This window comes from Entelurus aequoreus, linkage group LG05 (assembly GCF_033978785.1).
Source record: "Entelurus aequoreus isolate RoL-2023_Sb linkage group LG05, RoL_Eaeq_v1.1, whole genome shotgun sequence".
NCBI lineage: Eukaryota > Metazoa > Chordata > Actinopteri > Syngnathiformes > Syngnathidae > Entelurus > Entelurus aequoreus.
The window spans coordinates 58,825,344-58,969,522 of NC_084735.1; the positions used below are offsets into that span (position 1 = coordinate 58,825,344).

The following is a 144,179-nucleotide window of genomic DNA, read 5'->3' on the forward strand; positions in this document are numbered from 1 at the left end:
AAATTAGTTTTGGTTCGCCTTGCTTTAATATTTCTGCTGGATTCCCATCTGGTCCGGAAGCCTTGTTGTTACCCAGTTTCCTGATGGCATCCTGGGCCTCATTTTCGGTGGGAGAATCACCCAAATGCTCCATGATTGGTCGCTGAGGAATCTGGTTGATGGTTTCCATCTCTACTGTGGAGTTCCGATTCAGGAGCTCTTGGAAGTGTTTGCGCCATCTGGAACTGATACCTGCATCGTCCTTGAGCAGGGTTTGTTCATCTTTAGAGCGGAGGGGGTTCAGGCCTCGATAGCTGGGCCCATAAACAGCCTTGTTAGCTTGAAGAAACCCTTGGTGTCCCCAGAGCCAGCAAGCTTCTGGATTTCCAGAGCCTTCTCCATCCAATATTGTTTTTTCAGCTCTCTCACTCTGCTCTGGACAAGTGCCTTTGCCTTGGCGTGGGCCTTCCTTTTGTCCCTGCAGATGATGTCGCTCTGCCAAGAACAAAAGGCTTTCCTTTTGACATTAATCAGCTGTTGTATTTTGATGTCGTTTTCATCGAACCAGTCCTGGTGTTTCCTGGTCTTGTATCCTTGCTGGTTTCAAGTAGCGTGGTCTTAAGAGCCTTCCCATGTTCTTCCACATCCTCAGGATATTCTTTCGGTATATAGGGGCGGTTAGCTCGGTTGGTAGAGTGGCCGTGCCAGCAACTTGAGGGTTCAAGGTTTGATCCCCACTTCTGCCATCCTAGTCACTGCCGTTGTGTCCTTGGGCAAGACCCTTTACCCACCTGCTCCCAGTGCCACCCACACTGGTCTAAAAATGTAACTTACATACTGGGTTTCACAATGTAAAGCACTTTGAGTCACTAGAGAAAAGCACTATATAAATATAATTCACTTCACACTTCTAATTCACTTCACACTTCTTTTGGGAGTCTCACAGACAGGGTGTTTTGTAGATGTTGCACCCTGGGCTACCGATGTTAAATTTAGGGCGGAGCAGTCTCCTTTGTGTCGTTCTTTTCTGCCGCAGCTCAATGTTCATTGTGGAGCGGATGAGGCGATGGTCTGTCTAGCAGTCGTCCGCGCAGATCATGGCCCATCCATCCATCCATCCATCCATCTTCTTCCGCTTATCCGAGGTCGGGTCGCGGGGGCAGCAGCCTAAGCAGGGAAACCCAGACTTCCCTCTCCCCAGCCACTTTGTCCAGCTCCTCCCGGGGGATCCCGAGGCGTTCCCAGGCCAGTCGGGAGACATAGTCTTCCCAACATGTCCTGGGTCTTCCCCGTGGCCTCCTACCGGTCGGACGTGCCCTAAACACCTCCCTAGGGAGGCGTTCGGGTGGCATCCTGACCAGATGCCCGAACCACCTCATCTGGCTCCTCTCGATGTGGAGGAGCAGCGGCTTTACTTTGAGCTCCCCCCGGATGGCAGAGCTTCTCACCCTATCTCTAAGGGAGAGCCCCGCCACCCGGCGGAGGAAACTCATTTCGGCCGCTTGTACCCGTGATCTTGTCCTTTCGGTCATAACCCACAGCTCATGACCATAGGTGAGGATGGGAACGTAGATCGACCGGTAAATTGAGAGCTTTGCCTTCCGGCTCAGCTCCTTCTTCACCACAACGGATCGATACAGCGTCCGCATTACTGAAGACGCCGCACCGTTCCGCCTGCCGATCTCACGATCCACTCTTCTCTCACTCGTGAACAAGACTCCGAGGTACTTGAACTCCTCCACTTGGGGCAGGGTCTCCTCCGCAACCCGGAGATGGCACTCCACCCTTTTCCGGGCGAGAACCATGGACTCGGACTTGGAGGTGCTGATTCTCATCCCAGTCGCTTCACACTCAGCTGCGAACCGATCCAGTGAGAGCTGAAGATCCTGGCCAGATGAAGCCATCAGGACCACATCATCTGCAAAAAGCAGAGACCCAATCCTGCAGCCACCAAACCAGATCCCCTCAACGCCTTGACTACGCCTAGAAATTCTGTCCATAAAAGTTATGAACAGAATCGGTGACACAGGGCAGCCTTGGCGGAGTCCAACCCTCACTGGAAACGTGTCCGACTTACTGCCGGCAATGCGGACCAAACTCTGGCACTGATCATACAGGGAGCGGACCGCCACAATCAGACAGTCCGATACCCCATACTCTCTGAGCACTCCCCACAGGACTTCCCGAGGGACACGGTCGAATGCCTTCTCCAAGTCCACAAAACACATGTAGACTGGTTGGGCAAACTCCCATTCACCCTCAAGGACCCTGCCGAGAGTATAGAGCTGGTCCACAGTTCCACGACCAGGACGAAAACCACACTGTTCCTCCTGAATCCGAGGTTCGACTATCCGGCGTAGCCTCCTCTCCAGCACACCTGAATAGACCTTACCGGGAAGGCTGAGGAGTGTGATCCCACGATAGTTAGAACACACCCTCCGGTTCCCCTTCTTAAAGAGAGGAACCACCACCCCGGTCTGCCAATCCAGAGGTACCGCCCCCGATGTCCACGCGATGCTGCAGAGCCTTGTCAACCAAGACAGCCCCACAGCATCCAGAGCCTTAAGGAACTCCGGGTGGGCCTCATCCACCCCCGGGGCCTTGCCACCGAGGAGCTTTTTAACTACCTCAGCAACCTCAGCCCCAGAAATAGGAGAGCCCACCACGGATTCCCCAGGCACTGCTTCCTCATAGGAAGACGTGTTGGTGGGATTGAGGAGGTCTTCGAAGTATTCTCTCCACCGATCCACAACATCCGCAGTCGAGGTCAGCAGAACACCATCCTCACCATACACGGTGTTGATAGTGCACCGCTTTCCCTTCCTGAGGCGGCGGATGGTGGTCCAGAATCGCTTCGAAGCCGTCCGGAAGTCGTTTTCCATGGCTTCCCCGAACTCCTCCCATGTCCGAGTTTTTGCCTCCGCGACCGCCGAAGCCGCGCACCGCTTGGCCTGTCGGTACCTGTCCGCTGCCTCAGGAGTCCTATGAGCCAAAAGAACCCGATAGGACTCCTTCTTCAGCTTGACGGCATCCCTCACCGCCGGTGTCCACCAACGGGTTCTAGGATTACCGCCACGGCAGGCACCAATTACCTTGCGGCCACAGCTCCAATCAGCCGCCTCGACAATAGAGGCGCGGAACATGGTCCATTCGGACTCAATGTCCAGCACCTCCCTCGTGACATGTTCAAAGTTCTTCCGGAGGTGGGAATTGAAACTCTCTCTGACAGGAGACTCTGACAGACGTTCCCAGCAAACCCTCACAATGCGTTTGGGCCTGCCAGGTCTGTCCGGCACCCTCCCCCACCATCGCAGCCAACTCACCACCAGGTGAGTTGATCATGGCCCTGGTGATGTTAACATCCTTGCGATCTCTGGCCCTGACATTGACATAGTCTATGAGATGCCGGCGCTTTGATCTGGGATGCATCCAGTACTTTTTGAACATGTTTCTCTGGCGGAAAAGTGTTTTTGTTATCAGAAGATCATGTTCAGCACACGCCGACAGAAGAAGGACTCCGTTGGAGTTGACATTCCCAACTCCTTCTTTGTCTAGAGTGCCTTTCCAGAGCTTGTGATCCTTGCCAACCCTGGCATTGAAGTCCACAAGTAGGAGGGTCTTATCTTCTTTTGGGATATCCGATAGAACCTAGTCTAAGGTTGCATAGAAGGTATCCTTGTCTTCATCTTTCATAAAGTTGGTCCATAGGCACTCACAGCCGTGGCCATCTGATCGTTTGAGAGCCTCGGGCATAGGGTCATGAGACACTCATTGATGCTTATTGCAGATTCGGAGAGTTGGGAGATGGCAAATCCCACTCCGTGGATTCTGGGTTCATCAGTTGCATTTCCCTTCCAGAAGGTGTATCCCCCTTTCTCCTCCTTTAGTTGCCCCTCCTCAGCCGGGTTTCAGACAGGGCAGCAATGTCGATCTACCACCTTTTCAGCTCCCTGGCAACGGTCGCCGATCTTCTTTCTGGACGATCGCTGGAGGCACTGTCCATAAGTGTTCTCACATTCCAAGCTCCAAAGTTCATTGTTTTTGTTTTTGTTTTTGTTTTTCGACCGCTATGAGGTGAATCTACTGGATGCGGTATTCCAGTCAGGTTGTATGAGGTGTGTGTAGGGTGAGCAGAGTGGATCTTAAATATGGCTGATCAGACGTGATTGCTGCTGCCGAAATGCTTTCTCTGCCTCGATTCGAGAGCAAGGCGATTGAATCAGGCACCCACCGCCTATATGCCAGTGCGTGGCTAGAAGCTCCCAGACTTCACAGTCCTGCTCCCGTCACCATTTCCTGGTCGCCATAGGACTTATAGGGGGTTGGGTAATGATGGGTCCTTCAACAGAATGCCTGTGCGTGGAATCTTTTAAAGTGGGGAGACTGGTGCACAGGCAGCCACCACACTGTCCTTGGCAAAGAGAAGGCCAGGGTCCATTGGCATGGAGACCAAGACAATTGGGGGCCCATCTTTGCTACAGCCTTTTTCCGCCTTTGTGACCGTTGTGGAGCTTCTCTGCAACCGTCATTCGCCCACTCTGCCGTTGAGGTCTTTTTCGACGAGGGGGTCGCGCAGACTCCAATGTCACTTCTTCGCTGTGGGGAGCTGTATCCGATGGCAAGGGAAACCCAAGACGACCGGCACCTCCTCACAGCTGCAGGAGGCTGCCGGAGCTCCGGTCTGTCGGAGGACCACCTATGGTGCGCCTACCAGCACTTGGTTTTCTTTCAGGGTGTGCTCCCCTAGCCTTTTGTCTTCTCAGTCTAACCCACAAGGCAGCAGGGCAGTGGTTGGGTGATGCCAGGGCGTGTCCACAATGTGGGCCTGCGCATCACGCCTCTGGGGACCACTGCAGCTCCGAGATCCCTGCCACGTTTGCCTTGGGCCACGGGGCCCTAGTTACCGTGTGTGGTCACGTGGAGGCCTGACAGGAGTCTTGGTGGAGAAAAGGCTGTGTACTGGCAGGAGAAGACTGATGCACAAGGCTGCTTCTCCGTTCACCACAAGGGCTAGCCAGCGGCAGTGTCTGTAAGCGAGAGGTTAGCAAGCAGGTGGGAAGTAGACATGCAACCTTCCCTCTAACTACTGCACTAGACGCATCACAACACCCTGTAGGCTAGGCCCCCACACACCACATATATACATACATATATGTACACTCACACAAATATACATGTAAATGTAATGGACCCGAGTGGTGGAAATTTAAAATCTAATAACATTTTGCTAAAAACTAATATAAATATTAAGAACCCAATGTAGTGAGAGCAACCGTCCCAAAATAAGGAAAGATAATTATGCTCGTTCACAATTTATTACAATACGAATTTAAAAAACAGTCAAGTTGATAACACTAAAAATACCCATCGGCAAACAATAATATAGGTGAGGGTCCAGCCACGACAGGCGTGGTCAGTGTCCTGGCTCCGCTCACTTCCAAGGCGTCCTCCTGCACACAGAATTAAATCGGAGGCAGGCCACGGGGATAAACTAATTTAAAAACACGGAGACGCTCTCAGGGCTGAAGTCACACTTACACGCAGGCAGGGTTTCCCCTGCCTCTGCGGTAGTTCCGCGTAGAAGTATTGGGTACGCCCACCCTCCTCGCCAGTCTCCGGTCACTCGCGGGACCTACTTGGCCGTATTCGTCCCATCTCGTTCCGCCTCTTGGTCTCTCCCGGGGGTCACTGCAGGTCTCTGGGTCCCGATCACTCCTGCTCACAGAACCACACAGCCAGCGCACAACCCACAGCCGCAAGCCCACAGCCCAAGGCAGTTGAATACCCCCGCAAATCCACAACGCACGACACTTACTTTAGAGGCAGAGTTTCCTCTGCCCCTGCGTGTTGTGGGGTTCTGGGGGTTTGCTCCGGTAGCCTGCGAGGTCTGCTGGGTAGTCCTAGGGATTCCTTCCCAGCCTGCGCGTGTTCACCCGGTCCTCCTTGTCAAGCCTGTCGATCCTCCTGGTCGCTCCTGTTGAAGCCTGTCGAATGCTTCTCTTTTAAATGTGTGCAGTCCTAATGCTCCACAGGTGCGTCTGATTTCAGGTGCCGTTCGATTGGGCACTTTGGTTGTCAGGGGCAACAGGCTAAAAGGGGCAACGTCTTAAAATACCAGCAAACTCCACAAGGAGTAAAAACATGCAATTAAAATACAATCAAAGTCCACAAAGTGTAAAAACATGCAAAAAATACAATCAAATTCCACAGCAATAAAAACATGCCATTAAAATCTACAACAATAAAAACACTCTGAGACATGTATGGCAATGAAACATAAAAAAATAAAATCCCCTACTTGTGTCCCATCACATATATGTGTATACATATATATATATACATATAGACAGGAACAGACCAAACAAAGCAACCAATCTGCGCGCTCTCGCTGCTCACCGCTGCTCACCGCTGCTCACCGCTGCTCACCGCTGCTCACCGCTGCTCACCGCTGCTCACCGCTGTTCGCCACTGCTCGCCGCTCAAAACTATATGCTATCTTTCTATCTGTGTGCTTGCATTGTTTTACGGCTTTCTTTATTTTTTCTCCAACATATTTAGTAGTCTTATCGAACTGACAAAGAACCCACTCTCTGTTTCACCGCTTCAGTTTCAGCTAGCTAGCTGTTAAACTAGCAAAGCTGAGCTAGTTCCAGTCAGAAGTTACTGCGCTCTGAAGACAGCAAGAACTCGACTCGGTGAAATAAACAATCTGGCTCGCTCCCACTGCTGCTGCTATTCGCCAGTCAGTTAAGCTAGAACTAACCAGCGCCAGGCTGGAAAATTCCTGCACACATAGCATTTCTCGTAGAATACTAGATAACCAGAGGTGGGTAGTAATGCGCTACATTTACTCCGTTACATCTACTTGAGTAACTTTTGGGATAAATTGTACTTCTAAAAGTAGTTTTAATGCAACATACTTTTTCTTTTACTTGAGAGTATTTATAGAGAAGAAACGCTACTTTCACTCCGCTCCATTTATCTACATTCAGCTCGCTACTCGCTACTGATTTTTATCGATCTGTTAATGCACGCTTTGTTTGTTTTGGTTTGTCAGACAGACCTTCAAAGTAGGATCTATCGCATGCCTGCGTTTCACCAATCAAATACAGTCACTAGTGACGTTTGACTCCGTTTCACCAATCAAATACAGTCACTGGTGACGTTTGAATCCGTTTCACCAATCAAACAGAGCCAGGCGGTCACATGATTAACTCCACATAAAATTTCAGCGGCAAACGACAACAAGCTTAAGCTTACATGAACTCAACGTCAAATTTGAGGAATCACATTGTGGTAAGTAACGTTAGTAGATATTTTGGCTGTCACCGTAGGCTGATGCTAGCTTCCCTGCTATGAATCACTGTCAAATGTACATCGTGTGGGGACATTTACTAACGCACTGCAGCCTCATAGACAGACACACACACACGCACAGTCGCACGCACACACACACGCATGCATAGAAACACCAATCAGAAGTGCACAGTTTTTTGATTGATTGATTGAAACTTTTATTAGTAGATTGCACAGTTCAGTACATATTCCATACAATTGACCACTAAATGGTAACACCCGAAAACAAGTTTTTCAACTTGTTTAAGTCGGGGTCCATGTAAATCAATTCATGGCACAGTGTGTTCCCAGTTCATGGCACAGTGTGTTCCCAGGTGCAGCCCACACCTATCAGTTTATGGTTTGCGTAAAGGCTAACTTGTTATTGTCCTTTGTAATCCCTGCCTACTGAGCCTATGGTGCTGTTAAGTTATTGTGGCTCAATTTGCCTTAATTTATTTTTTTTATGTTAATGTATTATTATTTAATATATATTATTGTTTTAGTTGCTTAAGAGATATTCCTGGCTCTGAATTTGCTCATTGCTATTTTTATGTTTTTGTGCATTATTTGTTGCCGTCATCATTAAACGAACAGGTTACTCATCAGTTATTCAGTACTTGAGTAGTTTTTTCACAACATACTTTTTACTTTTACTCAAGTAAATATTTGGGTGACTACTCCTTACTTTCACTTGAGTGATAAATCTCTAAAGTATCAGTACTCTTACTTGAGTACAATTTCTGGCTACTCTACCCACCTCTGTAGATAACTCACATAATGTTTTTTTCTGAAGTGACTGTGCCAGAGGTGGACATGCAGTCTACTGAGGTGGCAAAATATGAAGTGTTAAATCTATCGCAGCACCAAGCAAATAATCTCAAAATCCTCACCATATCAATTTCTAGATGTGATCGAAATTATTTAAGGTGCCAATAGACGTAAACGTTATTAATAATAGTATTACGAATGCAATTAACAAACATGCCTCAAAACAGCTCATTACCTATAATTTGGGCATTTTAAACATCAGATCATTGTCTCCCAAAGCATTATTCGTTAATGAGGTCATTAGAGACAACAATCTTAACGTCATTGGTCTTACTGAAACTTTGCTAAAACTAGATTAATCTTTTCCGCTTAATGAGGCATCTCTTTGTCGGGGTATGGGTTGTAATGATCTGTAATGGTTTATACAAGCAATGTGTTTATTCTGACCCGCTCTCAGTGTCGCATAGGATTCAATATGTCACAACAACAAGCGTCATAACGTAACATCCGGTCGGGGACATCCTGTATGCTATATCAGAATAAAGGCATAACAGAAAACACCACATCTCCCTTTCTAGAAAACTGAACGGACTGTAATTACAGCTGTATGTCATACAATGTAAAATCTGTAAACCTTTGCATGAAATATAACATGTATATTCACTCGGAATGGAATAATGCACTCCTAAGACTTCTCAAGAAAAATAACAAAAACAAACATAGTCAGGCAATATCTTTGGAGGCAAATAGTGTAACCATCAGAACACAAAACATTCAACAGTCTTTCTTGTTTCACATCGGGTTTTTTTCTTTTAACTTTTTTTTCACATTTGTATCTTTCTCCCCCTCCCACAGTTCACAAGTCCAGTCTGTGAGGTTTTCTCACCACTCTGCCACACTTAGTGGTAGGACAATGTGTGTGTGTATGGACGGGTGTAAGTGCCTTAGGAGTCTGTGTTGGAGGCATTCTGGAGAACCCAGTGTGGGCTCACCTGGTTGGGGTGGAGTGCTGGGTGTCAGTGTGCGTGCGGAACAGTCTCTGGAAAAGGGACATGGTGTCTATTCCTTCTGATCGTGCCTGTAGGGCAGTCCACAATGTATGAACGTGGGGCGGAGTGGGATGAAACCACTGTGCCTTGAGACTTTGTATTTGTAATCCACACTGGTTGACCTGGAGTGAGTTGACTCAGATCTCTCACACGGTGCCTTTTGTTGAAACTTGCAGTGTCCTTTACTCTCCTCTCCCTTTATCTAGCTGCGACGACGGTGCTGTCTGGAAGCTCTGGAGTTAGGAGAGATGGATGCTGGGGCAGTGGCGTGCGCAGTCTTCTGCCAATGAGGAGTTGAGCAGGACTGTAGCCATTTGCGAGTGGTGTAACTCTACAAGCCAACAGAGCTAGATATGGATCTTTAGCCTTCTTTAGCAAGTTTTTCACGGTCCGCACGTGAATCTCCACCTCACCATTACTCTGAGCGAAACTAGGGCTGCTGGTGGAATGAGTGAACCCATAAGCTGCTGCAAAGTCCTTGAATTCTTGACTGGAGTATTGAGCTCCGTTATCGCTGAAAAAATGGACCAGGACACCGTGCCTGGAGGAGATCGACTTTAGATGCACAATAACTTCCTGAGATCGTGTGGAAGTTAGCTTGACGATCTCTACAAATCTAGAGTAGTAGTCCACTACAAGTAGGTAGGTGTCTTGGTTGAGTGACAATAAATCAGAACCTACTTTTTGCCATAGTCTTTCTGGGAGCGCACTGGACATTAAAGGCTCTACCGGATTGGCTCGTTCTTTGATGCATGTGTTGCAAAGCTGTGTGTTGCCCTCTGTGACAGCATAGTAAATCTTGGCTGGGATAACTGAGACATCGGCTCCTGTATTGATCTTAAACCTGACTTTGTGGTTTCTCACAGTTAAATCAGCATACCATGGGTCTAAGCCTGTACCTACTGAGCCTAGGAACAAGGGAGTGTCATCATTACATTCTGTCTCTACAACATACTATTTTGGTAGATTTACATACTTTGTTGTAATGGCCTCTCTTTCCACATGTGTGACATGTGACTTCTCTGGCTGGGCACTATGCTTTGGCATGACCAGGGGACATTCCACATCTGTAGCATGTCTGGCGATCAGATGATGGCCGTGGCTTTGCTGCTGAGTGCTTTGGGTGATGAGGGGTCTTAGGTGTGAATGGTTTTTGTCTTCTGCCTTTTGTTATTGCATCAATGTCCATCCTACCCCCACCCCTCAGGTCTGTTTTCTACCTCTTGATCACTTCAGACTGTCTTGCCATGTTGACAGCCTTTTCCAGCGTCAAATCTGGGTCTAACTGCATCCTCTCGGATATACTGACGTCTCTCAGCCCCACCACAATGCGATCTCTTATTAACTCGTCGTGGAGTGCTCCGTATTTGCAGTTTTATGCCATTGCATGCAATGCAGTAATAAAAACATCAACAGTCTTGTTTGGTTGTTGCACTCTTTGGTTGAATCTTGCCCTCTCATATATCACGTTCTTCCTAGGCACAAAGTACCTTTCAAGCGTGGCTTTCACCGAGGTGTACTGCTGTCTCTGTACGTCGGTTAAATCATGACCGTGCAGGATGTCGTCTGCTTCATACCCCAGGCAGTAGATCAGAGTGTTCACCTGGTTAGCTTCCGTGCTAAGATGGAGGTTGCTGGCTAGCCGGAATCTCTCAAACCTGCGTATCCATCTTTCCCAGTCCTGAGGCTTTGAAAAGTTGAATGCTTCAGGTGGTTGTATGGAGAACTTAGCGCTCGGAGGAGCGTTGGCATTAGCTGCTAGCTGGGGAGGTTGTTATTGCCGCGCTGCCGGTACAGCCGCTGCGTTGCCGCCTTCGGACATCTTGTCTCTCGCTGACGTTATAACACTCTCCTTTCAGCTCCAAAATTTGCTCTTTTTACCGCTGCCAAACTTCTGACACCGTGTTATGGTATGGGTTGTAATGATCAGACGGTTTATACAAGCAATGTGTTTATTCCGACCCGCTCTCAGTGTAGCATAGGATTCAATGTGTCACAACAACAAGCGTCATACTGTAACATCCGGTCGGGGACATCCTGTATGCTATATCAGAATAAAGGCATAACAGACAACACCACACTCCTCCCAACTATACAAGTGCACATAGTGCCCGTCCCCTTAAAATGGGTGGAGGGGCCACACAAATATCCAATGAGGACCTTAACCTTACCCCTAACCTAAGTAATACATATAAATGAGGTCTGTCACACTGCTATCTCTCCATCTGGTTACCTATCGCCCCCCAGGACCCTATTCAAACTTTATCAGTGAATTTTCAGAGTTTGTTGCTGATCTATTGACGCACGCAGTTAATATAATTATAATGGGATTTAAATATCCATATCGTCAGACCCTTCGTGTGTGGTGCTCCAGACTATAATTGACAGCTGTGGTCTTACACAAATAATAAATTAACCCACGCATCGCAACCGTAATACGATAGATCTAGTGCTTGTCTGTAGTGTCACCAGCGCCAAAATTATGGTACTCCCGTACACTAAAGTAATGTTCGATCTCTACCTTATAAAATTTGACGTTCTAACTCATTGTCAACTAGTTACTAATAACCAATGCTTTAGCAGCAGCAACATTACTGCGCCCATAACTGTGACTCTTGCTGGCCTACTGCCTTCGATAATGGCGCCATTCCCAAATTATGTGGGCTCTATCGATAACCTCACTAACAACTTTAACGATACCCTGTGAAACGCCATTGATAGTATAGCACCGCTAAAGCTAAAAAGGGCCCCTAAAAGGTGTACCCCCTGGTTTACAGAAGAAACCAGACCTTTTAAACTATCATGCAGAAAGTTGGAATGCAAATGGCGTGTGACTAAACTTGAGGTTTTCCATCAAGCATGGAGTGATAGTTTGATAACTTATAAACACACGCTTACTTTAGCTAAGCTAATTACTACTCCAATCTCATCCGCCTCAACAAAAACAATCCTGAATATTTGTTTAATACAGTAGCATCGCTAACCCAACAAGGGACTTCTTCTCTCAATAGCTCCACCCACTCGGCTGATGACTTTATGAAATTCTTTACGAAGAAAATTCAAGTCATTAGAAAAGAGTATAAAGAGAACGCGTCCCAGCTCCAACTGGGTTCTACGAACGCAGACACGAATGTATGTACGACGTATATTGCCCTCCAAAATAATCTCTCTCCTTTTGAAAAAATAACATTAGGGGAACTCCTGTGACTCGTAAATGGAAAGAAAACAAACAACAAGTTTACTTGACCCACTTACAAGGAAACTTATCAAGAAGCTGTTTGTAATATTAGGACCATCAGTGTTAAATATTATTAACTTATCACTTTCCTCTGGCACTGTTCCCCTAGCATTCAAAAAAGCGGTTATTCATCCTCAAAATCCCTAACCTCGATTTTGACCTCATGGTAAACTACTGACCGGTGTCCCACCTTCCTTTTATCTCGAAAATCCTCGAAAAATATTTTGCACAGCAGCTAAATGAACACTTAGCGTCTAACAATCTCTGTGAACCCTTTCAGTCTGGTTTCAGGGCAAATCACTCTACTGAGACTGCCCTCATAAAAATTGACTAATTTGTTATTTATTGATTGTTAACTATGGATGCTGATGCGTCATCTATGTTACTGCTACTTGATCTCAGCAATGCTTCCGATACTATCAAATCATAACATTCTATTCGAACGTATCAAAACACGTATTAGTATTTCAGACTTAGCCTTTTCTTGGTTTAACTCCTATCTTACTGACAAGATGCAGTGTGTCTCCCAAAACAATGTGACCTCGGAGTATGTTAAAGTAACGTGCGTAGTTCCACAGGGTTCGGTTCTTGGCTGTGCACTTTCCAGCAGCTACATGGTGCCGCTAGGTGATGCTGATGACACCCAACTTTACATGCCCCTAAAGCCAACCAACACGACAGATTGTAGTCATCTAGAGGCGTGTCTAAATGAAATTAAACAAAGGATGTTCAGCAAGTTTTTGCATCTTAACGCTAAGAAAACGGAAATGTTGATTATCGGTCCTGCTAGACAACAGCACCTTTTTAATAATACCACCTTAACATTTGACAACCAAACAATTACACAAAGCGACTCGGTAAAGAATCTCGGCATTATCTTTGACACAACTCTCTCGTTTGAGTCACACATTAAGATTGTCACTAAAATAGCCTTCTTTCATCTCCATAGTATCGCTAAAATTTGTCCCAATTTGACCACCTCCGACGCTCCGATAATTTTTCCTGCGTTCGTTACGTCTTGTCTCGATTACTGTAAACTAGAGATGTCTGATAATGGCTTTTTTGCCGATATCCGATATTCCGATATTGTCCAACTCTTAAATACCGATTCAGATATCAACCGATACCGATATATACGGTCGTGGAATTAACACATTATCAGTGTTGGGACTAACGTGTTACAAAGTAACGTGTTACTGTAACGCCGTTAGTTTCGGCGGTAACTAGTAATCTAACGCGTTATTTTTTATATTCAGTAACTCAGTTACCGTTACTACATGATGCGTTACTGCGTTATTTTACGTTATTTTTTATGTAGTATCGGTTAGAAACAGAAGATCTGAGTGTGTTTTATTGGTGCGCTGCAGTGTCGTCCTTCTGATTCTTCTTGTGTCACAAGCCGGAGGCGCGCTCTGTGTGGGTCTGGGTGTGGGTGTGGGGAGGAGAGGGGAAGGAGGGGATGGGAGGGAGGGGGGTGTGTCTGTGTTTACTAACAACGGAGCCGCACTCGAGTCTCTCGACTCAAGTGTCTTAACATGGAGATATTCTCACTTCTTTTTTTCGTCGAGCACAAAGAAAAACACATTTTAGTTAAATGTAAGTTGTATTATTCTACAGTACATTTCAGTACTGCGCAATAACAGTACTGAAATGAAGGCTATAAGGGCATTAATGGGAGCTTTTTTAAAAAAAGTAAGTAAATAGTTACTTTTCACAGTAACGCATTACTTTTTGGTGTAAGTGTGATGGGACACAAGTAGGGAATTTTATTTTTTATGTTTTATTGCCATGCATGTCTTAGTGTTTTGATTGTTGTGGATTTTAATTGCATGTTTTTATTGCGTGGAATTTGATTGTATTTTTAGTTGCATGTTTTTACACTTTGTGGATTTTCATTGTATTTTTAATTGCATGTTTTTACTCCTTGTGGACTTTGCTGGCATTTTAAGACGTTGCCCCTTTTAGCTTGTTGCCCCTGACAACCAAAGTGCCCAATCGAACGGCACCTGAGATCAGACGCACCTGTGGAGCATTAGGGCTGCACACATTTAAAAGGGAAGCATCCAACAGGCTTCAAGAAAAGGAGGAAGGAAGAGTGACCGGAGAGATTCGACAGGCTTTGCCAAGAGCGTCCTGGTGGACGCCCGCAGGCTGGGAAGGAATCCAGGACTACACAGCAGACCCCGCAAGCTACCTGAGCGAACCCCAAGAAGCCCACAATACGCAGGGGCAGAGTAAACACTGCCTCCGAAGTAAGTGTCGTGGATTGTGGATCTGTGGGGGTGATCAACTGCCTTTGGCTGTGGGCTTGCGGGCTCGTGCGTTGTACGCTGGCTGTGTGGTCCTGTGGGCAGGATCGATCGGGACCCAGAGACCTGCGGTGACTCCCGGGAGCAACCAAGAGGCGGAGCGAGACGGGACGAGTACGGCCACGTAGGTCCCACCGGAGACTGGTGAGGAGAGTGGGCGTACCCAATACTTCTACGCGGAACTACAGCAGAGGCAGGGGAAACCCAGCCTTGCGTGTAATTGTGATGTCAGCCTTGAGAGCGTCTCCATGCTTTTAAATGATTTTATCCCCGTGGCCTGCCTCCGATTTAATTCTGTGTGCAGGAGGACGCCGTGGAAGTGGGCGGAGCCAGGACACGGACCCACTACGCCTATAACAAATTGTGAATAAGCATGATTATCTTACCTTGTTTTGGACGGTTGCTCTCACTACATTGGGTTCTTAATATTTATATTAGGGGACGGCGTGGCGAAGTTGATAGAGTGGCTGTGCCAGCAATCGGAGTGTTGCTGGTTACTGGGGTTCAATTCCCACCTTCTACCTTCCTAGTCATGTCCGTTGTGTCCTTGGGCAAGACACTTCACCCTTTGCCTCTGATGGCTGCTGGTTAGCGCCTTGCATGGCAGCTCCCGCCATCAGTGTGTGAATGTGTGTGTGAATGGGTAAATGTGGAAATACTGTCAAAGCGCTTTGAGTACCTTGAAGGTAGAAAAGCGCTATACAAGTATAACCCATTTATCATTTATTTATTTATATTAGTTTTTAGCAAAATTGTATTAGATTTTAATATTTTACCACTCGGGTCCATTACATAAGTAACTAAGTTAGCAACTGTGTTACTTTTGAAATAAAGTAACTAGTAACTGTAACTAATAACTGGTTTTCAGTAACTAACCCAACACTGCACATTATTATGCCTAATTTTTTTGTGATGCCCTGCTGGATGTATTAAACAATGTAACAAGGTTTTCCAAAATAAAAGAACAACTTCAACTCAAATTATGGAAAAAAGTGCCAACGTGGCACTGCCATATTTATTATTGAAGTCACAAAGTGCATTTTTTTTTAACATGCCTCAAAACAGCAGCTTGTAATTTGGGATATGCTCTTCCTGAGATAATCCTGATACCCACTACAACTATGGGAAATACTATACTTTGACTTTCACAAAGTCTAAGTCTAAGAAAGTGCATTATTCTTTTTTTTTTTTAAAACATGCCTCAAAACAACAGCTACAAAAACAATGAAGGCACACAGCTTCTGTCCAGAGTATACTAGAGTAATAAAGTAAACAATAACATAGTCCTCATTTAGTGCAAGACTGCCTGGCATGCTGTATAACAGGAAATTATAAACTGGGCTCAATCTGCCCTGCTCTAACGTATTAGTATGAGTAACACAAATGTGCTGCAAGCTAGTGGTGAGTGCTTGAAGTGGCCTAGCAGTCAGACATAGCTTCTGAAATGCTGCATTGAGAGAGGGCACCTCCGTTCACTGCAAGCTGCAAAGTGTGCGCCATGCAGGGCAGACTAGCCACACCAAACTCCACCGTAAGCTTTTGACATACTGCGTGCGTTATATATATTTTTTTTCTCGGCGGAATCTTTAAGCGACAACTGTGTGGTACTACTTTTTTTTGGTGTTTGCTTTTCATCCATCTTCCGCTTGTATTCATCGTGTATCTCCTCATGATTCTTGAAGAGGTGGGAGATCAAATTGCTCGTGTTAAAGGAAGACGTCTTGGTTCCTCCTCGCATAACCAACTTTTTGCAGTCATTTCAAATTGCCAGTTTTTTATCCGTCAGACACACTTTAAAATAATCCCAAACCATAGACATGGTGTCGTTAGTCAGTCACCGAGCGAGCTCGCTTGTTAGCCACGGCTACAGCACCGGCAACAACACACTCTTGTTGTTGTTATGCCCCGCTCGCGGCGGTTAGATGAGGTCATCAAGCGTCGCAAGTAAACCTCTCATGCTGCAGTCGTCAACTCCTGTGTTGTGTGTGGGAGAGGGGAGAGGGGAGAGGGGAGAGGGGATGGGCTGCTGACTGGGTTTATATCCGTGTTTTACCGGATATGTACTGCTCCGTACAACGGTGTTTTAAAAAGTCAATAATTTTACTTTTTGAAACCGATACCGATAATTTCCGATATTACATTTTAAAGCATTTATCGGACATCTCTACTATAACGTATTGTTTTCGGGTCTCCTTATGTCTAGCATTAAAAGATTACAGTTGGTACAAAATGTAGCTGCTAGACATTTGACAAGAACAAGAACGTTTGATCATATCACACCTATACTGGCTCACCTGCACTGGCTCCTGATGTGGGATCAGGAGTATGACGTTGTGGTTTGTGCAGTCCTTTGAGGCATTTGTGCAGCCCGTTGAGACATTTGTTATTAAGGGCTATAAACACCTCCCCAGGGAGGCGTCCAGGAGGCATCCTGACCAGATGCTCCTCTCCATTTGGAGGAGCAGAAGCTTTACTATGAGCTCCTCCCGGATGACAGAGCTTCTCAACCTATCTTTAAGGGATAGCCCCGCCACCCGACGTAGGAAACTCATTTCAGCCGCTTTTACCCGTGATCTTGTCCTTTCAGTCATAACCCAAAGCTCATGACCATAGGTGAGGATAGGAGCGTAGATTGACCGGAAAATTGAGGGTTTTGCCTTCCGGCTCAGCTCCTTTTTTTACCACAACAGATCGATACAGTGTCCGCATTATTGAAGACGCTGCACCGATCCGCCTGTCGATCTCACCATCAGTCTTCCCTCGCTTGTGAACAAGATTCCGAGGTACTTGAACTCCTCCACATGAGGCAAGATATCTTCCCCAACCCGGAGATGGCACTCCACCCTTTTCCGGGTGAGAACCATGGGCTCGGACTTGGAGGGGCTGATTCTCATTCCAGTCGCTTCACACTGCTGCGAACCGATCCAGTGAGAACTAAAGATCCCGGCCAGATGAAGCCATCAGGACCACATCATCTGCAAAAAGCAGAGACCTAATTCTGTAGCCACCAAACCGGATCCCCTCAACCGTATGACTGCACCTAGCAATTCTGTCCATAAAAGTTATGAACAGAATCGGTGACAAAGGGCAGCCCTGGCTAAGTCCAATCCTCACTGAAAACGGGTCCGACTTACTGCCAGCAATGCGGACCAAACTCTGATACTAATCATACAGGGAGCGGACGGCCACAATCAGACAGTCCGATACCCCATACTCTCTGAGCACTCCCTAAAGGACTTCCCGAGGGACACGGTCGAATGCTTTCTCCAAGTCCACAAAGCACAAAGCACATGTTGGGCAAACTCCCATGCACCCTCAAGGACCCTTCTGAGAGTATAGAGCTAGTCCACAGTTCTACGACCAGGACACAAACCACACTGCTCCTCCTGAATCTGAGGTTTGACTATCCGGCGTAGCCTCCTCTCCAGTACACCTGAATAGAGTGTGATCGCACGATAGTTGGAACACACCCTCCGGTTCCCTTTCTTAAAGAGAGGAACCACTACCCCGGTCTGCCAATCCAGAGGTACCTCCCCCGATCTCCCCGCAATGTTGCAGAGTCTTGTCAACCAAGACAGCCCCACAGCTTCCAGAGCCTCAAAGAACTCCGGGCAGGCCTCATCTACCCCCAGGGCCTTGCCACCAAGGAGCTTTTTAATTACCTCAGCAACCACAGCCCCAGAAATAGGAGAGCCCACCACAGATTCCCCAGGGACTGCTTCCTCATTGGAAGATGTGTTGGTGGGATTGAGGAGGTCTTCGAAGTATTCCTTCCACCGATCCACGACATCCGCAGTCGAGGTCAGCAGCACATCATCCTCACCATACACGGTGTTGACAGTGCACTGCTTCCCTTTCCTAAGGCGGCGAATGGTGGTCCAGAATCGCTTCGAAGCCGTCCAGAAGTCATATTTTCCGTGGCTTCCCCGAACTCCTACCATGTCCGAGTTTTTGCCTCCGTGACCACCCAAGCCGCACACCACTTGGCCTGTCGGTAAAGGACCCTATAGCACTCGTTCTTCAGCTTGAAAGCATCCCTCTAGGATTACTGCCACGACAGGCACCAACCACCTTGCGGCCACAGCTCCAATCGGCGGCCTCGACAATAGAGGTACAGAACATGGTCCACTCGGACTCAATATCCAGCGCCTCCCTCGTGACATGTTCAAATTTCTTCCGGAGGTGGGAATTGAAGCTCTCTCTGACAAGAGACTCTGCTAGACATTCCCAGAAGACCCTCACAATGTGTTTGGGCCTGCCAGGTCTGTCTGGCACCTCCCCCACCATCGGAGCCAACTCACCACCAGGTGGTGATCGGTAGTGGTGATCTGTCCCTCTCTTCGCCCGAGTGTCCAAAACATGAGACCGCAAATCCTATGACACTACTACACTACAAAGTCGATCATGGAACTGCGGCCGAGGGTGTCCTGGTGCCAAGTGCACATTTGGACACCCTTATGTTTGAACTTTGTGTTTGTTATGGACATTCTGTGACGAGCACAACAGTCCAAGTACAAGGACCCTCCCGAATTTCAGTGCCCCTCCCGAAAATCTCCCGGGACAACCATTCTCCCGATTTTCTCCCGACTGCCACCCAGACAACATTTTCGGGGGCGTGCCTTAAAGGCACTGCCTTTAGCGTCCACTTTTCCTCCATACTAACAGCGTGCCTGCCCAGTCACATAATATATGCAGTTTTTTACACACACACACACAAGAAGATGCAAGGCATACTTGATTAACAGCCATCCAGGTCACACTGAGGGTGGACGTATAAACAACTTTAACACTGTTACAAATATGCGCCACACTGTGAACCCACACCAAACAACACAACATAAACACAACAGAACAAATACCCAGAATCCCTTGCAGCACTAACTCTTCCGGAAATTTCAAACACTGAATTTACATACCAGCTAATTTTGCTAACAATATTTTTTCAATGAAACTGTCAGCATAATTTTATGAAAAAAATAAATTCAGTTCACAAAATATTCAGTAAACATAAATTCTGTGCGAAAAAAACTTAATTAACTTCCATAATTCGTCACCTTCCACAAACAACACTGACAATTGTTCTGTTTTTAAAAACCCATGCACTTCAAAACAAATAAACAATATACAAAATATTGTAGAAAATTATTTATTTTTCTATTGTTTACGCGTTACTGTGCTTAATTGCCTTAATCTTTTTTTTTTCAGTTCTAACATTGTAATTGTGCTTTATAATGTCACATTGTTGTAAATGTTTGCTTAGTTTCATTTTAAAAAAGCTACAACATCCGGGAATTATCGGCTCATTGCGTTTTGCCGTCAGTTTTACAAACGCCCTTATTCACTGACTCGATACAACCTGCGGGGGGCAGTAACATAACTTTACTGATTTCCGGTCTGTAACACAAGGAAAACCCACTTCCGCTGTGGTCGGCGTGTTGGAACATTTTAGGTGAGTAATTCTTTGCAACTATGCAAAACTTCCAGATTTAATCTAATGACGTTGATGTCTGCATTGTGACAAGTAAATGATTTAACTTTGATATTCTTGTTTTAAAGATGTTTTGTTGACGTGGTGTTAGCATCTACTAACTGAAGGTAATGCTAAGTAACAGGATCGACAATAAAATAAAGTGAATAGATAGTAACAAATTACATAGCTGAATTAAATAATACTTAATGTTCAATGACTGTTAATAAAAAGTTAGACGTTAAAAAAGTCTAATAAGGTTTTTTCCTGCTGGGAGGGAAATATCATTACAAATTATACTTTGATGTTGCAGGTTTCAAACATGGACGTGCTTTGTGGTCCAATGGCCTTGGGTGTGGTCACTGGACTCGGCTGTGGGATCCTTCTGGGTTGGCAACTACGGTCCCGATTGGGGCTAACCTCCAAAAGCCTGAAGGCGGTTATGGGAAATGGTTGTGGTGAGGCGAGCGTGATGGGAGAAGGAGGAGAGTTCAAGATGATCCTGGTGGTCCGGAACGATCTGAAGATGGGTAAAGGCAAGGTGGCAGCTCAGTGCGCCCACGCCGCGGTGGCGGCCTACAAACAGGTCCAGCGCAGAAACCCAGACCTGCTCAAACAGTGGGAGTACTGCGGCCAGCCCAAGGTGGTGGTCAAGTCTCCTGACGAGGACACCCTCATTCATCTTCTGGGTCACGCCAACGAAGTGGGACTCCCTGTGAGTCTGATCCAGGATGCAGGGAGGACACAAATCGCTCCCGGCTCTCGCACAGTGCTTGGTATCGGCCCAGGCCCCGCTGGTCTCATTGACGAAGTCACTGGAGACTTGAAGCTTTACTGAACTTCCTGCATAAACAGTTCTGTCTTTCATACAAGAGAAGACGTGTCATGTCTTGCTGTTGGAAAAAGTTTTTAATATTTTGATGACTTTAATTACATGAGTTTGTTCTCCACCTCCGCAAACCACAATCATAAACCTGGCTCAACTGTTGCATTTCTGCCAGTTAGTAAACATCTCTCTAGATAACACAGTAGTTTTATTGTGGCCTTTAATTTTACTAGTACTCCATTACTTTGCTGGGATTACTTTACCATCAATGGTCACACTTTGTTAGTTCAAAGTGTTTCTTGAGTACAACAATTGAATGAACTCATGTCATTTTTAATTATATGAAGCGGTTCATGGTTAGACTTTTGTAATATAGGGTTAGAGGTGGCATACAGAAAAATCAGGATGTCAAAACGTATTTTGTATTGAAAATGTATTTACAATCAACATATGCAGTTCATTCTTCATTTTACAGTATGAAATAGTTCTGAGGAAACGTTACTTGCTGCAATGGACGTGTCTACAGGCCTTTTACTGCAATGTATTTTATGAACTTTGAGCAGAAGTTCTGTAGTTCAACAAAAAACTATATATTCTTTACCAAGCTGAAATAAGAAATTGTACTTGTTAACTGAAGAATATGTAAAATGGTCTTGTACAGTTTATTAAAAAGCAGATGTGAATGTTCACATTCTCAGAGAAGAAAAAAATATTCGAGATGAAATATTTTCTTTCTTAATGTAAGCAGTGTAGCATGTGCCATATCAAACTGCCTTGCAAACAGCTCAGGATTTTAGCTCGCTGCCCAGCGCGCTCGCCTCTTACTCAGCGAACTCATTTTAGAGCAGATATTTTACAGAAGCGCTACTTGAAAACAGTTGGCTAAAACCAATACAATTGAAGATTAGCATCTTAGCTTTATGTTAAAGATTACAAGTTGTCACATCTGATATCGTATTACCAATTTTATTTTACCATATGTTGATGGCCATTAAAAGAAACAAGCTGATGGTTGAAAATGTGTTTTGACAATACAGTTGCACACAAATATGTAATTTCAACATCTACAGACTTAAGGAAAATGTCTACCATGTTTACGTTATTTGAACTTTGCAAATTACATTTTAAATAAAGAATTACTAAATTTAGACTTTAGTAGTTTGTAGGGCTGTGAATCTTTGGGTGTCCCACAATTCGATTCAATATCGATTCTTGGGGTCACAATTCAATTCAAAATCGATTTTTTTTCCCCAATTCAACACGATTCTCGATTCAAAAACGATTTTTCCCCGATTCAAAACGATTCTCTATTCATTCAATACATAGGATTTCAGCAGGATCTACCCCAGTCTGCTGACATGCAAGCAGAGTCCTGAAGGAATCAAAGTATTATCTATCTATCTAGTAGATTTTTGTAAAAAGCTTTTATAATTGTAAAGGACAATGTTTTATCAACTGATTGCAATAATGTAAATTTGTTTTAACTATTAAATGAACCAAAAATCTGACTTATTTTATCTTTGTGAAAATATTGGACACAGTGTGTTGTCAAGCTTATGAGATGCGATGCAAGTGTAAGTTTGGATGTGGAAATTTTACCACAACCTCCTTCCAGGAAGCCTTTAACAAAAAATAAAATTCAACCTATGATTGATGAATCATTAACGTTTGTACTGTGTAGATTTTGGAACATGTAAGCTTTATGCATATTATGGTTTGTTGTTTTATTGGCTTGTGGTACATTGTAGAAATGGAAAACCTTTTGAAAAAGTAAAACTGGAAAGACGAGCAAAACTGTACAACATGAAGAGAAAAAGCTGAATTATTGATACCAAAAAAACTACCACAATACTCTATTTTAATGCATATCAACTCTTCTTTGCCCTTTTTGTGTATTTCATAAGCATTGTTAGATGTCATACTGATACAGGTGAGTGGTTCTAAATGTGAGATACTTCATTATGGTAGAAATACTGGCATACATTGTACAGTTTTTTAATATGTGTCATTCTACTCATGTTGGACATAAATCAACATTAATTCTAAGATGTAATCAATACACTGGTCAATTAAAATTGACAATTGATGACTTACTAAAAGACTTTGACAAACCAGAAGCTTTTATTTTTAGTGGAAAACAAAAGGTTTTTTTCATTCATTCTCATCCTGGTTATGCACAATTTCTTTCTAGGATGGTTCAAGATTATACAATGAAAAAGGAGCAAATGATTGGTTTGTTTGCTAGATGTACTTGAAATGACCACCAGATCATGTGACGTGTGTCAACTACCATATTTGTCAAGCACAATTACAGCTAAGAGTCGGAATGTTGCGTTTTATAAGCGCCTTGATATCGCCATGATGACAGTGTGGATGTACAAAGTCCTGCATAGACTGGAAGGAGTCCACATTGAAAAAAATCAGGGGGACGTGAGTGGGACAAATGTAGTGTTTGTGGGCTGTGGTGGTCACATGATCAAATAGAATATACAATATTAAGTGTGTTTTAGTCAGAGAATGCTGCTCACACAAGAAAAGGAAACTTCTACAAGAATTTCTTCTCACTACTGAGTGCAAATCAGGTGCTTCATCACAACAGACCCCTTTTCTTTTACCCAGAAGAGAACTAGCTCTTCTTCCTGCCGCCCACCCTATTCTACATAAACCTTTCACCTTTCTAACGACATAGAAGAAATTAATCCAAACGGAATGTGAGAATATTCATCTTTGTGATTAAATCTTTGACAAAAAAAACAAGAGTCCTTCATGAAAGCTTTAAGGGAGAAAAGTAGAAACAAAAAGGAAGGTTTTCATATGATCCCTAGTTTGTGCTCATGTAGGGGCAGAGACAGACAAGGGTATGGTGAAGCACTGTGGATGGATGCTAGCTCCAGCCTGCCTGTGGAGGAAAGCTAAGAGATTCTTTACATGCCGTAACCAAAGCCTGGCGCAGCGGCGGGCTGACCGTAAGCTGCAGGTGCCTGGTAGCCATATCCATACGCTTGTTGAGGCGGTACGGGTACACTGGGGCCTGCTGTCAGCATCAGCTGGGGCGTGCCTGGAAAGTAACATACAAATATAATTACGCTTGTGACGTGTCCACAAACACATGTACCGTATTTTTCGGATTATAAATCGCTCCAGAGTATAAATCGCACCGGCCGAAAATGCATAATAAAGAAGGAAAAAAACATATACGTCGCACTCGAGTATAAGTCGCATTTTTGGGGGAAATGTATTTGATAAAATCCAACACCAAGAATAGACATTTGAAAGGCAATTTAAAATAAAGAATAGTGAACAACAGGCTTAATACGTGTACGTTATATGACGCATAAATAACCAACTGAGAACGTGCCTGGTATGTTAATGGTATGGTAAGAGTCATTCAAATAACTATAACATATAGAACATGCTATACGTTTACCAAACAATCTGTCACTCCTGATCGCTAAATCCGATGAAATCTTCTTCCTCGTTGTCGCTCCTGGTATGCACCGCTAGCGTCCTTTCTTTCTGCTGCTCGATTTCCCTTTTCTGCTGCATATTTCACTACGTCCAGCTTGTAATCTGCAGTATATGATTTCCTTTTCGGTGCCATTTTTGTTCAGTTTTTATAAGTTACCGCCAATGTAGAAACTATCCACTTTAATAGCTACGGCAGTAGCATATAGCAGTTAGCATCCCATGACCCACAATGCACTTCTGCCATGACCCTCCCCCGCCGAATTCTTATTGGTTGACGTGTGTGTGACGATTGCTGCCATTTTGCTGCGTCTCTTCCGTGAATTAGATAAATAATATTATTTGATATTTTACGGTAATGTGTTAATAATTTCACACATGTCGCACCCACGGCCAAACTATGAAAAAAACTGTGATTTATAATCCGAAAAATACAATAGACATTTACTCCTGTCCAAAGTGCAGCAGCTAGTTTACTGGCGCATTTTTCAGATACAATAAAAGAGTTTCAACAGGTATCCGCAAATCTAATGAATGCTTTTCAATGCCATTTTTAATGCCACTTAAAACAATTTTAATGCCCATGGTCTATCGCATACAACCTATTATATATAGTCAGAAGCTTACAATTGTCTGTATACACACAAACTTTAGACAATTAATCTTGAATAGTTAACTATCTAGTGAATCAAAATTGGCTGACAAGACTTTCATCCGAGAATTTTTATTTATTTATTTTAGCAGCAGCGGCACTTTTGGGGTGGCAACAGAAAAAGTGGCTTTGTTGGTCACGCCAAAGACATTTGGCATCGTTAACTGCTGCCTGCCTTTAATAGCCGACTAGTAATTAGCTAATAACGTGTGATTTCACTGCATTGATGCCCATTGAGCAAACTTTGGAGGTGTGATTTTGCACCTCGACAGGCTTAAACAAAGTTTTGAAAAGTTAGCCAGCCAGCCACTTTTATTTAAATTTGCCGTTTCCCATTTTCCCTACATGTATTAATTTTCCCGCTTTCGCCAAAGCATGGGCACGTTCACAGGATGTAGCATTCCAAGCATCCGGTGTTTTGACCTAGCCCTACAGCCATAGACAATAGCCAATTAAAAGGTTCCGCATGTCAATAATAACAATGTACCTTCAATTAAAATGATTAAAGGGGAACTGCACTTAAGCCCTTGAAATAAACATGAATTGATTAACATAATATACAGAGAAGTCATTTTTTAAAATGTTATAAATTTAAAAACATAATGTATAAATGCATATGCTCTGAAAATATGCCTTGTAATATATATACGTACGTATATATATATATATATATATATATATATATATATATATATATATATATATATATATATATATATATATATATATATATATATATATATATAATATTCTGGATACAATATTTAAAAAAATAGTAAAAAGGTTTTATGGAATAATAAATGATCATACTACGAATGCAAATGATGCATGTGTTCGGAAATTGATGACTGATATGGACATTTTAGAAAAAGACTGATATTTGGAAAAAAATGCCAATAAGCCCATCAGATACATTACTGTAGAAATAAGATGGGTCAATTTAACATATTGATCAGATTGTATTTTACAGCCTCACAGTTGTTTAAAAGGGGTACACTAGATAGCAAGTTATGTATAAAGTGTCAGGCAGCTAAAACAAACTTGTATTAATTTACTGCAGGAATGTCAGAAAATAAAAGTTGTGGTCTGTTGTGAAATTTGCCTTGGTTGTTCATCCTATGCCACATGGTGTGTGTGTGTCACTAGAGTTGCTGATGTTGGCCAATTTAGCTCATGTGCGTTGACCTGGAGACGACAAATAAATAAAGCTTCCTCATTAATATGACATGGTAACAGTCAAAGAATGGCAAAGCTGTTTGATTGTGCTATCCAGCAGATTGGCCGCTATGGAGGCAGCGTTTTCACGCTGTCACAAGACAGTTTGGAAGCCAAACATGAAGAAAAGAAACAGAGCAATTTTAAGTTATTTTCATTTATCGTTTGATTGACGTATTGACTATAGGCCCAGTCCTACAATCGTATTACATTTTGTAATGCTGCTGGAAATCGTATTTAATGCTTTTTAATGCCATTTAATGCCTTAATTTTCGAAAAATCCATTTAATACTTTGTAATGCCCCGCACTAACACTGACAAGAAGAATTGAACATTTAAAAAAAGGGTGAAGTCAAGATTATGTTCTTTGTCACAACACAAATCTGTAATGCTGGCTGTGGTGGTTCCAGTATCAGATGAGTTTAAGTATGTGGACACCCCAGTCCTGGAAGCATTCGCTTATAAATCCGTAGTCCTAGAGCACCCCCTACAGGACACGACCCACTATGCAGCCTCAATAGTAACCTTGCAAAGGTGTAGAGTTGCTCCTGTGTTCCACGACCAGAATCAAACTACGTTTGACTTCCTGTTGCTTAGGTTAGACTAACAGCTTTCCCACCAAGGGCCTAGTTTTTAAAGATAGCTGTGCACAAAATAGTTAAGTCAGCAGGGGTGAAATGTACACACACAACTTTCACCACAACTGTGGTATTTTTTTTAGAGAAGCTGTATGCATAAAAGATTTTGTTGCTACACACTATTCCCGCTATGCGTAAAGCACACGGGAATCAGCGACGCCTGATGGTGTCACCACCAAATAAAGTTCACACTGACATAGAAAGGCGATGCTGTGTGTCCAATATTTTTTTTTTCTCTGAGATGTCTTGACAGTTTTCAAGAACCTCTTCTAAGCTGACCCAAAATTGTGCTCACAGCCTCAATTAAATATTTGTACTTCAACCAGAACCAAAACCTGGTAGGCGTCCCACAAGCCACGTTTGGTCTATCCAGTATCATCCTGCACTATCTAATCCATTTCATCAAGCGGTAATGAGCTGACAGCTCAGCCCCTCTCTTCACTCAATTGCCCGAAAAATACAGACAGGTGTGATGATATGACGATTACGATGGTGTTTGTTATGGACAAACTGAGGTTAGCGCTGAAGTCAAGTAATGTAACTGCACAGGATCCGATTGTGAAGGTCGTTCCTTCCGACCACACTGTTGTTGCCAACATAAGACATTGAAGTCTATTGGGGATGATCTCTAGCCTTGCTGATGGAAGAAGTTTGGGTACTCTTGAGCAGTCGTTTAAAGCATATGGAAGAAGGACAGTGTTGAATGTGCTCAAAAAGTACTCTTTGAACAAAGTTTTTTAATTTTAAAAAATGACATACAATATACTTTCTTGGCAGAAGAAAAATCATTCATTGTTCTGTATTTTTAAGAGCCATATTTGAGTGTTTAAATGCTTTTTGTTCTTTCCGGATACTCTGGCTTCTTCAAAGAGATGCACCTGGGGATAGGTTGATTGGCAACACTAAATTTGCCCTTGTGTGTGAATGTGAGTGTTAATGTGTGGCGACTTGTCCAGGGTGAACTGCGCCTTCCGCCCGAATGCAGCTGGGATAGGCTCCAGTTGCAAAAAAACAACATACTTGTGTCATATTCCTTTGAGTATGGATCGATCACTCTTTTCTAAGAGAGCACAGCCTGTAGGTTCATCGTGCACAATTAAATATCTTAGTTTCTCAAACAGTAATGCGTAAGTTTAGCTTGTGGTGTGTCGATCCTTAATGTGGGAAAATGTATTCATGTTAGCATTTAAGCTAGATAGCGAGTCTGTGAGTATCAAAATACGGCTTTTAGTCAGTTTTTCAATAATTTAAATTTAATAAGGTAATACTAACCATCAGAATTTCATCACTGTTATCTTTAATACTGCTTATAATTAAATCCTTACACCCAATACACCATATAGTGAAAGGGGAGCCAGTGAAGCCATGTTTGTTTTTGGCTCACAGTCAAAAAGGTATTAATTAGGATTGTTACCGTAGACAATAGGTTGTGTCTCTGTTGCTTGCTCCTCTTCTTTCCTTAGCGACTCAGAGGTTTCAAGCTTGTCCACCTATAAGATATAGAACACGTGCTTGAAGAAAACAAAAAGGAAAACGATGTTCAGCAGACCTAAAAAATACATCTCTCGTATGTATCCACTAAAAAGGCCAGAAAGTTCTGCATGTCGTTTTGGCCAAAAAGATGCATCATTGTAATGCTGTTCATGAAATTCTGTTCATTTTTAAGTGCAAAATGATGTAATCAAAATCTCCATTAGCCATTCAACTTATTTCAAGCTGAAGCAACAGTGCGAACAGGAGTGGCCATGCATGTCTTAAGTTTGGTGGAAGGAGGGGACAAATCAGGCCTGCACTTCAAATTAAGAAAAGAAGTCGCTGCAAACTGTCAATATTCATGTTGTCACACATGCTCATGCGAGTAGACGTCCAAAGAAGGTTTAATAGAGCCTTCATGCTGTGTATGCTCATGTAGGACAGCTCACAAATGCTGTAGCATGTTGAATTGACTACAAATGTGATTACATTTGATTATTTCAAAGCCAAGAGGTTGATCATGCAGTTTATGTGGCATTAATGCTGCAAATATATAGTTTTAACACATGAGATATATTTAAAATTAAAAGTCAAAATGTGACGTAACCTTTCTAGCTACAGTATAGCCAGTTTGAGATAACGTATGCAACATATTTTTTTATCACCATTCATGTTAAGGACATCCTCAGACTTATGCTAAGTTGGTGTTGAAAGTTTGGGTGTCTACAAAATAAACACATGCATGATAAATGCTGCAATCCTCATAGTTCAATCCAAATGTGCAGTGAATGTTCACCTGCGCCTCAATCCCATCAACCTGCAAGAGAAGACGTGCAGCATAGAGGACAGTTACTAATGTTTCCCTCGTGCAAAAAGTGGCTCGGAAGCTGAAATTGGTTGACCGTAAACAAAAGCATTTTGGGTCATGTTTATGGTGCAATAAAAAGCAATACTAACCACTGTATTCTGAAGAACACACTGCCTTTTTGTCTGATACAGGTGAAACGTACATACTGTATATGAGCAAAGTGTTGGGCAATTTGCAACTTGCAGATCATTTTGTATTGGTCTGTGGCACATTCTAGAAATACAAAAAAAAGGGGGGGGGGGAGCAAAAGGTATACTGCTCCAAGAGAAAGTTCCCAAAGCTGATATACAGGCTTTATTTACTAAATAAAAATGTTCAAAATGGCCCTTCGCATCTTTTGAATTTTCAGAATGTGCCCCTTGATGGAAAAAGACAGCACTGACTCAAAGCCTTATGTTATTGTGTCTGCATTTGAATCTTGGACAGTTGAAAGAGTGTATATTATACAAATAAAAACGTGACGCAAGTGACCCACCTTACTGAGGTATTCTCTCATAACCTGGATGAAGTACGGCATGGAAAAGTCCATGATGTTGTGTCTCCACGAAGTCTCCAGCACCACGTCGGGCCGCAACAGGTCATAGCAGGAGAACAAGCAGGCAGCAAAACACTCCTTCTTGTTCTCCTGCAGGAACCACGACAGCAGCTCCTCAGCCAGCTCTGTGTCCTTAGACTCTGATGCGTACTGCATGGCATCCTGCAGGGAGCAAGTGACACAGGCAGGGTCAGGAATAGCCAAGTCATTTGAATTTGTTATCACAAACCCAAACATCAGGTATGTGTGTTGCATGGCTGAACAAAGCACCTTGTAGAGCTTGTCCTTCTTACAAAGTTCCACACTCTGTTTCCAGCGGTTGTTGCCCTTAAAGAGATATGCAGCAATTCTTCTGAACTCAATCAGCTCATGCTTCTCCAAACGCTGTGCCAGTGAGATGTTGTCGAAGTTGTCATAGGCATCTATGGATGTCCTCAGAGCCTTTAAAAAGGGACATTTACAATATGACACATGAATGATGTTTCTTGACAGCACAAAAGTCACAGAGACAACGCAGCTTGCTCACCTGATAGTCCTCTTCTGTGATGAAGAGGTTGTTAAGTGCTTCATTGACAGACTTGTTGTTGTGGTTCTGCACTGAACGCAGGTAGGGCTTCACCAGTGGCAGCTGTTTCACCTACGGAACCAACACATGATCACCTCAGGGCCAAACAAGTGGTCGTGTGAAAGAAAGGAGAAAAGGTTACCTTGCTAAAAAAGTTGACCGCACGAGAGTGGTCCAGTCGTGGAGACAGCACTATAAGAAGATCGTTCAGTAACAAGGGTTTGAACTCCAAATAGAATTGGATGGCTTTGTAGTACAGCTCAACATTGGCCACCTATACGGCAGGTTCAAAAAGGGAGAGCAAGTAGCAACATGTGAATTACATTTATCATTCATAACTAATAAAACCTGTATGGAAACATTGGTTAAAGATGTGCTTAATAAGTGAATACATTGATTAGACTTAGACTTCCTTTTTATTGTCATTCAAATTTGAACTTTACAGCACAGATAAGAACGAAATTTCGTTACATAAGCTCATGGTAGTGCAGGTTAAAAAAAGCAATTATGGTAATTTTGTATATCACTTCATCAAAGTCCTTTTAATTTCAAATTGTTCAAATGATTGTTTCAAGTAATCTCATTCAAATAAAGACTTTATATTTGTTGTCTTAAAATAAAAAACTGTATAAGGGTGAAGATGGATATGTATGTAACCTCCTGAGAAGAACGTCAAAGATACCTTAGTTATGATGTCCTTGAACTGTCCTTCCTTCCAGGCGTCTGTTGGGTGATTCATCATGGTGATAATGGCGTTGTCAAACTCCTCGTACTTGTCGTACAGAAAAACCAGCTCGGCCCACAGGTGCGCTTGTTCCGCTGCTCTCAAGACTTTGGGGATGTTGACCCTGGACCAGAACAGTTCCAGGTGTTCTCGCATCTTCTGGGGTTTGAACTTGGAGTAAAGTATGGCAAGCTCTGTGAACATGCCCATGTGAGCACGCTCCAGGCCCAGAGCAGCCTCCAACATCATGATCAGCTCCTCAAAATATCCGCGGTCCTGAGAGGAAGGGAAGACATCAGGTCAATAGGAAATTATGTAATAGCTCATTATAATGATAAGGCCTTCCTTCTTTATTTAGATCATTAATTTCATGTCAGCACTCTTATTTATTGCATGATGTTGGTTTCGTGCTTACTTGGTAGTAATTGATGAGCTCTTCCAGCTCATCAGCGTGCACCACAATGTGGAGGCCGCACATCTGAGCCAGTCGGAATTCCTGTCCATCTACACAGGCGAAGCAGACTTCCTTCCATGTACGCGTGCTGTTGGCCTTGCGGGCACCATCCACGGCAGCCTGGTATTCTCCCAGGTGCACGAGAGTTGAAGCCAGGCGACCAAAGTTAGAGACATTGTTGTACAACAGCTTAGCGGCATCGTACATTTTCTCATCATAGCAGCGGTCGCCAACCTATAAGATGGAAAAAGATAATGACCATCAGTTTTATTCTTGAGCAAGCAAGCACATTGACAAGGTCATTTACTCAATGAGAACAAACTAACCTGCTGAATGTGAGCGTTGTTGGGTCCGTTGATGAACTCTTCCAGTTCAGCCAGACGATTAGTCTTTGCCAAAGCAAAGATCAGCTCCGTCTCCACGTAGGACTCACGGGCCTTCTTACGGGCCATTTGGAGGAATTTGACCAAGTCCTCCCAGTTACCTAAAACAAAAAGCATCCATTTATTTATGCGTTATGCTCAATTTCCATTTGTGGGACACAAAAAAAAAAGTTCTTATCCATTTGGATAAGAACATAACCAACTTGTGACATTCTCAACCCAACTTCATTGAATCAATTATTTAGCATAACTAAAAACCTGACACTTTTCCCCCTTATTTTGCCTTTTCCACTATGTTTTTTTTATTAGTAAAATGACATAAGTGTTGCTAAGCTAATGCAACAAATGTTATGTTTTGGGCTTCCACTTCTGGTGCAACAGTCCGTCCCTATTAAAGTACTGAATATTAAAGTACTGAAGAGTGGTCATTTGAATGCAATTTATTAACTATTAGTAATTTATTAACTATTAGCAACACATTGGACAGCAGATTCCCACACATTTGCAATTAAACATGTTTTGCCACTATGCACACTAACTGATTTTGATTAAAATAGGTCAAATGTACAGTACAATGTATCAACCCACAAAGTTGCCATATTTATGTCTGTACTTTCTGGTAACGTTCTTTATATTTATTGAATTATAGTGATGAGATGTCCCACTTTTTGGCCTCTTTGAACACAACATAGCTGCTGCATGAGGCAACGTGAAAACGCCTTGTCAAAACATTTTTATGAGCGTGTCAATTACTTGTGGATTTTCGCTATTCCATGCCAAAAGTGGAGATCTTCTGTAATTTGTAGTATTATTTTTTTTACATCTTTATCTTTGAGTAGGGAATTGATCATGTAAAATTAAAATTACATTACCTAGTTTATTTATAATAGGGAATTGAAATAGGGAATTAATCATGTAAAATTAAAATTACATTACCAGGTTTATTTATAATACAAAATTTAAATTGGTTTGCCAAATACATCCATCCATTTTCTTCCGCTTATCCGAGGTCGGGTCGCGGGGGCAGCACCCTAAGCAGGGTATACTACATACTCTTCATAAATGTAAATTTAAATTGGTTTGCCAAATGCATACTCTTCATAAATTTAAATATTATTAACCCTTAATACTTAAAGCATAACAGTGCTACTGCGTGAATGAATGCGTCAGAATTTGTTAGATTGTTGTTTTAAGAGTTTTTGATGACTGTCGGTGACGGGGCAACGTTGGGCTGTAATAAAACTCAAGAGTTCTTGGCTTTTATACTTGTCATACTTTCACTGCGTCACTTGTCCTGTTTAGGTCATTACTGAACGCAAATCAGTCTGTACACTCTGGGTTGAATACTCTGTGCAAATGTCTGTTCTTAAATAGCAGCACCATGTCCATCTATTTTTACATCATCTCTGTCCTTTCTCTTTTCGTCTAGTGTCAACTAGAAATGTAACGGTAAAATTATAAACCGCGGTAAAACTTTCTCCGCTTTGAATAACTGTTTTAAATCCAAATTACCGTAAATAAATATTGACAACACTTTGATAAACTCACACTGCTCATTTGTGAGTTAGCACTAGCTTGCTTAAATGCCAACACAAAAATAAGAGACATAGTCTCTCCATTAAATGATGACATTCCCCAATCTAAACTTGTATAAACACATTACTGTCTGAAGAAATAAGATATTCAATTGTGCACATTAAACCTACAGGCTATACTCTCTTAGCAAAGAGAAATCGAACTGTACTCACAAGAATATGACAAATGGAAATGAATGTGCGTGACGTCCCATAAACCAGACGTAACGCATCCAACACACGTTTTTTCTTTATCAGTAAAAAACCAAAACATTTACAAATTAAAACGGTAGAAGATAAACATATTTAAACACTAAAAAATAATATGGCTCTGAACATAACTTCTGCTAAGTAAGTATATTGCTTGACTATTCATTGTATTTCATTTAAAAAAAAACTTGGCTGTAAGTACTATGACTACCTTTTGAGCACTATGACTACTTTTTCAGCACATTTAATACCGTGATAACAATGATAACCGTGATGTATTAGGTGACAATAACCGTGATATGAAATGTTCCTATCGTTACAGTTCTACTTGTAACTATTTTTCTCTGCTTCCTATTTTTACATGTCACTCGCGTTGCTTCTCTGAACTTTTGTCTGTCTTTATATGTTAAGCGCCTGGAATGATTTGATTGGCTGACAGTATCACACAAGATGGCTTGACTCGCATGCAATTAGTCAATGGACTTTCTGATTAAATCAACCAGTACTGTAAAGTATATAATAGCTGCGCCCTATCAAACCTTAAAATATTTTAATCATTTATTGACTGTAGAACATGGTCCATAAAGCATAGCATCTGGGTCCAGACTCGGACCACAATCTGCCAGTTAGTGATACCTCCATTTACATGATGTATTTTAGCAATAATCTCCTAAAACCGTCTGCCCCACCCTTTTAAAAAAACTGATTGCAAATTTATAATTGTCCCAATAAATCCAGATTTCCATATTTGAATGATCATTTCCTGTTTCAATGACCTTTGTCCTTACCACTCTTATCAGCAGCCTGCACCACCTCCATGTATGCAGAGGGGTCGTCGGCTTTAATGTAAGAGTCTATGGCCTCTTTGACAAGTCCCTTTTGCAGTTGAGCCTTGGCAAGTTGGCTCCACACAGCGGGTTCATTGCAGCGCTCTGCAAACTCATATGCTCGGTCCAAGTTGCTAATGTGTTCAATCAGCACCTGCGGAAAAGAAAAAAAGGGGATGTTCAAAACACACCAAATAAATAGAGGTATTGAGCAGCCTGCAAGAATAGGGGCTCACCTGCACTGCAGATGTGTTGACGTCAAACTTTTTAAAGATGGCAAAGGCCTCTTCAAATAGCTCATTGCTGATAGCGATGTTTGCAATATCTGGAGCATCGTAGTTGTCAAGTCTGTTGATGTACTCCATCACACGGGTGCGGTCAGCTTTGATCGCCGTTAGAATCAACAGATTCTGTAGATTTCTGCCAGCAAAAAATAGATATCCCTTCAGCACTCGATCTTAGCAACACTTGAAAGGACCCAAACATAGAACCCTTAATGTTGCAAGTAAACACCTGTGTTCACTGAAGACAGAGTTATCTAACACAATCTTCTCCAGCAACTCAATGAGCTCATTTGGTAAATCTGCAGTCATGAAGGCCTTCACTGTGACCGACACCTCTTCTGGGTCCTGAGTCTCTGAAAGTGCTGTCTGCACCACCTGGGAGGTATTACAAGGTCACTTTATAGAGATAGAGGCAAAGCTGTAAAAATGTAATTGTTGTGTACACCGCAGTGTTTCCCATATATTTATTTACTTGTGGCGTGCTGTAAATTTAAGGCCGCCAAAAGTTAGAAGTTGTTTTTTTTTTCAAGATTTTGCGATACAGTAACACTTCACCTTCTAAGTGATATATGCATTCCCATCTCCTGCAAATATTTTGCACAAAACATTGACTATGTTCTGTTTCAAAATGAAGAGTTTGAGGTTTGAGCAACAGGCTTCCTTAGTGGCGTGTGTGTGGCAGGAGTAGTAAAAAATTAGCGGTCAGTAGTGAATTTGGTAAATATATGCCTTAAAGTAGAAATACACTTGCTGTTTTATGTCAATTTTGTTCCGTTAAAATCTCAATGAGCTGGTTCATTGTACATTAGCATTAAGCTAGCGGCATTAAAGCCTGTATATCCTTTATAATTGTATTGCTTCAGAGTTATGTAATGCTTAGGACAGCAACTGCATTTAGCGATTAATGAGTGACTACAGCTTTATTTACACATACACCAATTTGCTTCAGAACCTATACCTCTCCTTGTAGTGACTTCAGAACTAATCTCATCTGTTTATGTTGTTAACTTCTGTTAGTGACACAGAAGCTAAAAATAGCTCCTCTCTGCTGCTCGTTCGGTTTGTCAAAAGTTTAGCTATACCTCGGTTTAAAAGTGCCTCTCCCCATTGCCTGCGCAGACTAAGCCACTATAGTATAGCGGCTCGGAAAAGTAGTTTTAAACATAATAGCAGGTGGCTTTCACCGCAGTGAGCTAGTAGACGATCCATCTATCCCGCCCACAAGTGTGAGGCTAAAAATTAACAAAACTGCAAACTAATTACTTTATAAGAATAAACAACATATTACGTTACTACTTACAACGAAGGTAATCTGAGAACTCAACACTGGTTATCTAGCCGTAAAACACTGAGGCAACCTTACGCAATTTGTTTTGGTCCATATCACCCAGCCCTAGCACTAGTATGCCTAATCAATAATCAAACTAAAAAAAAAGTAAAGTCAATTGATTTACACAACCGCGGACAGTCACATAATGGGCCAATTAAAGGAAATCCGCTGTTAAACGCAGAATATCAAGGAAATTTACATAAATGTGTCTGAAATACTGTCATTGTGAGGAGAATGAACATTTGTTTGGGAATATAATGTGTCAGGAACCGCTCATATATCTCCAAAACACTCAACCGCCCTGTCCTGAACTAAATGTGGAAACGGCCCCTTAAAACAGCGACTAAACTACGAAACCAAAGCTAACTAGAACAATCCAAACACCCACAACAAATCTCATCTACTTGTGTTGTTGTGAATGACATAATTGATGTAAGATTAATGTACAGACAGCAGTCACAACTTGAGAGGCTCTCTTTTTTTTTACAACCTCAAATTGTCTCCTTACTAGTCAAGCTGAAAACAAAACCGCAGCACATTTCCTCCCTTAACAATAATAGCGCAGTGTGCCACATCTGGTCTGACTGCGCTAACAAAATAAAGATTTCAAAAACGTACCTTACTAAAGCATAATGTAGTTAAAGCACTTATTGATACATTTACACAATTATTATGCTTTGACCTTAAACACTGGTCAAAATTGTCCAGTGTTTAAATGTGAGGATTTGTGCATTTATTAAAACATTTTATTAAATTGTATCTGACACAAAAGCACACACTTTATGGTGGTAAAATATGTATAAAAGGTAAAAAACAGAATTAAAAACAATTAAAACAGACAAACTGAATTTTATTGTTTTTATATTGCTATTGTTATTTAAATTTAGTGTTACTACCGGTATTATTATTTTATATTTGGTTTATTGGTCACTAATTTATGTCAATTTTTTAAAACTATATGTAAAGTTGAGTTTTGGTAGTACAATAAATACCAATGTTTTCAAATTAATGAATAATTATTAATCTTGATTACAATATCAATCAAAAATAATACTGATTATTATTTTTTCCCACAATCGTCCAGCCCTAATATCATACAGAACATACTGTACTCCCACCCCCCTCCCCCAAACACACAACAATGGAAAGTAGTGCTATTGTATTTCAAGGGAAAAACCTGATCAATGAGTGGTCGTCTGTAAGGGTTGGTCTCTAGCAGCACGCTGGCCCACAGTTCAGGATCTTTGCGACGAACAAGGTAACGAGACAAGCTCTTAAACAGCGAGTTCTCATTGCAGACCTGTGTGTGTGTGTGTGTGTGTGGGGGGGGGGGGGGGGGGAAGAAACAGCTTAATGCAGCATATCAGAAAAATTGTGGGTGAGCAAAAAAGAAAACTCCAGCCTTACATTGATAAGCTCCTGGTCACACTGTCCCCTCTCATATGCCACACAGGCCAAGTGTGGGTCTCGCTTTTCGCAGTACTTGCCGACTACACGGCTGTCATAGAACGGGTTTTCCCTCAAGAAGCGTTCAGGGTTGTTGTTGCTGTCAATGTAGATCTTGGCCAGGGCATTGTGGGTAGCCGGTTCCTCACAGCCTTCATGTATGCGGGACTCCAGCCACGGCAACAGCAGCTTCAGCCTTTAGAGAAAAAAAAACACGTGTGTGAGGATTTGTGCCCTTCTACTCAGGAGAATAATTGTGAAAGGACTGTGTGTCCTGTTTGGTGCACTGTGATAGCTCGTGGGTGGAAAAGATTTCCACAGTCTGTGTATAAATTGATGTTTGTTGTTGTACCTGTTCCTTTTTTCCACTTCAGCCACCAATTCATCTGTTGAAAACTGTCCCCTAACAACCAGAATGAGGCTCTTAATGACATCTTCTGAGCAGTCCACATCTAAGAGACCACCAACCACAACAGGTAGACGACTTGGATTCACCTAAAAACAGACATTTAAGTGTAAATTCTCCACGACATTGTAGTTAATGGAGCCTTACCTTCTGAACATAGATCTCAATGTATTTCTGCAGGTTGTTGCGGTACAAGTAGAGGACGAGGTCATGGACAAAGTCAAAACGGTCACAGACGATGATGAGCGGCAGCTGGTCAGTCAGTTTAGCTTCCTGTTCATAAAAAGAAAAGCACAGAAAGAGAAAGTGTGTTATTACAACCAGAAGACAAAGCAACACAGCTTCAAGAAAAAGGGTTTGACCCTACAACTACACTGAACTGGACTTGGACACAAAATGTATTTAAATTTGTCAGATATGTCAGGTGACATTATTAGATGCGGTACCAAAGAAGGCAGTGCTTGTTACAAAATAAATCATGTTTCAACAACTAAAAGAACAAAAACTACATTGTAGCTTTTTCCACAGATTAAGAAACTGAAAGCTGTAAGGTTCACACCAGTCTTTTGAACCCACAATACACTGGTGTTCTGAGACGGTGACCATCTACACAGGATTAACAAACTGGGATTGTGCAATTTGTATAATCCAATAAAATGCTAAACAGACTCGAGGCTTCAATGCACGACGAAACATTACACAAACCGTTACTTACAAGATACAAATGTGAAGCTCAGGAAATTACTTGACTGCAGTCACACACTAAACATCCAACCACTAGCTCGGACTAAGTAAGTAACAATATGAGAGTACTCGCAGCATCACTGTGTGTAGATGGATTGCTGGGGTATAAGTTTATTATCACACCCTCCAGAATGGCTGGGCGACATACCAGTTTTATAGTTAATACCGGTATATTTTAGAAAGCGATATGTATTTGGGACAGTACCACTATACCGGAATGTAACATATTTTGTGGCTACGTCACAGGCATTTGCTCTTGTTGCGCCTGACTGGCCCAGAGCAGCTGCTTAGCTGCTTTTTCCCGTCTTTGGTTCACCCGCGCCCCCTGCGTGTTTACGTATGCTTCTGTGACGCACTTGGACGTGCTTTTTTTTTCTTTTCTTTTTTTTAAAATGATTTCGACTCCCGAAAATGCTTTGGACACAGACTGCATTTGACGATTGGTGAGTGACAACAGCTTTATTTAAACATACACCAATTTGCTTTCGAACCTATAGCTCTCCTTGTAGCGACTTTATCACTAATCTCACCTGTTTGTTGCTTACTTCTGTTAGCTACAGAGACCAGAAGGTAATTATCGCTCCTCTCTGCTGCTTGCTCCGTGTGTCAAATATTTAAATACAAACTCAGTTTAAAAGTTCCTCTAGCCATAGCCTGTGCGGACTAAGGTACTGTAGTGTAGCAGTTTAGTGGCTGAAAAGTAGTTTTAAACCTAACAGCCAGCGGCTTTCACCGCAGTGAGCGAGTAGAAGCTCCAACTATCACTGCGCAAGAGCATGAGGCTATAAACCTAACATTAATGAACAAAATGAATGAAAACTGCTTTGACATAGTAACGGCTAACTTATTACTTTTAAAAGAATAAACACATTCTGTTACTACTTACAACAAAAATAATCTGAGCTAATAATTAGTGAGTTAGTAACACTGGTTATCTAGCCATAAAAGACTGAGGCAATCTTAAACACTTTTAATGGTTTGTTTTTTTAAATCTAATCGGTCAGTATATATTGGTATTCCTCCAAAAAATAATGTGGTATCAGTTTTGGTCCATATCGACAAGCCCTATACTCCAGAATTCTGTGATACTAAAATCGCAGGAATTCAACAAATTCCTGCTTATAACATATAATGTTTCCAGTAAATTATCCATATTGATCATATCACGCCTTTCCTGGCTCACCTGCATTAGCTTCCTGTGCACGTAAGATGCTACTTCAAGGTTCTATTACTTATGTATAAAATACTAAACAGTCTAGCTCCATCTTATCTTGCTAAATTGTATGGACCATACGTGCCGGCCAGAAATATGCGTTCTAAGAACTCCGGCTTATTAGTGATTCCCAGATCCCAAAACAAGTTAGCGGGTTATAGAGCGTTTTCTATTCGGGCTCCAGTACTCTGGAATGCCCTACAGGTAACATTTAGAGAGGCTACCTCAGTAGAGAGGTGATCAGGTGGCCACAAATCAGTTTCCACAGAAGATACGCCAGCTTTCCAAGCTGTTGCAAGTCGGGACCTGAGATGGACCGCTGCTCTATGCATCAGTTGGTGACGTCTCTGCCGTGCTGACTTGTCCCATACAAAAGGATCCACTGCTGGCCTTACTATGAACTAGACTCTCACGTTAACTATATTCACTCGGCCTCCATTGCACCGGTCACCCAAAGGGAGGTTCCCACATCTGGGGTCCCTTCCAAGGTTTCTCGTTGTTCCCATTATGTTGAGTTTTTTTTCTTGCCCTGATGTGGGATCTGAGCTGAGGATGTTGTTGTGGCTTGTGCAGCCCTTTGAGGCATTTGTGATTAAGGGCTATATAAGTTAGCTTTGATTCAGGCATGTGATTTGAACTTAATGAAAAATTTGCAAATTTAAAGAGGCTTTTAAAGATGTTTTAGTGTTTAAAGAATTGAAAAATGATCAACAGAGTTTACATACATATATATATACTCCATTCATGCAAATGAATCACTATGTCTGTTTCAGTCACTATTTTTTTAGTCACTACAGTAATTACAACTTGTGTTCACATCCACAGTAACCACATGGGTTAGCCTACTCTATACAGTATTTACAACCGTACTAGTGTTCACTTCACAGCCACAGATGGATCACCTAGTTATTTACACATTACTTTGGCATTTTTACTTTGATGGCTCTGACATGAGCCTTCCTGGCAAATTTTTGAGCAGCTTGCATTTTCCTTTTTGTTTCTGCTTTACTGGATTCCACCTTGAATTTTATTGCCTATTTCTCTCTCTTTGACTCCCTCTCCACTTGTAACTGCTCCGAATGCAAAAATCAGAGTACAAACAAGGTTTATTCTATTAGCTAACTTCCTTTATCTGAGTAGCCATTTGTGATTTATAGCATGAAATAACAAATATATTGCAGTCATGTTGTTTATGTTTCAAAATGATTCAACTGTTCAATGTCAAAATATAAACAGTAGAAATAATGAACTAAATGTCAGCTACTGTCTTGTTCTAAAACACCAATGAAAATTAAATGTAGCATTTAGACAGGCTATACTGTAGCAAAAGTCATCACATGCCTGCCACAATCATGTGTGTTCTTAAATGTTTATTCCATGTCTTCCATGTTCAGAGCAGTTTTGATTCGGGCTTACATGGTAAACAAAATGAATGTGTTGGGCATTGTTTTATCCAGACGCATACATTTGTCCAAATGTGGCCAAGTAGACACATTGTGGGTTTCCTGGACGTCGTCTACATCACTAAAAGAAAAATCTAAGTAAGAAAATGACTCTGCCATCTTCCACTTTTTTTATTTTTATATATAAATCGCCCGCTTGAATATTCCCTCTTCTCTTCTCGGACTCTCTCCTCATCATTCGGGATGTGCGTGTCTGTTGTGATTTTCATTCCTAGTATGATGACCCGCCCTATCTTGCCTCCGATTGGCCTGTCCGTAATGTTTTTTCCTAATCTTATCCAATCGTGACTCATTATAGTAAACCCACCAACCAATCATGGATGTTCTTATACGTAAACCAACCAATCGTCATTGATGTTTTCCGTATATTTGTCCCCTGCCCGTGGAGTTGCTTCGCTATGTAGCTTCGATTTTTAAGTTAATAATTTTTAATGGAAAATTGTTGTTTTTACCACTGGATTATCAAAAACCACACTCATTACGTAAAACCGTAGTTGTTGGCAGGTACGGCAAAGAAAGGGATCAAGATTTTAACACACAATGTAAGTAGGAAAAAACGAATAAAAATGTAAAATAATTTGTTATATTTTTACAGAGATAAAAAAGACGGATTTCTGACTATAGACAAAAAAAATCACATGCCTGTTGATTGATTGATTGATTGAATGACTTGCAAAAAACTGGAGGGCCTGATAGCAAATACACCTCTAATCCCAGTTTCAACCCTTAGCTTCCAAATTTAATAGGAGGGATGAAGACAAAAAAGGGCCAGCTCCTTTACTGTGCCATTCCAGGACAAACGAAGAAAAGCACAAAAAATTGACTTCTGTCAGGATAGTTGGTTAAACACTTAAAATAAGAAGTAAAAATGCTTTCCAGCGTGAGTGCCATTATCGTGACTATTACATAATCATCTACTGAACTAGTTAAATATATTTGTTTAAAGTTTTGTAATATCAATGACAGGAGATTGACAATTGGAATTAATTTTTGAAATCTACATAACATTTTATTGTGTAATGCATTCATAAATGGAGCAAAACTATGTAGAAGTGAGAGTAACTGTCATGCAAAAAAACCAAAAAGTGGACAGCTTTTTAAAAGTTTTCAAACTTTACCTTCAGGAAGTTCTTGACACGCTCAGGATCATAACAGTTGCTCTCACGACAGATTCGCTCCACTTCCTTGATCTGGCCTGTTTTGCAGGCAGCCTGGATGTACTTGAAGTGAACTTCAGGGTCCTGGCTGAAGTTGACGATTGAGCCCAAAAAGTAGAAAAGACCTGAGAGACACAGGTAGACAGTTTACACCAAGCTCTGAGAGCCAAGTACAAGGGCTGAGAGAAATTATGGATTGTTACAGTAGCTGCATCATAATTTCGATGGACGATTCCAAACCGATGGACAAACGTCCAAATATTGATTTAAAGGAGAACTGCACTTTTTTTGGAATTTAGCCTACCATTCACAATCATTATGAAATCCATGATGACAGATGTATTTTTTGAATGACTTGACTATTAGCCAATTTTTATAAGCGCTAACACGAACAAACTATTTATAGTTAAAGAACAATACGAAAAGACGCTCGGTTCCATCCCTCTTTTCTTTGCGAGGATTATGAGTCATTCTTCAACTAAATGGGAATATATGAACATCCTCGCTGTCAGCATCCTAAAGACAGCAGACATTGTACGGTAAGTGATATTGTGATGTTAAAAAATAAATAAAGTGCTCGTTGTGATGCAGTTTTTAAATTAATGCGCCGCGTATGCTTAAATTGATCAACAAACGTAAATATAAAATATTATAAATGTGTTCGTTACTACATTACATATATACTTACAGCATGTATATAAAACCTTAATGGAGGTGTTTGGATGTTTTTTAAGCGCTTTATAGGCAGAATGGTGCGGCTCCCATCGGCTCTACTGTAAGCGGACTTTTCAGCAAATGTATTTACTATCTAGAATGCATTAAAAAAAATACATCCGTCCTCATTTCTTTAATAATGATTGTAGAAGATAGGCAACATTCCAAAAAAGGTGCAGTTCCCCTTTCTGTACCGGTATGTTGCATAAATCAAAAAAAAAAAATGAAATAAGCACAAAAACACAGCAGCCATGCTAACCGCTATAATGTGAAGTAGTGAAAGTACAAATGACGCTCAGTGCATCATCACATCGCAGGAGGTTAAAAGTTTAGACGACAGAAGCAGAGCTGGAGAGATAACGGAGAGATGACACACCCACGTACACACACACACCCACAAGGGCTGCAACAACAATTGTCGACAATTATATTTGTCGCTAACAATTATACTTGTCGACAATAATCGTGACGTAATCACTCGTGTTTTTCCGAGCGGAAGCGGGTCCACGCCGCCACTTGCAAAAACATTGCCAGTGATAAGTTAATAAGTGTGAGAAAATGTCCTATTCCTGTTAAAAACATAAATACCTTGCTCATTTTGCAAAGCGGACCTTGTTCTTATGGCAGTACGGCGTGGCGAAGTTGGTAGAGTGGCCGTGCCAGCAATCGGAGCGTTGCTGGTTACTAGGGTTCAATCCCCAACTTCTACCATCCTAGTCACGTCCGTTGTGTCCTTGGGCAAGACACTTCACCCTTGCTCCTGATGGGTGCTGGTTAGCGCCTTGCATGGCAGCTCCCGCCATCAGTGTGTGAATGTGTGTGTGAATGGGTGAATGTGGAAATACTGTCAAAGCGCTTTGAGTACCTTGAAGGTAGAAAAGCGCTATACAAGTATAACCCATTTATCATTTATTTATTTACATCTGTGATACGCAAGCATTTAAAGCGAAGGCATGATGTCGGACGTCTGAAGGTAGGACACGGTCTCAGACTCCGGTATGAGTGTTAGCTTGTACTTTGCTAGCTAGCTAACAAGGCACCAATGCGGAGGTATTATAAGATTAAACATACAATCTACTACATAATTAACATTTTAAGAATTAATTAAATATATAATTCTACACATTAAGTCTATTAGAGTGCTAAAATTGCCAGGAGTTTAAAAATAGTCAATATACCAGTATGCACCTTTTAAACATAACAAAATGCTTTTCTTTTTGAGGAAGTTAAATTTTGTGTTTGTTTTCATTTCTGCTATTTTAACTGTTTTAAAATACATAAACTTTTTTTTTTTTAACACTCTGCTTTTCCTTTTTTTTTTTTAATGGACATTTTAATAGTCATAAAATTTTTGTAACAGCTGAATGAGCAGCAGAGTTACAGTATAAATAAATATTTATGAATTAGTCATCTTTGTTGTTCGTAAGCACTATCCATCCATCCATCTTCTTCCGCTTATCCGAGGTCGGGTCGCGGGGGCAGCAGCCTAAGCAGGGAAACCCAGACTTCCCTCTCCCCAGCCACTTCGTCCAGCTCCTCCCGGGGGATCCCGAGGCGTTCCCAGGCCAGCCGGGAGACATAGTCTTCCCAACGTGTCCTGGGTCTTCCCCGTGGCCTCCTACCGGTTGGACGTGCCCTAAACACCTCCCTAGGGAGGCGTTCGGGTGGCATCCTGACCAGATGCCCGAACCACCTCATCTGGCTCCTCTCGATGTGGAGGAGCAGTGGCTTTACTTTGAGCTCCCCCCGGATGGCAGAGCTTCTCACCCTATCTCTAAAGGGAGAGCCCCGCCACCCGGCGGAGGAAACTCATTTCGGCCGCTTGTACCCGTGATCTTGTCCTTTCGGTCATAACCCAAAGCTCATGACCATAGGTGAGGATAGGAACGTAGATCGACCGGTAAATTGAGAGCTTTGCCTTCCGGCTCAGCTCCTTCTTCACCACAACAGATCGATACAGCGTCCGCATTACTGAAGACGCCGCACCGATCCGCCTGCCGATCTCACGATCCACTCTTCCCTCACTCGTGAACAAGACTCCGAGGTACTTGAACTCCTTCACTTGGGGCAGGGTCTCCTCCGCAACCCGCAGATGGCACTCCACCCTTTTTCGTAAGCACATGCCTAAAATAACGTAAGCTGCATTTAGAAGTCCATGGAAAAATAGAGGCATATACTCTACCGTTCAAAAGTTTGGGGTCACATTGAAATGTCCTTATTTTTGAAGGAAAAGCAATGTACTTTTCAATGAAGATAACTTTAAACTAGTCTTAACTTTAAAGAAATGCACTCTATACATTGCTAATGTGGTAAATGACTATTCTAGCTGCAAATGTCTGGTTTTTGGTGCAATATCTACATAGGTGTATAGAGGCCCATTTCCAGCAACTATCACTCCAGTGTTCTAATGGTACAATGTGTTTGCTCATTGGCTCAGAAGGCTAATTGATGATTAGAAAACCCTTGTGCAATCATGTTCACACATCTGAAAACAGTTTAGCTCGTTACAGAAGCTACAAAACTGACCTTCCTTTGAGCAGATTGAGTTTCTGGAGCATCACATTTGTGGGGTCGATTAAACGCTCAAAATAGCCAGAAAAAGAGAACTTTCATCTGAAACTCGACAGTCTATGCTTGTTCTTAGAAATGAAGGCTATTCCACAAAATTGTTTGGGTGACCCCAAACTTTTGAACGGTAGTGTATGTACGCTATATTATCAGACTAGTCGACTAATCGTAAAGATAGACGATGAATAAGCAACTATCAAAATAATCGTTAGTTGCAGCCTTAAGCCACACACATTAGTACATACGCAGGTGAATTGGATTACACACGCACAGATTGAGATGCACGTTTTCAAATAATTTTGCTACAATAATACTTCCATACTGGATAAAATTCTGACAATCAAACTGCATTTGTTTCCAAATATCAGGGTCTTTTTTAGATTAATTCAAATTATGCTATTAATTGCTAGTCAGACTGTGTTTATGCAATAAAATATTATTTCGTATAATCAAGTGTATCCAGCAGGTGTCACAAGCAGAAATAACATTTCATATAAAGTAATAAGGATGTGTTGACTCTCACCTTCAAAGCTCTTGAATGATTCAAAGAGCTCAGTGAGAGACTGGGTGCTGAGCTGTTCGTGGTACTTAGAGGCCACCTGCACACATATTTGCAGGTTCTGGCGGATGTTGGCTGACAGCATGGCCCTAAGGCACTCCAGAGAGTCTTCCACAGACAACGAGCCAAAGAAGTTCACCAGCCACTGGAGTTTGAGGAGAGAATAGCAGTTTTGGTCATATGCACTGAAGCATCAGTTAGAGGTTAACTACATTCATTACTGGGGAAGGAAGCATTTAAATATTATTTGAATAGACAAGCTATAGAAAATGGACAGACTGATAAATAGTCCTACCTCGGGGTTGAGAAGATGAGTGTGCACCACAGCACGCTTGATGTCATACAGGTCAGTGTAGTGCTCCAATGCCCTTTGCAGCAGTCCGGCCTTCTCACAAAGTTGGGCAATGTGTGCACGGTCATAGTTGGTAAACATTTGATTGCCCAGAATGGCATCAGCAACCTATATTGATGACAAAGCAAACAATGTTGACAAAATATCCAGACTTTACATCGTTTTGCAAAGCATGTTTCAGGGTCCACCTGGGGAGCATGCATAAGGTTCATCTCTAGCAGGCGGGTCTGCAGAGGTCCCTCTGATGGTCTGTTGTTCTTCAGGGCATCCAGCAGGAATGAAGTGCACTGCTGGATCAGGTTGTATTCCATGAATACATCCACAATCTGTGCAAACAAAGAGAGAGGGATGATTATGGGAATATCAGTCAAATTGTGCTAAGAAAAACAAATATATGTATTAAAGCCTATCTAACCTGTGTGATGTCAGCCAAGGGCTCTTCATCCTGCACCAGCATCTGGGCAAACTGTAGACCCTGTTCTGGGTTAATCCTCATTACATTCCTGAGAAGAAAGATCCAGTCTGGAGTGTAGCCCACCTTGGAGAGAAAATATTCATTTTGTCAGGTTTATCATCATCAATCATTTCAGTATTTAGTAGTAATGAAATTAGTCAGTTAAACATACCTTTTTGGCATAAAGGACAATCTTGGGGAACTGACCAGTCTCTGCAAAACACTGTATTACTTTGTTGGGTACATTGGCCCTCAGGTAGACACTAAGTGCCAGAGTAGGGTCTACTGCCTTTACCAGGTCTCCCAGCTCCTCTGAGCACTCCAACTGAAACAAACGTCATGTCAGCACTGGATAGTAAGTATAAAATATATGACAATCTCATATTCAAATATAAACATGTTACAAGACTACTCAAGTCATATCCAGACACAGGTCTCTATGATCTTGCACACCTTGTCTTCCTTCAGCCACTTCTCCAGGAGCTGCTTTCTCCCCTGCTGGAGAACAGGCCTGCAAAGCTCCAGGGATTCAAACTTGTTTAGCTGGCCCTGGTCCAATAAAATCCCAAAGTACTGCAGCAAGGGGGAAGTCTGGCCCGGTTGAGTAGGCACGCTCTGGAACCGACGGATGGTGTCTGGTGTTCGCAAGATACCCTGTAAGAGAAATCAGACAGCAAAATAAAGCACTTTTAAAGAACAAATGTTTGTTTTTTTACCAATCATGTTCACAGATGGACAAACATTTAATCGAGCATGGTTGCATTGAAGTCCCCCTCTTTGATCATTAATCTGGGTGACGTTGAAATCCAAATGGAAAAATTAAGAGAGTGAAGATTAATGGAAGTCTATGATGAAATTGTTAAATCAATTGTAAATATTCTAGTTCAGTTCAGATGGTAATAATGTAGAAATGTTTTTTATTAAATGCAACAGGGAAGACATTGTGTTGGATCAATCTTATTTAAATGCATACAGGTTGTAAATATTAGTTGACCTTGAACCCTTAAAAAAGACAATTGTAACATAAGGGTTATAAGGGCTTAGCAATATGGCTGAAAACTCAATCCAAATAAGTTTTTTATATTGGTTTGTATCGATAATTATTTATATATTTTTTTACTTATGGAAAGTATGGACCAGGAGAAAAATATAATAAATGTTAACATTTTTATTTTAAATGTTCCTCTGATTATAATCCCCTCAGCTATCAGGGAAAAAAAGAAAAAAATGTCAACCCAGTCGTAAAAAAACAATGCAAACTAAATTCTAAAATCACAAATACTTAACAATAACCTCCTTAAGGTATAAAAATAAGGACTTTGTAAGACATGCTTAATAGAGTAAAATAATGCGAAGTGTGAGAATGTAAACAGAGAAACATGAGAATAAGTATTTTTTGCAGGTTTGCTGCCAGGAAGTTACGTGATCTGTGTAACATTTAATTTGGTCTGTGATTTTTGTTTAAGTATGGGAATACATTTATGTTATTCAGTAATTATTATTTAAATATTATTGGAGAAAATAATTTTAAAATAGCACATTTGTTATATTTTATTGATTTTATTCATACAATCCTACAAATTACCTGCCTGTTGTTTAAGTACATCCAAATAGAGAACAGACGAGGGTCGAAAAGAAGAAAGCGGAGAAGGACTACAGTCCGCTTAAAAAAAAACAACCCCCAGACAACTGCCATAATGTCGATGTGACTTTTCGTGTTTTATCAACAATTTCTTCGCTCTCTGAAGCAATCCTTTTTAGTTTCTCTTCTCACTCCATGCAGAGAATCAACAGCAAGACAGCAAGATGGTGCAACTAAACTTGATAGTTGATACTATTACGCGATTGGCTGTTTAGCGTGTCTCTCCTGTTGCCCACTGATTCATTACTGTTTTTCTACGTTACCAGACTGCGAGTGCCTTTGTTCATGCAACCAACCATTCTTCATTCTTTCCGGTTACTTCCAACCAAAACATGTATGTAACGAACACATTTTTTATTGATATAGATTACGTGTCTATTGCAATATATATTATATATTGTTATATATATTATATATTGTTTTATCGGCCCAACCCTAATAGTTATAACAATATGATAACAAGAGTGTTGATGCTGAAAAAAGGAATACCTTTGGTGCATTGGCAGCCACCTTGGCAGCCTCTGAGTAGTTGCCCGCTGCAAACAGGTTGTTAAACTTGCGAGCAAAGAGCTCTTCACCACCAGCCAGGTTGTTGCGGACAGCTAAGCGTAGAGCTAGATCTGGATTTTGCAGCACATTAGTGATGTATGGTATGATGTTTTCTTCCTCCACGCACACTGACAGCACCTACAAAAAATGGACAGAGACATAATTTCAATATAAATATATTTTTACACACTTGATAAAGTTGGTACTGAGGTGCTTGGAGTTGCTTATTTACTTCTCAAAACCTCCATTAATGTCCAATGACGCAGTGTCTACAACACAATTTTTCACAGAACACAAGACATAGTTGTAATGAATGTTGCAAGTCTTAACTAAACATTGCAAGCATCTAACAAATACCTTAAAGGCCTACTGAAATGCTTTTTTTTTATTTAAACGGGAATAGCAGATCCATTCTATGTGTCATACTTGATCATTTCGCGATATTGCCATATTTTTGCTGAAAGGATTTAGTAGAGAAAATCGACGATAAAGTTCGCAACTTTTGCTCGCTGATTAAAAAAAGCCTTGCCTGTACCGGAAGTAGCGTGACGTCACAGGAGCTAGTATTCCTCACAATTCCCCATTGTTTACAATGGAGCGAGAGAGATTCGGACTGAGAAAGTGACGATTACCCCATTAATTTGAGCGAGGATGAAAGATTCGTAGATGAGGAACGTTACAGTGAAGGACTTGAGAGGCAGTGATGGACGTATTTTTTTCGCTCTGACCGTAACTTAGGTACAAGCTGGCTCATTGGATTCCACACTCTCTCCTTTTTCTATTGTGAATCACGGATTTGTATTTTAAACCACCTCGGATACTATATCCTCTTGAAAATGAGAGTCGAGCACGCGAAATGGACATTTAAAGTGACTTTTATCTCCAAGACAATACATCGGTGACACACTTAGCTACTGAGCTAACGTGATAGCATCGTTCTCAAATGAAGATAGAAACAAAATAAATAAACCCCTGACTGGAAGGATAGACAGAAGACCAACAATACTATTAAACCATGTACATGTAACTACACGGTTAAAAATTCTCAGCCTGGTAAGGCTTAACAATGCTGTTGCTAACGACGCTAAGGCTAATTTAGCAATTTAGCAACCGGACCTCACAGAACTATGATAAAACATTAGCGCTCCACCTACGCCAGCCAGCCCTCATCTTCCCATCAACAGCCGTGCTCACCTGCATTCCAGCGATCAATGGTGCGACGAAGGACTTCATCCGTGGGTTTGGCGGCAAGCATCGGCTAGGCGTCTTCTATCAGGGTAAGTAGTCCTTGTTGTGTTGCTGTAAGTATTGTACTTAGCCGCTAAGACACCGATCGATCCCACCTACAACGTTCTTCTTTGCAGCCTCCATTGTTCATTAAACAAATTGCAAAAGATTTACCAACACAGATGTCCAGAATACTGTGGAATTTTGTCGAAGAAAACAAGAGGCTTTTCTATCGGGTCCGACGGGGTCCAACCACTTCCGTTGCTTTTGTGACGTCACGCGCATAAATCATATCCAAATGAGTTTTTCAACCGGAAGTGTGGCGGGAATTTTAAAATTGCACTTTATAAGTTAACCCGGCCGTATTGGCATGTGTTGCAATGTTAAGATTTCATCATTGATATATAAACTATCAGACTGCGTGGTTGGTAGTAGTGGGTTTCAGTAGGCCTTTAATCACATTCTAAAGAAATCTCTGCTGAAGCTCTCAGTGGGTCAGAGCAATAAATCTCAGTCGGGCCTTGGGCTGTGCCAACTGAATGCAGATGTATTCTGAGTGGGTCAGTGGAACACATGTCTTTTGTGAGCGGTCTGGCATCTGAACCAAAAGGGAGTTGAAAGAAGGAGTTGCTGTCGCTCAATGGCATGAAGGCGAGAGGGAGGCGGGTGACAAAAGAGAAAGACAGTTGGGTAGACTTTCTCTACAAACTAGCTGAGCAGGAGTTTCATCCATAATCATGGTAAAGTATACTTCATTCTGCTACCAGTATGTGAGTGAACTCCACATCACTCTAAAAATACATTTAAAATAGTGGAAAGTACATAACCACCTGCACTCTCTAATGAGGTCCAACAGAAAAAGCATAAATGTAACTAAAAAAGACATGCTCAGGTTTCATTGACAATTTCAGGAAAGTTCCAGTTAAAGTGCCAATGATTGTCTCACACACACTAGGTGCGGTTAAATTATCCTCTGAATTTGACCCATCCCCACAGGGGAGCAGTGAGCAGCAGCATTGGCCACGCCCGGATATAATTTAGTGATTTAACCCCCAATTCCAAACCTTGATGCAGAGTGCCAAGCAGGGAGGCAATGGGTCCCATTTTTATAGTCTTTGGTATGACTCAGTCGGGGTTTGAACTCACGACCTAACGATCTCAGGGCAGACACTAACCACAAGGCCACTGAGCAGGTCATAACTGCACCTCAGACAGAGCTCTGTCTTAAAAGGGTCCTACTTTGCAAAACTAACTTCTCTTACTGTTTTTGTATATTTAGGATCCCCATAAGTCCCGGAAATTTTAAATCAAATCATGTAGGCATAGTTTCAATATTTATAAAACAATATTGCCTTCTTTCATACATTTGCTCCAATGTCTGACGTTTTTCAACGTGTGACGTTGGCAGATATTTCCACACATGGTAGAGGTTTACCTAAATAACTTTGCACTAGTACGCCATTGTAGTCCAACGTTGTCATCAGTAAGTTTACTTTTCTCCATCCTCTTATTGTGGGGCAGACTGGCTCGTACATGCACACGCATCCTCCACTGCTGCGATTTCTAATACAAAGTAGCGTATAGTTCTAACTTATATCTGTCATTAGACTCCATATGGAAGCACTAAAACTACGACATGGAGGCACTAAAATAAGACCGACCACAAAAAGACACATCCTGAAGACACAGTCAGAAAGGGGCTTGAAGATGATGTATAAAACAATCTAAAAATGTTTACCAAAAAACACAATTACATGTTATGTAGGCCACAAGAAAGTGTTTTAAATGTAGAAAAAAATATCTGCTTATTTTTCTTCTGAATAGTTAGTTGATGTTTGCAGAATTGCCCAATGCACAGTTCCATTGGACCCTGTTTGTATTTGTCACCGGAGAACTTACCTTTACTTTTGTGTAGGGGTGTAATGATATCAGATATCAGTTTTTTGTGCAAAGATTGACAGCCAGTTAAGATCTAAATGTCCTTCAAGCACACAAGGTTGGTCTTTTTTTGTATTTTAGTCAAGCAATTTCCAAAAAGGTAAGCATGGTAGGCTGTAGGCTACTAGGAGCCAGTCATTATACAACAGCTAAGCACACAATACCACACAAGCTAAACAGCTAGACATACATAAAAAATGTCCTTAATTGAACAATATTGCAGTCTAAAACAGTAAAAGTCATCCAAAGGCACTAGCGTAATAGAAAGTATTCAGCAACAAACATGTCCACATCATTAAACCTACAGCATCATGAGCTTAAAGATGAACTGCACCCTTTTATATTATGAGACAAGAACACAAGTCTTTTTTTTAGGATTATAAAGATAAACGCTTGGAAGATGCAGCTAATGGGAGTCTTCATTGTAGCCTTCAAAACCCTCCATCAACGTTTTATATACACACTGCATGTCTATATATACAGTAATAATATGTACAGTATTTACCATCTTTTGGTCATTTTATGCATTACCGGAACTTCTTTATTCACCACATTTATTTCCGTTCCCATAGCAATTTACTTGGGGCATCAAATGTGTGTTCCTTCGCCCGGAAACACACGCTTGTGTTTTGTAATCATGAAGACTTGGTAATAGAAAACGAAGATGGTTATTTTTGGACAAATAAGGATTCACAACCTTTTTTTTTTTTAACCTGAATATTTAGAGAATTTAGGGGGCAGACGGAAGCCGAAAGAATCAGGAACGGCGTGACTTGATGCTGCAAATGTGGCACTTGGAGCCAAGCTATGCAAACATAAATGGCGTGCTTACCCTAAATAAACCAGCCGTGGCCAGTTGGAACAAATGCACAACTGTCCATCGAGTGCGTCACTGTAATATTGATCATGATACATGCAGCACATAATGCTTGTTATTACAACTACCGGTACAAAAACTGTTGAGCTAGCTCTGTACAAACAAAACATGAAATGTGGGCTAATTCTTTACAGATACTGCACCATGATTGTTCATGTTTTTGGGTCAGTACACATTGGTGTCTTATTGCATTGTGTCATGCAGTATAAATTTAAAAGTGATTCGGGGGCTGACACAAAAGCTAGCTTACGGCTAAAGACGTAGCATGTCGTCGCAAGCCAAGTGTTGCTACGCTAGAAACAGTTTCTCAGTGTTCGCTCTTACAATAACAATGCAGCTACAGCTTGGTTATTATACAGGTTACGGAACATAAATAAAGTATTATTACGCAGTTTTTGGATGCATTTTTAAAATGGATTGCTCTCATTAGCTGCATTGCCAGCCACGTAGAACGAGCCGATTATTACAAATTATAATACAAAAAAAAAAGGGTATTCTTGTCTCTCTTAAGGAATGTGAACTATAGGCAACATTTCCCCCCAAAAGTACAGTTCCACTTTAACTTTATGAATTATTGAGGCCACTAAGTGTCAACAAAAATCTAATTACCACTCCACTTCAACTTAAAGACAGCATAAATCCATTCCAGAAGGTTAATAAATAAGTTAGTGGTTTTCATACCTACCATTGTTCTGAATCATTTCACTTGATCAAACCTTTTATAACATCCAACACTGCAAAATAATAAAAGTATGTTGTGTGATTTTTGCTGTGCATATCGGATTAATATCAGTGTTGGCCAAAACTCAAGGCTCTAATATTGGTATCGTATTGTAAGTAAAAAAGTTGTATTAGGACACCCATACATTTGAGTGTGCAGCTCATATATTTTTCAAAAAGGATCATTGTTGTACCATACAACAATTTATATTGTACTTTGGTCATTTCTATAGAACAATATTTGTCATTATTTCATAGTTATTTTCAAAACAAATTGAGCCTTTTAAGATCTGGTGTTTTTAGGAATCTTCTGCAAAAATGCTAGTTTCTTTTAAGTTTATTTTAACTGAACTCATGGGTTGGATCTAATATCATTCTCTGGCCAGAATTGGCCCCTGGGCTGCCAGTTCAATATCACTGATTTACAGGATAACAATCAAAGAAAGCTCTAACCAGAAGTAAAGGGACGGCGTGGCGAAGTTGGTAGAGTGGCTGTGCCAGCAATCGGAGTGTTGCTGGTTACTGGGGTTCAATTCCCACCTTCTACCTTCCTAGTCACGTCCGTTGTGTCCTTGGGCAAGACACTTCACCCTTTGCCTCTGATGGCTGCTGGTAGCGCCTTGCATGGCAGCTCCCGCCATCAGTGTGTGAATGTGTGTGTGAATGGGTAAATGTGGAAATACTGTCAAAGCGCTTTGAGTACCTTGAAGGTAGAAAAGCGCTATACAAGTACAACCCATTTATCATTTATTATCATTTAAGTGTTTCTTGTGCATCAGGCAACAACAGGCCAAGCCAAATGTACACATGCCGGCTATTTCATGCTGAGCTGATACAAAAGATCAGACAGTCAATGTGACTGGATGAGGGAACCTGCACTAAGAGGATTGAAGGTCCAGGCTGCACCTCTCCGTTTAAATCATGTGCTGGTTAATTATGGGCAACTTGAGCTGTAGCTTTAACCAACTCTTTTCGGTTTACTAAAACTAACATCCCATAGTGAAGGATAGTAAAGACATTGATAAGTGTCTATGCCACAATTTACTTCAGCCTTATCTTTTTCTAACCAATTCCACACCGATTGGTAATAACTGATATTAAGGTTCTGTTGGCTTACTATTGCTATTGAATATTAGCAACATTTACAAAATGTATTTATTTTGTAGGTGGCATTACTTTGTATTCGGTTACCCTCCTATTTATAAAACTAGAAGCATATCTAACTAGAACTATATCGCAGCCACTGTAGATGTGTTTGTGTGCATGTGCCGTGTACAGACATTCACACACACATCAGCTCAACACTGCACCGACATACAGCCATGTCTGTCACTGCCTTCGGATCAGCTTTCCTCTCCTTCCTCAAATATTTATGAGCTGTTCATGTAGCTCAGCTGGAATTTTCTTCATCAGCTGGCTGGATCTAGTTCTCCATCAGGGTTTAGCTTTACAACAGCAGTAACAAACACGCAGCCCTCTCTTTAAGTGAAACACTACACTTTGCATAATTTTCAAAGCTTTCAGGCCAAAGAAGGCGGTAACAGCGGAATTAAAAGGCAAGGTGTGCAGTTAGGACTCCCTAAATAATAATGGTGTGGTCATTTGCAACATCCGGGACAAATGTGAAAAACATGCTTGTCTTGAGTATATGATATGTAGTTTGTACAGTTGCACTCAAAAGTACCCAGTCATCATAGTAAATTCTATTAATTTGAACAATTGTAAGCTTGCAGTAGTTGGAAATAAATCAACAAAAATATTAAAATAGTTTAAAACGTCTAATGTTATTAAAAATGTAATCATTTCCAGCGCAACTGTGTGGTTGAGTGAGACAATTATTATTGTAATTTATTTTATTTATATTAAATGAGCATATATTCATCCTCTTACCTGCCCTTTCCTGTTGACGCCGATGATGCCGGAGGTGGCCTCGTGAGGAGCAGTGACAAAGATGGTCTCTCCACTTATGCGGTTCATGTAGATGCAGGTGCCGGTTTCCAAGTCATACAAGTGAACATAGCCATATTTGGTGATGAGGAAAACCACATCCTGCTTTGAGCTTATCTGTGGACAAAATAATGTGTTTAAATTCATCAAAAATGTTATGTATTTCTAAATTCACACAGCAAACAAGCATTTCCAATTTACAAGTGTTACATTGCATTAAATACATCAATAGAAATGTGTTATTTTACTATGCTACAGCAATGAATGTGTTTAATGACACTGATATTCAGTAGTTGTAAAGTAGTGTTGTTGACAAAAATAAATAAATCATATACACAATTTAGAAGCACACCTGCATAGCGACAGGAAAATCATTTTGGGCTTCTGGGGGGAAGAACACATCCACTGCTTTCTTAGGGAATGGCTGGTTGCCAGTTGGTGGCGTTCCCACTTCAATAATGTGCAACTACAGAAGGAAAAATGGTAATCGATCTGATTTTGACAAACGGAAAGGCACGTGGCTTTAAATACTTGTTTACAGAATATTCACTCACCTTCCCACCAGCCTGGCCTCTGACAGCAAAGCAGAAGAGGGTGGACTCCTCAGCATTCCCCTCCATCTTGAACTGGGCAAAGCTGGCTGCATGCCCTTCAATCGGCTGGGAAACCTTTCTATCCACTGAGTACAACTGCATGGCTCCCACCACACGATTTTGCTGAGAAAAGGGTAAATGGCAATCCCATAAGTATTTAACAAGCTGGTGGTTGACCAAATGACACTCAAGTAGAACAATATAGAATTCAAGCACCATGTTCAGAAAGAAAAATGCCTTAAAGTACATAGGCTTAGCAAGTTTTGAAAGCACTTGCAGTACATCTGGAAAGTATTCACAGCGATTCACTTTTTCCAAATTTTGTTGTTACAGCCTTTTTCCAAAATGGAATAAATTGTTTTTGTCCTAAAAATTCTACACACAATAACTTATGATAATAATATATTTTTATTTATTTATTTATTTTTTTACAGAGATTATTTTCAATTTAATACAAATAAAAAACAAAGAAATCCTATGTGCATAAGTATTCAAATATTTGCTCAATACTTTGTTGATGCATATTTGGCACCAATTACTGTCTTAAGTCTTTTTTAATACGATACAACAAGCTTGGCACACCTGTCTTTGGGCAGTTTCGCCCAATTCCTCTTTGCAGCACCTCTCAAGCTCCATCAGGTTGGATGGGGAGCATCAGTGCACAGCCATTTTCAGAACACTTCAGAGATGTTTAAGTCTGAGCTCTGGCTGGGCCACTCAAGGACATTTACAGAATTGTCCTGAAACCATTCCTATGATATCTTGGCCTTAGTGCTTAGGGTTGTTGTCCTGGAGAAAGATGAACCGTCATCTTTCCCTCTATCCTGATTTGTCTCCCAGTTTGTGGATATTTCACATGCCTAAACATAACTCAAAAAGTTATGGGCGGATTTGGATCTAGAAATCACGCAAGAAACAATAAATTACAGTTTGGCACTAATCCGGATATTTTTTACTACGTTACCTTACGTTAGAGCTGGGCGATATATGAAATATACTCGATATATCGTGGGTTTGTCTCTGTGCGATGTAGAAAATGACTATTTTGTGAGTATTTAAGTATACTTTCTCAAGCAATTGCTTTTAGCTGCGGGCATTACACTACAGGCTTTTCTCACTCTTTCTTGTCCCTCCTTCATACAGAGACATAAAACAAGCGCACCTTGTCACATACGTCACATACTGTCGCGCGTGCAACGTCATACGCCCTCGCCGAGCAAAGAGGTAGCAAAATGGTAACGTTAGCTGTGGCAGGTGGTGCAAGCGGAGCGGTGCGAGTGGTAATACGAGAGAAAAAAGGTGCGAATCTGGTAACAAATGGAGGAAGATTTAATTCCCAAGAAAAACAGCACAGGGTCCATCGTCTGCGGTGGTTTGGCTTCAAGCGGGAAGATGTTGAACAGACAACCGTAATATGTAAAGTATGCGGCAAAAGCGTTGCTCCAAAAAGTAGCGGCACTACTAATTTGTACCATCATTTGAAAATTCACCCGCTAGAGAATGAGCGCTTGAAACGCTGCATGTCAACATCTCCGGCCGGTGCCACACCCAACAAAATACAGTAGCAACCAACACTGACCCAATTGAGCCTGGCGTCTTCCATTTCCAGATCAACACCGTATTAAAAAAATAGTCAAAAACAGGAGATAACGTCCCCAGGAACCTACCACATAGTGAAGGACACACACAATTTGATTTCCTGTTATGCAGCTAATTTTTATCTTACAGTTTTTTAAATATCTTGTGTGACATCATGCACAAAAGTGCACTTTATTTGTTTTAAAATATTGTAGTGGTGTTCTGTACAAAAAGTGCACTTTAATTTAGTGTTGTTTGGATACGTCGTCTTAGTGACATCATGCACAAAAGTGCACTCATAACTTGTTTTAAAATGTTTCTGACAATCTTGCACATTGTTTTGAAACGACATGAATGTTTGTGCCACTGCTTAATAACTGTTTAATAAATACAGTTTTGGTAAAATGACGGTTGTGATTTCCCTCTCTGCATGAACGTTTAAAATTAGTAATGCAGTATGAACAATAATGTTTTAATGTAGACAATAGAATCATCACACTGGTGTGATTATGTGCATCAAGTGTTCATTCAAGGCTAAGGCAAAATATCGAGATATATATCGTGTATCGTGACATGGCGTAAAAATATTGAGATTTTAATAAAAGGCCATATCGCCCAGCCCTACCTTACGTTTATGATATGCGCTTCAACTTTTATGCGTGTGTATGTAAACGATACCGCAGAAGCAAAGAGTGGATGACTGACAGGAGGGTTCACTCTGTTTCTTTTATTCCGCTAAAGATAGCTCACAAAGTAATGGGTACATTTTGATTCAACTTACAGGAAATGTCAGAAATTAGATAAGGAACTACTGATTACATTTTGGGGCTGATCCGGATCACCATCTAGATTCAGGACTTTTATTATTGGGAGGTGGGGCCCGGTTTAGGCTTGCTGAGCCCCTTTGTAGTCTCTATTGCCAATAATCATTCTACTTTAGGAATGGATCCTGCCTGACTTTAGGAGTCTGACTGGACTTTAGAAGACTTCATAGTACAAGAAAGTAGTGATGGATTACCTGTGCTGAGATACCAATTAGAAGGAGCCACTTCTGCTTGGCATCAGTGCGGTAGTTGATAATCTGGCAGCCTGCCAGACTGGAGTGTCGGTCAAAGACTTTGACAGGCTGGGAGTCTCCCTCCATACTCCAATGGTAGACAGCGGTATCAGTCACAAGTGCAACTGTATTAAGGGAGATCCACTTCCAAAAGGTAACGTCATCAGTCATGGTATGAGCCTTCATTTTGCTCTTCATCTCAATGTTGAAAATCTGAAGGGTTTTGGCGGCTAGATATGGGAATGCAGAGAAAGAAGACAAGAGCCAGATCCAAAGACCATTACAGTTTATAACAAACTGTGCATAATGTACATGTGAAACACCAAATTGTTATAGAAGAGGACAGTAAAATTGAATAATCAGCAGGAGAAATCAGGCAACCATGCCGTGATGAGTGATTGGGAATGCCATACATGCTGCAGATGGCACTAAATATGAACAGATATACAGATAACAAAAATTCAAGCTAAATCATACCTCTGTGGCCAATATTCTCAATTATCTACACTCTTTGAGCATCTTTTACAAAGTTTTACACAATGCATGAAGTTGTCTAAGGACAAATGAAATTAAGGTATAGTATTTCAATTCACTACATTTACCAAATCAGCGAGTGTTAGTTGCGGTTACGACTATTGTTACTAAACAGACATCTTTCATGCAGGGTTTCCCCCACATGTAAACGATCTTGGCGCAGTGTCAGGCTAAATTAATGCCAACACCCTTTCAAAGTATAAATGGAATTTTTTTTTTAACATGAAAACACAATTAAGTCATATATTGTATGAATTGGTGTAGTCTATTATTTACGTACTACTGGCTATAATATGTTTGAAAAACAGCTCAAATATAAAAACTTTTCTAAATTGCAACATTCAGGGAGGGTAGAATAAAGTGCAGCCTGTGTTACCTTTTACAGTAAGCAACAACAATTGAAACTGCATTGAACAAAGAGCACAGTCTACCAAGTCAAATTCCTTGTGTTAAAGCTGGTTGTGATTCTGATGGAATAAGAACAATGTTATTATTAATGGTATTAATAACTAATACTAATATTTGTTTTAAATATAGGTAAAACATTTGTTTAGCCTTTTTAAAGAAAATCTTTGCATCATTGCAAATCAAAATGATTATGCCTAATATATGATGATGTCATATTGACTAAACCCCTAGCCATGCCCCCACCGCCACTATATAGGGGCAATCAAGGGGAAACCCTGGCATGGTAACAAAATACTTTCAAATTCAGTGGTACCTCAATTTACGAGTAATCTGAAATACGAGCCATCTATAGGCTTTCTGTTATGCTTTAAGTTGACTATAAGTTGCAAGCATACATTTGAGTTACGAGCCTCCCCGCCGTTAGTGTGCTAGTGATTGTTTGAATAAACCCGATTATATCCACCCATAGAAAAACGGTCTTACTCGCTAACTTTGTTTATACATAACTTTACGTTTTAACCATGGCAAAGGAGATACTGTTGCAAGTAAAATAACCAGCATTCAAGTGCCACAACTTGTGCGAGTTTCGCACACCATGACAGAGCAGTCTGTGCAGTAAGGATGAACTGCCACTGTAGCTACACAGCCCAATATTCAATGACCAGCCTGAAACAAACTTCAATTAATTGTCAATTAATGTAAGTTGAGGTACTACTGTACATTTGTTTACAGACCAAGCTAAGCTAACATAGGTCTGATTACGTGGCCCACCATCAATTTAAGAGCCGTAAAAAGACAAAAATAAAATAGACAAATGGGTGGAAATAAGAAATAATTCACAAAAAAGGTTAACACATCTGCATCTAAAATATAAGGATGGAATATGAGTGTGAGACTTACATGTGAATTAAGTTAAAGGGAGAAGAAATGTACAACATTAAGTACTCAAAGGTTTTCAAATAGTGACATTTTTTACAGACAATTGACAGAATATAAATTAAGCCAACTCACCTTAGGTTCAATTAGTTGGGAGTACTTTGTGAGTGCAAGATGTATGAAGAAGCAGTGTGACTTTCTTGTTTGATCATTATTATTTACTGATTAATATAGCGAGAATGCAAAGACAAGGCCAAACAAATGTCAACATGACTGCCACTAAGCCATGAGTGAACAGGCCATTTGCAGCAGCCACATTTCAAGAGCAAGCACAGTTTATATTAAAGTGGTTTAAAGAGGTAGATAGGTGTGTTTGTGTGTGTGCGCGCGAAGAGAGAAGCAAGCTGGCACGCTACTGTAGTTATCTTAAATGTTAACATGAATACAAGAGACATTAACATCTTTCCCTATGCAAAAATGACATACTCCAATATGAACGTTAATAAACATTGCTTTATGAGCAACTAAGATATTCAATTGTGCACACTGAACCTACTGACTGTGCTCTCAGAGAGAGTGATTGATATATCTATAGTGTGAGTAATTTGGCACAAAGGTTATCTCCGACAAGAAGTGAACATAAACCTGACACGCGCACTCATTTTGCTTTTAATACTAAAGTACTATGGAAATACTGTATATTTGTGTCTTAATTGTGAGGTCGCAAAGGCATATTTTGAGAACAGAAAAAATATGTTTGGCAAGCAGACATTTTGAAAATAAATTAAACTCAAGCAAAATATTAAAATGTTACAATATAAATATATTTAATGCACAATAAAAGTGTTTGCATGTTTGCTAATATCTATATTAACACTCAATAACTACTGCTTTTTGCACAGTCAGACCGATGTGCTCTCTCGCGCCCACTCCCTCAACCTCTCTGCGCATTAAACATTTTTTTTTTTTTTACACTGGCTCAGATTTCTGCTGTGCGCTCGTGCAAGTTTTGACACGCAGTTCCATTTGTGTCAAAAAGGCAACCAATCAGAGAACTGGATAAATGGCTACTTGGTCTCCAATTAGATTGCTCTAAAAATATATCTAACATTGAAGCGCTATGCAGAGAAAAAGAGCTATTTTAAAGTGTAAGTATAGCTTTATGCATTCATTTAAAACAGCTAAAACCAGGGCTGCGAATCTACCGCTCGATTAGATTCTTGGGGATAATGATTCGATTCAAAATCCATACTCTTTAATAACATTGGGGGCCAGTTCTATGATTGATTATGTTCCTCCATAAAATAGACAAACAGCTGTGACCAATTTCTACATTAGCTAAAAGAAAACTGGTTTTGTTCAATAAAATACTACTTAAAAATGTAATAAACTCAAATACAAATAAGGTAACAAGAGAAGTATCCCACACTTCTCTTTTTTAAAGAAGACATATGTAATAATCTCATGTCAAGTCATCATTAAATGGCCCTGATAAAAGGCATTAATAAATCATGTTATTTTCGAATACCTTTATAACTGATAACAGTAGTTCAGCCGGGATATGATCCATAATATCAAAATTAGATTTACAGCCCCGAAATCTTGTTATTGTTTTTATTTCAATGCCCTGCCCTCCACTGTTTGACCAATTAGAAAGTCTGTGAGTGTGTTACATCCAGGTTGCCAGTTACGCACCGCCCATCTTTGTCTGGCTAATGCCACTGGTAAAGTTACTAAACATGTCAGACCTTAGTAAATCCAAAATGCCTCATTACAATTCTCATATTCATGACAAGGCCAGGAACAAAACAAGGATTTGTATCAAGGCTGCCTTTGAAAGACTGAGAAGATGTTTTCATCTGACGCCAAATTTGCTAATTTCCTCCTTGATAAGTAAGGCATTTACGTTTTCTTATTACTTGTAATAAATGGAAAAGGACATTTTGTATGTCAACTATATTGTCCAATACAGTCTATGATCTTGTCTAACAAAGCTTGTATATTCGTGCAACGAATGCTTAGCATGCTATCCCGGTCAATGACACATCGACATATAGGCTAACGGGAAATATATGCACGTTAGCCTGTATGTCGATGTGTCATCCAACTGACAGGGCAAAATATATTTTCGACAAATAAAACCTGTAGATATGGGTAGTGTCAGTGCCTATTTCTTTCTCAACATGCTGATACGCTGAGGAAATGGGTTTCAGCATTATCACGGCTGTCATGGCACTGTGAAACGTATGGAGACAGCCAGGTCACGTGATAAAATAATTTCTCATTTGTGTTTGCATATTGTGAACTACTGGTACATGTAACAAGTTATATGGCAATCTGAAACGTTTGAAACCGTAGCCTATAGGCATACCTTGGTAAAATGTCTCCTCTTTAGTTTTGAGCATACATTAGGCTGCTAAGCATGCTCTACTTATTTTCACCAGTACAACCATTGCTCGCGTTGGTTGTAGTTTGTTTTAGTCTTTGTTTTCTTCTTTGTTATTGACAAAATGGTTGTCTGTTCAGCTATTATGGTCCCAGCACCCCAACCCCTAGTAAGAGGCAGTGGAAGTTTAAGGTTCCTTGGATTAGCCCATTCGATCAAACTGGATTTGGCTGTGTATCTGGCAACCTCAGTCAGGGAGAGGGGGAGGGGACTAAAGAATTTTGACCGTGATTGCAGTATCATTTCTCGCCAGATTCCTGCATATAACTCCTTTAAAGTAAATTTGTACAGCACATATAGGCATCTACATTAACAATATGATTTGCCTGAGTGGCTGGACAGAATACATTTAAAAAAAAAGTTTTTAATTTTTTTTAATTTTAATTGATTAAGAATCGTTACAAATAAGAATTGTGATTCATTCGAAAATCTTGTGTATACCCCTATTAGCAAACATGCAAATACTTTTATTGTGCACAAAATACATTTTTATTCACTCGAACGTTTATTTGCTGCATGAGTTTAATTTATTTTCAAAATATGTCTGTGCTAATGAAAACTGTGATCATTTTGGTCGTTATTATCATTACAATCATTTAGTGTATGATTATTTCTGTAATTTCTATGCAATGATGACAATCAGCTCTACCAATGAGCTTGGGCCCTTAGGCCTTTTTAAAATATTGTAACTTTATCTACACTGGCAAAGGAGAAAACATTAAATAAGGTGTTTTCCATCAGTTAAGGTGAATGTGTACGTGTCAAAGTATGAATTAAATATATTTAAAGACAAGTGAGACAAGCAACAAATTGGATAGATGGAATTGATATAACATGAAAATATAAATTAAAAATGACAATATTGCCATATGTAAAACAGATTCTTAATTACTTTAACACAAATTAAAAATGATGAAATGCCAGCAAGCCATGAGGTCATGAAAGCCAAATCCTGTTTACTTAAATACAGCTTAAGTGGTCTTGAGGAAAAATATCCAGTTTAAGGAACTTGTACCAAAACCTCATGTCTTTCCGCTCAGTTCATTATCAAAGCAGGGATGACAGAATAAATCAATAATTTTTTAATTAAGTAAATTCAGTGTCTTAAAAAAACAGGATTTCACTTCCACAATGTAGTAGGAAATTTTTAACTCACCGTCTGCAAACACATAAGAAAGCAGTAAAGAAAAACAAAGAAAACAGAAAAGACAAAAAACAAAAAGTCAAAGCAATCATGGATGCTGAACAAAAACGAAAATATGCTTACATCAAATAGTTCTGTCTAATAAACACATTCATTTAACATATACACTCCTGAACAAAATGTCAAGACCATGGGAAAATGACAAGTATTCACATTTTCTGAAAGTGAAAAATAGTCTGTAATAACTGTAATAAAAACTGAATTTAACTGTCCCTCCAGGTATTGGCGGCAGCTTGCCAAGTTGCGGAAAAAGTTGTGATTTTTTTTCCAATAACATTGAAACGGTTGGACTGTGATCTTACGCATTCATAAACAATGTTTGAAGTTTTCTTTGTAATCTTAAACACAAAAAGCATAGGAATTTAACGAAGTTGACAAAATGCTTTATGTGCAATATTTAACTTACAAGTAGACAGTAGATTGCAGTAAAAGCACATTCTAAAATTGCAGGCTGCAGTCTCAGTTGGGAAGTCTAGACTTCCTAGTCTTCATCCACCTCTTCTTGTTCCACCGGAGGAACAGCGAAATGTTCCCAGGCCAGAAGTGAGACATAATCCCTTTAGCGTGTCCTCCTCACTATGGAGGCACCCAGGAGGCATCCTAATTCGATGCTCGAGCCACCTAGACTGGTACCTCTTGATGGGGAAGGAGCAGAAGCTCTACTGAGTTCCTCCCGGATGACCGAGGTCCACACCCTGTCTGATAGTGTGAGTCCAGCCACCCTGCAGAGGGAAGTCCTTGTAGGAGCGTTGACTGACTGGTAAATCAAGAGCTTTGCCCTTTGGTTCAGCTCCCTCTTCACCACAAGGTCCGGTACAGCAACCGCATTACTGCAGACTATTAAATCCCACGCTCCCGCCTTTACAGTAAGACAGTGATTTATGAAAGGGGAACTGCAATTTATTTTTTATTTATTCATTTTTATTTTTTTAAAATGTTGCCTATAATTTACAATCCATATGTAAGACAAGCACGTTTCTTTTTATATACACTAACTAATAAATACATGCTGGCAAAAGTCAGTCATTGAAAGTCGCTGGATTTAGCCTATAAAGCTCTTTAAAACATTCAAATACTTTCGTCAACATTTTATATACACACTGCAAGTACTGTATACAGTATATGTAATGTAGTAAGAAGCGCATTCATTACAATATGTCGTATTTACGTGTTTTGGTCATTTTAAGCATACGGTGGCGTATTAATTTCATAGACGCATCACAACATTTTCGTTTTATATCAACAACACTGACAATACTCACCGCAGACTTCAAGAGCGCCAACAAACATAATAAAACATCACTTAACTCTCAGTGCCTGCTCTCACTGGGATGCCGACTGATGGGTTGTTTATATTAGGGCTGCACAATTAGCTTGATTAATATTAAAATGACAATTATTAATCACAATTATTCATTATGTCACACCTTTCGCCATCTAATAACAGCAGTGACAAATTAAACGTATGCCGAGACTCCAGGGATGGAAGCGAGTGAAAAGAAGCGGAACAAAGCGATAGGTTGCAACAACCTAGAACAAGTTGTGGAATGTTTTCAATTCAGCGCGGTTAATTTCCACATCTTTTTACTATCCAAGTGAGAGGCATGATTTATAATGTAGAAATACTTTTCACCAGGTCAAAGGCGAGAGAACAGCTCCCCAGCTCATTATGTCAGTACAGCAGCATAAGCTACAGTTACTTCTCTCTGATCAATGTGCCGCTAAATGGGTCCTTAACATTAGCACTTATAACAATATCGCTAATACTTGGTTAATATTCAGGTCTCAAAATGTAAATGGAGTATTGTTTCGCGGTTTTTAGATGTTTTATAGTGTGTTTTATGGGCGGAATAGACAATAGACGCAAGGGCGTCAAGGCTCCCTTTGGCTCTATTGTAAGCTGACTTTTAATTATGTTTATTTACAAGATGGAATGCACTAATGATTTTTGTTTCTCTAAAGGATTGTGAATTATAGGCAAAATTCAAAAAAAAAGTGCAGTTCCCCTTTAATAGATCAAACCGCTGAAAACACTGTTACAATCCACCAGTGCAAATAATTGTCATTTCCACCAGTCTTAAGGTTATTTTCAAGGGCGTGTTTGCTGATAAAAAAGGACCTGAGAATGGACTAAATTAGCTGGGTTGTTATGGATACTGACAAAACCATTTTACTTTCATAGCTAGTGATATTGTCACACTAAATGATAATAGAATAGAAAAGCAGGGGTCCCCAACCACGTTTGGCCATTTCCACGGACCGCTACCAGCAATGCAAACGCGTTGGCGCAATAGGAATAGTATATGACTAGGGATGTAACGATATGAAAATGTTATATTACGATTATTGTGACCAAAATTATTATTATTATTATTATTACGATATTGATGACTGTGCTCAAAAAGTACTCATACACATTTATAATCAAGTTTTATTTAAAATAAATACAATAAATAAATAGCTACACAATATACTTTCCTGGCAGAAGAAATATGTTATATAATAATATTTGTATGGCTACTTAAGAGCCCAATTATTCTTATTTAAGTGTTGGGATGTGTTTATCTTCTTGTGTTTTCATTTGTAAAAGTGTTTGTGGTTTTTTTTAATGATAGAGAAAAAAACAGGTTTTGGCCGTGTCATGTCCGGTTTGTGACGTCACAAATTCACTTCCTGTTGTCACATTCCATCGAGTATCGTTCAAGAGAGCACAGCCTGTAAGTTTATTGTGCACAATTGAATATCTTAGTTGCTCAGACAGCAATGAGTTTATACAACTGTCTTCATGTTAGCAGTTACGATAGCCGGCGCTAGCACGCGCCTCTAGTAAATGAGTGTCACCTGTTTGTGAGTTTATCATTGTTGTCAATCATGGTTTTACAGTAATTTTAATTCAAAACAGTAAAATTAGTCATGGGGAATTTTACAGTAGTTTATCATTATACCGTTTATCGTTACATGCCTATACATGACAATAACTTTAGATTACAAATCTTTCAAGTTGTTCAGAAGTTTGACAGAAACAAGTTGATCCGTGGGCTAAACCAGGTTGGGGACCACTGTATTAAAGAGTTGTGAATACACTGCCTTACCTTTAAGTGCAATGACCTTGCTGGCTGGGTTCATGATGGCACTATCGGCTGAGATAGGCCTGCGGATGGGTGTGTTGGGATCAGCCATGTCAATGATCACAACCTGGGACTGTTCGCCAACTTTCTCACGGATGCAGATGAATTTATCCGACTCCATGGTTAGGGTGCTGAAGCCTATGTTGGCAGGGTTGATGCCCAGGTTTTGGAGCTATATTGGGGAGAAAAGCATAGAATTGAAGCTCTAGTTGTAAAATATGTTCTATACTATTTAAATACAGTGGCGTCCAGTCCACCATTGAACAAATGATAAGCAAATAACTGCTTCGAAAATCAATTAAGGCAGAATGAAATGTACTAACTACTTGTTAGGAATGGTTCCTTTTTTGGATGGACGCAATTTTTTTATAACCAAACGAATACGGATAACTTCCTGCTTCTCAGAATTGATCCCGATAACAAATAATAGATATAAATAAGTTATGTACATTTATTTGAGTATACTGCACACCTTTAATTGCGGCTGTCTTTGGGGCAGATTTTTTAGCAGCAGCTGCCTTGAAGGTTTTCAAAAAAGTGTCATAGCGATGCCGGCTTTTCAAGGGGGCAATTATTTTGAAGAATTGAAGCTCAGTGCTTTTTTTGCCTCCTCGTGGAATGTTTACAGAACATTTGGCGAAAATAGCAGACGAATGAAACAGTAAAAACGTCCCACAGGTTTAACACCATCAGATTTTTCTTAACTTCACATCCATGAATCAGTAGTGAAGCTTATGTTCTTATTTCCATTAGGTCTGGCAGTGTTCATTTTGTTGACTTAACATTTTTGACTTAGTTATCTTTAACAACCTATTTTTCCCTTCTTAAAATAGGACGATAACGAATCAACAAATGCACGTTGACGAAAACAATTACACACGCACGCACGCACGCACACACGCACGCACGCACGCACACACGCACGCACGCACGCACGCACACACGCACACACACGTTTGGACACACCTTCTCATTCAATGCATTTTCTTTATTTTCATGACTATTTACATTGTCACTGAAGGCATCAAAACTATGAATGAACAAATGTGGAGTTAAGTACTTAAACAAAGAAAGGTGAAATAACTGAAAACATGTTTTATATTCTAGTTTCTTCAAAATAGCCCCGCTTTGCTCTGATTACTGCTTTGCACACTCTTGGCATTCTTTTGATGAGCTTCAAGCTTCAAAACTGCAATAAAAGTTCACCTCCAGGCAGCTACAACCCTAAAACGAACACCCTCCCCGGATTGCTAATAATCAAATGTAAACAATCAAATGCAGATACTTTTTCTTTTGCCTTCTGATCTCTCTCTCTCTCTCTCTCTCTCTCTCTATGTCCACTACTTGCTGTCCATATCCTACCAAGTCAGACCTACACTGTTCCAATATCCATTTATCTGTTCTCAATTGTTGATGACTGATGATAACAACCAAACCAAACCCCCGCCCCCCTCCACACCCCGGATTGTAAATAATGTAAATAACTCAATGTGATTATCTTGTGTGATGACTGTATTATGATGATAGTATATATCTGATAGTATAAATCTATATCATGAATCAATTTAAGTGGACCCCGACTTAAACAAGTTGAAAAACGTATTCGGGTGTTACCATTTAGTGGTCAATTGTACGGAATATGTACTTCACTGTGCAACCTACTAATAAAAGTCTCAATCAATCAATCAATCAAAGCACACCTGTGAAGTGAAAACCATTTCAGGTGACTACCTCTTGAAGTTTGAAGCACATGAGTTCATTCATAGTTTTAATGCCTCTAGTGACAATCTACAATGTAAATAGTTATGAAAATAGTTATGAAAATAAAGAAAATGCATAGAATGAGAAGGTGTGTCCAAAGCTTTGGCCTGTACTGTATGTATGTATGCACTGTTTCCCACACATTCATTTATTTGTGGCGGCCCGCCACGAAAAAATTACGTCCGCCACAAATAGATTTTTCGGCTTTTGACTCACTCGACGGCTCATAAAAGCAATGGGACTCTGTCTGTGAATGTAGCTTGTAGTTACAATTCCGGTGCAGTAGGTGGCGGTAGCCTACTATGCATTGTAACTCCGCCAATAGCACTTAATTTACCTGGTGGGCCAGAAGAAGAAGAAGAAGAAGACGACGAAGTAAAAGAAGAACGGACCGACCTGATCAAAATACGAGGGTAAGACGTCTTGGCAAACAAGTTCAAAAGTGGTCCGAACCTGTGCAGTGTGCAGCACTGACTCTGATTTTCTTAATTTTTATTTTCGGGATTTGAATGCATTTATTTTGAAAGGACAGCTGGAGAGAGACTGGGGAAGGGGGGGAGAGTGTGAGAGGGGGGATTGACACGGAGCAAAGCGACTGTCAGGTGGGATCGAACTGGGTCGCCGCAGCGGGTGCTCTACCAGGTGAGATAGGTTATAGCTGCATCGCTCGTGGCTCGTCATATACTTAACGTTAATCCGCGATTTCACCGAGCGTTTCACTGACTGTGAGCAGCCTGACGCTGCTTCATTAACACCGCCGCTGTTTGACTCGGGGGCCGGGGCAGACGCACGAAGTAACAGTCACCTGTTACCATACCGACAAGCTAACGTGTCCAGGTTATAACCCTGTTGTCAATAAACACACGTGGAGACAGTGCTTCAGATATTGCATTAATACTGAAGCTAAATTGTCCACTGTCCACTGCAGCATGTGAATGCAATGAAAAGAATAAAATCTGAGCCAACCAGCTGTTAAAATGTTGTCCAGGTTAATGTTTTGGCCATTAAAGGCCTTTCATTTCAAGATTTCAACTGTGATCGGGCTTTAAACAGGTGGCTGACCTGTTCAGATGGGTGTAACTGCTACTGGTCAAATAATGTGAAATAGCATTTAATTTTACATGTATGCAATGCCATTTAAATGTAATTATAGATAATAATAATAACAATAATAATAATAAATACTGTGTAGTGTTGTAAATAGTCAACGGGGAGGATTTTAGTAAGATATAAGCCATGAGCACTACACAGCCAGAAAAAAACCTAGGCAGGACAAGTAAAAATTTTGGGGCAAGTAGATTTGAGAAGTCGGGCAAGTAAAAAAAACCTTAACGTTGAACCCTGCATGTGTTGAGCTGCTGCCGCTTAAGGTTAGACGGCACTGTACATAGAGCGGTTCTGCTCGTTAGTAATAAATTCTAATGTTGGATGTTCACTCCTTCACACAGATGAGTATAGAAAAATATTTTCAACGGCCGAAAAGGGCTCGACTTGGAGAGGAGGTAGGCCTACAGGAGGTATTATCAAAATGGTGTAGACACTTAGAAATCTCATAAGGAAAGTGAACAGACGTCCATCACTGTGAAAATTCATTTGCTTCCAATACTTCCAGGCTTCAACTAGTGCCGCAGCTATGGCAGCTGGCGCAGCGGAGGCAGTAAGAGAGGGTGAGGAGGAAGGGATAGTAAGTACGCAGGGAGATGTTGTAGGAGAGGAGGAAGACAGGCAGCATGTAGAGCCAGCTAGGGCGGAGGCAACAGGTGAGACTCAGCAAACACTGAAATAATATGGTTGTAGTAGTGGGCTAAAGTTAAATTATTTAGTATGCACTAATTAAAGGGGCAGAGCTTTAAAGGCCTACTGAAATGATTTTTTTTTATTTAAACGGGAATAGCAGATCCATTCTATGTGTCATACTTGATCATTTCGCGATATTGCCATATTTTTGCTGAAAGGATTTAGTAGAGAAAATCGACGATAAAGTTCGCAACTTTTGGTCTCTGATAAAAAAAAAGCCTTGCCCCTACCGGAAGTAGCGTGACGTTGTCAGTTGTTCACTTCCTCATATTTTCCTATTGTTTTCAACGCAGCTAGAGCTATTCGGACCGAGAAAGCGACGATTACCCCGATAATTTGAGCGAGGATGAAAGATTCGTGGATGAGGAACGTTAGAGTGACGGACTAGAATGCAGTGAAATACACATCTTTTTTCGCTCTGACCGTAACTTAGGTACAAGCTGGCTCATTGGATTCCACACTCTCTCCTTTTTCTATTGTGGATCACGGATTTGTATTTTAAACCACCTCGGATACTATATCCTCTTGAAAATGAGAGTCGAGAACGCGAAATGGACATTCACAGTGACTTATCTCCACGACAATACATCGGCGAAGCTCTTTAGCTACTGAGCTAACGTGATAGCATCTGTCTCAAATGCAGATAGAAACAAAATAAATAAATACCTGACTGGAAGGATAGACAGAAGATCAACAATACTATTAAACCATGTACATGTAACTACACGGTTAATAATTCTCAGCCTGGCAAAGCTTAACAATGCTGTTGCTAACGACGCTAAGGCTAACTTAGCAACTTAGCAACCGGACCTCACAGAGCTATGATAAAAACATTAGCGCTCCACCTACGCCAGCCAGCCCTCATCTGCTCATCAACACCCGTGCTCACCTACGTTCCAGCGATCGACGGCGCGACGAAGGACTTCACCCCAACACAGATGCGAAGGCGGCTAGCATCGGCTGGCGCATCTGCTATCCAAGTAAGTCCTTCTTGTTGTGTTGCTACAGCCAGCCGCTAATACACCGATTCCACCTAAAACTTTCTTCTTTGCAATCTCCATTGTTCATTAAACAAATTGCAAAAGATTCACCAACACAGATGTCCAGAATACTGTGGAATTATGAAATGAAAACAGAGCTTTTTGTATTGGCTTCAATGGGCTACCGATACTCCTGTTTCACTGGCTACGTCACGCGCATACGTCATCATCCAAAGGCGTTTTCAACCGGAAGTTTAGCGGGAAATTTAAAATTGCACTTTATAAGTTAACCCGGCCATATTGGCATGTGTTGCAATGTTAAGATTTCATCATTGATATATAAACTATCAGACTGCGTGGTCGGTAGTAGTGGGTTTCAGTAGGCCTTTAAGAGACATTTTAGCTTTTATATTTTATAAGATATTTTTTTGTAAGAACCACAATTAATAAATATATTTCAGTGAATAACTGATTGTTCAAATCTGTATATAAATATGTACATAAAGTGTTGTAATTATATTCCAACTCCGCGTTCTTCTTGGTCATCGCCGCCGCTGCCGCCGCCACCCCCCACCCCCCGACCACACCGCCACAAATAGATGCCTGTCCTTTGGGAAACACTGGTATGTATATGTATATATATCCCCTGAAGAGCAGAGAAACCCGCGAAACAGGCTTGTATGGATGAAATAGCCTGTGTTTTTTCCTGACCTAACGTGTGTGTATGTATGTATGTATGTATACACATACATACATATAAACATACATACATATACACATACACACACTCACATATATATATAATACAGCAGTGTACAGTGCGAGCATTTCAGTTGGATTTGCGAATAAAAATAGGCTGTGCGAGCATCGAATAAAAAAAAAAGTAAGCAAACATGCGAATACAGATTTTGACTCTTTAATAAGCATTTTGCTCCAAAAATAAATCAGTCCAAATTTGGCCAAATTAGAGTAAAATGTTCGCCCATCTATATAGCATGTTTAAAATAACCTTAAACCCTAATCATAACCAAATGGACAAGTGATTGACGCGTAAGTTTCAGTGATCATTCAGTGCATGCTGAAAAATGTATATGTCCCGCCATGCACAGAGGGTGGTGAGCCTGGAGCCCTGCTCCTCCTAGGTCACACACTTCCATCCTCCAAAAAGGTGTTAGTTGGAGGAACTGGTCAGTAAAATAATTTTTTTTCACCACCTTAAAACTTGACAAACTGCACTGCGCGCTAGTAACCACAAGGGCCGGAGGGAATATTGAACAACAAATCAATGACTGAAGAGACAAACATGCCATTAAAACAATACCCCGTTTGTTGACAACGACATACAGCCATGGAAGCACATTCAATCTATTTATTAAGCAGAGGTAACACAAACCAGTGAAAGATTCAAAAGAGCCGACAAACTGTCATTGTTAGCCTGCTAAGCTAACAAAAACAGCTCAAGCTAAAATGCCTGTGAGAGCCTGGACAACTTGCCTAGTAATGTCACTGTAAAAGAAGCAAAACTGTGGCTCTAAAACCAGGTACAAACCATAGCATGGGTTACCTTTACCGTTGCACCTCTGGTAAACACAAATACAGATATGAACAAAATGACAGTTGTCAGCTGTTTGCATATATTACCCCAATCAAACATGGTGGAAATGTCTGTTACAAGATACTACAGTAGTAGACAGAGATGCGGTACTCGGTATAATCCTGCACAGGACTATATGCTTTAATTTAAAAAGAAAGGTTGTGATGTTAATTGAGATGAAAATAATTGTGATACATTTTTTTTTGCCTTATCGCCCAGCCCGATTTAATAAGCGGCTTGCCTGCTGAAAAAGTGGGGGACCCCTGGTGTAGCACTTTCTTTTCACAAACTGCTGAGTAACTTGTGAAAAACACAATTTATGAATTAATTTTGAATTAAACTGTAATGGTTGCTTACAGCTTCAGCAGAGCTTGGACTGCTTACCATTTCCTTCAAAAGGAAAGCAGCATCTTGCTCAGCATAAAAAAGTTCTGTGTGTCAATCACATCAGGGAAGGATGTGCCATGTAATGTGCTGAGGCTTGCACCACTTCATAGTTATATTCCACAACAGGAAACTTGGGACCATTGTCTATGGAGACTGAAAAAACAGGAGTGCCGAGGGCCGCCTCCTCCACTCCATGGGGCACAAGGACATGTGACCAGCTCAACAGTAAGTAACAAGAGGTCTGCTTTGACCGTTAAAAAGAGACAGGAGGGCAGAGAAAAAATTGCAAGCACTATCTCCTTCCAAGGCCATTTCTGAAGAGGTGGTTTGTGGCTGAAAATATAGCTTTTATCTAACATTTTCACCATGCAGCACCATGTCGAGTATTCAGCATATCTGTGTCCTTGCCAGTCTGTCACGAGATATCAGCAGGGTTGCTGCGAGCAAAGTTCAAAGAACAAATGCTAGCGTTGTGGAAGTATAAACTAGCACTGCATTATTAAATGAACATTTCAACATGGGGTTAGGGGTTGCTGAGTCAACAGATGCTGAAGTAGTAATGCATTGATCAACCAGTTTTACTATTAACTGTGATTATATACTCGAGAGCTTCAAGTTGAAACAGAAAGTGAAAGCCATTTAGCTGTCGATGCAGTTGTTGGCTTAATTTTAAAGCGATTTAAAGGAAGAATGGATTGCTCCCATTAGCTGCATTGCTGGCCAAGAACGAGACGATTAGTAGAGGTTGAATGCAACAAAAACAAACTTTTGCCTTTTTGTCTCATACGGATTGTAAACAATAGGCAAAATTGCAAAGAAAGTGCAGTTCCTTTAAAAAATTACATTCCAATTACAATGTTGAAATACAGGTTTATTATATTTAAAAGGGTATACTTGCATTATTAGTATGTATTATCATTTCACTAGTGGTTAAAAAAATAATGGCAATAATATCATCTGTATTAATTTGTAGGTCAATACTGTATATACAGTAGTTGAGCAAAATTTGTTATTGGTCCAGACATAGGTCTAATAAGTCCAATTTGGTGAATCATTTGTGTGATTACCACCAAGCTTTATACACCAAATTAAAAAGTAAGACTTAATAACCAAGTTAAATTATTATATTATATATAATATTATTCTCCTCAGCCTTCCAGGTAAGGTCTATTCAGGTGTACTGGAGAGGAGGCTACGCCAGATAGTCGAACCTCGGATTCAGGAGGAGCTGTGTGGTTTTCGTCCTGGTCGTGGAACTGTGGACCAGCTCTATACTCTCAGCAGGGTCCTTGAGGGTGAATGGGAGTTTGCCCAACCAATCTACACGTGCTTTGTGGACTTGGAGAAGGAATTTGACCGTGTCCTTCGGTAAGTCCTGTGGGGAGTGCTCAGAGAGTATGGGGTATCGGACTGTCTGCTTGTGGCAGTCTACACCCTGTATGATCGGTGTCAAGGCTTGGTCCGCATTGCCAGCAATAAGTCGGACCCGTTACCAGTGAGGGTTGGATTTACTACACCAGGGCTGCCCTTTGTTACCGATTCTGTTCGTAACAATTGATTGATATAACACATCGATTTACATTCCTAAATTTCAAGTATATCGATCTGGCAAGTTTGCCTTCCGGATGATAGGTATCGATCAAAAATCGTTTTCAAAGGGATTTTTCCGATATAAAAAAAAAGAAAACATTTGATTTAAGAACAGCAGACTTCATATGAAGTTTTAACCTTTAATAACAAGGACGTTAAACGTTGAGCCTATTTCACCTATCTGTGATGTCATCAAAACAAAAAATGGCGGATAACTGCTATGGCTGAGAAAGTTCATAACAAATGCAAACGCCACAACAGAATATCATTAACGACAACACAAAAACTTCTACAGCACGATTGCAAAAGCCACAATAAATACAAACGACAACACAATTATTTAAAGCCACAAAAGACGTGACAAAACTGAAATTACAGCGGAGCAAGTTACTTACGCGTCGACTTTCGGAACACAACACAATGATATGTGACAACATGCCACTAGCAGTCAAAGAAAAGTTATTTCATTAAAAACAAATAAATACAAGAGATGGATCAAGGAGGCTAAGGAAATTAGGAAGTGAGGAGCCAACACTATCAACAGGGAATAAGGGGGTATACATGCTTCAGCACACCTGGGACTCTGTCCATCAACGGCGATGTCATACCGGAGAACATATACTGTATGGCTGGGTCAGGGAACTTTATTTAGCAGGTAAATCGACTCTTAAAATGTTGGTTAGTGTAGTTTTATCAAACTTTGCTTGAATGTTGAAAATGTGAGTAGAAACGGTTTCCTCTTGGTAATTCAACCTTAAGTGTTGGTTGCACTTTAATCAAATAAGATGTGAAATGTGTTGGTTTTTCATTTCTGTTTGCTTGCTTGTATCCATAATTAGTTTACCCCTAATTCCCTTAAAATAAATAACAGACACATGGAAAACTTCACCTGCAACGTCTAGTATCCAGTATTTATTTCAGAGTCACAATGTTTTTATTTTTTGCTAAAACGTTACTTAATTGGTTTCAACTGACTGAATCGTTCCGGAAAAAATTTGATCTTTCCTGAATCGTACTGGCAACCACAAATATCGAATCAAATCGTTATATCAAATCGTGACACTCCTGAGATGTAATTATGCATTTCAGTTAACACTGCAATAAATAGATTACTAAAAATGAAGAAATAGGCATGGATGACAGTTAAAGGCCTACTGAAACCCACTACTACCGACCACGCAGTCTGATAGTTTATATATCAATGATGAAATCTTAACATTATAACACATGCCAATACGGCCGGGTTAACTTATAAAGTGACATTTTAAATTTGCCGCTAAACTTCCGGTTCGAAACGCCTCTGAGGATGCCGTATGCGCGTGACGTAACCCGGGGAACACGGATATGCCTTCCACATTGAAGCCAATACGAAAAAGCTCTGTTTTCATTTCATAATTCCACAGTATTCTGGACATCTGTGTTCGTGAATCTGTTGCAATCATGTTCATTGCATTACGGAGAAGGAAGCTGAGCAAGCAAAGAAGAAAGTTGTCGGTGCGAAATGGACGTATTTTTCGAACGTAGTCAGCAACAACAGTACACAGCCGGCGCTTCTTTGTTTACATTCCCGGAAGATGCAGTCAAGATGGAAGAACTCGGATAACAGAGACTCTAACCAGGAGGACTTTTGACTTGGATACACAGACGCCTGTAGAGAACTGGGACAACACAGACTCTTACCAGGATTACTTTGATTTGGATGACAAAGACGCAGACGTGCTACTGTGAGTATGCAGCTTTGGCTTCTAAACATTTGATCGCTTGACCGTATGTGCGCAACTTTTTTTTGCGTATGTACGTAACTATTTTAAAATATATAAGCTTTATGAACCTTGGGTTAGGTGAACGGTCTTTTGGGCTGAGTGATTGTGTGTGTTGATCAGGTGTTTGAATTGTATTGGCGTGTTCTATGGAGCTAGGAGCTAGCAGAGGAGCTAGGAGCTAGCGTAACAAACACGCAGGTGTTTTTATGCAGGATTAATTTGTGGCATATTAAATATAAGCCTGGTTGTGTTGTGGCTAATAGAGTATATATATGTCTTGTGTTTATTTACTGTTGTAGTCATTCCCAGCTGAATATCAGGTACCGTGAGTATGCAGCCTTGGCTGCTAAACATTAGATAGCTTGACCGTATGTGCGCGTCACGTACGTAACTTTTTAAAAATATATAAGCTTTATGAACCTTGGGTTAGGTGAACGGTCTTTTGGGCTGAGTGATTGTGTGTGTTGATCAGGTGTTTGAATTGTATTGGCGTGTTCTATGGAGCTAGGAGCTAGCAGAGGAGCTAGGAGCTAGCGTAACAAACACGCAGGTGTTTTTATGCAGGATTAATTTGTGGCATATTAAATATAAGCCTGGTTGTGTTGTGGCTAATAGAGTATATATATGTTGTGTGTTTATTTACTGTTGTAGTCATTCCCAGCTGAATATCAGGTACCGTGAGTATGCAGCCTTGGCTGCTAAACATTTGACAGCTTGACCGTATGTGCGCGTCACGTACGTAACTTTTTAAAAATATATAAGCTTTATGAACCTTGGGTTAGGTGAACGGTCTTTTGGGCTGAGTGATTGTGTGTGTTGATCAGGTGTTTGAATTGTATTGGCGTGTTCTATGGAGCTAGGAGCTAGCAGAGGAGCTAGGAGCTAGCATAACAAACATGCAGGTGTTTTTATGCAGGATTAATTTGTGGCATATTAAATATAAGCCTGGTTGTGTTGTGGCTAATAGAGTATATATATGTCTTGTGTTTATTTACTGTTGTAGTCATTCCCAGCTGAATATCAGGTCACCCCCGGCTCTCACAGCATCTTCCCTATCTGAATAGCTTCAACTCCCCACTAGTCCTTCACTTGCACTTTACTCATCCACAAATCTTTCATCCTCGCTCAAATTAATGGGGAAATTGTCGCTTTCTCGGTCCGAATCTCTCTCACTTCATGCGGCCATCATTGTAAACAATAGGGAACTTTGCGTATATGTTCAACTGACTACGTCACACTACTTCCGGTAGGGGCAAGCCTTTTTTTTTATCAGATACCAAAAGTTGCAATCTTTATCGTCGTTGTTCTATACTAAATCCTTTCAGCAAAAATATGGCAATATCGCGAAATGATCAAGTATGACACATAGAATAGATCTGCTATCCCCGTTTAAATAAAAAAAAATTCATTTCAGTAGGCCTTTAATGACAAACCACTTGAGTTTATTTCCCACAATGAGTAACATTTACCCATGGAAATCATTAAAGTTCATCTTAGTCTTAAATTAATAAAATTAAATCATGTATCAAAATTATTTGTATTTATATTCATATTTTCTACTGTTATTGTAATGTTATTTGATAACTTATTTCCGACTGTAACAAATACCACAATAACATTTCTAAGAGATATGTGATTTTATTACTATTTTGTTGTGAAATTAATCGATGCCTAAATAATCGTGAAAACGTAATTATTACTCAGACAATAATGATCATTCAAACTCTAATTGTCGCATCCAAATACTGAAGTGAATGTTGAAATGGAATTATAGGCTCAGTACCTTCACAACATGACCCTATCAGCATCCATCATGAGTCAAATCCGGTCTAATCCTCATCTGCTAGCAATTACTCTTTTGATTCATTATTCGAATAGTCGACTCATCTCGACCTGGGCCGATAATCGAAAAGTAAATTAATCGAACGATTAATGAAAATTAACTCTAAGGCTGCAGCTAACGATTATCTTTCTATCGATTAATCTATAGATTATTTTTTCGATTAATCGGTTAATCTATAGATTATTTTTTTCGATTAATCTATAGATTATTTTTCCTTTTACCGATTATTTTTTTATTAAAAATGAAGATGAAAAAATAAATGTAGGCCCGTTTTTTCAAAAGGCATGGCTTTTATTTACAAAAAAAAAGAAGTATGGCCACTCAGTCAACATTGACAACAACATGACTAAATATTCTGTAACAATGTAAACATTTAAAACTTTTAACATTTAACAAAATTAAAAGTAGCTTATTTGCTTTTTAATGTGCAAATATAAAAGTCAACATCCAGTGCAAATCTTAATATTCTGCAATAGTATAAGCATTTCAAAAGTAAAAGTATTGCTTATCTTGCTTTAAAATGTGCAAAACGAAATATTCTGTAACAACAGTGTAAACATTTCAACAAAAGTGAACGTATTGCTTATTTGCTAAAATGTGCAAAAATAAAGATAAACATCCAATACAAAAAAGTGCCAATCCAAATATTCTGGAGCACTGTAAACATTAAGTATTGCTTTTAAAATGTGCAAAATAAACATCCAGTCCAACACAGTACACAATAACCAATTCTACTCATTCCAGTGAGTGACTAACAGTTGTAATGAAAAAGGTTAGTGTGTCTACATGCTCTGCTTCTTTTCTTGTTTACAATATTCCCAGCAGCTGAAAATAGGCACTCAGAAGGGGTCGTTGTGGCTGGAACTGAGAGCTAATTAGCCTTCACCTCAAGCCAGGACTGCGAGCGAGCTGAGCTGCAGTTTATATTTCTAGAAGGTCAACGGGCTCATAGTGATGTTACTAGTAGTTGACTGGGAGGTGTTTATTATCATTTGGGGAGAGTCCGCTGCCTGATGCTCACCTGCTAAACACCTATCTGCTCCACGCTGAAGCGCTGACTACATGCGCTCTGAATACGCACTGCTGATTGGCTGATAATGCTTCGTGTGTACCAATCAGATGGTTGTGTGGGTGGGACAATGCTGCGTGTGTACCAATCAGATGGTTGTGTGGGTGGGACAATGCTGCGTGTTGAGACAGAGGCAGAGGACCGAAGCAGCTTGTTAAGACTTTAGCAGCTAAAGTTAGCTTTAGCTTAGAAACTCGTTCGGTACACCCCCGTACCGAACCGAAAGCCCCGTACCGAAACGGTTCGATACAAAACACGTACCGTTACACCCCTAGCAGATACAAATGACACATTCATGTTTTTGTGTAATGATGACAACGTATGCTCACGCGGACGATTGACTAGTTGATGGTTTTCTTTTCAAATGTTCGTTCATAGCCGTTGTGCTGCTATGATAGGCCATTTCCGCTCGACACAGTGTGCATACAACAACATTATTAGGCCGTTTATTGAAATACTCCCACACTTTTGACCACTTTTGGCATGCTTTTCCCCCCTCGCTCGCACCGCTCGCATAGTCTGCTTTGATCGTCTGCTTTGCGCTTCGCCATGACGGTAGTGTGACGTAAATATGCGGCGCGTCGACGCACAAAAACGGCGTCGACGTATTTACGTAACCGATGACGTCGACTTAGTAGACGCGTCGTTTCAGCTTTAATTAACTCCCTAGCTTTGACAGCCTTAATAAATCGCCATGTGCATGCCTGTTTACAGGCTGCAAGTGTAGTCATTATTTGCATCGGTTTCAGCAGCTGCAGGCATTTGTACTAGGACTGGGCGATATGGCCAAAAACTATTTCACGATATACGTTTTTATATTGATCGATAGATAATTATTGATACTTTTTATGACTTATTTAAGCCTGCCATTAAATACAGTAAAACAATTTCCAACTTCCCAAGGGTGCTATCTATCAGTGGAGAGTATGTCTGGGAGCCAGGTAGGATGTACGCGGCTAAGGTAATAAAATAATTAAAATAGATGATGTTAGTTGCAGATTTGAGACACTAGATAGCAGTAGTGCAAAAGATATTGAACGGTTCTTCTCACTCCATGCAGTAAATTCACAGCAAGACAGAAAAACGGGGCTAACACAATAGTGTTATTAAAGTAGCACGTACGTGTGTGTGTGTGTGTGTGTGTGTGTGTGTGTGTGTGTGTGTGTGTGTGTGTGTGTGTGTGTGTGTGTGTGTGTGTGTGTGTGTGTGTGTGTGTGCTCCTTTATGAATGGCAGTGTTTTGGGTGAGTGACGTTCCTGGAGGGACTGGGAGACGAGAGCCGAACAGCAGGAAAGGCGTAACACTCGGTAGTGGATACTGTTACGTCATTGGCTGTTAGCGTGTCCCTCTGATTGATCAGTGACACTTCTGGTTCCCTGTTCGCTGGGTTCCCAAAGCACCAGTGACAATGTACAATACTACATTTTTGTGTACAAAAAAAACCCTCTGCCTACATATAAAGCGTTAGTGACTTCATGAAACGAATCTTGCTTCATAATTTCTGGTTTCTTCAGACCAAAAAATATAAATATATATCGAATATTTTATTGAACACATTTCATATTGATATCGAGTATGTGTCTATCGTGATAAATACTGATATCGTATTATCGGCCCAGCCCTAGTTGGAACATTATTTTACAGTACCTCAAATTCAAACTGCACTTGAATATATTTTCATTCAATATAAGATACAGGATTTCAGTTTTAAAAACTCCACAATGTGGGTCACCGCTTGCAGTTTGCCAAAGCACTGGTGAGAAGCAATGATGTATACAAGTAAAAAAAGAATACAAATATTAATTTACCATCCGAAAGTGTTGTTTAGTAAATAAAAGTCTTATAGTATTCACTACACCACTGATACTTTGTTTACTGCAGAATGTTTGTGATTACAAGCCAAAAAAACTGAGAAAAAAAATGTTTTTCTCTTTAACCCTACAAAATGTACCGAAAAAGCAAAATCATGGCTCTAAAAACCAGGTACGGACCGTAGCGTGGGTTACTTGTACTGTTGCACCTCTAGTAAACACAATAGATATGAACTAAATTGCAGTTGTCAGCTGTTTAGCATACATTACCTCAATCAAACATGGTGAAAATGTCTGTTGCAAGATACTGCAGTAGTAAACAGTAGGGATACAGTACTCGGTATAATCCTGCACGGGACAATACGCTTTAATTAAAAAAACAAATTGTAATATTATTTAAGATTGGATGATCTGAAAAAAGTAATTGTGATAAATTTTTTTTGCCATATCGCCCAAACCTATTTGTCTCTTAATCTTACTCACTCTCACATGAGTCCTTAGTCTGTTGCCCCCTGCTGGTTGGCTGACTGTTGATTGTCAATGTGCTTGGTTTGGAATGCAGTGCAGCCAGTTTTTTAAATGTTAATATCGCCGACGATCACACTCTTTTAATCGTAGCTGCCAAAATTGTGTTTATGATTAAAATTTGATTACCGTATTTTTCGGATTATAAATCGCAGTTTTTTTTCATAGTTTGGCCGGGGGTGCGACATATACTCCGGAGCGACTTATGTGTGAAATTATTAACACATTACCGTAAAATATCAAATATTATTTATCTCATTCGCGTAAGAGACGAAGAAAATGTCCGCAATTGTCACACACACGAAGAATTCGGCGGGGGCGGGTCATGGCAGAAGTGCATTGTGCGTCATGGCAGAAGTGCATTGTGGGTCATGGGATGCTAACTGCTGCTACATCCGTAGCTATTAAAATTGATTATTTCAACATTGGTAACTTATAAAAACTGAGAAGGGCTGAACTAAAATGGCACCGAAAAGGAAATCATACACTGCAGATTACAAGCCGGACGTAGTGAAATATGCAGCAGAAAATGCCGATCGAGCAGCAGAAAGAAAGGAAACGGCGCATACCAGAGGCGACACCGGGGAGGAAGATTTCATCGGATTTAGCAATCGGGAGTGACAGATTGTTTGGTAAACGTATAGCATGTTCTATATGTTATAGTTATTTGAATGACTCTTGCTATGATGTGTTGCGTTAACATACCAGGCACGTTCTCAGTTGGTTATTTGTGCATCATATGGCGTACACTTATTCAGCCTGTTGTTCACTATTCTTTATTTATTTTAAATTGCCTTTCAAATGTTTATTCTTGGTGTTGGATTTTATCAAACAAATTTCCCCCAAAAATGCGACTTATACTCCAGTGCGACGTATATGTTTTTTTCCTTCTTTATTGTGCATTTTCGGCTGGTGGGACGTATACTCCGGAGCGACTTATAGTCCGAAAAATACGGCAATTGTGCAACCGCTTATATGACCTGTTAAAACATCTGCTTATACCATACTTGCCAACCCTCCCGTTTTTAGCGGGAGACTCCCGCTATTCAGCGCTTCTCCCGATAACCTCCCGGCAGAAATGTTCTCCCGACAAACTCCCGGTATTCAGCCGGAGCTGGAGGCCACGCCCCCTTCAGCTCAATGCGGACCTGAGTGGGGACAGCCTGTTCTCACGTCCGCTTTCCCACAATATAAACAGCTTGCCTGCCCATTGACGTCATAACATCTACGGTTTTTAGAGAGTAGAGTGCACAACTGCGCACACAACAAGGAGACAAAGCAGAAGAACAAGGAAGTTAGAGACATGGCGACGCCGTCGACGAGCAAGATGAAGAAATACGCTTGCAAGTTCCAAAACGAATGGAAACAAGAATTTCAGTTCATCCAGGACAGTTCGAAGGGGAAGGGGTATGTAATTATGTTGCTTGTACATTTTGTAGAACAGACTTCTCCATTGAACACGGTGGCCGAGTCATGAATGGAGGAGAAGTTAAACAGGACAATACTGCCATCTACTGGATAGCCCCCGGGACACTGAAATTCAAGTAAAATGTTAATGAAATACTTGAGTTGGTGAATTCTAGCTGTAAATATACTCCCCTATTAACCACACCCTTAACCACACCCCGAACCACGATTTGAGGTTGGACACAGGACATGATGGGAATCAAGAAGTGATCCTACAAAAACTTGAAGAAATGAAAGAAGAAATGAAAGAAGAAATGAAAGAAATGAAAGAAATGAAAAAACAAATGAAATAATTGAAAGAAGAAATGAAAGAATTGAAAGAATATCTGACAAAAGTAACAACAGAACACAAACAAGATGTGAAAAGTCTGCAGGAAAATATAGAAAATCTGCAATCTCAGAACAGAAGAAATAATGAAGCCACTGAAATGGGCAAACGAATGAAGACCCTTCAAGAAGACAACATGTTGAGGAATATCATAGACGAAATGGATCAGGACAAACGAATGAATGATATCATCGTGACAGGGCACCGAATTAAACCAAGATCCTATGCGAAAGCTGTGAATAATGAAGGTGAACCTGATGAAATGGATATGATCTCAGCAGTAAAGCAAGTGGTCAACTTTCTGCGATCAAAGGAAATTGAAATTGACATTAATACCATCGAAACATGCATCCCACTGAACGGAAGAAACAACAACGCCACTCCAGTCGTGCTCGTGAAACTCGTAAACAGAAAATCTAAAATGGCATTGCTGAGACAGGGAAAGAAGCTGAAGGGAACAAATGTGTACATGAATGAGCATCTCACAAAACGCAATGCTGGAATCGCCAAGAAAGCACGAGACTTGAGAAAGCAGGGAAAAATCCAGGGAACTTGGAGCACCAACTGTAAAATCTACATCAAGCTGAATGGAGGTCCAGAAGCAAGAGTAATTGTTGTCCATGACATCAAGGACCTGGACAATTTTTAAAGTTTACACAGCTACCACAACAACGATGATAATGGACTCTGACAGAAAACAAACACCCAAATTCAGCAGACACTACTATGTTCCAAGGGACGACTAAACAAGAGGACCTACATTCAGGATTACATCCACCTACACTTATTGAGATTATTGAAACAACATCAAAGATTGTTGAACAAGAAAATATGGAACTAAAAAATGTCTGCAACAAAGATTACAAAAACCAGGATTTGGAAAATGATATTAAGATTAAAAGATTAAAGTACCAATGATTGTCACACACACACTAGATGTGGTGAAATTTGTCCTCTGCATTTGTCCCATCCCCTTGGGGAGCAGTGGGCAGCAGCGGCGCAGCGCCCGGGAATCATTTTGGTGATTTAACCCCCAACTCCAACCCTTTGTTGCTGAGTGCCAAGCAGGGAGGTTATGGGTCCCATTTTTATAGTCTTTGGTATAGATCCAGATACAATTTTTTTCTCCCACATCAGTAATAATTGTTTTTATTATACAGATGATCAATATAACAGCAACATTACATGCGATAACAAATTGTCAATTATTCATTTTAATAGCAGAAGCTTGTATGCAAACTACAACAACATTAAGAACTTTTTGGAACACATCAACAAACCATTCAAAGTGATTGCTGTCACAGAAACATGGATTGATGATAAAAAAGGAATAGATTTTGATCTGGAAGGATATGAACTAAACTACATCAACAGAACCAACAAAAATGGAGGAGGAGTAGCTGTGTACGTGATGAAGAACCTGAACTACAAAGTGGTAAAAAACATGTCATTTGCTATAGATAATATCTTAGAATGTATAACCATTGAAATATGTCAGGAAAAAAGCAAAAACATTTTCATCAGTTGTATATATAGATCACCTAAGTCAAGTATAGAAACATTTGAAGAATGGATCAAGGCTACTTACATGGATAATTGTCAAAGAATAATGTTCTTATGTGGTGACTTTAATATTGACTTATTGAACCCTAACAAGCAAAAGTCTATTGATGACTTCATTGATACAATGTACAGCATCAGTTTATATCCAAAAATCACAAAGCCAAGCAGAATCACAGCACACTGTGCCACGCTTATTGATAATATTTTTACCAATGAGTTTGACAATAACACTACAAGTGGTCTACTTATAACCGACGTTAGTGATCATCTGCCAGTTTTTACAATATATGATGGACACTACAAGAAGAACATGGAAGACAAAAGGACATTTCGAAGACTGTGCACAGAGAAGAGAATGACTGCTTTCAAAAGTGAGCTACAAAAGCAAGATTGGGACAATGTGTACAATGAAAAAGAGGTTGATGAAGCATATGAACATTTCTTAAACAAGTTCATAATACTTTATGACAAACATTGTACATGGATACAACTCAGTAACAAGCAGAGAAAGAATAATCAACCATGGATGACAAAAGGATTAAAAAATGCTTGTAAGAAGAAGATTACACTATATAGAGAATTTATAGCACAAAGAACTATAGAGGCAGAAATTAAGTACAAAAAGTATAAAAACAAGTTAACAGATATACTACGATCATGTAGAAAAGAATATTACAGTGAATTATTGGACAGGAACAAAAATAATATGAGAGCAACATGGGGCATCCTCAATAGCATTATTAAAAATGGCACAAAGAGGGACAACCCTCAATACTTTTTAGACGGAAATAAAAAAAATGACAACATAAAGGAAGTAGTTGAAAGCTTCAATAATTATTTTGTAAATATTGGACCAAAATTGGAAGAAAGGATTCCAGACCCAGTTCCAATTGAGGAATATAATGATACCATAGAGTGAAATCCCAACTCCATGTTCCTCAGTAATGTGACACAGGAGGAAATAGTTACAATCGTGAAAAAATGTAAATCTAAGACTTCAACTGATTGTAATAGAATTGATATGGAAACGATAAAAAAGGTTATAGAAGAGATCTCAGGACCATTAATGTATATTAGTAATCTATCATTTCAAACAGGTACATTCCCAAACAAAATGAAAATAGATCAAGTTGCACCAATTTATAAGACTGGAGATAAACATCAATTTACAAATTTTAGACCTGTTTCTTTACTTCCACAATTTTCTAAAATCATTGAAAAACTGTTTAATAACAGATTAGAGAGTTTCATAAATAAAAATAGAATACTCGAAGAGAACCAATATGGATACAGAGCTAATGTCTCAACTTCAATGGCTTTAATTGAAATAACAGAGGAAATTACCAATGCAATAGACAGTGAAAAATGTGCAGGAGCAGTTTTTATGGATCCAACTAAAGCATTTGACACAATTAATCACAATATTTTAATCAAAAAACTAGAACGATATGGCATCAGAGGGTTAGTCTTAAACTGGATAAGAAGTTATCTAACGAACAGGAAACAATACGTGAAGCTAGGCGAACACATGTCTACAACGCTAAATATATCCTGTGGTGTACCTCAGGGATCAATATTAGGACCTAAATTATTCAATCTCTATATAAATGACATTTGTAAAGTTACAAAAGATTTAAAGTTAGTATTATTTGCGGATGATACAACAGCGTTTTGTTCAGGAGAGAACACACAGGAGATAATACAAATAATAACAGAAGAAATTAACAAATTAAAAAGATGGTTTGACAAAAATAGATTATCGTTGAATCTCAGCAAAACTAAAATAATGCTATTTGGTAACAGTAGTAGAGAAAGTCAAACACAAATACAAATAGACGGAATAGAAATTGAAAGAGTAAATGAAACCAAATTTCTAGGTATAATGATTGATGATAAATTGAACTGGAAATCTCACGTAAAAAATATACAACATAAAGTAGCAAGAAACACGTCAATAATGAATAAAGCAAAACATGTTCTAGACAAAAAATCACTTCATATTCTCTACTGCTCACTAGTGTTACCATATCTGAGCTACTGTGTAGAAATATGGGGAAATAATTACAAAAGTACACTTCATTCATTAACGGTGTTACAAAAAAGATCAGTTAGAATAATACATAATGTTGGATATAGAGAACATACAAATCCTTTATTTATTGAATCAAAGATACTGAAATTCCACGACATAGTGAATTTGCAAACAGCTAAAATTATGCACAAAGCAAACTATAACCTGCTACCCAAGAATATACAACAATTCTTCTCAACAAAAGAGGAGAAATATAATCTTAGAGAAACATTTAATTTAAAACATTTGTACGCACGTACAACACTTAAGACCTTCAGTATATCAATATGTGGAATTAAATTATGGAATGGATTAAGCAAAGCAATCAAACAATGTACTAATATGATCCACTTCAAGAAACTCTTCAAACGTAAAGTGTTTACAAAGTACAAAGAAGAAGAACCATGACAAACATTCTCAATTTATTTCATCCATCCATTCATTCATTCGTAAAGTAATCTTACTTATCTCATCACATGAAATATGACTTACTTCACCAATTATTATTATTAAATTCTTACTATTATTTATTTATTTATTTTTATTGTGATTACCTATGGAGTTATTGTGAATAAATTGAGAACAGGGAGTGAATAAAAAAGTTTCAGCAACTGTTATGTAAAGAAAAGGGGTAGGATTAAAAAAGCTCTGCTTCTTCCTACTCCTTTTCGAACATGTTGAAAAGAGAAACTGGAAATTGTGATGTATCATGTTGTATGCTTGCATGTTCGAAATAAACTCAAACTCTAACTCTAACTCTATCACAATCTTAACAGATATGAGAAATACAAGTTTATTGCATTTGAAAGGGTATGCTGGCATTATTATTATTATCTCATTTTAGGCCTTGGCGATATTGATTCAATCGATAAATTCAAGTTTTTTGTTGCAGACAATTTAAAATAAACAGCAGCACAATAAACTTATTCCTGCATCTGAAAACTGAAGCCTTTAGCAGCCGAGTGCAGGAAAAGGCAGCTCTTTACGAGGCAAATAAGACCACAACAACAAACTAACTAGCTAAAAAGCAGCTCCCTGTGGTAGAATAATATACAAAAGGTACCATGTACAATGAGAAAGCAGCACAGAGAACAATCATGAAAGCAGTCGCTCTGCACATCGCCAAGATGTGGTGCTCTTACAATGAAAAAGCCTGCGTTTATCTACCTACTAAAACTAAAGTCCTCTCAATGTTTTACTTGATTATACGTACAATAGTACGTTTTTATTAACAAAAGTATTTATTCAAGACAGACATGTTAAATTTGCACTTTTTTTCATCTCAATATTGGAGATTATTATTTATTTGCATAAATTGTGCAATGCTACAAATTTTCGTTAACAGAAGTAATTTGTCCAAGACAGAAGTATTGCCTCCCATAGAAAGTCCTAAATTTAGTTCTTTGAAATCATTCCATAAAAAGTAAAATGTATACCTGGTCTAAAAAAAACATTATACAAATTAGAATTTCGCTAAGAGTAAGATGCAGTGTATGCAGTGTCATTTCAAACTACCGTATTTTTCGGAGTATAAGTCGCACCGGAGTATAAGTCGCACCTGCCGAAAATGCATAATAAAGAAGAAAAAAAACATTATGCAACTTTCATAAACTATGAAAAAAACTGCGACTTATAGTCCGAAAAATACGGTACTAGTCTTTGATTAAAAAAAAGAAAACTTTTGAATTATCTCTGTAATTTGTATTCATTGGTTTCTTTAAAAAAGGAAAACAATTTGTAATAAAATCTTTAATTTTTTTGTAAAAAAGTTGATTTAATTTTTAGGCCATACAACCTAGGCCTATGTATTACATCAGTGGTTTATTTGGTCTCAAAATAAAAATGTTGAAAATAATTGTTTATTGGCAGTAATTTGTAGGTCAAATATCAAAATATCAAATATTTTTGCACGTAAATGAATTATAATATAAACTTTTCAAAACAGGGTATAGGTTACAAAAGCTCCTCCTTTGGCTGCTGAAATATACGGCAACATATTGTGTCATTTACAGTTTTGAAAAGTGCACTACCAATAGGCCATACTACAAACTTGAGTATCGATCTAATTCTACATAGTTACAGAGGCAGTAATGGCCACTTGAATAATATTTTTTTACTTACATATTCAAGATCCCGGAATGATTTTCCTTTCCAAATGTTACTCACAATTATAATCGGCAAAAAACAATGTAAAAATATTAGTTTCTTGTTTGCTTGTATACATACTGTACAACAGTTTAACCCAAACAAAGTCAGCACTGGTACACAATAACTAAACAAAAGCAAAAACTACCATCAACTAACAGGGTTTCCCCCAAACTGCCAAGATAGCTGTGGCGGTGGGGACGAGGCTACGGGCGTGGTCACAATGACGACTTCGAGGTCAGGACTCTGTGCAGGCCAGTCAAGTTCATCCACACCAGACTCTGTCATCCATGTCTTTATGGACCTTGCTTTGTGCACTGGTGCACACTCATGTTGGAAGAAGAAGGGGCCCGCTGCAAACTGTTCCCACAAGGTTGGGAGCATGGAATTGTCCAAAATGTTTTGGTATCCTGGAGCATTCAAAGTTCCTTTCACTAGTTCTCTTAAAGTAGTCAACAGCACACTATAAAAATGGATGATACAAAAAATGCAATGGACAACCCCACACCATAATTCCTCCTCCTCGGCACAATGCAGTCCGAAATGTACCGTTCTCCTGCCAACCTCCAAACCCAGAGTCGTCCATCAGATTTCCAGATGGAAAAGTGTGATTCATCACTCCAGAGAACGCGTCTCCACTGTTCTAGAGTACAGTGACAATGTGCTTATACCACTGCATCCGACGCTTTGCAATGGACTTGGTGATGTATGGCTTAGATGCAGCTGTGCGGCCATGGAAACCCATTCCATGAAGCTCTCTGCGTACTGTACGTGGGCTAATTGGAAGATCACATGAAGTTTGGAGCTCTGTAGCAACTGACTATGCAGAAAGTCGACAACCTCTTTGCACTATGTGTTTCAGCATCCGCTGACCCCTCTGTCGGTTTACGTGGCCTACCACTTTGTGGCTGAGTTGCTGTTGTTCCCAAATTCTTCCATTTTCTTATAATAAAGCAGACTGTTGACTTTGGAATATTCAGGGGAGAGGAAATTTCACGACTGGATTTGTTGCACAGGTGGCATTTTATGACAGTTCCATGCTGGAAATCACTGAGCTCCTGAGAGTGGCCCATTCTTTCACAGATGTTTGTAGAAAAAGTCTCCATGCCTAAGTGCTTTATTTTACACACCTGTGGCCGGGCCAAGTGATTAGGACACCTGATTCTGATCATTTGGATTGGTGGCCAAATACTTTTGGCAATATAGTGTATGTGTGGAGGAAAAAGGCACAGCACACCAACATCAAAACCTCATCCCAACTGAGAAATATGGTGGAGGTGGCATCATGGTTTGGGGCGGCTTTGCTGCCTAAAGGCCTGGACGGATTGCTTTCATTGATGAAAAAATGAATTCCCAAATTTATCAAAACATTTTGCAGAAAAACTTAAGACCATCTGTCCGCCAACTGAAGCTCAACAGAGGATGGCTAATGCAACAGGACGACGACCCCAAGCATAGAAGTAAATCAACAACTGAATGGCTTCAACAGAAGAAAATACGCCTTCTGGAGTGGCCCAGTCAAAGTCCTGACCTCAACCCGATTGAGATGCGGTGGTATGACCTCAAGAGAGCGATTCACACCAGAAAATCCCAAGAAGATTTCTGCACTGAAACAGTTTTGTCACATACTTTTTCCACCCTGCACTGTGAATGTTAACATGTTTTCAATTAAAAGATGAAAACTTAATTTTTTGTGCAGTATAAGTTTAAGCAGACTGTGTTTGTGTCTTTGATGAAGAGCAGAAGACATTTTATCACCAAGTTATTCAGAAATCCAAGTAATCCCAGAAATTGGTCGATACTGATCGCTGTTCAATCAATCACCAAGCGTTGGAATTTATGCTTCACTTAATGAACCGCAGCTCCTCAGTGCTGACAGTACTCATGTAGCTCCAGCTCATGTTGAATTTCAAGGAAAACACATTTCACATGACAATAGTAGTTCTCTTAAAGTAGTCAACAGCACACTATAAAAATGGATGATATATAAAATGCAATCTTAGCAAGTTTACAGGCTGACAACACATGACTGCAATGAGTGAAAAGGGGAAGGTCATTCTTGGATTTCTGCAACACACTGGAAAAAAAACCTCTGGTCTAAGTACTGAATGTATGTATGAGAGATTAGTGTTTCACTAGATTTGTCAATCAGCTAATCAAAAACATTGTCAATTTTAATGTAGTTTGTAAAATGACCATGCATTCTACCACACAGACATCTTTATTCAACAACAATTTTTAATAATGGAACGTAATAAAAAAAATCAACTGGCACTGTACGACCTGACATTTAACTGAGTCTGCTGGTTATAGACTATGTTGTATCAGTTGCTTCAACAAGAATACAATTCCACATGATAAATAATTTTTATCAGTCACCTAATTGACAATGATTACAATGCCCATGCCTAATGTCAAAATCCCTTGATATTATCCAGCATTCACATCCAAATCCCTCAAATTCCTTACTTAAGTCTTTATTCAGGGCTGGCCAAGATAATGTACTATGGTTTGTGACAAAAGTTCAGGTGACTTTTTAAAGAAGTATTACAGGTGGGAGTCTTTAAAAGTTCAGGTGACTTTTTAAAGAAGTATTACAGGTGGGAGTCTTTGGATACCTCACAATGTGATTACTATTCAGGGGCTAAGATTCAATTATAAATCATTTATTTATACATCTATATAGGGCTGGGCGATATGGCCTTTTTTTAATATCTCGATATTTTTAGGCCATATTGCGATACACGATATTTATCTCTATATTTTGCCTTAGCCTTGAATGAACACTTGATACATATAATCACATTCTATGTGTCTACATTAAAACATTCTTGTTCATACTGCATTAATATATGCTCATTTTAAACGTTCATGCAGCGAGGGAAATCACAACTAAGTCAATTGACCAACACAGTATTTATTAAACAGTTATTAAGCAGTGGCACAAACATACATGTCATTTCCAAAACAGAAAGTGCAAAATTGTCAGAGACATTTTAAAACAAGCTATTAGTGCACAGTTGTGCATGATGTCACTAAGATGACATAATAACACTAAATTAAAGTGCACTTTTTGTACACAACGCCACTACAATAGTTTAAAACATATAAAGTGCACTTTTGTGCATGATGTCACACAAGATATTTCAATAAGCGTCAAATAAAAATTAGCTGCATAATAAGAAATCAAATTGTGTACGACTGTACGTCCTTCGCTATGTGCTAGGTTCCTGCGGATGTTGTCTCCTTTTGTTGACTATTTTTTTCATACGGTGTTGTAACTTATGGGTTATATAGTTCATGTGTGATGATCATTCATAATTTGCATGCTTGATTTAATTGCTGATAAAATGATCTATTATTATTTACAGCTAAAAAGAGTTAAAAGAGAATTGATTTGATTTATACATGTATTTGATATTGATTATTTGAGAAACACTGACATTGAATTGAGTTGTTTTCTACGTCATAGCCTAACAAAGGGTTAACTAAAATACTGCATGTTCCACAATTCATTGCGGCAAACCGGATGTTAAAAAGACCGGGAGCAGGTGCATTGTGGTTGTTGAGATTGAGGATTGCAAGCCTTCGGGTGAATGAATAACAGATAAGATATAAGGATCGCTTTGTATGCCATTTTTTTCTTATATAAAGTACAACTTTATTACACATTTTTGAAGTCCTTTCCAATACTTTGATCGTAGATAATCTACATACGGTGTTGATCTGGAAATGTTTGCCTCTGCATTTTGATGGTGTGGGTGTGTGGCACCGAACGGAGATGTTGACATGCGGAGTAAGCACTCTTCATTCTCTAGCAGGTGACTTTTCAAATGATGCTACATATTAGCAGTAATGCTAATTTTTGTAGCAATGCTTTTTCCCCCACACTTGACAAATTACGGTTGTCAGACATATTCCCACTTGAAGCAAAACCACCGCCAGACGATGGACCCCCTGCTGTTTTTTGTTGGAATTAATTCTTCCTTCATTTGTTACCAGATTCGCGCCTTCTTTCTCTCGTGCCTTCTTTCTCTCGTATTACCACTCGCACCACAGCTAACTTTAGCCATGCTGCTACCTCTCTGCTCCGCGAGGGCGTATACGTATGTGACGTATGTAAGAAGGTGCGCTTGTTGTCTGTGAGAAGGAGAGACAAGAAAGATTGGGAAGAGCCTGCAGTGTAATGCGTGCAGCTAAAAGCAACTGCGTGAGAAGGTATACTCGAATATCACGCTATAGTCATTTTCTATATCGCACAGAGACAAACCCGCGATATATCGAGTATATCGAAATATCACCCAGCCCTACATCTATAGTTATTATATTGTATATTACTACCGAATTCCTGACAATAAGCCGCTACTTTTTTCTTACGCTTTGAACACTGCAGCTTATGAAACGGTACGGCTAATTTATGGATTTTTCTTTGCTAACTGCCATAAAGTTTCGTGTTCAATAGTTTAATACACCCAAGCAGAGACACTGAAATGGTGTATTATTGTTTGTGTTATGGCGCTAGGGCTGGATGATTAGAGCAAAAATAATGATCATGATTATTTTGATTGAAATAGTAATCACAATTAATAACACAATTATTCATAAATTTTAAAACATGAGTATGTACCGCCAAAACTCAACTTTAAGTAAAGTTAAAAAAAACGGATATGAATTAGTAACGAATAAACCACAACAAGTAAAATGAAAACAGTAAACACAAAACATTTCAATAATAGCAATATACATCCATCCATTTTCTATCGCTTGTGCCTTTTGAGGTCGCGGGGAGTGCTGAAGCCTATCTCAGCTGCATTCGGGCAGAAGGTGAGGTACACCCTGGACAAGTCGCCACCTCATCGCAGGGCCAACACAGATAGACAGACAACATTCACACTCACATTCACACATTTTTCTAATTTTATACATAAAAATGCATACAACTGAAAATAACAAGTGAAGAAAAACATGTTACTTTTATACTGTCAATTAAGGTGCCACACTATAAAAACAATACGCAATAATTTACTTTAAAAAATATTTGGCTTTCTGCAAACAAGCTTTTGTCTACGGTGTCAAACTCAGTTTAGCTCAGGGGCTGCATATAGAGGAAAATCTATTCCCACACAGGCCGGACTGATTACAGTACCTCAATCATGGAATAATAATTACTACCACTACATTGGTGACATCCGCAATTGCCACAACCCATTCATTTATCATCATTCAAATATTAAAATTATACTATAATCCAAAAATGTTTTCAAAATGACACCATAATAGCCAAATTAAGGGTAGCATAACTACAAACTTAACCAATATTAACATGTTAAGCATAAAATAAAATAGAACAAACAAATTTAAAAACACATTTTTACAATGGAGTTCAGGGTGCTCCTCGTGCCATCAACAAATAGCGAGCGCTGCACGGAATTCTAACAAACTTCAAAGATGACGGTCATGTTGACTTAAGTCTTTGTATCTTAGTTTCGTTGTTTTATCTGTCGAGTGGATTATTTACAATAACATAAGTTATTTTGTGTTGCTACAGCATTAGTCTGCCAGCAGCCACAAAAAGGAGCAGCTGATTGCCTGCACCTGCGCTGATAGGAATAGCGGCAGCCAATCCAGAGGGCGCTTAAAGTCTGCTGACACTTCATCTTTAAACAGTGTCATGTGTGACGTGGGTTACACTTGAATTGTTATATTTCGACATCCAGTGGACACATTTAGAACAGCAGTTTCTTTCATAAAAAAATTACAGGTCCTTTTTTTGTTTTTTAAACCTGTACAGGCCCCCAGGCCGTACATTTGACACCCTTGGTCTACATCGGGGGTCGGCAACCCGCGGCTCTAGAGCCGCATGCGGCTCTTTAGCGCCGCCCTAGTGGCTCTCTGGAGATTTTTCAAAAATGTATGAAGAATGGAAAAAGATGAGGGGGAAAAAAATCAATTTTTTTGTTTTACTATGGTTTCTGTAGGAGGACAAACATGACACAAACCTCCCCAATTGTTATAAATCACACTGTTTATATTAAATATGCTTCACTGATTCGAGTATTTGGCGAGCGCCGTTTTGTCCTACTAATTTTGGCGGTCCTTGAACTCACCGTATAGTTTGTTTCCATGTATAACTTTCTCCGACTTTCTAGGACGTGTTTTATGCCACTTCTTTTTCTGTCTCATTTTGTCCACCAAGCTTTTAACGTCGTGCACAAAGGTGAGTTTTGTTGATGTTATTGACTTGTGTGGAGTGCTAATCAGACATATTTGGTCACTGCATGACTGCAAGCTAATCGATGCTAACATGCTATTTAGGCTAGCTATATGTACATATAGCATCATTATGCCTCATTTGTAGGTATATTTGAGCTCATTTAGTTTCCTTTAAGTCCTCTTAATTAAATGTATATCTCATGACACATGTAAATATGGCTTTTAATTTTTTGCGGCTCCAGACAGATTTGTTTTTGTATTTTTGGTCCAATATGGCTCTTTCAACATTTTGGGTTGCCGACCCCTGGTCTACATCATTCCCTTTAACTGAAGAAATTATCAAAAAAAAACTATACAGTGTTCATAATGTAATGTAATCGTAATATTATGTTAATAAAGTAAATATTCATTTAAAACGATATACACTTTTAGTTCTCATTACTGTATAATTGTTTACCATTGTACTGTAATTGGAAGGTACCGTATTTTTCGGAGTATAAGTTGCACCAGAGTATAAGTCCCACCTGCCAAAAATGCATAATAAAGAAGGAAAAAAACACATAAGTCGCACTGGAGTATAAGTCGCATTTTTTGGGGAAATGTATTTGATAAAACCCAACACCAAGAATAGACATTTGAAAGGCAATTTAAAATAAAGAAAGAATAGTGAACAACAGGCTGAATAAGTATACGTTATATGACGCATAAATAACCAACTGAGAACATGCCTGGTATGTTAACGGTATGGTAAGAGTCATTCAAATAACTTTAACATATAGAACATGCTATACATTTACCAAACAATCTGTCACTCCTAATCCCTAAATCCGATGAAATCTTATACGTCTAGTCTCTTACGTGAATGAGCTAAAAAATATTATTTGATATTTTACGGTAATGTGTTAATAATTTCACACATAAGTCGCTCCTGAGTATAAGTCGCACCCCCGGCCAAACTATGAAAAAAACTGCGACTTATAGTCCGAAAAATACGGTAAATAACTTTGTTATACTAAATAAATAAACAAAAAATAAAATGGACGCCTTTCTGAAAGCAAAGATTTAACCTAAATAGAAATTGAACATCTTAAAGTGATTTTTTTTTCAGTTGGAAAAATAAGGTTGGATGTTGTCTTTTTGTTTATTGCTATCACGTGATCATGGCATTTTTGCTTGTTCAACCGTATTGATGGGCTCACATGCCCCACCCAATTTGAAGCTAAAATATTCCCACAACGGGACATTTGGCTTAATAATCTTATTTTTTTCCTTCTAATTTGTGTAATCATTTAGGCCTGGTATGGATTGTTCTTGCTAGCTTTAGCTTCGTAGTTTAGTCGCTGTTTCAAAGTGGCCGTCTCAACAATTTTTATTCAGGAGGTGTGTCGGGGATGAATGAGTAATTTTCCCAGACAAATGTTCCTCCTCCTTATAATGACAGCATTTAAATCACATTTATGTCAATTTCCCTGATATTCTGCGTTTAACAGCTGATTATGTTTTACTGGCCAATTTTGTGACCCTGTCTGCGGTTGCGTGAATGCGGAAACCATATGCCTTGCTGTTTTTGTTAAGTTTAGAAATGATTATTAATAAGGCATACTAGCGCTGTGTCACATAAAAAGTAGCAACCATGTAAAGTAAAAAGTAAAACCGTCCTTAGTGTGTCTGCTCGAAAAGATTGTTCATTCATCACCCAAGCAAGGGCTGCACAATTAATTGAATTTTAATCGTGATCACAATTTTGGTCGCAACGATTAAATGATGGTGATTACCGGCGATATTAACATTTGAAAAGCAGGCTCCGCTGCATATTAAGTATAGTACTTTCACAACCAGCAGTCAGTCAACCATCACAGGGCGACCGAAAGACAGTGATATCATGTGAGAGTGAGTGAAAGGGTGACTGACAGTTGATCAGCCGGCCGGCTGTAGCTCCCAAATATATTCGGAAAAATAAATGCATTATTACATTGGTGCCCTTGTCTCCCGTAGAGTGACCCACATGTCAGGTAATAGCCTGCTAAATGAACAAATAAATGTCCCTACTTGGCGAGCAAGCCTCCTTAATTTATTATTTGTGCCTTTTAAAACCATTGAATGTTCAGACACTTTGGCCAGAGTCGCAATACACTTGCGGCTCACAGATGTGTGTCGTCTATCTACTCATTCACAAATATGGCTAAAAGGGTTACCAGCCGGTAGCCACACTGTATTGAAATTATCTACTTGCTAATTTCCTCTTTTTAGCTACCGTATTTTCCGCACCATAAGGCGCCCCGTGTTATTAGCCGCACGTTTAATGAACGGCATATTTCAAAACTTTGTTTACCTGTTAGCCGCCCCGTGCTATTAGCCGCACCTACGCTACGCTAAAGGGAATGTCAACAAAACAGTCAGATAGGTCAGTCAAACTTTAATAATATATTACAAACCAGCGTTCTAACAACTCTGTTCACTCCCAAAATGTAATGTGCAAATGTGCAATCACAAAAATAGTAACACTCAAAATAGTGCAGAGCAATAGCAACATCAATAACTCAACGTTGCTCATACGTTAGTGTCACACAACACACAAAATAAACATTTAAAGCTCACTTTCTGAAGTTATTACTCATCTACAAATCCCTCGAATTATTCTTCTTCGGTGTGCTTCACTTGTTTTTTGACACCATCTGTGATGTGGACGCGCATGCAGTCGTAGATCAACAGGAACGGCGCTGCGTGAAAAAAGTCACCCGGTGTCTTCGCGTAAACGTCTATCAACCACTCGCTCATTTTTTCTTCATCCATCCATCCCTTCGAGTTAGCTTTTATGATGACGCCGGCTGGAAAGTTCTCTTTTGGCAAGGTCTTCCTTTTGAATATCACCGTGGGTGGAAGTTTCTGGCCGTTAGCATGGCAAGCTAGAACCACAGTAGGACGACTTCTCATTCCCTGTGGTGCGAATATTCACCGTACGTGTTCCCGTTGTATCCACAGTGCGGTTCACATGAATATCAAAAGTCAGTGGAACCTTGTACGCGTGTCTCTTAGTAGGAGACATTTTGTTGTCTTTACAGAAAAACAAATGAAATTAAATATCCGCGAGCTTCTTCTTCTACGGGGGCGGGTGCTCACCTTGGCGGTTGCTTACAGTAGAAGAAGAAGCGCTTCCTCTTCTATGGGGGCGGTTGCTTACCGTAGAAGAAGAAGCGCTTCCTCTTTTACGGGGAAAAAAGATGGCGACTGTTTACCGTAGTTGCGAGACCTAAACCTTATGAAAATAAATATGAATATTAATCCATATATAAGGCGCACCGGGTTATTAGCCGCACTGTCTGCTTTTGACAAAAATTGTGGTTTTTAGGTGCGGCTTATGGTGCGGAAAATACGGTAGTTACTTTCTGCCAGGGTTTCCCCATAATGTATTTGATTGTGGCAGTGCGCCTCGGCAACATATTAGCCACCACACCTTAAAAATGAGAGTTTTTTTTACGTGAAAACAAAATTGAGTGATATAATGTATTCTAGCGTGAGAAGACAAAGTCTGACGCTCTTTTTAGATTTTATTGCCAATCTTATGCTAACAACGGGCACAATCATTCTTCGCCAACATGAGCATCATAACACACTAACATACACAGCCTACCACGAGCAGGTATTAACAGTATGAATGGATATATATAGTTTATTATTTGCACACTATTAACTAGTGATACACCAAAGATTAGGCTGCAGAAAAAGATGTACTTTGATCACCAGAACAGCGCTGCCAAAATTGGATGTTGTGATGATGTTATGTCATCACAAGAGGCATGTCCGCGATGTGGACGTATTTTAATGTATCCGAGATATACCCACGGACAGTGATATTCAAAATTTAAGATGACAGGAGCAATAATCTATTTTCAATTAGAGGAAGGCTCTCACCAGCGTGAAGCAAATGTGACATCAGGCTCTCTGCAGCTCGCTTTTCGTCACAGGCATGGAGTAACAGAAGTAACTAAACACGTGTACAGTCTCCAATAACGCTAAAAATAGTTGATACATGTGTTGCCAGCAGTTTTTAATAAAAAAGAATGACTAAAAGGATTGGAAAAATCTTTAAGAAAAAAAATCAACAAAGTGCATTGTACAATAAGCAGCAACAAATGAATATTAGAGCTTAACGATATGGAAGAAGAAAATATGTTAATACTATAATTAATAACGGATGTTTTAAATGTATGTATACATTTTTTTGGAACGCGGTTCCCATTAGCCTTCTGTTGGAAGTGCACAGTGCATTTTTCTTTTCTCGTGTCACTACTTCACATTCAATCTAGCAAAGCGCCGCGGCTAGCATAGCTTGTCCTCTTCTCCCTCCTCCTCTGTGTGTCAGCTCTAACCCAGCCAACACATGATGTTAAAAGGATGTTAGCTAATGGTTCCCTTAAGATTAGCCAAACCTAAAACTAACATTTAGAGAACATTAGCATTCATTTTAGAAAACAGTCTGTCTAACTATTTAACATAAGTAAGTAATCGATATTTGGACAAATGTCTATCGATTCATGAATTGTCCACATTCCAATAGTGATGCATCGGAGTAGTACAGTAGTGTATGGCATAAAAAGGAAATTAGTGTATTCCATATACTAACTTGAGGGTGTGCTTGTGAGATAAAATGCAATGAAACAATCATTAAACATATGCAGGATATGAATTACTGATAGTTGGCTGAGAGACCAAGGGAGTATTATACGACAAACAACGTGATGCACATAGCAATGCCAACACAATGTCAGCACGTGATTACAGTGCAGAGATGTGTCTTAGCACGGTTACTAGTAAGACTTCTTGGTCAGCCTTTCTGCTTATGCACAGGTGCAACTGTGATGTAAGGGCAAACTTCACCTAGGAGATTTGCACTGTGACCGACTTAGGGGAAGTCGGAGCTGACTTACGATGCACACAGTCAGCTCTATTTGTGGTGGTCCAAATGTATCCATGGCTGTCGGCATTAATCAAGTTCAAGTATCGGAAACGCCTTTTGGATTAGATTAAGACACATGAATTTATATTATCAAACACGTTTGGGTTATTTGTGTGTGGCTTGGTCAAGGAAATTGGTATCAAGACTCTCCCGGATAAATATTAAGGCTGCAGCTAACGATTATTTTTTGTATCGATTAATCTATAGATTATTTTTCCTTTTGCCGATTATTTTTTATTTTATTTTATTTAAAATGAAGATGAAAAAATAAATGTAGGCCAGTTTTTTCAAAAGGCATGGCTTTTATTTACAAAAAAAAAAAGGATGGCCACAGTCAACATTGACAACAACATGACAAAATATTCTGTAACAATGTAAACATTTAAAACTTTTAACATTTAACAAAATTAAAAGTAGCTTATTTGCTTTTTAATGTGCAAATATAAAAGTAAACATCCAGTTAGCTTTAGCTTAGAAACTCGTTCGGTACACCCCCGTACCGAACCGAAAGCCCCGTACCGAAACGGTTCAATACAAACCACATACCGTTACACCCCTAGCAGATACAAATGACACATTCATGTTTTTGTGTAATGATGACAACGTATGTTAACGCGGACGATTGACTAGTTGATGGTTTTCTTTTCAAATGTTCGTTCATAGCCGTTGTGCTGCTATGATAGGCCATTTCCGCTCGACACAGTGTGCATACAACAACATTATTAGGCTGTGTATTGAAATACTCCCACACTTTTGACGACTTTTGGCGTGCTTTTTCCCCTTCGCTCGCAGTCTGCTTTGCGCTCCGCCATGACGGTAGTGTGATGTAAATACGCGACGCGTCGACGCACAAAAACAGCGTCGACGTATTTACGTAACCGATGACGTAGACTACGTCGACTATGTCGACGCGTCGTTTCAGCCTTAATAAATATGCATCGTTTAGGCTTAGGTAAGGTTGCATTTTACAATTTAACTTTGCGTCTACTGCCATATTTGTTGTTTTTGCACAACCCATTTACGAGTAGCGTGTTTTTCCATGTCTTTACCAAAATATAACTATAGATGTCAACATTGTGTATGTGCTGACAGCTTCGTCAAGGATTGTTGCCTTCGGTAAAAGCTTAATAACTCTTTTAGGTTTTGCTCACAATTGCTTTCTTTTATTTAGACTTGCCTTGTTGGTGCATTTCGATATACTCGTAGCAAACGTGTTCAGGAATTAAAAATAATTTCAAGATAATACTTATAGGGGAAATTTAAAATGTTGAAAGTATAATAAACAAACCTTTGACAAAGTGATCACTGCAAACTCATGCATTATTCGACTCAGCTCCCTTGGACTGGAGTGTGAGCTGCTTTTCTCGTCGTCGTTTCGTAATATCTTGCACTCTTCCGTCCTTTTTGATTACCTCTCGAGGAACTCTGAAGAAATGTTTATCCTTTTCAAAACGATTTGTACAGCCAAAAACTACACAAACATAGGGATTTTTTCTTTGAGAAAGACTATATGGCACTAGTGTGGTCCCGATACCAATATTTTGGTACCGGTGCCAAAATTATTTTGATACTTTTCGATACTTTTCTAAATAATAGGGTACCACAAAAAATTGCATTATTGGCTTTATTTTGACAAAAAAAATTACGGTCCATTAAACATATGTTCCTTAACATAGCAGTTACTAAAACTTTTGTTCACTTCTTGTTCTCAATTTATTCACAATATACTCCATTAGTAATAACAATAAAAATAAATAAATAATAAATTGTGAAGTAAGTTATATTTCATATGCTGAGATAAGTAAGATTATCTAGAAAATGAACGGATAGAATAAATACATTCAGAATGTTTATCATGGTTCTTCTTCTTTTGTACTTTGTAAACACAAGAGTTTCTTGAAGTGGAATATATTAGTACATTGTTTGATTTCTTTGCTTAATCCATTCCATAATTTCATTCCACATACTGGATCTTTCTGTGTGGAGTTTGCATGTTCTCCCCGTGACTGCGTGGGTTCCCTCCGGGTACTCCGGCTTCCTCCCACTTCCAAAGACATGCACCTGGGGATAGGTTGACTGGCAACACTAAATTGGCCCTAGTGTGTGAGTGTGAATGTTGTCTGTCTATCTGTGTTGGCCCTGCGATGAGGTGGCGACTTGTCCAGGGTGTACCCCGCCTTCCGCCCGATTGTAGTTGAGATAGGCTCCAGCGACCCGTGCGATCCCGAAGGGAATAAGCGGTAGAAAATGGATGGATGGATATACTGAAGGTCGTACACATGTTTTAAATTACATTTTTCTCTAAGATTATATTTATCCTCTTTTTTTGAGAAGGAAGTGTTGTATATTCTTGGGTAGCAGATTGTAGTGTGCTTTGTGTATAATTTTAACTGTTTGCAAACTCACTATGTTGTGGAATTTCAGTATTTTCGATTCAATGAATAAAAGGTTTGAATGTTCTCTATATACAACATTATGCTGATCTTTTTTGTAACACCGTTAATGAATGAAGTCTTAATGAATGAAGTCTACTTTTGTAGTTATTTCCCCATATTTCTGCACAATAACTCAATGTAACACTAGCGAGCAGTAGAGAATATGGAGTAAATTTTGGTCTAGAACATGTTTTGCTTTATTCATTGACGTGTTTCTTGCTACTTTATGTTGTATATTTTGTTACATGAGATTTCCAGTTAGTTTTATCATCAATCATTATACCTAGAAATGTGGTTTAACTTACTATTTCAATTTATATTCCGTCTATCTGTATTTGTGTTTGACTTTCCCTTCTAATGTTACCGAATAGCATTATTTTTGTTTTACTGACCTTTACTAATCATACAAGCTTAGTAGTATTTTATCAAGATCAGTTATCCATCCATCCACCCTGTTTGTCGTTTGTCACTACATGAGTACAAAAAAATATGATGCCGTGAATTGAATATTATATAGTGACAGTTAACGAACATATAAATTAGGGGTGTGGGAAAAAATCGATTCGAATTTGAATCGCGATTCTCACGTTGTGCGATTCAGAACCGATTCTCACCGAAATCGATTTTTTATTTTTTTTAAATGTATTTATTTTTAAAAAATGTATTTATTTTTTTGTATTAATCAATCCAACAAAACAATACACAGCAATACCATAACTATGCAACCCAATTCCAAAACCAAACCCGACCCAGCGACACTCAGAACTGCAATGAACAGAGCAATTGAGAGGAGACACAAACACGACACAAGTAGTGAAACAAAAACGATTATAATCAACAACAGTATCAATATTTGTTACAATTTCAACATAGCAGTGATTAAAAATCCCTCATTGACATTATCATTAGACATTTATAAAGAATTACAAAAATGAACAATAGTGTCACAGTGGCTTACACTTGCATTGCATCTCGTACGCTTGACAATACACTGTGTCCAAAATTTTCACAAAGATAAAATAAGTCATATTTTTGGTTCATTTAATAGTTAAAACAAATTTACATTATTGCAATCAGTTGATAAAACATTGTCCTTTACAATTATAAAAGCTTTTTACAAAAATCTTCTACTCTGCTTGCATGTCAGCAGACTGGGGTAGATCCTGCTGAATTCCTATGTATTGAATGAATAGAGAATCATTTTAAATCGGAAAAAAAATAGTTTTTGAACCGAGAATCGTGATGAATTGAAAAAAAAAAATTAGATTTTGAATCGAATCGTGACCCCAAGAATCGACATTGAATCGAATCATGGGACACCCAAAGATTCACAGCCCTAATATAAATGATTGAATATAGTAATGTGTTAAAAAATGAGAATCTGTAAGAATGTGTAAGAATGAAGACTGGAGACGTGACATGAATACGTCCCTAAGTATTTGGCCTGTAGCAGTAATGCTAAATGCTCAGCTCCAATCAACGAATGAATCAATGATTGTTAATGTCATCACGGTCGACAATTTTGACCAAATAATAAGCTAACGCAACATTTAAATGAACTAAGAGGCTCGGTAAAGTGCTAGCAAGAAGGCTAGACGCTAACTAAGATAAACGTCATCCACCCCAGTCCGCCTAGCTAGCATAGCTCTCAAGGCTAACATCACTTGTTAACAATGTTTGACTAGGAGCAGGAAGTATTCGGGGTCACAAGCAAAATCGTAGCAAGTGTGAATCGATGCAACATTTCACACAAAAAAAAACGAGGTACTAATCCATCCACTCACCTGCAGGTGCTCCTGAAATCGAATAGGCAGGATCTGAGCCATGGCGGTTCCGTTCAATCTCCTCCGGTTTCTTCTGAGAGCTAACAAACTACGGCCTCTCTCAGATCCTAGCCAGACAGCCAGGGAACCTCTCAGCTTGACTTCTACCGCTCCGAATGAGAGTGTTGTCGGTGTGGTGGTGTTTTTAACAATCGTCACTTGGCACTATACTTGCGAGCTTCCCCGAGCTAACCGCGGCTACACCGACTCCCTCGATCTGCAATGGCGGATGTTAGCTAGCACACTAAACATCCCGGAAATGGAAGTGCTCGATGAGGCGGATGAATACACGGTTGCACTTTTTTTAAAGTGTGTTGCGGCATTCACGATTTGTCATCACGTCGCCATTTGAATATGATTTAAAATGTAATTGAAATATTATCGTAAAAATATATAATTTCAAAACTACTCCCCGAGACAAATAGACCTACATGGTATTCAGGGAACTATTTCTTTTTAGTCGCGCCTTGATTTTTGCCACATCATTTATCTGTGTGATACACGTCATTGCGCACTTGTCCCTCTTGACCAATCAGATCACACCTAACAAAACCGAAACGTATCATATAAATTAAAAAAACGTATATTTATTCAGATTGAATTTGGAGTAAATGCAAACAGCAGTTGTATAGTCGTTTTATATTTTTAATAGACAATCCTATCGTTTATATATATATATATATATATATATATATATATATATATATATATTATATATATATATATATATATATATTATATATATATATATATATATTTTTTTTTTTTTTTTTTTTTTTTTAATTTTGATTGATTGATTGATTGATTGATTGATTGATTGATTGATTGAAACGTTTATTAGTAGATTGCACAGTTCAGTACATATTCCGTACAATTGACCACTAAATGGTAACACCCGAATACGTTTTTGAACTTGTTTAAGTTGGGGTCCACGTTAATCAATTCATGGTCTTAACTCATTCTCTTTCTATGCCACATCAATGTGGAATGCGCTCCCAACAGGTGTAAAAAAAGGGCAATAAAAGTACACCTCCAAGCAACTTCAACCCTAAACTAACCCCCTCTCCGGATTGTTAATAATCAAATGTAAATAATCAAATGTAGATACTTTTTCTTATGCTTTCTGATCTCTCTCTCTCTCTCTCTCTCTCTCTCTCTCTCTCTCTCTCTCTCTCTCTCTCTCTCTCTCTCTCTCTCTCTCACCTCTCTCTCTCTCTCCCTCATCCTCTCTCTCTCTCTCTCTCTCTCTCTCTCTCTCTCTCTCTATGTCCACTACTTGCTGTACATATCCTACCAAGTCAGACCTACACTGTTTCAATGTCCATTTCTCTGTTCTCAATTGTTGATGACTGAAGTGATGATAACAACCAAACCTAACACCCCCCCCCCCCCCTCCACATCCCACACCCCAGTATTGTAAATAATATAAATAATTCAATGTATATACCCTGATGATTATCTTGTGTGATGACTGTATTATGATGATAGTATATATCTGATAGTATATATCTGTATCATGAATCAATTTAAGTGGAAAAACTTATTTGGGTGTTACCATTTAGTGGTCAATTGTACGGAATATGTACTTCACTGTGCAACCTACTAATAAAAGTCTCAATCAATCAATCAATGGTATAAATATATACTATCAGCATAGTCATCACACAAGTTAATCATCAGAGTATATACATTTAATTATTTACATTATTTACAATCCGGGGGGTGGGATGTAGAGGGGGTTGGGGCGGGGGGTTAGGTTTGGTTGATATCAGCACTTCAGTCATCCACAATTATATCATCTGAGAAATGGACATTAAAACAGTGTAGGTCTGACTTCGTAAGGATATGTACAGCGAGCAGTGAACATGTGTGTTCTACAAGGATCCACTTTATGCAAGTGTACAAAAGTAAAATCTGTTTTGGTCATTACAGCATAGTGCATGCCACCTTAACCTAAGTCTTCATTTCCCTTTTTAACATCCACAATTTCTGTGACTAGAGGATGTTAACTTTATTGCTCAACGTAAAACAAAGTGCTGGGTAAGCAAGACTTTTTGTTTTGTTTTTTGCTGATCTAGCATATAGTAGCTTGTGGATATGAAATGGTTGTAGGAGTTGTAAAGCAGTAAATATATTAATATAATATAATATAAGTCAATGTTTTTCTTTGTTTCACATTCACCCTGAATTGATTGTTTTAGATTTAGCAATTGCACTGAATTGGTGTCATTTGCTTGCTGTAAATCAGCTTGTCCTTTTTCAACCAACTGTAAGTGTAACAATACACATACAATAAAATGTAAGTTTATTTGTTTTTGTATTTTTATTTATTATATTTTGTATAATTTTTTGTATTAGATTTTGTTAAATCTATTAACACTATCTGTATTAATATGATGAAATATACATAAAAAAATGGCATGCAGAGGATGTGAATGATGCAACTTCTTGTGAAACATGTGACTTATAGAATATTCCACATTTTTCAGAGGGGGTAATGGGTTATGGTAACAGGACTGAGTGAAAACTCAAAATGTCCATTTAGATGTAATTTTTTGTTTTTAATGAAATTACCTTAAAATAATAAACTTTCAGCAAATAACATTTCCAGTGTTTAAGGATTATTTTTTTTAAACTGTTATTATTAAGTATAGTGTGATTTTATACACTTAATTTCCAAATGGCACTGGCCATGCTTTCAGAGGCCCTAAATGCACAAATGCTTGTATAAATCCAAGTTATATATTTCACATCTCTTAAAAGGTGCTGTTGATATGACATTAGGTTCCACATCTAGAAAATGTATTTCGTTCCAGCAAGAATAAAAAGTGTGTAACTTTGTGGTCAGTAGGATTAGGCAAAAACTACACAACTGAAACTGCTGCTCGCCACAATGTGGTCAGACAAACAAATACACACACAAGTTTGGTGCTAGCGGTTAGAACGTTGGCCGCATAGTCAAGACATTGAAGGTTTGTGTCTCCGATTGGCATCTTTGTATAGTTTGCATGTTCTTCTCATGCGTTTGGGACTTTTCCTTCGACAAAAAATAGCCGTATGAGGTTAAAGGCCTACTGAAACTCACTACTTACCGACCACGCAGTCTGATAGTTTATATATCAATGATGAAATCTTAACATTGCAACACATGCCAATACGGCCGGGTTAACTTATAAAGTGCAATTTTAAATTTCCCGCTAAACTTCTGGTTGAAAACGTCTTTGGATGATGACGTATGCGCGTGATGTAACCAGTGAAACGCAAGTATCGGTACCCCATTGAATACTATACAAAATAGCTCTGTTTTCATCTCTGTGTTGGTGAATCTTTTGCAATTTGTTTAATGAACAATGAAGACTGCAAAGAAGAAAGTTGTAGGTGGGATCGGTGTATTAGCGGCGGACTACAGCAACACAACCAGGAAGACTTTGACTCGGATAGCAGAAGCGCTAGCCGACGCTAGCCACCGACCGCACGGATGATCGTGGTGAAGTCCTTCGTCCTTCCGTCGATCGCTGGAACGCAGGTGAGCCCGGGTGATGATGAGCAGATGAGAGCTGGCTGGCGTAGGTGGAGCGCTAATGTTTGTATCATAGCTCTGTGAGGTCCCGCTGCTAAGTTAGCTTCAATGGCGTCGTTAGCAACAGCGTTTTTAAGCTTCGCCAAGCTGGAAACATTAACCGTGTATTTACATGTTCATGGTTTAATAGTATTGTTGATTTCCTGTCTATCCTTCCAGTCAGGGGTTTATGTATTTTGTTTCTATCTGCATTTGAGCCTGATGCTATCACGTTAGCTCCGTAGCTAAGTTAGCTTCAATGGCGTCGTTAGCAACAGCATTTTTAAGCTTCGCCAAGCTGGAAATTATTAACCGTGTATTTACATGTCCACGGTTTAATAGTATTGTTGATCTTCTGTCTATCCTTCCAGTCAGTGGTTTATTTATTTTGTTTCTATCTGCATTTGAGCACGATGCTATCACGTTAGCTCAGTACCTAAAGAGCTTCGTCGATGTATTGTCGTGGAGATAAAAGTCACTGTGAATGTAAACATGTAAAGCGACTTTGGGTACTTAGAAAGGCGCTACATAAATCCCAGGTATTATTATTATTATTATTATTATGTCCATTTTGCGTTCTCGACTCTCATTTTCAAGAGGATATAGTAAAATACAAATCCGTGATCCACAATAGAAAAAGGAAAGAGTGTGGAATCCAATGAGCCAGCTTGTACCTAAGTTACGGACAGAGCGAAAAAAGATATGTCTCTTAGTCCTTCACTCTAACGTTCCTCATCCACAAATCTTTCATCCTCGCTCAAATTAGTGGGGTAATCGTCGCTTTCTCGGTCCGAATCTCTCTCGCTGCTGGTGTAGACAATAGGAAAATATGAGCAGTCCTTCCTCCGGTGTCGTCACGCTACTTCCGGTAGGGGCAAGGCTTTTTTTTATCAGAGACCAAAAGTTGCGAACTTTATCGTCGTTGTTCTATACTAAATCCTTTCAGCAAAAATATGGCAATATCGCGAAATGATCAAGTATGACACATATAATGGATCTGCTATCCCCGTTTAAATAAAAACATTTCATTTCAGTACGCTTTTAATTGCTGACTCTAAATCAAATCTTTGACTAGTTTTTTGCAAAAAAGGCTATTCAATCAAAATAAGAATAATAGTCCAAGTATGGTCCTTGAATAAACCTTTGCCAAGTTGTCTATAGGAGTGAATTTTGGTGTATATCTATATTCTGTATGTGTTCTGTGACCCAGTCATGTCTAGGGTATACTGCCTCTCACCCGAAGTCAGCTGGGAGAAGATCAAGCTTACCCGTGACCCTAATGACGATACATTGGTATAGAAAATGAACAAATGAGGTTTCATTACACACTTGTATTCCTAGGTGGCATGATTTTGCTCATTAGAGGAGCTGCAGTCCAAACAAATAAGCACATGTTGCAAATAAAAGCTAAGAGAAACATTTGGTACAAAGCAGTGCTTTGGTGAGGATGTCGATACAGATGGAGCTCTGTCTTCCTGTGGGCGTGTCCACCTCAGAGGCTGAGAAGGTTTGCCACTTGCATGCAGATAGCTGCACTGATGCACACGATAGACACTCCATTGGCTTTCATTCCAAATGCAGATCTTTACTATTAAGGAAAGATATAAAAACATAAGCTACAAAATATTAGGCTTTGGAGTAAATGTATTTGGCAACTATTTAGCTTTATAATACCTAGGAGAGAGAAAATATCAATATGGCAATTTATCAGAATACTTTTTGTAATTATATAATATCTATTTTAAACTCCTGAGAGCCATTTAAAAAAATATTTATGTTTTTTAAGTTATGTTTTGGGCCAAACAAAAGGATAATTTACGCACATGCACTCCGCAAACTGTTGTACTGTAGCCTTGCTGCGCAGGTTATTGAGGAAAGCAGTGCATAAAGTGGACAGTTAACAAATAGAGGACTCTTTTTTACAATTAAGTGGCAAAAAACTTTATCTACTTTCTAAACAATTGTAGTACAGTGTCGATTATTGAGAGGGTTACGTTACAGAACATCCCCATTTCCACACAGCTTCCACACAACTGTATAAACACTTCCTATTACTCTTAAACACTTTATACACTCTAAAACCTATAGATCAATTTAACATGAAAACTTCAATATAGTCAAATATTATTATTCACAATGGTACTTTAAAATCGATCTACTCAATAGTACTTTGGTGATACTGTATATACAGTACAGGCCAAAAGTTTGGACACACCTTTTCATTCAATGCCTTTTCATTATTTTCATGACTTATTACATTGTAGATTGTCACTGAAGGCATCAAAACTATGAGTACATAACAAAAAAAAAAGGTGAAATAACTGAAAACATGTTTTATATTTTAGTTTCTTCAAAATAGCCACCCTTCGCTCTGATTACTGTTTTGCACACTCTTGGCATTCTCTTGATGAGCTTCAAGAGGTAGACACCTGAAATGGTTTTCACTTCACAGGTGTGCTTGACGCTCATCGAGAGAGTGCCAAGAGTGTGCAAAACAGTATTCAGAGCAAAGGGAGACTAATTTGAAGTAACTAGATTATAAAACATGTTTTCAGTTATTTCACCCTTTTTTTGTTAAGTACGTAACTCCACATGTGTTCATTCATAGTTTTGATGCCTTCAGTGACAATCTACAATGTAAATAGTCATGAAAATAAAGAAAACGCATTAAATGAGGAGAAGTTGTGTCCCAACTTTTGGCCTGTACTGTATATACATACACATATAAACATACATATATATATATATATATATATATATATATATATATATATATATATATATATATATATATATATATATATATATATATATATATATATATATATATATATATATATATATATATATATATATATATATGGAGAGAGAGAGAGAGAGATAGAGAGAGAGAGAGAGAGAGAGAGAGAGAGAATGAAAGAGAGAGGGAAAGAGAAACACAGAGAGGGAAAGAGAAACAGAGAGAGGGAAAGAGAGCTATTCAACCAGAAAGGTTTCCGGTTTATGGATTATAGTTTGGCAAGGAAGAGGCCACAAACTCTGATATGTTCCTGTGGTAACTGTCAAAGAGGAAAGTAAAAGATCAATGCACTTTATCTCTGACTAATGCCTCATTAATCGCACAGTTTCACATTAGTGACCCTTACGCGATCGATGTCGAACGACAACAGCCGGTCAAATCAAGTTGCCCGACTTTTGGCAGAACAATCCACGCCTGTGTTTTCAACATATCAAAGCCTAGCTCCAGCTGAGAGGGATTACGCAGGATGAGACAAAATACTTCCATGTTGTGCCCGTGGTGGATGCATCTACGGCCAGACCAATAGCGCTGTTGGATCCTACAGCAAACGGCAAGTACGATGCATTTAAGGTGTTCCTTTTGCAGCTGTTTGAACTGTTGGAGATTATTGAGTAGGTAGATAGCTTGGTTTCCCTGAATGGCCTGCGGGACAGCAAACCTTCTGAGTTGATGGAAAGAAGGCTCGCTTTGCTGGGTTCTGCTGATCCCTTGTTCCTGTGTGTGCATATCTTCCTGTGTCAGCTTCTGGCACCAGTGCGACCAAGGATTACCGAGCACTGGCTTTGGAGGCAGACAGGATTTTCCATGCTAACAAGCAGCAGTTTGCCAATGTGCTGCCCCATCAGTACGACCAAGCCCCAACACCAGACGACATTGACGTCAGTGCAGCTGCAGTGATCGTGCACCAGCAACGTGACAAGGGGTGGTGCTACTATCATGCAGGTATGAAGCCGCACCTCCGATGGACGGAGCTAATGGCATGCCCATGCCGACCTATGAGACTCGGTATAAGGAAGAGTGTTTTGGTGGACAAAGTTTTGGATGGGATTTAGTTATAGCCACTGTGTATACACTGCTAAAGGGGGCCGACTTCCTGTGCATTTAAACTGTTTATGGATGTTACAAACTCCCATCTGATTAATAGCCTCTCTTTAGCTTCTTTCCCCCATACACTGAGGACAGTGGGGGCACTTTGCGTGGTACGAGCACCTGCCACTTATAACCCGTGTCAACAGCTGCTTTCCAAGTTTCCAGAACTCACTACTTTCTCATCTGCAGTGGTCAAACATGGCATGGAACATCATATTATCATGATCAGCTTCCCAGTCTACGCACAAACTTGGTACCTTGACTAAGCCAAGCTGGAAATTGCTAGACAGGAATTGACTACTATGGAAAGTCTCAGCATTATGCAACTCTCCAATAGCCCGTGTGCTTTACCTTCTGCACATAGTGGCTAAAGCTAATGGAAGCTGGCGCTGTTGTGGCGATTTCCGGCGTTTGAACAATGCCACGACCCCTGACCGATATCCTGTGCCACACATACAGGACTTCTCTCCTCATCTGGCGGGCATCACCGTCTTCTCCAAGGTGGACCTAGTGCATGGTTACCACTCGGTGCCGGTCCACCAACAAGATGTGGCTAAAACAGCAGTCATCACACCTTTGGGACTTTTTTTAATTCAGCGCATGCCATTTTGTTTCAAGGTGGCAGCGCAGACATTTCAGCGATTGATGGACACAGTGCTAAACGACATGCCATGTTTGTTTGTTTACCTGGACGACATTCAAACATTTTTTCAGGAGGCTTAGCCTCTCGTTATCAACCCAGCAAAGTGTACGTTTGGCCGGTTGTCCATCACCTTCCTTGGCCAACATGTCCCACATCAAGGAGTTGTTCTTCTTCCAGCAAGGGTGCAGGCTGTCAACACAATCCCCTGTCTGGCACTGCAGGAGTTCCTGGGCTTGGTCAACTTTTACAAACATGTCCTGCCCCAGACTACCCACCTAATGCACCCATTGTATAATGCCTTACCAGACAAGAGGCCGACAGAGGAGCTGTATTGGTCTCCAACGATGACGTTTGCAGTTGTTAAAAATGCCTTGGCTGGGGCTGCTTTGCACAAACAACAGTTGGGGTGGTGTATGAACAGTGGGTAGGCAGTGCTTGGCAGCCACTGGCCTTTTTTTTTTTTACTAAGAAGCTCTGAGATAACAGAAGGCAGTGCAGTATCTTTGATAGGGAGCTGCTTAACTTTTCCTCGCCTGTCGTCACTTCAGATTTTTGTTAGAGGGCAGGAAATTGACAGCCTTTGTGGGCCATAAACTGTTAACGATCGCCATGGCCAAGACCTCTGAGCTGTTGTCTGATAGATAGCAGCGTCAGCTTTCTGCTATATCTGAGTATATTACGGACATCAAGCGCGTGGCAAGTAAGAACAATTTTGTCACTGACTGTTTCTCCTGAGTAGTGGCTGGTTCTGTGCATTTGGGCCTATTATACGCCGCCGTGGCAAGGTACATGGCTGGGGACTCCACCATTCAGGCCTATTAGACAGCCCCCGTAGCACTGCAGCTGGAGGACGTGGTGTATGGCGCGCCAATGCTACATTATTGTGTGACGTGGAAAGCCACATCGAATTTTGCCTGTGGGCGGGAGGTGTCAGTTTTTGACATCATCCATGGCTGGAGGCAACAGAAGAAAGCAATGTAGATGGGAGCATCTAGCTATGCATGCCCATTGCACATGTGTGGCGCTTGTGCAGGTTCTGTGATCCCCATGGCGGACGTAAAGTTAAAGCTGACAAAGAAAGTTCAGTTTTCGCACATTGGAACGTCTCCTTCTTAACCTCATCCAAAAGTTTCAAAATAAGATCTTCAGTTCGTACAGGTTGCGTAGAAGTAGCGTAGAACAAACTAACTAAGCCTTTTAAAGAACAGTAATCCAACTAAGGAGTTGGTTACATTTTGTACGAGGGAAAAAGGAAAGGCCATATTTATAAAAAAGACAAATTGGGTTGTTACCTGTTGCTGATGTATTTTTATTTTGAAGGCCGGACTATGGATACAGGATGGGGAAGGGAAAAACCAGACGTGTTACAAGGAACTGACGTTAAGAAAATAAAGACTTACATTGTATAACAAGCATTGCAGTCTGTATGAGCCCACATACATACAAAATATGAAAAAAAGAAGAAATAAACAATAGCCAGCTTAATACAATATTATATTAATAACATAATCTCTCGTCAAATATATTCTTCGGACACAACGTAAAAGGGCTGGAGGACCCTTCTCACATTCCTCAGGCTTCTTCTCATAAACCACAGTAGATACTCTGGGGGCCTTATACACACTTATATACATCACATGCATGAATGGGATGGGGTCAGGGATGCGGCGCGCCCCTCATTGCCTCCTTGACCGTCAGAGGCTGCGGGGACTGCGGTTTGGTGGCCTGTAAATCCCGTGTAAGGACCTCAATCGTGAGGGTGAGGCGTGCTCTGTCTGTGGGCGGAGTTTTGTGCCTGGTTGGGATCACAGCCGGTGGCAGTGGGGTGGGTTCTATCTCTGTTGGGGATGGAATGGGGGACCCTCAGGTATACGATGGGTGGAATGGCTAGATAGTGTTGTTGTGTCCGGTGTGGTGTTGTTTGGTGCACTCAGGGTGGTTGTGCACAGGTCGGCGTCTTTTAGCCTGGCTGTGTTTTTTTTTTTGTACGGCTGGTTGAGTGGCCGTGCGGTAGGCTTTCTTGGCGGAGGGGTCTTCGGGTGTTGTTCTGGCTTCATGGGGGTCATGATGTATCTATTTGTGTGTTTGGGTGTGTTTGTCTTCTCTTTGACATTTTGGGGTGTTTTTTTTCTTTGATGGATGTGGTTTGGGTTGTCGGTTGTTTCGCTTCCGATTTATGTAGCGTTGGGTTTTGCTTCTTGTTAGGCGGGTTCTGTTTCGGCTTTGCGCTGTGGGGTTTGTATCAATGGCTGGCTGTGGGGGCAGTGCGGCCTTTTTGTTTGGTGTGGGTGCTGTGGCTTGGTTGTTTGGTGGTGGTGTTTTTTGTGCGGGTTTGGATCGGGGGGTGGAGTTTCTTGGTAGGGGGTTGCTTTTAAGGTCTCTTGTTTGCATGTTGGCTTTTGGGCTGACTAGCGGACTGGCGCTGGGTGGTCTCCATGCTTTTGTCGGACGTTTTGATTTGGTGAGGTGGTTGCTCGGCCATGCGGGGGGGAGAGGGAGGATGGGAGAGGGTGTACGTATGTAATTATATATATATATATATATATATATATATATATATATATATATATATATATATATATATATATATAAATTGTATTAATTTTTTATTTTTTTATTTGTACTGTTCATATATTTATTCATTATTACAAACCCCGTTTCCATATGAGTTGGGAAATTGTGTTAGATGTAAATATAAACGGAATACAATGATTTGCAAATCATTTTCAACCCATATTCAGTTGAATATGCTACAAAGACAACATATTTGATGTTCAAACTGATAAAAACATTTTTTTTTGCAAATAATCATTAACTTTAGAATTTGATGCCAGCAACACGTGACAAAGAAGTTGGGAAAGGTGGCAATAAATACTGATAAAGTTGAGGAATGCTCATCAAACACTTATTTGGAACATCCCACAGGTGAACAGGCAAATTGGGAACAGGTGGGTGCCATGATTGGGTATAAAAGTAGATTCCATGAAATGCTCAGTCATTCACAAACAAGGATGGGGCGAGGGTCACCACTTTGTCAACAAATGCGTGAGCAAATTGTTGAACAGTTTAAGAAAAACCTTTCTCAACCAGCTATTGCAAGGAATTTAGGGATTTCACCATCTACGGTCCGTAATATCATCAAAGGGTTCAGAGAATCTGGAGAAATCACTGCACGTAAGCAGCTAAGCCCGTGACCTTCGATCCCTCAGGCTGTACTGCATCAACAAGCGACATCAGTGTGTAAAGGATATCACCACATGGGCTCAGGAACACTTCAGAAACCCACTGTCAGTAACTACAGTTGGTCGCTACATCTGTAAGTGCAAGTTAAAACTCTCCTATGCAAGGCGAAAACCGTTTATCAACAACACCCAGAAACGCAGTCGGCTTTGCTGGGCCTGAGCTCATCTAAGATGGACTGATACAAAGTGTAAAAGTGTTCTGTGGTCTGACGAGTCCACATTTCAAATTGTTTTTGGAAACTGTGGACGTCGTGTCCTCCGGACCAAAGAGGAAAGAACCATCCGGATAGTTATAGGCGCAAAGTTGAAAAGCCAGCATCTGTGATGGTATGGGGGTGTATTATTGCCCAAGACATGGGTAACTTACACATCTGTGAAGGCGCCATTAATGCTGAAAGGTACATACAGGTTTTGGAGCAACATATGTTGCCATCCAAGCAACGTTACCATGGACGCCCCTGCTTATTTCAGCAAGACAATGCCAAGCCACGTGTTACATCAACGTGGCTTCATGGTAAAAGAGTGCAGGTTCTAGACTGGCCTGCCTGTAGTCCAGACCTGTCTCCCATTGAAAATGTGTGGCGCATTATGAAGCCTAAAATACCACAACGGAGACCCCCGGACTGTTGAACAACTTAAGCTGTACATCAAGCAAGAATGGGAAATAATAACACCTGAGAAGCTTAAAAAATGTGTCTCCTCAGTTCCCAAACGTTTACTGAGTGTTGTTCAAAGGAAAGGCCATGTAACACAGTGGTGAACATGCCCTTTCCCAACTACTTTGGCACGTGTTACAGCCATGAAATTCTAAGTTAATTATTATTTGCAAAAAAAAAAAAGTTTATGAGTTTGAACATCAAATATCTTGCCTTTGTAGTGCATTCAATTGAATATGGGTCAAAAAGGATTTGCAGATAGGTTGATTGGCAACACTAAATTGGCCCTAGTGTGTGAATGTGAGTGTGAATGTTGTCTGTCTATCTGTGTTGGCCCTGCGAAGAGGTGGCGACTTGTCCAGGGTGTACCCCGCCTTCCGCCCGATTGTAGCTGAGATAGGCTCCAGTGCCCCCCGCGACCCCGAAGGGAATAAGTGGTAGAAAATGGATGGATGGATGTATCCGTTTATATTTACATCTAACACTATTTCCCAACTCATATGGAAACGGGGTTTGTATATAAATATATATATTTATATAACAAACAATAATTACATACATACACTCACACATTTATTTATATATATATATATATATATATATATATATATATATATATATATATATATATATATATATATATATATATATATATATATATATATATATATATATATATATATATATATATACACACACACCAAGGCAAGTTGGAAGGGCACCGAGCAAACATGATTTTTCAAGGCAGGGGCTCCAAAGCGCATACACATTATATATATATATGTATATATATATATATATATGTATATATATATATATATATATATATATATATATATATATATATATATATATATATATATATATATATATATATATATATATATATATATATATTATATATATATATATATATATATATATATATATATATATATATATATATATATATATATATATATATATATATACATACATATATATATGTATATAGTTTTTGTTTTGTTTGCGTTTTTAACTAAAAAAAAAAAAAAGGTCCCCTTACGCTGGCCTACCTGGCCAGTGTAGGGGGCATGTGCTTGACCTAAATTCACCTGACGTCCTTCCAGAGCCTGATGCAACTCGTGTATCTCTCGGAAAATCTCAGAACAACTCGGCTGTTCTCATTGTCGGTTAACCTTTGACACACGCTTCCAAAATGGCTCCGCCCTTTTGTTGAAAATGTTAGAAAAGTCATGTCTGGGTGTTTTTATCAATTTATTTGAAGAAACCATTACGTTACAATTGTCCATTATAGGGATGTTACGGTATGAAAATGTGAACTGAATTATTTTAACCAATTTTTATTTTAAATAAAAACACAAACCCATTCAAAATGTATATATGTACCTCAAGTAGAAAGTTGAATGTGCATATGAAAGCAACACAAGCATTATAAACAAAGTAATATGGCAGAAACAAAATAATACTATAAATAAATACAAATAAATGTGAAACATTCGCAAGACTACACTCTTTTGACACAAGACGTACTGCACTTTTTGTCCATATAGATAAAAATAGTGTTCATATATGAGGTCAAGTGTTACACATAGGATTGCATGGTTATGGGCAAAATAATAATTAAGATTATTTTTATCAATATTGAAACCACGTTATAAATCATGATTATTCACTGTTTGTTAAAACAGTGTTAGAGTGTCAATCATGCAATTTGTAATGTCTAATAAAAATGCTCTAGATAAACGTCATCTATATATTTAAAGAAAAATATTTATGTTTTTGTTCATTAATATCAGCGTGTCAGATTTTTTACTACAAGATGCTTTTATCTCTATTTTTATATTTTCATAGAGAGAGGTATTTTATAAGTTATGTTTACACATTTACATGTACTAATGTGTGTACAAGCTGTATCTGGACAGATCCATTGAGAGTTTGAGCAGAAATTGGTCGTATAGCGATTTATAATATACCATAAAACATTAACAAAATGCTATGTCACATGAATGTTTATTCAAATAATTACTTTGTGGAATGAAAAAAACACAAGTAATGTAAAAAACATGGTGTTTACTTTTTTATATCAATATAAAACACAAAACAGTTTGGCGAATGAAGATAAAGTCAAATAAACAAGCTTTGTTCTTCAACAACAACCATGTACTTCAGTGCTATAGTTTGGCTAACAAGAATAAAGAGGAGTGATACCTCTTACACCTAACACCCAATCTTTTTGCCTCACGGACAACTCAGCCAGCGTTCAATTCGATGAAATGACAAAACATTTTAGCTAGTATTGATGTTGTTGGAACACTAACAAAGTTAGCAGTTAAATTAAAGGACGAATGAGCATCCCAGTCAACAAAACTACAGACTTTATAAACAAGTTGTGGCAAAGTTCCCAACACATCGCCTGCTGCATGGTAATTCTCAGTCCCAGCAGCTGACGGAAAGACACTAGCTGCACGTTCAAAATGAAACCGTGGTTAAATTCGAGCCGTGTATATGAATGTATCTGAGTGTGTACATTTGTGTGTATATCAATATATATATATATATATATATATATATATATATATATATATATATATATATATATATATATATATATATATATATATATATATATATATATATATATATATATATATATATATATATATATTTATTTTTATATTTTTTAATTTGTATTTTATTTTTTTTAATATATATATATATTTTTTTTATTTTGTACGCCAATATTATTATTATTATTTATTTTCTGGGGGCGCTCGAGAAGCCTGCCCTATGAGTTGGCGTCTCGGGCTGCTGCAGCCCTGCTACATATCTGTGGCCCCTGGGCCCCCCCGCTCACCCCCTTCCGGATGCCTGTCTTTATGGGGGCCTGCTGAGTTTATTCCACGCACGCGGTCTATCGTGGCACTTTGAAGCGTCGCATAGTATTCTCCTAAACTCTTTTTTTCTTTAGTGTGTTCCATCTCCATCGTTGGGGTCCCTGCAGGTGGGGTGAGTGGTTCCTGTCGCCCCATGCTCAACGGTCCTGCTGCGGCCGACTTAAGTGGGGCTCTCCTAGGGGCGGGCCGGGGTAGGTCTGGTTGCTTGTGGGGCGGGCCGGACCTCCCGGCCGGCTGCGGGGAGTCTCTAAGCCCCTCGAGATGGGGCGTCCCGTCTTTTTGCCCGCGTGGGGTATGGTCTCTAAGATATGGGCATCTACATGAACAATATGATTTGCCTGAGTGGCTGAACAGGCCATGATAAAAAGATTTTTAAGAAAAAGGGAAACAATTGAGAGAGCACGTATGCAAAGCAGTCAGAAATTGGAAACAAACACACTTCATTAAAAAATATTCTTAGCTGGGAACATCAAGAATCTGCAAAAGCGGTTTTAAAATACCTTCAAAAATGGACTATATAGTAAGATCTGGGTGGCTGAAGAAAACCCGATAAAGACTTTTGGAGGGGCAGCAATATCCCTAAGATGTGTCCAGCCTGCCAGAAACCAAAAAAGTAGAAGAAAATGAAGCAGAAAAAGCTTTCTTGAAAATAATTGGGTGACTTCAGTTCTGCTTAGTTAGAAGGCAGCTAATGTCTTGCTAACCACCTCGAGCTACTGTTTTAATTTTTGTTGAGATAGTTGAGTGTTGCATAGCATCATTGTTTTAGAGGTTTGTGTTAAAGCATTAACTTAGTTGACTAACAACATACTTGCTTGTTTTGTTTTTTTTGGCAAGTAGTTTCAGACATTAATGTTACGTACAGGGGGAGTAGAGACAGCAGACCACAAGGGGGGTAGTATTTATTATATATATATATATATATATATATATATATATATATATATATATATATATATATATATATATATATATATATATATATATATATATATATATATATATATATATATATATATATATATATATATATATATATATATATATAAGGGCTGGGAATCTTTGGGTGTCCCACGATTCGATTCAGAATCGATTCTTGGGGTCACGATTCGATTCAAAATCGATTTTTTTTCAATTCAAAACGATTTTTTATTTTTTATTTTTTTTAATTTTTTTTAATGAAAACAATACACAACAATACCATAATAATGCAATACAATTTCAAAACCAAACCCAATTTTGGAGTTCTGAACTTGTGATTTCTTGCAGTGGTAATATTTCACATTTGTCCCAATTGACTTTATACCCTGATAAACAGCCATATTCAGTGATGACATTATTGATGTAGTGTAGAGAGGAGTTAACATGTGACAGGTAGAGAATTATGTCGTCACAATACATCGATAGCTTATTATACTGAGAGCCAATTTTTATACCATGAATATTATTTTCACTTCTTATTTTTGCAGCTAAGGATTCAATAACCAAATTAAATAATAATCCAGATGCAGGACATCCCTGTTTTACTCTGTTCTGAAATATGATTATTGGTTTTGACTGATGCCATGGGCCTTGTATAAAGCATCTTAATCCATTGTATAAAATTATCTCCAAATCCAAATTTACGTAATGTGCAAAACATAAATGAGCAGTTTATGCGGTCGAATGCCTTCTCCGCATCAACAGTACATACTGCTGTGGGATAAGGGAGACTTCTAGCATAGTAAATAACATTAAACAATTTCCTTGTATTGTCTGAAGATTGTCGACCTTCCATGAAGCCAGTTTGGTCAGTATGAATTAATTTTCCTATTACATTTGATAATCGTGTGGCTAAGATTTTTGCCAAGATTCAAAAGGATTCTCTATTCATTCAATACATAGATTTCAGCAGGATCTACCCCAGTCTGCTGACATGCAAGCAGAGTAGTAGATTTTTGTAAAAAGCTTTTATAATTGTAAAGGACAATGTTTTATGAACTGATTGCAATAATGTAAATTTGTTTTAACTATTAAATGAACCAAAAATATGACTTATTTTATCTTTGTGAAAATATTGGACACAGTGTGTTGTCAAGCTTATGAGATGCGATGCAAGTGTAAGCCACTGTGACACTATTGTTCTTTTAAAATTTTTTTTTATAGATGTCTAATGATAATGTCAATGAGGGATTTTTAATCACTGCTATGTTGAAATTGTAACTAATATTGATACTGTTGTTGATAATATTCATTTTTGTTTCACTACTTTTGGTTTGTTCTGTGTCGTGTTTGTGTCTCCTCTCAATTGCTCTGTTTATTGCAGTTCTGAGTGTTGCTGGGTCGGGTTTGGTTTTGGAATTGGATTGCATTGTTATGGTATTGCTGTGTATTGTTTTGTTGGATTGATTAATTAAAAAAATAAAATAAAATAAATAAATACATTTATTTTAAAAACGAGAATCGATTCTGAATCGCACAACGTGAGAATCGCGATTCAAATTCGAATCGATTTTTTCCCACACCCCTAATATATATATATATATATATATATATATATATATATATATATATATATATATATATGAGAATCAAACAATAATAATATAAATCAACAAGGGAATGGAGTATGACAAAAATCCAAGAGTGTGTATGGTGTAAGACCATATGATGTGTAGGAATTAATTGCTGAGTGTTACCAGAGTGATGAGCGTGAGGGGAGTCCAAAAGGGGCTGGGCAGGCCCGTAGTCAGGGCGAATAGCGAGGCGTCAGAGGTCCGTGTCCAAGCGGGAGGTCGAGATCCAAGAGGCAGTCCGGGAAGCAGGGGGGGACAAGGAATGACGAGACACACAGCAACGTCAACGCGGGAATGGAGGTCTGCAGTAGGATCGACAAGAAGGACACAAGAAAATCAAAAATGACAGGGAAGAAAAACACAGAGAGAGCAAGATTGCACAGAGCACGATGATCGCTTACTGTACGCCAACAGAAGGTTACCTTCCGGCGTGGGATAGCAGGTTGAGCAGGCTTATAAAGGAAGGTCTGATCATCAGCTCCAGGTGTCCTGATTGCTGGCGATTGATTGCAGCTTCTTTAATGCCGCCGGTTTGGCGCGCGCTTTGCGCGCTCCCGGAGCTTCGCTCAGCGCAGCGCAGATGAATGTGCACTAACATGTGCCCGGGCTGTGACAATCAACGGGTTATGTTTATGTGCTTCATGGTAAACTGCATCGAAATGAACCACGTTCTGTGTTGGAAATGGTTGCAAGCAGCTATTTAACAGATACAGAGCATTTAAGGCAAATTTTTAATAGCTCACTTGAAGGAACATGTGGCGGAAAGCCATTTTGTGAGTTGTCCAGTGGAAGGTTGTACATTACTTTCAGGTGAAAATTCTCATGTATCATGTATCGGGAAAACAGACATTTTGCATATACTATTATTGGTGACCTTTACAAAGAATGTGCCCAGTCATCATCATCTATTCTAACCGAATCACATGACTTTGGCCCTTAGTGTAAGAGGCAGGCATAGAGACAGTTACAGATAAAGGTGACATGGATATACAGTATCTGATGGTTTAATTTAGGGGTGTCAAAAAAAATAATTTTTCAGATTAATTGCGATTCTTATTTGTAACGATTCTAAATCAATTAAAACATTTTTTATTTGATTTCATTTACTCTTTCAATGTCTACTCCATCTATTTGTATTTGTGTTTCACTTTCTCTTCTACTGTTACTGAATAACATTATTTTAGTTCTACTGAGATTCAAAGATAGTCTGTTTTTGTCAAACCATCTTTTTAATGTGTTAATTTCTTCTGTTATTATTTGTATTAGCGTCTGTGTGTTCTCTCCTGAACAAAACACAGGTGTATAATTTGCAAATAATACTAACTTTAAGTCTTTGTAACTTTACAAATGTCGTTGTGGAAGTCTCTTGCTTCCAGGTTCGTTGGATCACCAATGATGGACATTACAGCCGTGTCCATCTTTGCGAACAATGATTTCTTTTTCAATAGAGTGTGCTTTTCAGCCATGTTCAACTTTCTCCACCATCAACAACCTCCTCTCTTTCCTGACCGCTGCCTTTAACAGCGCGACAGGTGATCAGACAAACACTCACAGCTGTGTCATCTACGCACCTGTCACTAATCTCAAAGCCGATCCTGACACACCCCGCTTCGCTGCCGGTCCGAGCGCCACGCCCCCCCCCCCCCACATACCTCCACCGCCAGACTCAGGCCGGGACGGAGCGGGAAAGGAAGTCGGCCACGGCCATCTGTGCACCCGGTCTGTGAATCACTCTGAAGTTGTAGGGTTGCAAAGCTAGATACCAACGGGTGATCCGCGCGTTGGCATCCTTCATGCGGTGGAGCCACTGGAGGGGTTTGTGGTCCGAGCAGAGGCTGAATGAGCGCCCCAGGAGGTAGTATCAGAGGGCCCCGACCGCCCACCTGATGGTGAGGCACTCCCTCTCCACTGTGCTGTACCTGGCCTCCCTTTCGGACAGCTTCCGGCTGATGTAGAGGATGAGTCGGTCGACGCCCTCCACCTGCTGGGACAAAACCGCTCCCAGTCCTCTGCCCGACGCGTCAGCCTGCAGACAAAACAGGAGAGAAAAATTAGGCATGTGCAGGACCGGCTCCTCGCAGAGGGCTTTCTTAACCCTCTCAAACGCCTGCTGGCACTGCTCCGTCCACTGGACCAGATCTGGAGCACCCTTTTGGATGAGGTCAGTTATTGGGCTGGTCAGGTCCGCAAAGCGGGGGTTAAACCTCCGGTAGTAACCCGCCAGACCCAAAAACTGCCTCAACTCTTTTTTCGTCTTGGGGTTTGGGCAGGCCGCAATTGCCGCTGTTTTATCTACATGCGGCCGCACCTGCCCTCCTCCCAAGTGGCATCCCAGATACTGGACTTCCCTCCGGCCAACTGCACACTTCGCCGGGTTGGCGGTGAGCCCTGCCTGTCTCAGGGACTCGAGCACTGCCCCCACCCGCCGCATGTGTTCTTCCCAGCCACTATTCTGGGTGATGACGTCATCCAGGTAGGCAGCCGCGTATGCAGCGTGGGGTCGCAGTACCCTGTCCATGAGGCGCTGGAACGTGGCGGGCACACCGAACAAGCCAAACGGAAGAGTCACAAATTGGTACAAACCTTGCGGAGTGGAAAAGGAAATTTTTTCCTTGGACTCTGGTGACAAGGGAATCTGCCAGTAGCCCTTGGTTAAATCCAGTGTCGTGAAAAAACGAGCGGTGCCCAGCCGATCCAGGAGCTCGTCGACCCGAGGCATTGGGTACGCGTCAAAACGTGATATTTCGTTCACCTTGCGGTAATCCACACAGAACTGCACAGACCCATCCTTCTTCCCTACCAGAACAATGGGGCTGCACCACGCACTGTGGGACTCTTATTACCCCCAATTCCAGCATGGATTTTAATTCCTCTTGAACTACTTTGCGTTATTGTTCGAGGAGCCTATAGGGCCGAGACCGCACCGTAACGCCCGGGCTGGTCTCAATATGATGCTGGATGAGGTTCGTGCGCCCGGGCCGAGGGGAGAACACATCAAAGAAGCGCTGCTGCAGCTTAGCAACATCCGCTCTCTGCGCTAACGTGAGCTGATCGTCACAGAGGAGGGGAAGGGCAGACCAGAGCGCGGGACCTCTGGCCCGAACTCCTCCTCCTCCTCAACCACCGTTACCATGGAAACAGGCTCCGCCTCCTTCCATGCTTTCAGGAGGTTTATATGATACATTTGGGTGGCTCAGCCCCCGTAAGAGCACCGGACCTCGTAGTCCACATCACCCACTTGCCGTGTGACCTCAAAGGGTCCTTGCCACCTGGCAAGTAATTATGAGCTAGATGTTGGAAGTAACCCAAGCACTTTTTCTCCCGGTGAAAATGTTCTTAGCTGAGTCCCCCTGTTATACGCGCGCTGCTGACGTTCCTGGGCACGGAGCAAATTCTCGTGTGACAAGTGCCCCACCATGTGGAGTTTTGCTTGCATGTCCATGACGTATTGAATTTCGTTTTTGCTGGAGCTTGGACCCTCCTCCCAGCTTTCCTTAATTACGTCCAAAACCCCACGCGGCTTCCTGCCGTATAATAACTCAAAAGGCGCAAAGCCTGTGGAGGCCTGAGGTACCTCCCGCATTGCAAACAGTAGGGGATCCAGCCATTTATCCCAATTTATAAATAAATAAATGATAAATGGGTTGTACTTGTATAGCGCTTTTCTACCTTCAAGGTACTCAAAGCGCTTTGACAGTATTTCCACATTTACCCATTCACACACACATTAACACACTGATGGCGGGAGCTGCCATACAAGGCGCTACCAGCAGCCATCAGAGGCAAAGGGTGAAGTGTCTTGCCCAAGGACACAACGGACGTGACTAGGAAGGTAGAAGGTGGGAATTGAACCCCAGTAACCAGCAACACTCCGATTGCTGGCACAGCCACTCTACCAACTTCGCCACACGCCGTCCCTAATTTGGTTTGTCCTCGTGCGTAAACTTACGGATCATGGTTTTCAGCGTCTTATTTAGCCGCTCCACCAGCCCGTTTGTTTGTGGGTGGTATACGCTGGTGCGGATCGCTTTAATTCCCAATAATCTGCACAGTTCCTTTATCGTGCATGACATAAAGGACGTGCCCTGGTCAGTCAGAATCTCTTTCGGGATTCCAACTTGGGAGATGACCTGAAACAGGGCCTGCGCTACACTCTTTGCAGAGATGGAGCGCAGAGGCACTGCTTCGGGATATCCCCGTGTGCTCGGGTGGAATGGTCCGATGAGGTCCATACCCATTCTTTCGAAGGGGACCTCCATGAGCGGCTATGGGGGCAAGGGCGCCTTCGGGGTGGCCGCCAGGTTCACCAGCTGACAGTGCGGGCAGGCAGCGCACCATTGGCGCACGTCTGCCCGGCCAATAGAATCGGACCATGACCCGATTGAGTGTTTTATTATACCCCATGTGGCCAGCCATGGGACTGTAGTGCGACGCCTGGAAAACCATTTCCCGGCGGCGTTTCGGCACCAACAACTGGGTGATTTCCTCTCCTGTTTGAGTGTCACGGCTCACTCTGTATAATCTATCTCTAATAACTGAGAAGTGAGGAAATACCCGCGCTGTTCCCGGGCGCACCAGCTAACCGTCGATGTAATCCACCTGGTCCCAGGCCGCGCACAAAGTTTCATCACGGGACTGCTCGAGGGGAAAATCCTCCGTAGGGTGCCAGTGGGGGGCCGGGGGAGCCTCCCGCGAAGCCGCCGCCGGTTCCCGCTCGGCAGTGTCGGATGGACTCGCGTCGCCACTGAGAACTGCGTGGATATTCCCCTTTCCTACAGTCCGTTAAACCCCGGACAATTTATGCCCAAAATTACGGGGTGCGAGAGGTGTGTATTTACAGCTACCGCGACCCTATGCTTTTGTCCCTCATACCAAATTTCTACTGGCACCATAGGGTACTCGTGCACATCCCCATGAACACACCTGATTTTTAGCCGTGTTGCCTGCCTCAAAGCCACGGGTCGAACCAGGTTCTGGTGGATCATGGTCTGCCCGCAGCCCGAATCCACCATCGCCTGGTATGTACTCCCTTGTATCGTTACCTTGTTACCGTACGTCTCACCCGGGCCGGGGGAGGGCACTGAAGGGCCGATCACCCGGGTCACGCTCCCCACCTCCACCTGCTGAGGTCCCTGACGCGCGTGACCGGGCCGCCCACGCCTCCAGCACGCCTGCCCAAGGTTTTGAGGGGCCGTCTGCGCGGGAAATGTTCTGAAGGCAGCAGCCGGGCCCTGCGGAAAAAGAGCAGAAGAATGGTCCCACAGGTCATGATGCTGGGGAATGTGCTCTCCTCTCCCCTCCTCCTCTGTCCGCGCGTTGTAGGTCTCGGTTGCGCCCTTTGTCCGCGCGCTGTGGGTGGCGGTTGCGCGCTTTGTCCGCGCGTTGTGGGTGCCGGTTGCCTCCACCAAACGTTGCCAGCTAACCCTCACTAAACGTTTTTGTCCGGCTACCTCCACCGCCACCTGATCCAACTCACCACCAGGTGGTGATCAGTTGACAGCTCAGCCCCTCTCTTCACCCGAGTGTTCAAGACATGCGGTCGTGTATCTGATGAAATGACTACAAAGTCGATCATCGACCTGCGACCTAGCGTGTCCTGGTGCCATGTGCACTTGTGGGCACACTGATGTTTGAACATGGTGTTTGTTATGGACAAACTGTGGCTAGCACAGAAGTCCAATAACAGAATACCACTATGATTCAGATCGGGGAGGCCGTTCCTCCCAATCCCCTCCAGGTTTCGCTGTCTTTGCCAACTTGGGTGTTGAAGTCACCTAGTAGAACGACGAAGTCCCCAGGGGGGTTGCCCTGCAGCACTCCCTCTAGGGTGCCCAAGAAGGCCGGGTACTCCGAACTGCCATTTGGCTCATAAGTGCAAACCACAGTCAGAACCCATCCCCTGACCTGAAGGTACAGGGAAATAACCCTCTCGTTCACCTGGGATGACTTCAGCACACAGGCGCCAAGCCAGGGAGCTAAAAATAAGCCCACACCTGTTTACTGCTTATTCCCCGCGGCAACTCCAACATAAAGCAAAGTCAAACCCCTCCCAAAGAGTTTGGTTCCAGTACCTATGCTGTGAGTTGAGACTGTATCTCTCGACCTCATGCACAAGCTCAGGCTCCTTCCCCGTAAGATTTGTGACGTTCCATGTCCCGAAAACCAGATTTGGCAACAGAGGACCGGGTCGCCGAGGCATTTGCCTTCATCTGCTACCCAGTCCACATAGCACCGGACTCTCATGGGTATCCCTGCAGGTGGTGGGTCCGCTAGGGGGGTGGTTCCACGTCTCTCTTTCGGGCTGTGCCCGGCCGGACTCCGTGCTAGCAGGCGCTCGTTGACAAGCCTCTGCCCTGGGCGTAGCTCCAGAGTGGGGCCCGTGCGAGGTGCGGTTCCTCGATTTTCTTTCCTTCATAAGAGTCTTCTGAACCGATTTTAGTCTGACCCATCACCTCGGACCAGTTTGCCTTGGGAAACCCTACCAGGCGCATGTAGCCCCCGACAACATAGCTCCTTGGATCATTTGGGTACTCAAACTCCTCAACCACGTTAAGGTGGCGATTCATGTAGGAGATGGTGGTGATTCAATAATATTGTGGGATATACATTTAACAGTCCCTAACTAAGCAGGATATAAACTTTAAACCTTTTTATAAAGCACAACTATGATATACTTTACACTATTCTCATATGTGCAAGTTGAAGTCAAGTGTCAAATAAATCATAAATTATTATGCTTGGACAAACAATACAAAGTCTGACTTGCTGATGACGTTACTGATTGATTCTGTTTGGGACTTTGCTCCTTGCAAACGTGGTATTTTCTTGGAAACATAGTGCCACCTTGTGGCCTCTGCTATGAAAATTAATAACAAAACTTCAGTAGATGGTAATTTTTCAGCATATTTTCTACTGTTAAATGTGATCATATTTCTGTGATCAGCAATTAATATTAATAACAAAACTAGATGATCAGTTTACAGTATATTTTGTACTGTTGAATATGATTACATTTGTGTCATCAACAATTAAAATTAATAACACAACTACAGTAGATCTGTTCACACTACATTTTGTACTGTTTAATGTGATCATATTGGTGTCAAGAAGAAAGAAAAGTTAATAAAAAACGTCATAAAAAATTATTTTTGACGCAGAAACTTATTTATTAATTATTTTTTACTTTTCACATTTAGGACTTAAATGGCTGATAAACAAATGCATAACTACAGTATGGAATAAAAAATAAACCTACTGCTAAAACATATTTAAAGTTACAGTAGCTGAAAACGTTTAAACAGTACAGTACGTAGTACAGTACAATTTGTATGTGTAGGTGGTATACTTTTTACACAAGGGGTCCCCGGCCCCCCAGCGTCCAAAATCCGGCCCGCGGGAAGTCCCAGGTTAAAAAAAAATAAATAAAATAAAATAAAAAAATATATATATATTTTTATTTTTTTTAAATGTGTCCTTACTAGTCCATTTTCTACCGTCTCCTAGCCACTCAGGCAAATCATATTGTCTAAAAATGCATTTTACCATCGATAACGTGACATGCAGCAACGCTCTTTAAGTTAATTAGTCAAAAAGTTTGGGGACCCCTGTTTTACACAGTATTGTATGTGGTAATATTTGTTTTATACAGCATTGCATGTGGTAATAATACCTTTTATATAATATTGTATGTGGTATAATATTTTATACAGTATTGTATGTGGTAATTTCTTATACAATATTGTATGTAGTGTGCATTTTTATACAGTATTGTATGTGGTGATTTCTTGTACAATATTGTATGTGGTATGAATATTTTTATACAGTATTGGATGTCCATCCATCCATCTTCTTCCGCTTATCCGAGGTCGGGTCGCAGGGGCAGCAGCCTAAGCAGGGAAGCCCAGACTTCCCTCTCCCCAGCCACTTCGTCCAGCTCCTCCCGGGGGATCCCGAGGCATTCCCAGGCCAGCCGGGAGACATAGTCTTACCAACGTGTCCTGGGTCTTCCCCGTGGCCTTCTACCGGTCGGACGTGCCTGAAACACCTCCCTAGGGAGGCGTTCGGGTGGCATCCTGACCAGATGCCCGAACCACCTCATCTGGCTCCTCTCGATGTGGAGAAGCAGCGGCTTTACTTTGAGCTCCTCCCAGATGACAGAGCTTCTCACCCTATCTCTAAGGGAGATAGGGTCCACAAAGCACATTTAGACTGGTTGGGCAAACTCCCATGCACCCTCAAGGACTGCCGAGAGTATAGAGCTGGTCCAAAGTTCCATGACCAGGACGAAAACTACACTGATCCTCCTGAATCCCAGGTTTGACTATCCGGCGTAGCCTCCTCTCCAGTACACCTGAATAGACCTTACCGGGAAGACTTACAGTATTGTATGTGTGTGGTAATATTTTTTTTAATCTAGTATTGTATTTGGTATATTTTTTTTTTATCAAGTGTTGAATGGGGTAGTATTATAATAATATATGAGGTATAACATTTGATACATTTTGTATCGGGGTTAATAACATTATCCTTATCTTTTTTTTACTGGAAAATGAACAGATATAGTCTTCTTCTTACTTGTGTAATCTTATCAGAATTGTACAAGGTCATACAGTACATAATATACGTGCAGTTATTTCTCACTTGGAAACATGAAGTTCAGATGTTCAGTGAGATCCTTATCTTTGTTTTAATATATGTTTGAATATGATCTAAGAGTATTATAACTGTAATTGTATTTTTCCTGTCATATCTGCACCTTGTATTGTATCCCTTTCATTGCCATGACGACGCAGATAAAATGAAATACAAGTTATTTGTAGTTAAACTTTGCCTTGTACTGTTATTCTGGGGAGGAGCCACTCTCTCATCACATTGCGTGTCCTTTACTCCCTTTAGTACATCTTTCACTGTGTACTACTACAACTATTTCTCCTCCTTCTCTTCTTCCTCCTCCTCCTCCTCCTGCTACTACTCCTACCACAACTACAGCAGCATGCCAGATACAGGTAGTACATTTTACTTCTTTTATCATTGCTTTGTGCTGCAAATCTAATACTATTATTTACCATTAGTGTGTATTATTTGTACATTGTAGTTTCAGTTTTACTTACAAAGTACACTTAGATATACGCTGTAAGAAACACCGTAGAAAATGCCAGGTAGTGTGTTATCTAGTATTAGCGGAATGTCTGTGTTGACTAATGTATTGTAGACAGAAGGAAAAGCGATTATTGATCCATTAAAGCACTTCAATTGTAAGAAGTTCTTCACATCCACATTTTTATGATGAACGTGCTGTTACTGGAACAGCTTGCATGGCAGGCATTGATAAGAGGTTACGGGACAACGATGACAAGGCATGTCTACCAGGCTGAGTTTGTTTGAAGCGTCCACAGTTACAATTTATTGATTCATGATTGATAACCATTAGCAAATGTTGAACATTTGTTTTTGTGTCCAAAAGACTTCTTCACTTGTAGATTTTAGGTGCATGATTGGGGCCGCCGCTCTCTATTGTAATAAAAATGTCAATTATTATGAAATTTTACTGCAAACTTGGTCCTAGCCCATTCTTGCTGTATCACTAATTAGAATAAAATAGCCAATGTCCCCAGACATGCCCACTGACCCCTGTGGCACGCAGCGTTAGTGCTGGTCCTGTAAGGACTTCTTACTGTGTCAGGAAGGTTTTCAAATTCATGCTGTAATTATGCAAAGTTTGTTATTTTGCACAACAAATATTATTGAACCATTTATTTACCATGAATTCATTTTAGTTTAAAATATGCCACAAATTTAATTCAAGTTTGTTTATGAGTACCAAAAAATCTAAATACAATTTTGCTTAGGACCCCAATTTAACTAACAATGTCTACTAAGTGTAAATCATTACAAAATAGTCAAAACCTGATTGTGTTCTTTGAAAGATGGAACTGGAGAGCGCGGGAGTCAGATTTATGGAGGGTCGAATAGGAAACAATTAAATAAATACATCTTTAAATAATTACTTAAATGTATCATTAAATAATTCGAATTGGGAATTAAATATATAAAATTATTTTTAATGTAAAATTAAATGAACTATTTCATGATTTAGTTAATTATTTTATGATTATTTTTTTCTTTTAACATGTCCTGTGCAGCCACTCAGGCAAATCATATTATTGATAAAGATGCCCATATCCGCTGTACAGATTTGCTTTAGAAAAGAGAAGAGTGGATATTTCTCTTGTTGTCTTATTTCAATCAATCAATCAATCAATGTTTATTTATATAGCCCTAAATCACAAGTGTGTTTGTATTTGACTTTATTAAATGTTTAGATGTACTTGGTGTTTCATGCAGCCAGACCGGAGCAGTAGGGGATAGAAAGAAGAGAAGAAGAAAAAAAGACTGGGGGGAATTGTAGGGACAAAAGGTGGACAAAACAGAGAGGGACAACAACAACAACTAAACAACAACAACAACAAAACTACATCTTCAAAACGATGTATAAAAAAGAGGACAGACAGAGAATTGTGGGAACAAGATAGGGACAAGACAAAGAGAGATAACACCAAAACTAAAACGACAACAAAGGTATATCAGCAAATACGATATATACATATACAAAGAAAAATACATTACAGAAGATACTAACACAGTAATGACGATTAACATTTTTTCATTACAATTAAAATACTACTAATACCAATAGAAGTAACAATATTAATAATGAACTGCAATTACCTCTTACCTCTATTATCAATATTACGATCGCTTCAAACACAACAATACATAAATGTAAGGAATAATTTGATAACAAAAGAAAGGAGAGAAGAGTGGAGGAAGAAAAAGGAGCGGACTATATTAACCTTTTACACATTTATGGTAAAGATAGGTCAAGCTTTAGCAATGTGCCGTGCTATATGTGATGTTGGTGTGTATTTTTGTATACTTGTATTTAAAAATGTGTTTGCTGAAGCGTGATTGTATGCATGAGTGTATGTATGTATGCAGGGCTCGAATTTAACCACCGCGACCGCCCTCGTCATTTGCCGTAAGCTCTAAAAAATTGACCAACATCGACGGCAAGAACATGCCGGGACCGCCCTTGACTTTTTACTTGTTAATGGACAAGGGATGTAACGGTAAACGGTATACTGATATTTCGTGAGGAAATTCCCGACGGTTAGTAATATCATCTCATTTTTTAATTACCGAAACCCCGTCATTTATTAATGCATTTTTGGCAACACGAAGTCAGGCGCATTCACACTATTATTGTTTGGCTTGATAATCATGGCGGACTAACAACACAGACTTTGCTGCTGAGATTTCCCCACGGAGTAATAGGAGCCAAGCGCTTGGTGTAACGTCATTTTCCCTCACTTCTCGGCGTGCGTTGAAGAGCCTGCGTGTTTAGATGGAGACAGGTGTGGACAATATTGGAGACAGGACGTCACCACACTAAAAGTATACAGCAAAGGAGAAAACTATTTGAGGTTGCTTTTATTTTCTCAATACAGCGTCCATCAGCTGCTGTGACTGAGAGTTAGTGACGTGTGTTGCGATGTGTTGTGAACGTTGTCACAACTTGTTTATAAAGTCTTTACTTTGTTGACTGGGATGTTCACTCGTCCTTTATTTAACTGAAAACTGAATCAGTGATCAAATAACATCAATACTAGCTAAAATGTTTTGCCACCTCATCAAATTGAACGCTGGCTGTGAAGATTGTGTATTTGATAGCAGAGGTGCCACTCCTCTTTATTTTTGTTGGCCAAACTGTTGCACTGAACCACTAGGAGGCGTTGGAGAAGAAAAAAGCTTGTTTATCAGACTTCATCTTCATTAGCCAAACTGCTTTGAGTTTTATATTGATATCAAAAAGTAAACATCATGTTGTTTTATTAGATGTGTTTTTTTAATGTCACAAAGGTATTACTTTAAAAACCATTCATGTGACATAGCACGTTGTTAATGTGTTATTGTGTATAGTTAATTCCTATACGACATATTTCTGCTTACTGGATCTGTCCCGATACAGCATCTACATGTACATAACTTAAAAAATAAATAAATTACAAAACAATTACCTCCCTCTACCAAAATGTAAACATAGAGGTAAAGGCATCATATAATGACAAAAAGCTGTAAAGAACATAATGTCATGGCTATCTTAAATGTCCAATAATTTTTGCAACTCTTATTTTTTTGTGATAGAGTGATTGGTCACTTGTTGGTCAAAATAAACATTCATAAAGTTTGGTTCTTTTATGAATTTATTATGGGTCTACTGAAAATGTGACCACATCTGCTGGGTCAAAAGTATACATACAGCAATGGTAATATTTGGTAGCCATCCACAAGATTCTTGTTGAATTTTTGACCACTCTTCTTGACAAAAATTGGTGCAGTTGTTGGTTTTCTGACATGGACTTGTTTCTTCAGCATTGTCCACACGTTTAAGTCAGGACTTTGGGAAGGCCGTTCTAAAACCTTAATTCTAGCCTGATTTAGCCATTCATTTACCACTTTTGACGTGTGTTTGGGGTCAGGGGCGCCGAAAAGTGGGGGTAAAGGAGACGGATTCTAGGGGCCCATGATGGAGGGGGGCCCAGAGAGGCCCCTAATGATGATGAAATTATAATGTTGCCGCTGTGTTGGGGGCCCTGTAAAGATTCTTTTCATGGGGCCCAAAATCCCTAGCGGCGCCCCTGTTTGGGGTCATTGTCCTGTTGGAACACCCAACTGCTCCCAAGACCCAACCTCCGGGCTGATGATTTTAGGTTGTCCTGAAGAATTTGGAGGTAATCCTTTTTTTTCATTGTCCTATTTACTCTCTGTAAAGCACCAGTACCGTTGGCAGCAAAACAGGCCCAGAGCATAATACTACCACCACCATGTGTTCCTGGGATTAAAGGCTTCACCTTTTCTCCTCCAAACATATTGCTGGATATTATGGCCAAACAGCTACATTTTTGTTTCATCTGACCACAGAACTTTCTTCCATAAGTTCTTATATTTGTCCATGTGATGTCGAATTGCATTAATTTTGTCAAGAGGAGTGGTCAAAAATTCAACCAGAAGCTTGCCAGAAGCTTGTGGTTGGCTACCAAAAGTGCCTTATTACAGTGAAACTTGCCAATGGAGATGTAACCAAATAGTAACATCACTGTATGTATACTTTTGACCCAGCAGATTTGGTCACATTTTCAGTAGACCCATAATAAATTCATAAAAGAACCAAACTTCATGAATGTTTTTTGTGACCAAAAAGTACAGTATGTGCTACAATCACTATATCACAAAAAAATAAGTTGTAGAAATATTTGGAAACTCAAGACATGATGTTCTTTACAAGTGTATGTAAACTTTTGACCACAACTGTATGTATGTATGTAAGAATGTCCATATGTATGTGTATATGTGCGTATTAGGGGTGTCAAAGAAATCGATTTTCCAATGAATCGCGATGCTTATTTGTAACGATTCTTAAATCGGCCCAAAAAATATATATTTTTAAAATTGTAATGCAAACCCCGTTTCCATATGAGTTGGGAAATTGTGTTAGATGTAAATATAAACGGAATACAATGATTTGCAAACCAACCCATATTCAGTTGAATATGCTACAAAGACAACATATTTGATGTTCAAACTGATAAACATTTTTTTGTGCAAATAATCATTAACTTTAGAATTTGATGCCAGCAACACGTGACAAAAAAGTTGGGAAAGGTGGCAATAAATACTGATAAATTTGAGGAATGCTCATCAAACACTTATTTGGAACATCCCACAGGTGAACAGGCAAATTGGGAACAGGTGGGTGCCATGATTGGGTATAAAAGTAGATTCCATGAAATGCTCAGTCATTCACAAACAAGGATGGGGCGAAGGTGACCACTTTGTCAACAAATGCGTGAGCAAATTGTTGAACAATTTAAGAAAAACCTTTCTCAACCAGCTATTGCAAGGAATTTAGGGATTTCACCATCTACGGTCCGTAATATCATCAAAGGGTTCAGAGAATCTGGAGAAATCACTGCACGTAAGCAGCTAAGCCCGTGACCTTCGATCCCTCAGGCTGTACTGCATCAACAAGCGACATCAGTGTGTAAAGGATATCACCACATGGGCTCAGGAACATTTCAGAAACCCACTGTCAGTAACTACAGTTGGTCGCTAAATCTGTAAGTGCAAGTTAAAACTCTCCTATGCAAGGCGAAAACCGTTTATCAACAACACCCAGAAACGCCGTCGGCTTTGCTGGCCCTGAGATCATCTAAGATGGACTGATACAAAGTGGAAAAGTGTTCTGTGGTCTGACGAGGCCACATTTCAAATTGTTTTTGGAAACTGTGGATGTCGTGTCCTCCGGACCAAAGAGGAAAAGAACCATCCGGATTGTTATAGGCGCAAAGTTGAAAAGCCAGCATCTGTGATGGTATGGGAGTGTATTAGTGCCCAAGACATGGGTAACTTACACATCTGTGAAGGCGCCATTAATGCTGAAAGGTACATACAGGTTTTGGAGCAACATATGTTGCCATCCAAGCAACGTTACCAACGTTATTTCAGCAAGACAATGCCAAGCCACGTGTTACATCAACGTGGCTTCATGGTAAAAGAGTGCGGGTACTAGACTGGCCTGCCTGTAGTCCAGACCTGTCTCCCATTGAAAATGTGTGGCGCATTATGAAGCCTAAAATACCACAACGGAGACCCCCGGACTGTTGAACAACTTAAGCTGTACATCAAGCAAGAATGGGAAAGGATTCCACCTGAGAAGCTTAAAAAATGTGTCTCCTCAGGTCCCAAACATTTACTGAGTGTTGTTAAAAGGAAAGGCCATGTAACACAGTGGTGAACATGCCCTTTCCCAACTACTTTGCACGTGTTACAGCCATGAAATTCTAAGTTAATTATTATTTGAAAAAAAAAAAAAAAAGTTTATGAGTTTGAACATCAAATATCTTGTCTTTGTAGTGCATTCAATTGAATATGGGTTGAAAAGGATTTGCAAATCATTGTATTCCGTTTATATTTACATCTAACACAATTTCTCAACTCATATGGAAACGGGGTTTGTAATAATGATATAAAAAAACTTATACATTTTTATATATATATATATATATATATATATATATATATATATATATATATATATATATATATATATATATATATATATATAAATATATATATATATATATATATATATATATATATATATATATATAAATAAATATATATATATATATATATATATATATATATATATATATATATATATATATATATATATATATATATATATATATATATATATATATATATATATATATATATATATATATATATATATATATATATATATATATATATATATATATAGTTTCTTTAATCTGTCCTGTCCAGCCACTCAGGCAAATCATATTGTTAATGTAGATGCCCATATTTGCTGTACAGGTTTGCTTTAGACTTATTTGTATTTACACTTTATTAAATGTTTGGGTAGAGTTTTATTAAACAAAATCCCTCCATTCAACAATTTTTCTACCGCTTGTCCCTCTCGAAACCAGTTTTCTTGTAAGTAATATAGATATTGATCAGAGCTGTTTATCTATTTTATGGAGGAATAAAATTAATCATAGAACTGGCACCCAATGTTATTAAAAAGTATAGATTTTGAATCGAGAGTTATTTTCAATCGAGAATCACTTCTGAATCAAATCGTTACCCCCAAGAATCAAATCAAATCAAATTGTGCGATGCCCAAAGATTCACAGCGCTAGTATTGATCTACTGTATACTGTATATGTGTGTGCGTATGTATTTACGTTTGTATGTATGTATAGTGTGCAAATGTATGTGTGTATGTGCATATTTAAGTATGTATGTGTTTATACATGTATATGCATGTTTATATGTATATGCTTTTGCATGTATGTATGTATGTATTGAATGTATGCATGTACTGTATATATGTACAGTATATTTGTCTCCCAGTATGTGCGGAAGCCAAAACACAGCCACAGTCACCCAGAGATGGCATGCATGAATAATATAGTAAGCCACGTCTAGAGAAATATGCTTTACAAGTGATTCCTACCATGTTTGGAGAACAGGGTGTAGTAGAATTTATATTTTTGTGTCTAGAGTCAAACTCCGGTGAGCCTGGTTATTGGTTCATTTAATCACAAATGATTTACACGGTTCTTGGAATTCTAACCCTATCCATGAGTGTAAGATTCAATTTTATGATGGTTGTTCATTTGAAGTTAGCGCGTATAGGTAGTACTAGCAGTAGTTGCACTCAGTAATGTAATGCTCCTCTTGAAGCCAAGTACAGTACATACTTTCACAGAGCTCTAAGTTAACAAGTGCTTGAAAACATCTGAAATGTCATTAAAAAATATTCACTTGATCTGATCTTTGTTTTTAGAACTGCTGAAAATGAAAGGTTGTACTGAGTAAGTCTGTTTTTTTCCTGATCCTTCTTTTTCCAACTTTCTTCAAATAAAACACGAAAGTACTGCCAAGGAAACAGACAGTACCGGTACATGAATATTTTACTCTAGTCGAATTGATTTGCTAAGCTTATTGAGCTTTTTTTGTGTCATGGAACTTTACTGTACCTAAAAATAAATCAAGTGTCTATTCTTTCTGTGCAGGAAGTTTACATTTAACCCTAAAGAGGGAATTGACAACCCACTGATGGTACACACAGAAGGTAACAAGCTTCTAATGATCCAGTGGAGAAAACGCTATTACACAATCTTTTCTTTCTCAGAGTCAACCGCAAGACCTCGCCTGTGTGTGCTGAAGAAAGAGGAAGGAGAATCGTTTGGCTTTCATCTGTGCTTGGAATGGACGCAGCGTGGTCACATCATTAGAAACGTGCTTTCAGGAGGGGTGGCAGCACGTTGTGGACTACAGGATGGAGACAGGCTTCTGGAAGTCAACAACGTCTATGTTGACGACATTCCCCACCCGGAGGTAAACATTTGTTTGAATGTCAGATCATTCTCTTTTCCAGTTTAAAGGGGAACTGCACTTTTTGAGGATTTTGCCTATCGTTCACGATCATTATGAGAGACCAGAACACATATGTCTTTTGTTTTTTTATGATTTTAAAGATGATAAAAAACACCTGGAAGAGGCTGCAAATGGGAGTCACCGTTGTAGCCTTCAAAGCTCTCAAGAATATATTCAAAACCCTCCATCAACACTGCAAGTATAAATATATGTATATGTATGCATATGTATATGTATACGTATATATATATATATATATATATATATATATATATATATATATATATATATATATATATATATATATATATGTATATATATATATATATATATATATATATGTATATGTATATATATATATATATATATATATATATATATATATATATATATATATATATATATATATATATATATATATATATATATATATATATATATATATATATATATATATATATATATATATATATATATATATATATATATACATATATATATATATATACACTACCGTTCAAAAGTTTGGGGTCACCCAAACAATTTTGTAGAATAGCCTTCATTTCTAAAAACAAGAATAGACTGTCGAGTTTCAGATGAAAGTTCTCTTTTTCTGGCCATTTTGAGCGTTTAATTGACCCCACAAATGTGATGCTCCAGAAACTCAATCTGCTCAAAGCAAGGTCAGTTTTGTAGCTTCTGTAACGAGCTAAACTGTTTTCAGATGTGTGAACATGATTGCACAAGGGTTTTCTAATCATCAATTAGCCTTCTGAGCCAATGAGCAAACACATTGTACCATTAGAACACTGGAGTGATAGTTGCTGGAAATGGGCCTCTATACACCTATGTAGATATTGCACCAAAAACCAGACATTTGCAGCTAGAATAGTCATTTACCACATTAGCAATGTATAGAGTGTATTTATTTAAAGTTAAGACTAGTTTAAAATAATCTTCATTGAAAAGTACAGTGTTTTTCCTTCAAAAATAAGGACATTTCAATGTGACCCCAAACTTTTGAACGGTAGTGTGTGTATATATATATATATATATATATATATATATATATATATATATATATATATATATATATATATATATATATATATATATATATATATATATATATATATATATATATATATATATATATATATATATATATATATACATATATATATATATATATATATAATGTAGTAACAGACAATATGTAATATGTACAATATTTACCGTAGTTTGGTCATTTTATACATTACCGGAACTGATTTCTTCCACGCATTGATTTCCGTTCAGTGATAATAGAAAATTTTTGTTCAAATCAGGATTTACAACCTTATCTTTTTGAAGCTAATTATACAGAGGATAAACTGCTGCTTATAGAACCCAGCACGAAGGAAGGGTGAAACGTCGGAGCAGACGAAAGTGACTCGAAGCTGTAGCTTCTAATTTGAAGTAATGCTATTTCGACATAAATGGAATGCTTACCCAAATAAACCGAAAAAAACTTCCCTGGCCACCTGGACCAAACAGACATCGAGTGAGTCACATTTTCAAGATTAATCATGATACACGCAGCACATCATGCGTATTATTACAACTACAGTACATACACAGTCTGGCTAGCTGTGTACAAAAAAAAAACATGAAATGTGGGCTAATACTTTACAGATACTTCAATAGGATTGTTCATGTTTTTCAGTCAGTACAGATTGGTGTTCTATCGCAATGTTGTGCATTCATACTCAAACGCATTTTGTGCTTACGTAGAAGCTAGCCTGTCTCTTTTCATAGTTAACTTTTATGGCTAATACCGTAGCACGCCGATGTGTTACTATGCTAGAAAAAGAGTTCCTCAGTGTACGCTGTTACAATAACAATGTCGCTACAGTTTGGTTATTATACAGGTTACAGGACGTAATTGAAGTATTGTTGACGGTTTTTGAAATAATTTTCAAAGTGATTTAGAGGCCGAATGGATTGCTCCAATTAGCTGCACTGCTAGCCATCAAGAACAAGCCAATTTTTACATGTTAGAATGCAAAAAACTAACAACTTTTGTCTTCTTGTCTCTCATAATGATTGTGAACAATAGGCAAAATTCCACAAAAAGTGTAGTTCCCCTTTAAAGGCTTCCATCCTACTACTGTATTTAAATTACACTATGTAACTTTACAGAGTTAGTTTTTATTTTAAAAAAGACATATAAAACTATTTAATCACTGTCTGAAACTTTTCTTGTTTTAGGTCATTTCAGGTAATTCATAATTTTTGCAAGATAGGATATTTTTACCAACTAAATTTGATGGCAATTATGAATTCAAAATGTAATTCCCTTTACACTTATTATGTTTCATCAACTCTTGTTCTTTTTTTGATGGATGCACTGGCTGTACTTCTTTTGTTGCATTGTATTTGTTCTTACTTTCATTACTGCATACTATTAATGTATTGTACACACTTTATAAGTGACCAACTAGAAACACAATACTTACTGTAAAAGAAATGGTGTGTGTAAGAATAATTCAGCTGTGATTCTTCCTGCTCTTTTCAGACATGTTGAATAGTGTAAACATGTGACTACCGGTAGTTACTAATACCGGTACACACATTGAAAACAATAACTCATAGAGTAAATACAGTAAGTGTGTTTGTGCATCAGGTGGCCAAGAGAATAAGGCTGAGTGGACACCAATTATGTTTGTTGGTGTTGGACGGACAAGAATATGAAAAAGCATGTGGTCATAACCTGCACCATCTTGTCAGAGCACACAAGAGCCCAGACCTCAAACCACCAAGATTGTGTCACATCGTCAAAGATCCCGCCTCAGGTCTCGGTATCAACTTCATACCTGTAGGAGGTAATACTGCATTCGTTCATGTCATTTTCCATACTTCTTATGTTTTACTGTTTATATTTTACTACTTATAATCTAGTACTTAATTCTACTTATACTATTTTACTAGTTATATTCCAGTAGTTATATTATATTACTTATATTCTACTATTGATTGATTGATTGAGATTTTTATTAGTACGTTGCACAGTGAAGTACATATTCCGTACAATTGACCACTAAATGGTAACACCCGAATACGTTTTTCAACTTGTTTAAGTCGGGGTCCACTTAAATTGATTCATGATACAGATATATACTATCATATATACTATCATCATAATACAGTCATCACACAAGATAATCACAATGAATTATTTACATTATTTACAATCAGGGGTGTGGAGGGGGGGGGCGGGGGGGTAGGATATGGACATCAAGTAGTGGACATAGAGAGAGAGAGAGAGAGAGAGAGAGAGAGAGAGAGAGAGAGAGAGAGAGAGAGAGAGAGAGAGAGATCAGAAGGCATAAGAAAAAGTATCTGCATTTGATTGTTTACATTTGATTATTAGCAATCCGGGGAGGGTGTTAGTTTAGGGTTGTAGCTGCCTGGAGGTGAACTTTTATTGCGGTTTTGAAGGAGGATAGAGATGCCCTTTCTTTTATACCTGTTGGGAGCGCATTCCACATTGATGTGGCATAGAAAGAGAATGAGTTAAGACCTTTGTTAGTTCGGAATCTGGGTTTAACGTGGTTAGTGGAGCTCCCCCTGGTGTT

At 39.7% G+C, this 144,179-nt stretch overlaps 3 protein-coding genes across 9 annotated transcripts in view; 2 read left to right on the top strand and 1 right to left on the bottom strand.

Annotated features, from left to right (window-relative positions):
• Nucleotides 1–20,000: 20,000 nt before the first annotated feature.
• ptrh2 (peptidyl-tRNA hydrolase 2) lies at nucleotides 20,001–23,777 on the top strand. 3 transcript variants are annotated; one of them, XM_062048451.1, is made up of 2 exons: nucleotides 20,001–20,130; nucleotides 20,462–23,777. In XM_062048451.1, the coding sequence occupies exon 2, from the start codon at nucleotides 20,471–20,473 to the stop codon at nucleotides 20,984–20,986; it is 516 nt and encodes a 171-aa protein (XP_061904435.1). In that variant the 5' UTR covers nucleotides 20,001–20,130; nucleotides 20,462–20,470; the 3' UTR covers nucleotides 20,987–23,777. The 3 variants fall into 3 exon arrangements, with proteins under 3 accessions (XP_061904435.1, XP_061904437.1, XP_061904436.1); XM_062048453.1 differs by lacking the exon at nucleotides 20,001–20,130 and adding an exon at nucleotides 20,135–20,202; XM_062048452.1 differs by lacking the exon at nucleotides 20,001–20,130 and adding an exon at nucleotides 20,151–20,276.
• On the bottom strand, nucleotides 23,738–106,355 carry cltca (clathrin, heavy chain a (Hc)). The gene is made up of 30 exons (XM_062048450.1): nucleotides 106,055–106,355; nucleotides 67,936–68,143; nucleotides 59,337–59,605; nucleotides 56,702–56,863; nucleotides 56,500–56,613; nucleotides 56,091–56,264; nucleotides 49,379–49,576; nucleotides 47,701–47,901; nucleotides 47,420–47,572; nucleotides 47,209–47,331; nucleotides 46,982–47,119; nucleotides 46,737–46,901; nucleotides 46,406–46,586; nucleotides 42,562–42,725; nucleotides 38,171–38,296; nucleotides 37,970–38,112; nucleotides 37,579–37,813; nucleotides 37,349–37,471; nucleotides 35,071–35,216; nucleotides 34,794–34,977; nucleotides 34,519–34,711; nucleotides 31,890–32,047; nucleotides 31,525–31,797; nucleotides 31,068–31,385; nucleotides 30,528–30,659; nucleotides 30,347–30,457; nucleotides 30,091–30,261; nucleotides 29,761–29,982; nucleotides 28,359–28,434; nucleotides 23,738–24,032 (listed from the first exon to the last, which is right to left on the bottom strand). The coding sequence occupies exons 1-30, from the start codon at nucleotides 106,094–106,096 to the stop codon at nucleotides 23,899–23,901; spliced, it is 5,037 nt and encodes a 1,678-aa protein (XP_061904434.1). The 5' UTR covers nucleotides 106,097–106,355; the 3' UTR covers nucleotides 23,738–23,898.
• Nucleotides 106,356–113,288: 6,933 nt separating this feature from the next.
• nherf4b (NHERF family PDZ scaffold protein 4b) overlaps nucleotides 113,289–144,179 on the top strand; it is a 65,357-nt gene continuing 34,466 nt past the window's right edge. For 2 of the 5 annotated variants that reach the window (XM_062048455.1, XM_062048459.1), the window contains exons 1-5: nucleotides 132,491–132,539; nucleotides 139,970–139,997; nucleotides 140,199–140,257; nucleotides 140,318–140,523; nucleotides 143,228–143,426. In XM_062048455.1, the coding sequence (XP_061904439.1) occupies nucleotides 132,527–132,539; nucleotides 139,970–139,997; nucleotides 140,199–140,257; nucleotides 140,318–140,523; nucleotides 143,228–143,426 (505 nt within the window). In that variant the 5' untranslated portion in view covers nucleotides 132,491–132,526. Of the gene's footprint in view, nucleotides 113,395–121,053; nucleotides 121,092–132,490; nucleotides 132,540–139,914; nucleotides 140,084–140,198; nucleotides 140,258–140,317; nucleotides 140,524–143,227; nucleotides 143,427–144,179 lie in introns of those variants that run through there. The other 3 variants (XM_062048456.1, XM_062048458.1, XM_062048457.1) reach the window with 3 other exon arrangements.

What these genes read in the sequence shown, in the direction of transcription:
- ptrh2 (XM_062048451.1), top strand. Translation starts at nt 20,471, where the DNA reads ATGGACGTGCTTTGTGGTCCAATGGCCTTGGGTGTGGTCACTGGACTC.
- cltca (XM_062048450.1), bottom strand. Translation starts at nt 106,096, where the DNA reads ATGGCTCAGATCCTGCCTATTCGATTTCAGGAGCACCTGCAG. An exon ending in GCGTCAACAGGAAAGGGCAG is followed by an intron (nt 49,577 to 56,090) that starts GTAAGAGGATGA and finishes CATTTTTTGTAG; the next exon opens with GTGCTGTCAGTGTGCGTGGA. An exon ending in ACAACGCTCACATTCAGCAG is followed by an intron (nt 31,798 to 31,889) that starts GTTAGTTTGTTC and finishes TCCATCTTATAG; the next exon opens with GTTGGCGACCGCTGCTATGA.